At 46.9% G+C, this 125,667-nt stretch overlaps 1 protein-coding gene and 1 pseudogene across 1 annotated transcript; both read right to left on the bottom strand.

Moving 5' to 3' along the window:
- Nucleotides 1-8,273: 8,273 nt before the first annotated feature.
- On the bottom strand, nucleotides 8,274-69,339 carry LOC139229029 (Ig heavy chain C region-like; annotated as a pseudogene).
- A 34,282-nt stretch (nucleotides 69,340-103,621) lies between these two features.
- On the bottom strand, nucleotides 103,622-112,189 carry LOC139229231 (immunoglobulin lambda-1 light chain-like). The gene is made up of 4 exons (XM_070860892.1): nucleotides 112,144-112,189; nucleotides 111,718-112,038; nucleotides 111,292-111,327; nucleotides 103,622-104,248 (listed from the first exon to the last, which is right to left on the bottom strand). Exons 1-4 carry the CDS (start codon nucleotides 112,187-112,189, stop codon nucleotides 103,926-103,928), a joined length of 726 nt encoding a protein of 241 aa, XP_070716993.1. The 3' UTR covers nucleotides 103,622-103,925.
- Nucleotides 112,190-125,667: the final 13,478 nt, after the last annotated feature.

Raw genomic sequence — 125,667 nt, 5'->3', positions numbered from 1 at the left:
TCCAGCAGGAATTGCTGGGTATTGATCAGAAGCAGAAACTCTGGCTGATTTCTCTTTCCCTAACCCCGCCCCCCCACATTCCTAACCCAGGTATTCTAAAGCCCGCATCAGTGCCTGAACTAACTCGGCAAGTAGCAGGGATTGAATTTTGTACTTTCCTGGTCTCTGGGACGGCTACTCATTGAATAAAGATAGCCATATCTTTAGGGATTCCTATTTTTTTTTTAGTTGACAAGCTAAAAATGAGATCTGTGCTGTCCACAAGAATGTAATGCCAGTTTTCAGCTGATTCACGGTCAGTCCATCTGTTTAAATTGATTTAATGTACAATCCTAAAGGGGGTGCACAAACCAAGACCTGGGGGTATATACGTAAAAATCGTGGCAGGGAAGGTTGAGAAAGCAATTAAAAAGGCATATGGGATCCTCGATTTCATAAATAGAGGTATATAGTATGAAAGTGTGGACATTATGATGAACCTGTATAAAACACTGGTTTGGCCCCAACTGGAGTCAAATTCTGGGTACCACACTTTAGAAAGGATGTGAAGGCCTTGGAGAAGAAAAGATTTACGAGAATGATTCCATGAATGAGGGACTTCAGTTATGTTGATAGACTGGAGAAGCTGGGGTTGTTCTCTTTGGAGCAGAGGAGATTTGATAGAGATGTTCAAAATCATGAAGGGTCTGGACAGAGTAAACAAAGAAACTTCCCATTGGCAGAAGGGTCGAGAACCAGAGGACACAGATTTAAGGGGATTGGCAAAAGAACCAAAGACGACGCAAGAAAAAACTTTTTTACACAGTGAGTGGTTAAGATCTGGAATGCACTGCCTGAAAGGGTGGTGAGGCAGACTCAATCTTATCTTTCAAAAGTGAGTTGCTTAAGTATCCTGAAGGAAACAAAATTTTCAGGGCTATGGGGAAAGGGCGAGGGAGTGAGACTAGCTGAGAGTCGGCACGGGCCGAATGGCCTATGATTCTAGCAGAGGGAGCCCTCAGGTTAACTCCCGTCCCTAGCACAGGTCATGGCTCACGGATTTCCGTTCCAAAACTGATGTTTTCATACATTAATGTTTCTACATGGTCAGGTGGCTATTTTGACATGTCTTGTCCCACTACATCCACTGTTGATCAAGCAGAAAATGACAGTAAACATTGGGCCTGAAATTCGGGTCGGAGGCTTCCTTCGGACGAACGCCTCCGACCCGAGAATTTTTAATGAAATTACCCTGTGGTCCCGGAGACGCCTACAATTGCGTGGGGAGGCCTTCTCTTTCTGCACCTCGGAGCGCGCCCAGTCCTCGAGGTTCGCACGAAGAAGGTGGAGTCACGTGTGACTGGACAACCAATCACGGTACAGTATTCTCATTGATCACAATGAGAACTCAGTATCTCCGAGTTCTTGCGCATTGCGTGCCGAAAACAGGCTTTTGTGGTGCCTTGCCAGGTCCATACATATTCTGTACGGTACCGGCAAGGCCGGAATTTTAGCCCCATAGCGTTTCATTGAAATGGCCCTGCAATCCTCAGTATTGTAAAGGGAGATTTATGATGGTGTGTCACAGCTTTCCTTTTATGGTCGCAAGTGGAAACTAAACTTCAAGGGGAAATTATCCTGCTTAGTGTACCTTTTTAAAATGCTAAAATTAGATTAAAGTTGAATGGAAAGCAATGTAGGGGATGCAATCTGTTCCTAGACCAAAACTTCTGTAGTTCCAGCAGCTTCAAATGTGCTCAAATTATTGAAGATTTCCCAGAACCTTGATTTAAGTCTTGCATCAGCATGGTTACTGATGGACTGTCTCTAACTTCATTGCTGCAAATAAACAAAGAATATAGTCCACCAAATCTGCCTCATCCAGACATTGTGCAGTCACCGACACCATTATTCCCTATCCCCCATTCAGGCAATCGCCTGGGAGAGGCGAGAAAATGTTTAGGCCAATCTAGGAAAACCTTTGGGGAAACCCCTTTCCAAATCCCAAAGCTCTAGGAGACTGCATTAATCCATAAATCCTATTCCCAGTTTAACCCTCAGTGGTACTTGAAATACCCTTCCCCCGCCGCTCAAACCCTACCTTTCCTTGAAACTTGTCTAGCTCCCTTTGCAGGACTGTAGGGAATCCATACTTGCTGCAATCTGCAGTCATCTTCCAGAGGGTGAAACTGCTGAAAATAAGCACTTCCTAATGACTAACCTAACTGCTTAAGGAGTGTTCTTTGCCTATTTCTTATGCCTACCATCCTATCCATCTCAAATCACCTCGCTAACTGGACAGGATCGAATCCCTTTTGTTGTTTAAAAACAGTCTCCTTTGCTACCACTGCATTACCTGTCATTGTGGTTGTAATGCCACTATTTTTCCACTAGTTTAAGTTCAAATCACAGCATTTACACTGCCAAGTCCAGTTCCCATACCTCATAGGCTCATGCCCAAGTCTGCTGCCGGGATAAGGGAATTATATTTAGCAGTGTGAACACCAGGAGCCAAGTCACAGATGTCAGTCTCTGAACTGAAATATGGCTTTTTTATAAATCCCTCCTGCAATTTTTTGACAAGCCTGAGGTACTAGAGGGTAGAACTATAGCCTCATCCTGTCTAGTCTTTGTCAGCTGGATAGTGAACGGCACCAGTGGATTCTACTGTTGAAGGAATCACAGCTGAACCTGGTGTTTACGATATCCCTAAAGCACCCCCCGCCCCACCCCCACGCTCACATGGAGCAGGAAGCCTGGATCATTTTTTTTCTTCCTGTTCTCAAATCCACAAAGCATAATTGTAGTACCCCATGATTTCTGTCACATCTAGTTAGAGATGGTAAAAAGGTTAGTGCCATTTCAATGTTGTTCAGTAGGGCGAACAAAGCATTACAGATCATGGCATTACAAACTGGTATTATAGGCCTTGGCATTGTAACAATCACCCATATATCCCCAAAACCTTTGAATATGGTTAAGAATAAGTGTACATTGGTATTCCAGTATAATTTGAACCAATTGCAGTGTATAACCTTAGTAGTCTATGCTCCATAAAGTATTTGACTGATATTTAGGCTGATAAGTTTTCTTCCATAATTGTTGCCCCTCTTGCTCCTGAACACACTGGCCCATGCTGAGTAAAGAAGGGGGGCATCATAGCCATGTCCAAACATGCCTTCATCCAATGCCCACTTTTCAGTTGTTGCCTGTTTCGCTCCTCCCCAGCCCAGGGTTGCTGAAGCCAGTTCGAGCACCGCTGATGCTATTGCACTGAGATCAACTAACTCCACAAAGATTAGGGATTAAACCGGTACGTTCCTGGTCCAACTGGCTCCGAACCGCACTAACCCAGTCAGCTAAATGTCTATGCAGCTCTTTTCTACATAAATTATCAAGTGAAGGTAGAATTGGACTCTGCTTCGACACCCCTCTTTATTTGAGTAGTTTGTTAACACTGACCTCTTGTCTCACAAATAAAGAGTGGCCACTTGAGTGAGTTACTTGAAAGTGGTTGCTGCCTGGGGAGCCTTAGCAGGAGTCAGAGATTTTAGAGGTGGAAACAATGCAAGTATGAAATAACCTGATTGCATTCACACTGCCACTGCCTGACATCATTTTAAGTAAGAGGGGTGGGGCCGATTAGGGACCAAAAAGGAGACCTACGCATGGAGGCAGAGGGCACAGTTGAGGTACTAAATGAGTACTTTGCATCTGTCTTTACCAAGGAAGAAGATGCTGCCAAAGTCATGGTGAAAGAGGAGGTAGTTGAAATACTGAATGGGATAAGAATTGATAAAGAGGAGGTACTAGAAAGGCTGGCTGTACTTAAAGTAGATACATCACCAGGACCGGATGGGATGCATCCATGGATGCTGAGGGAGGCAAGGGTGGAAATTGCGGCAGTACTGCCCATAATCTTCCAATCCTCCTTAGATACGGGGTTGGTGCCGGAGGATTGGAGAATTGAAAATTTTACACCTTTTTTTCAAAAAAGAGTGTAAGGATAAACTCAGCAACTACAGGCCAGTCAGTTTAATCTCAGTAGTGGGGAAGCTTTTAGAAACAATAATCCAGGACAAAATTAATGGTCACTTGGCCAAGTGTGGATTAATTAAGGAAAGCCAGCATGGATTTGTGAAAGGCAAATCGTGTTTAACTAACTTGATTGGGTTTTTTGATGAGGTAACGGGGTTGATGAGGGCAATGCAGTTGACATGGTGTACATGGACTTTCAAAAGGTATTTGATAAAGCACCACATAATAGGCTTGCCGCAAAGTTGAAGCCCATGGAATAAAAGGGACAGTGGCAGCATGGATACGACATTGGCTCAGTGACAGGAAACAGAGAGTAGTGGTGAACGGTTGTTTTTCAGACTGGAGCAAGGTATAGAATGGTATAAAAACGGAAAATGCTGGAAATGGGTTAGGCAGCATCTGTGAAGCGAGAAACAAAGTTAATGTTTCAGGTCGATGACCCTTCGTCAGAACAGTATTTCATTTTTATTTCAGATTTCCAGCATCTGCAGTATTTTGCTTTTGTATTAGGTATACAGTGGTGTTCCCCAAGGTCCGGTACTAGGACCACTGCTTTTCTTGATATATATTAATGATTTGGACTTGGGTGTACAGGGCACAATTTTAAAATTTGCAGATGACACAAAACTTGCAAATATAGTGGACAGTTAGGAGGATAGTGATAGACTTCGAGGATATAGACAGGCTGGTGGAAAGGGCGGACACGTGGCAGCTGACATTTAACCCAGAAAAGGGTGGTGATATATTTTGGTAGGAAATATAAACTAAATGGCACAATTCTAAAGTGGGTGCATGAACAGAGAGTCCTGGGGGTATAGGTGCACAAATCGTTGAAGGTGGCAGGGCAGGTTCAGAAAGCGGTTAAAAAAGCATACAAGATACTGGATTTCATAAATAGAGGTATAGAGTACAAAATCAAGGAAGTTATGATGAATCTTTAGAAAACACTGGTTCATCCTCAACTGGAGTATTGTGTCCAATTCTGGGCACTATGCTTTAGGAAGAATGTGAAGATCTTAGAGAGGGTGCAGAAAAGATTTGTAAGAATGGTTCCAGGCATGAGGGACTTCAGTTACGTGGATATACTGGAGAAGCTGGGGTTGTTCTCCTTTGAGAAGAGAGATGTTCAAAATCATGAGGAGTCTGGAGAGATAGAGAGAAACTGTTCCCATTGGCGGAAGGGTCGAGAACCAGAGGACACAGATTTAAAGTGATTGGTAGGAGAACCAAAGGCAACATGAGGAAAAACTTTCTTATGCAGCAAATGATTTGGAATGCACTGCCTGAGAGGGTGGGGAAGGCAGACTCAATCGTGGCTTTCAAAGAGAAATTAAATAAGTACCTGAAGGAAATAAATTTGTAGGGCTACAGGGAAAGGACAGCTAGTGGGATTAGATGAAGTGCTCTTGCCGAGAGCCGACAGGCTCGCTGGGCCGAATCGCCGCCACCTGTGCTGTAACTGTTCTATAATTCTTTGATTTTCTCCTCCCCACCTCTCCCTCCCTCTAGTGAAGGCCTCATTATGGTACAGTCCATGGGTGCTAGATGCCTTCTAAACAATATCCCCTTTTCACACTCTCTTTATTGAAAACAAGTTCTACTTAACAGTGAAGAAGGTCTTAGTTGGGAATGCAGCCTCCTGACATCCCAAATGGGCACTCTCAAATCATCATGTCACAAAATGGAGTTCTACACAAGAGATACACCATCGGGCTGCTCCTAGTCAGTGGTTTAAAACATTGAGGGCGAGCAGGATGGAGGGGCGGGGAGGGATGAGAGAGACCTGTAAGTACAGATATCTGCCGTTAAAATAAGGATTATCATATTTCAGAATTCAGATCCCCTTAAACTATTTTCACCATTGTTACACTGTTTAAAAATTAAACCACTGACAATGCTTCTGATTAATATTCTTATAGTTTAATTTGTCTATTTTTTGAACATTATTGCATAAATAGTAAGCGCTGGTGGCATTATCAATGGAGCTGGTACAAAGGATTAACAATCTGATGCTGTGAGCCACACTAACAACTAATTTGGAAAAAGCCCGCATGGCTTGATTGAGGACATCTTGTGACAGGTAAGAACATGTTTTTAGTACTTTATTGTGTATTTGTTTGTGTATGTGTGTGTGCATCCATCTCCTTGGTGTTCTGGGTTAGTTTGTGTGTGTACAAGTTCCCTCTAACAGCTGGTGTAGCATCATGTGTATGTCAGATCTCTCAAGCCCCCTAACCTTTGGTTCAACTGGGAAATACACCACCCAGTGTGATACAAAAGCCATGAAGACCAGGAAGGTTCTAGATTTGAGGATCTCAGCTGGGCAAGTAATCAGATAGAGGGGAGAAAAATCAAGACACGATTGTCACGTATGACCACGATTCGTAACCACTGCTGATAAAGTATGGGTATGTGATCGACCTGTGAATTGGGGGATGCCACCAGTAAATGGAAGAATTGGGGGAATGCACCAGTAAATTGGGAGGACACCAGGCACCACGAGAGTCGGTAACCAGAGGACACAGATTTAATGTCATTGGCAAAAGAACCAGAGGGAAGAGGAGAATTTTTTTTGTCACACAGCGAGTTGTTAGGATCTGGAATGCAGTACCTGAAAGGGTGGTAGAAGCAGATTCAATAGTAACTTTCAAAGGAGAATTGGATGAATACTTGAAAAGGAAACAATTGCAGAGCTATGAGGAAAGAACAGGGGAGTGGGACTAATTGGAAAGTTCTTTGAAAGAGCAGGCACGATGGGCCAAATGGCCTCCAACTGTGCTGTATGATTCTATGAAGGGCACTCCATCCGAGCTGAATAGGTCCTCATCCAAGGTCCATGGACACACTTTTCAGCAGGGGTCAGCATTGGGTCACGAGTCCCGGCGATTTCTCCTCTCCCAATCCGGTGGGTGTTGAGGCTAATTGTAAAGTTGGCTTTGATCAGCTAACTCGGTATAGACTGAGGGGTGAAGTTGGCACCTTCTGGTCTGTATATCGCATGTTGCATTTATCAACTGAGGCATTAGTGGGACCTTTCTCAGGCCCATCCTTGCACCTAACAGGCCAGTCAGGTGACCCTGTTGCAAGACCACCTACCAGGTGGTGCAGGACAGCATCCTGTGCTAACTCAGGCAAGATGGTTTTCCCTCCCTATAGGGGAATCACCTGGTGTCTCACCTGACACCATGGCTGAGGTAAGGAATTCTGGGTTTCAAACTTTGTGTCTCAGTGTTGCATAATCCATTGGAACACCAGCATGTGATGTCCTTCCACATATCGTTACTTACAACACAGGAGGCCATCCGGTCCTACATGTCAGTGCCGGCTCTTTGAAAGAGCTAACCAATTGATCCTAATCCCCTGCAAATTTCTCCTTTTCAAGTACATATCCACTTTCCTTTTGAAAGTTACTATTGAATCTGCTTCCACCACCTTTTCAGGCAGTGCATTCAATATCGGGTTGAATTTTTTAAAAATGTGGTCTCTCCCTTATTAAACAATGTATTCCTTTTCCTTCCGTCCTCTTCTGAAGGTGCTGACTGTTCCACATGCGCCCGTTTGCAGTACTTTGGCCAAGTGCTAGCTAGTTACGTGTGAGGTAGACAGCGAGCATCAGCAGGCTATTCGCCCATTCCTGCTGAGCCTGCTCTGGGCCTCGCCTGCCTTCCCATTAGCCATCTGGAGCAGGAGCCCTGGGCGATCTCCGCACCCACCCCCTTCTGCCTAGTTCAGGGGCACTGAGACCAAGTATAGCACCCAGACTACCATCAGCTAAATCGATGGAGACTGAGGAACCTTCCTGGCCTGTACGATGGGTCCCACAACAGACAATACAGCTACAGACTGGGCCATTGGGTCAGCTTGGTAATGATTATTCAAAGTGACTGACACACTTCAGGCTGAAGCACTACAAGAAGGACAATGAATGAAGATTTGCATTTACTGGCAGATATCAGCTCCACAACAAGCATATCTCTGAAAATAAAGCAGCTGTGACTCTATAACTGAAGACTGTGAGAGAAAAATAAGCAGCCGCCCATTGCATGGATTATTTTTTTCAGCCCCCGCCATTTTGGAGGTGCTGAATATTCCAAGGCAGTACAGAAAACCACACAAATAATGGAATATACACGAGAGAATAAATAATAAATTTGAAGGACTCCGTTTTGGATCTCTAATGAACATTTTCTACTCCAGTTATGCAGTGCCCCATTGTTGCCACAAATCAGACAGTACAAGCATGTAAAGCTTTTATCTTAACAGTCGGATTGTGTGACTGTAGCGGATGTTTTCGAAGTTGTCCCTTGTTGAACTGTACAGGAGTACACTTTCCCACTGCTCCAGTCTGTGCCGGGGACCGTCGGGTAGCTGCTGAGACTGAAGGTGTTGTCCGTGTTCCGCGACACCACACTGGTTTGGACCTCACTGCTCGTCGGACTCCCATCGACTGTCCAGCTGACCGCAGCGAAGTCCATGGACAGTTTGCTGACCAGACAAACTAACGTGCCTGCTCCTTTAGCGCTCATCTCCTTGGCTGAAGGCCCGAGCACTTTTACTGAAGACTCGGGGAGTTGCTGAGCTGCAATAGGAACCAGAGAAAACATGGCAATGATCACTATGTAAATATGTTTTATAATGTTACAGCCTGCAATACATTTCCTGCTATCCACCTCCCGATTATAGCTTACAAGTGTCCCAATTGAGCAGGAAGAATTCGGATCACTGGTGCTGACTCCCAATCTCAGATATTACAGGAAAACATCCCAACTACAGTTCTTTATTGCTCTGTTTGGAGCAGTTGGAATGAGTTGCAAGTTATGGCTGTTGGGTTTCTTAATTTTGCACCGTCTGTACTGCTCGCTAACCAGTCAAAAAACCTCACAAACTTCTTATTCAGCAACGAGGTTAATGCAGTAATTCAATCTCTGCTGCATTAATAAAGTATTTGAGTTTCACTCTTGGAGTTTGCAGCTTTGTTAAAGACAGACTGGCATTTATATTACGCCTTTCACGAGCACAGGAAGTCCCAAAGAGCTTTACAGCCAATTAAGTACTTTTTTTTGAAGTGTTGTCACTGTTGTAATGTAGAAATTGTTAAGTGAAATTGTTGGCTTGTAGCGTGATCTCCCATGGCATTGTACATGATAAGTTAGAGAACATAGAGTCTCTCTATACTGTGTCTGTAATTTTTTCATTGCTGTTTCTCTTTCTCTCCTCTCCTGTTTCTGCCTCTCTATCTGTCTCTTCTCTTCTCTCTTCCTAATTCTTTCTACAACTCTCTCTTCCTTGTACTACTCCTCTCCCTGTCTTTTACTTGGTTCCTTTCGGGTGGGAAGTGTTGAATGGTCTGGTATGGTGTAGTGGAGAAAGTAGCTACCATGGGATGGGGTTGTTGGAAAAATGTGTCCCTCGGCAACTCTGTTCCCATCCCATCTCCTCCTCATATTACTCATACTCTCCTCATCCTGTCACTCCCACTGCGTCACCTTTCCACTACCACCTTCCTGTCTATCATTAACCCTAACACTTCCCCTTTTGAACTATCCATTCATCCCACCGCTGTATCCTCCCCCACTCCTTCCACTCAGGCCTCCACTCTCTCAAGCTGTTTTCCTCATCCCCTCCCTTCCTTCCAATCCGTTTCCCTCAAAAATAGGCTGTGTTTTCTTTCAACCTTTTAACTTGGATTTTTTCGAATCAAATTAGAATAAGGAAAGGCACCATCTGTCTGTCTCTCTGTCTCACAATCAATTGGCAGTTACTTTTTTCTGTCAACAAAACATAGGTGAGATTATTAGTTCTCAAAATTCAACTTTTTTTTAACATTTTAACTAACATTAGCAATACGAAAGACACACTCCATCTTCCCCATTCAGCTCAAATAAGTTCAGACATTTATAGATAAAATAAAAGTTATAACAGTGTAGCATCAATACAATGTATGTTTCTTCTCACAAAAACAATCAAAGCCTCTCTGTTTAAGAAAAACTTAGAAAAATCCAAATTTAGTTCATAACATCACACAGTCATGAGTAAAGTTCGGGCCCAGATTTTTGGAAGATGTTGCTGCCTTCAAATAAAAGCTTTCATGAGGGCATTAAAAGACACAAAGTACACTTCAATAGATAAATTAATTCACGTTATTGTGAAATATATAACATTTTAATGTGTTTTAATTTTGTTAAAGCCCATATTTTGGACATCAGGCATTTCAGTAACAGAAAAAAAATGGCAGATCAGAAATTTTCAGCTGAAAATTTTTCACAATGCATTTTTAACAATTTGTGTGGAAAAATCACCCAGTAGCCAAATTATCCAATAACAGGGTGACTAGTTAGCCTAGAATTATAGCATAGCACAACACAGAAGGAAGCCATTCAGCCCATCGTGCCTGTGCCGGCGCTCTAAAAGAGTTATCCAATTAGCCCCACTCCGCTGCTCTTTCCCCATAGCCCTACAATTTTTTTCCTTTTCAAGTCTTTATCCAATTCCTCTTTGAAATTTACTACTGAATCTGCTTCCACCACCCTTTCCTGATCATAACAACTCGCTGCGTAAAACACTTTCAACTCATCTCCCATCAGGTTCTTTTGCCAATCGTCTTAAATCTATGTCCTCGAGTTACCGACCCTCCTACCAGTGGAAACTATTTCTCCCTGTTTACTCTCATCAAAACTCCTCATAATTTTGAATACCATTATTAAATCACCTCTTAACCCTCTCTGCTCTAAGGAGAACAATCTCAGCCTCTCTAGTCTCTCTACACTACTGAACTCCCTCATCTTTCCTATATTTCCATTATCGATGTAGACGTAGGAATTTATAATGAAATAAGTTGACACAAAAGGTCAGAAACAAAGATTTTGTAGACAGGCGTGTGCACAGACATAAGATTATTAATGATATTCATACACTGGTGTTATTAAAACTCTGGTGTCTGTATGCACTTCCTGTGCAATAAGTTTTTAAGTCGGTTCATGGACTCCCAGGTCGTTTGTAATTTCTGTGGTCTGGAGGAATCCGTGTTCCATGTGTATGTACAGTGTGTGAGGTTGCAGCCCATTATTTGAAGGGGCTGCTCCTCGATTCTTGGCTGCACTTCAGTCCCACACTCCTGATGTTTGGGCACCCGGTGCAGAGAGGAGCGGGCAGGTCGGAGGGCCTCCTCGTAGGACTACTCCTGGGCCTGACCAAGGTGGCCATTAACCGGTCCAGGCAGCGGGCAATCGAGGGGGTTGTTTAGCCCGACTGTCTGCCTCTTTTCCGTGGCGATGTTCGAGCCAGGATGTCCCTGGAGTTGGAGCACGTGGGATCTACCAGTATGCTCACAGCCTTCTGCGAGAGGTGGGCATCGGAGGAACTGGAGTGCATTATCACCCCCGGCAACCAAATTTTAATTTGATTTGGCAAGGTTCCCAGTTGATTTGGAAATTTGTGGGTTCTAGTGTCCTTACTAAAAGGGGGTACTTGATTTAAAGTTCTATCTAAAATAGTTGTAGGGCTGTTGAGTTGGGAGTGGCTTAGCCAGTCACATGATGTTCACAAGACTCAATAAAACCCCAGCCAGTTGGGTTCGGGGGTTGCACAATGAGGCAGGTGGTTGTGAGCCTGGTGGATGAACTTGTAATGTGTAGTGTGATTGTTAAACCTTTTGCTAATAACCAAGTTCTTAACAGCAATGTGTTGCTATGAATTCTTAAGCAAGAACCCTTGAAGCAAAAACATTACATGTCAGAGGACTGGAGGATTGCAAATGTTGCATCTCTGTTCAAAAACAGGTCCATGTGATTAAAGGGACATGTATGTATGCAGTATGTATGGTAAAATTGGCTAAGGGACAGAAAGCAGAGAGTAGTGGTAAACGGTTGTTTTTCAGACTGGAGGAAAGTATACAGTGGTGTTCCCCAGGGGTCAGTATTAGGACCACGGCTCTTTGATATATATTAATGACCTGGGCTTGGTATTACCTGGCGTAATTTCAAATTTTGCAGATGACACTAAAGTCGGAAATGTAGTAAATGGTGAGGAGGATAGTGAAGGACTTTAGGAGGACATAGACAGACTGGTGAAATGGGCAGACATATGACAGATGCAATTTAATACAGAGAAGTGTGGTGATACATTTTAGTAGGAAGAATAAAGAGAGGCAATATGAACTAAATGGTACGATTTTAAAGGGAGTGCAGGAACAGAGCAACCTGGAGAGAAATCTTTGCAGGTGACAGGACAAGTTGAGAAGGCTGTTAAAAAACCTTATGGGATTCTTAGCTTTATAAACAGAGGTATGGAGTACAAAAGCTAAACCTTTATAAAACACTGCTTAGGCTGCAGCTGGAGAATTGTGTCCAATTCTGGGCACCACACTTTAGGAAGGCTGTCAAGGTTTTAGAGAGGGTGCATAGGCAATTTACTAGAATGGTGTCAGCGATGCGGGCCTTCAGTTACGTAGAGAAGCTAGGGCTGTTCTCCTTGGAGCAGAGAAGGTTGAGAGCAGATTTAATAGAGGTATTCAAAACCTTGAAGAGTTTTGATAGAGTAAATAAGGAGAAATTGTTTCCAGTGACAGAAGGGTCAGTAGTCAGAGGACACAGATTTAAGGTAATTGGCAAAAGAACCAGCGACGAGATGAGGAGACATTTTAACGCAGCAAGTTATTATGATCTGGAATACACAGCCTGAAAGGGTGGTGGGAACAGATTCAGTAATAGCTTTCAAAAGGGAATAGATACATACTTGAAGGGGGAAAAAATGTGCAAGGTTATTGCGAATGGGACTTTTTGGATAGAAACATAGAAAATAGGTGCAGGACTAGGCCATTCGGCCCTTCGAGCCTGCACCACCATTCAATAACATCATGGCTGATCATTCACCACAGTACCCCTTTCCCGCTTTCTCTCCATACCCCTTGATCCCTTCAGCCGTAAGGGCCACATCTAACTCCCTCTTGAATATATCCAATGAACTGGCATCAACGACTCTCTGCGGCAGGGAATTCCACAGGTTAACAACACCCTGAGTGAAGAAGTTTCTCCTCAACTTAGTCTTAAATGGCCTACCCCTTATCCTATGACTGTGTCCCCTGGTTTTGGACTTCCCCAACATCGAGAACATTCTTCCCGCATCTAAGCTGTCCCGTCCCGTCAGAATCTTATACGTTTCTATGAGATCCCCTCTCATCCTTCTAAACTCCTGTGTATAAAGGCCCAGTTGATCCAGTCTCTCCTCATATGTCAGTCTAGCCATCCCTGGAATCAGTCTGGTGAACCTTCACTGCATTCCCTCAATAGCAAGAACATCCTTCCTCTGATTAGGAGACCAAAACTGAACACAATATTCCAGGTGAGGCCTCACCAAGGCCCTGTAAAACTGCAGTAAGACCTCCCTGCTCCTATACTCAAATCCCCTAGCTATGAAGGCCAACATGCTATTTGCCTTCTTCATCGCCTGCTGTACCTGCATGCCAACTTTCAATGACTGATGAACCATGACACCCAGGTCTCGTTGCACCTACCCTTTTCCTAATCTGCCGCCATTCAGATAATATTCTGCCTTCGTGTTTTTGCCACCAAAATGGATAACCTCACATTTATCCACATTATACTGCATTTGCCCACTCTCCTAACCTGTCCAAATTACCCTGCAGCCTCTTAGCATCCTCCTCACAGCTCACACCGCCACCCAGTTTAGTGTCATCTGCAAACTTGGAGATATTACCCTCAATTCCTTCATCCAAATCATTAATGTATATTGTGAAGAGCTGGGGTCCCAGCACTGAGCCCTGCGGTACTCCACTAGTTACTGCCTCCCATTCTGAAAAGGACACATTTATCCCGACTTTCTGTTTCCTGCCTGCCAACCAATTCTCTATCCACGCCAGTACATTACCCCCAATACCATGTGCCTTGATCTTGTACACCAATCTCTTATGTGGTACCTTGTCAAAGGCCTTTTGAAAGTCCAAATACACCACATCCACTGGTCCTCCCTTGTCGACTCTACTAGTTACATCTTCAAAAAATTCCAGAAGATTGGTCAAGCATGATTTCCCTTTCATAAATCCATGCTGACTTGGACCGATCCTGTCACCGCTTTCCAAATGCGCTGCTATTTCATCCTTAATAATAGATTCGAACATTTTCCCCACTACTGATGTCAGACTAACCGGTCGATAATTACCCGTTTTCTCTCTCCCTCCTTTTTTAAAAAGTGGTGTTACATTAGCAACCCTCCAGTCCATAGGAACTGATCCAGAGTCGATAGACTGTTGGAAAATGATTACCAACTATTTCTAGGGCCACCTCCTTAAGTACTCTGGGATACAGACAATCAGGTCCTGGGGATTTATCAGCCTTCAATCCCATCAATTTCCCCAACACAATTTCCTGCCTAATAAGGATTTCCTTCAGTTCCTCCTCCTCACTCGACCCTTGGTCCCCTAGTACATCCGGAAGGTCATTTGTGTCTTCCTTCGTGAAGACAGAACCAAAGTATTTGTTCAATTGGTCTGCCATTTCTTTGTTCCCCATTATTAATTCACCTGAGTCCGACTGCAAGGGACCTACGTTTGTTTTCACCAATCTTTTTCTCTTCACATATCTATAGAAGCTTTTGCAGTCAGTTTTTATGTTCCCGGCAAGCTTCCTCTCCTACTCTATTTTCCCCCTCCTAATTAAACCCTTTGTCCTCCTCTGCTGAATTCTAAATTTCTCCCAGTCCTCAGGTTTGCTACTGTTTCTGGCCAATTTATATGCCTCTTCCTTTGATCTAACACTATCCTTAATTTCCCTTGTTAGCCACGGTTGAGCCACCTTCCATGTTTTATTTTTACTCCAGACAGGGATGTTTTCAACTGTTGAAGTTCATCCATGTGATCTATAAATGTTTGCCATTGCCTATCCACCGTCAATCCTTTAAGTATCATTTGCCAGTCTATTCTCGCCAATTCATGCCTCATGCCATCGAAGTTAGCTTTCCTTAAGTTTAGGACCCTAGTTTCTGAATTAACTGTGTCACTCTCAATCTTAATAAAGAATTCTACCATATTATGGTCACTCTTCCCCAAGGGGTCTCAAGATTGCTAATTAGTCCTTTCTCATTTCACGTCATCCAGTATAGGATGGCCAGCTCGCTAGTCGGTTCCTCCACATATTGGTCAAGAAAACCATCCCGAATACACTCCAGGAAATCCGCATTGCTATCAGTTTGGTTAACCCAATCTATATGTAAATTAAAGTCGCCCATGATAACTGCTGTACCTTTATTACACACATCCCTTATTTCTTGTTTTATGCTTTCCCCAACCTCACTATTGCTGTTTGGTGGCCTGTACACAACTCCCAGTAGCGTTTTCTGCCCCTTAGTATTCCGCAGCTCCACCCATACCGAGTCCACATCATCCAAGCCAATGTTCTTCCTTACTATTGCATTAATTTCGTCTTTGACCAGCAACGTCACCCCGCCTCCTTTTCCTTTCTGTCTATCCTTCCTAAATGCTGAATACCCTTGGATGTTGAGTTCCCAGCCTTGGTCACCCTGGAGCCATGTCTCTGTGATGCCAATTACATCGTATCCATTAACTGCTATCTGCGCAGTTAATTCATCCACCTTAATCCGAATACTCCTCGCATTGAGGCATACAGCCTTCAGACTTGTCTTTTTAACACACCTTGCCCCTTTAGTATTTTGTTGTAATGTGGCCCTTTTTGTTTTTTGCCTTGGGATTCTCTGCCCTCCACTTTTACTATTCTCCTTTATATCTTTTGCCTCTGTCTCCCTTTTATTTCCCTCTGCCTCCCTGCATAGGTTCCCATCCCCCTGCCATATTAGTTTAACTCCTCCCCAACAGCACTAGCAAACACTCCCCCTCGGATTGGTTCCAGTCCTGCCCAGGTGTAGACCGTCCGGTTTATACTGGTCCCACCTCCCCCAGAACCGGTTCCAATGCCCCAGGAATTTGAATTGCTCCCTTCTGCACCACTGCTCAAACCACATATTCATCTGAGCTATCCTGCAATTCCTACTCTGACTAGCACGTGGCACTGGTAGCAATCCTGAGATGACTACTTTTAAGGTCCTACTTTTTAAATTTAGCTCCTAGCTTCCTAAATTCGTCTCGTAGGACCTCATCCCGTTTTTTACCTATATCGTTGGGTACCTATGTGTACCACAATAACTGGCTGTTCACCCTCCCTTTTGAGAATGTCCTGCACCCGCTCCGAGACATCCTTGACCCTTGCACCAGGGAGGCAACATACCATTCTGGAGTCTCGGTTGCGGCTGCAGAAACGCCTATCTATTCCCCTTACAATCGAATCCCCTATAGCTCTCCCACTCTTTTTCCTGCCCTCCTGTGCAGCAGAACCACCCACGATGCCATGAACTTGGCTGCTGCTAGCCTCCCCTGATGAGTCATCCCCCTCAATAGTACCCAAAGCGGTGTATCTGTTTTGCAGGGGGATGACCGCAGGGGGCCCCTGCACTACCTTCATTACACTGCTCTTCCTGCTGGTCACCCATTTACTATCTGGCTGAGTACCCTTTATCTGCGGTGTGACCAACTCGCTAAACGTGCTATTCACGTCACTCTCAGCATCGTGGATGTTCCAGAGTGAATCCACCCACAGCTCCAGTGCTGCAATGCAGTCCGTCAGGAGCTGCAGGCGGATGCACTTCCCGCATATGTCGTTGTCAGGGACACCGGAAGCGTCCCTGACTTCCCACATAGTACAGGAGGAGCATAACAAGTGTCTGAGCTCTCCTGCCATGACTTAACCCTTAGATACACTTAAGCTGGCAACAACAATGCTAAAGGTTACTTACTGATAAAGAAAGAAAAAGCAAAGCTACTCACCAATCGCCAGCCAATCACTTACCCCCTTGGCTGTGACGTCATCTTTCGATTTCTTTCTACTTCTTTTTTGCCGTCTCCCTGTAGCTGCACAAGTCCCGCCTCTCCACGCACCTCCCGGGTCTCTCCACGCACCTCCCGGGTCTCTCCACGCTCCTCCAGAGCCTCTCTCCGCACCTCCCGGGTCTCTCCCCGCACCTCCCGGGTCTCTCCCCGCACCTCCCGGGTCTCTCCCCGCACCTCCCGGGTCTCTCCCAGGTCTCTCCACGCTCCTCCAGAGCCTCTCCACGCACCTCCCGAGCCTCTCGCCAACGCACCATGACTTTCGGACGCTGGGCCTTTTTATAGGTCTCTCTGACGCACCTCCCGCTCTTTCAAAGAGTAGCAATAAGCATGATCAACCAAATGGCCTCCTTTTGTGTCCCTTGCTTTTGTGATATATATCAATGACTTGGACTTGAATGTTGCGGTGTCATTAAGAAGTTTGCAGATGACACTAAAATAGGCTGGGTGGTTGATAATGAAGGAGAAAGCTGCGGACTGCAGGAAGATATCAATGTACTGGTCAGGTGGGCAGAACAGTGGCAAATGGTGAGGTAATGCATTTGGGGAGGGCCAACAAGGCAAGTGCATACACATTAAACGGTACGATACTGAAAAGTGTAGAGGAACAAAGAGACCTTGGAGTGCAGGTCCACAGATCCCTGAAGGTAGCAGGCCAGGTAGATAAGGTGGTTAGGCTGCAGCTAGGGTACTGTGTGCAGTTCTGCTCACCACATTACAGGAAAGATGTGATTGGGGTGTAGAGGAGATTTACAAGAATGTTGACTGTTCTGGATAATTTTGGCTATGAGGAAAGATTGGAGATGCTGGGTCTGTTTTCTTTTGAACAGAGAAGGTTGAGGGGAGACCTGATTGAGGTGTATAAAATTATGAGAGGCCTGGATAAAGTGGATAGGAAGGACCTGTTCCCTTAGCAGAGGGGTCAACAACCAGGGTGTATTGATTTAAAGTAAATGAGGGGAGGTTGAGAGGAGATACGAGGGGAAATTTCTTCACCCAAAGGGTGGTGGGAGTCTGGAACTCACTGCCTAAAAGGATGGTAGAGACAGAAAGCCTCACCACATTTAGATGTGCACTTAAAGTGCCGTAACCTACAGGGCTACGGACTACGTTGGAAAGTGGGATTAGGCTGGATAGCGCTTGGTCGGCCGGCGCGGACACTATGGGCTGAAATGGCCTCCGTGCTGTAAATTTCTATGATTCTATGCGTTGTATCATTCTATGATTCTCATCATCATAGACCTCAGAATCGAGGAAGACTTGCTTCCACTCTTAACATGAGTTCGTACAGTCCAATACGAGAACCACAGTCTCTGTCATAGGTGGGACAGATAGTCATTGAGGGAAGGGGTGGGTGGGACATGTTTGCCGCACACTCTTTCCGCTGCCTGTGCTTGATTTCTGCATGCTCTCGGTGACGAGGCTCGAGGAGCTCGGTGCCCTCCCGGATGCACTTCCTCCACTTAGGGCGCTCTTTGGCAAGGGACTCCCAGGTGTCAATGGGGATGTCGCACTTTATCAGGAAGGCTTTGAGGGTGTCCTTATAATGTTTTCGCTACCCACCTTTGGCTCGTTTGCCATGAAGGAGTTCTGAGTAGAGCGCTTGCTTTGGGAGTCTCGTGTCTGGCATGCGAACAATGTGGCCTGCCCAACGGAGCTGATCAAGTGTGGTCAGTGCTTCAATGCTGGGGATGTTGGCCTGGTCAAGGACGCTAACATTGGTGCGTCTGTCCTCCCAGGGGATTTGTAGGATCTTGCGGAGACATCGTTGGTGGTATTTCTCCAGCAACTTGAGGTGTCTACTGTATATGGTCCATGTTTCTGAGCCATACAGGAGGGCGGGTATTACTACAGCCCTGTAGACCATGAGCTTGGTGACTGTTTTAAGGGCCTGATCTTCAAACACACTTTTCCTCAGGCGGCCGAAGGCAGGGAACAGCGCCTGCCTCTATACATGGCCGCCTTCAACCTTACAAAGGCCTTTGACACTGTCAACCACGAGTGTCTATGGAGCGTCCTCCTCCGCTATGATTCTATGAACACCGCATTACCATAACCGACAAGTGAGTATAGCCACAGATTCAGTCAGAATTCTGCATTCGACTGCACCTTGGTGTAATGACTTGTTTCCTTGGGGCCGATTTTGGTGCATTGCACTCTCTCGGCACAAACGATGGACAGAGGTGTGCATAACGGATGCTGAAACTGAGCACAAACCAGTTCTGGCTGATATTGCATCCTGCTCAGCTTCACACTCAGATCTGGAACTGACAACACAAGCAGGAGAGAGTTTGATTACTATCTCCAAAAGGAGGTTGGGCTCAGGACCCTCTAGCCCACAGGTGTGCTGCATGCTAAGTCCAATGCTTGCATAGCAAGCCTATCATAGAACTGCTGTTGGGGGCCAACCTTGAGGTGGGAGGTCATTTTAAAGGGCAGTGAATTCTGTAGGTAAATGCTTTAGGCCATTTCTGAGCCATGTTGGCAGGAATAAAATGTTACTTTTCTCATCCTGGCACTTAGGCTTGCATAATCCATTGCACCATTTTTCAGGTTTGAAGCCCAGACCTGTGAGCTCTAGCTAACGAAATTGTGCGTTCTTTTATAGATCCATGTCCCCTTTATTCTCACTGCACTGTAATCGCACCACCTCCGACTCTAACTCGTTCTTTCCAGGTATTTAAAACTGGAGTTCCTTACCTCCCTCACTCTTACCCTCCAAGCTTGGTGTTACCCAACCACTATTTATTTAGCTCACCTTGTCTTCTGCTTTGGCCCTAGGCCTCTCTCCAAAGTTTTTCAATAGAAAACAGGCAGCACTTTGAATTGGAATTCACCCAGGATGTGTGGGTCCCATTCCTGTAGATACAGTTCACTCCACTTCTTTCCATACCTGAAGGGAGCCTGGAAGCGACTAATGAAAGGGGAGCACCTTGCTGTCCCTTAAAGCCCACAAGCATGACACACCACCCAAACTCTTGAACTTCTGTTCTTTTCCCCAAAGAGGAAAGTAACGCAACTAAGTTTCAGACAATAAAAAAATTCTTATGAGCTTTGTAAGCCTAAACAGTACAAAGTGAACGAGGGTAATGTAAGGAAGGACATTAGCTTGGATGATGTGGAATCTGTATCGGTGGAGCTGCGGAATACCAAAGGGCAGAAAACGCTAGTGGGAGTTATGTACAGACCACCAAACAGTAGTAGTGAGGTTGGGGACAGCATCAAACAAGAAATTAGGGATGCGTGCAATAAAGGTACAGCAATTATCATGGGTGATTTTAATCGACATATAGATTGGGCTAACCAAACTGGTAGCAATATGGTGGAGGAGGATTTCCTGGAGTGTATTAGGGATGGTTTTCTAGACCAATATGTCGAGGAACCAACTAGAGGGCTGGCCATCCTCGACTGGGTGATGTGTAATGAGAAAGGACTAATTAGCAATCTTGTTGTGCGAGGCCCTTGGGGAAGAGTGGCCATAATATGGTAGAATTCTTTATTCAGTTAATTCAGAGACTCGGGACCTGAACTTAGGGAAAGGTAACTTCGATGATATGAGATGTCAATTGGCTAGAATAGACTGCCAAATGATACTTAAAGGATTGATGGTGGATAGGCAATGGCAAACATTTAAAGATCACATGGATGAACTTCAACAATTGTACATCCCTGTCTGGAGTAAAAATAAAACAGGGAAGATGGCTCAACCATGGCTAACAAGGGAAATTTAGGATTGTGTTAAATCCAAGCAAGAAGCATGTAAATTGGCCAGAAACAGTAGCAAACTTGAGGACTGGGAGAAATTTAGAATTCAGCAGAGGAGGACAAAGGGTTTCATTAGGAGGGGGAAAATAGAGTATGAGAGGAAACTTGCCGGGAACATAAAAACTAACTGCAAAAGCTTCTATAGATATGTGAAGAGAAAAAGATTAGTGAAGACAAACGTAGGTCCCTTGCAGTCAGATTCAGGTGAATTTATAATGGGGAACAAAGAAATGGCAGACCAGTTGAACAAATACTTTGGTTCTGTCTTCATGAAGGAAGACACAAATAACCTTCCGGATATACTAGGGAACTGAGGGTCTAGTGAGAAGGAGGAACTGAAGGAAATCCTTATTTGGCGGGAAATTGTGTTAGGAAAGTTGATGGGATTGAAGGCAGATAAATCCCCAGGGCTTGATATTCTGCATCCCAGAGTACTTAAGGAAGTGGCCCTAGAAATAGTGGATGCATTGGTGATCATTTTCCAACAGTCTATCAACTTTGGATCAGTTCCTATGGACTTGAGGATAGCTAATGTAATACCACTTTTTAAAAAGGGAGAGCGAAAACAGGTAATTATAGACCGGTTAGCCTGACATCAGTCGTGGAGAAAATGTTGGAATCAATTAGTAAAGATGAAATAGCAGCGCATTTGGAAAGCAGTGACAGGATTGGTCCAAGTCAGCATGGATTTATGAAAGGGAAATTATGCTTGACAAATCTTCTAGAATTTTGTGAGGATGTAACTGGTAGAGTGGACAAGGGAGAACCAGTGGATGTGGTATATTTGGACTTTCAAAAGGCTTTTGACAAGGTCCCACACAAGAGATTGGTGTGCAGAATCAAAGCACATAGTATTGGGGGTAATGTACTGACGTGGTTGGAGAACTGGTTGGCAGACAGGAAGCAGAGAGTTGAGATAAACGGGTCCTTTTCAGAATGGCAGGCAATGACTAGTGGGGTGCCGCAGGGCTCAGTGCTAGGACCCCAGCTCTTTACAATATACATTAATGATTTAGATGAAGGAATTGAGTGTAATATCTCCAAGTTTGCAGAAAACACTAAGCTGGATGGCGGTGTGAGCTGTGAGGTGGATGCTAAGAGACTGCAGGGTGACATGGAGAGGTTAGGTGAGTGGGCAAATGCAGTATAATATGGATAAATGAGAGGTTATCCACTTTGGGGGAAAAAACACGAAGGCAGAATATTATCTGAATGGCGGCAGATTTGGAAAAGGGGAAGTGCAACGAGTCCTGGGTGTCATGGTACATCAGTCATTGAAAGTTGGCATGCAGGTACAGCAGGCAGCAAATGGTATGTTGGCATTCATAGCTAGGGGATTTGAGTATAGGAGCAGGCAGGTCTTACTGCAGTTGTACAGGGCCTTGGTGAGGCCACACCTGGAATATGTTCAGTTTTGGTCTCCTAATCTGAGGAAGGACGTTTTTGCTATTGCAAGCGAATGTTCACCAGACTGATTCCCGGAATGGCAGAACTGATATATGAGGACCGATTGGGCCTGTATTCATTGGAGTTTAGAAGGATGAGGAGGGATCTCATAAAAACATATAAAATTCTGACAGGACTGGACAGGTTAGATGCAGGAAGAATGTTCCCGATGTTGGGGAAGTCCAGAACCAGAGGACACTGTCTAAGGATAAGGGGCATGCTGTTTAGGACTGAGTTGTGGAGAAACTTCTTCACTCAGAGTTGTTAACCTGTGGAATTCTCTACTGCAGAGAGTTGTTGATGCTAGTTCATTGGATATATTCAAGAGGGAGTTAGATATGGTGCTCAAGGCTAAAGGGATCAAGGGGTATGGAGAAAAAGCAGGAAAGGAGTACTGAGGTGAATGATCAGCCATGATCTTATTGAATGGTGGTGCAGGCTTGAAGGGCCGACTGGCCTACTCCTGCACCTAGTTTCTATGTTCCTATGTTTCTCCCTCCCCTAAGCCACCTGCCAAAGCGTAACCCTACAGGAACCAATGAGCACTAACAGAAATGCCCTGTAATCTGAGGTGTACCACATGTTCTGAATTGTACTATTACCTGAGAACATATAACTAAAGAAACTTGTAAAGCTGCTTCAAGAAGCTGGCCCAAACTCGTATCATTGAGGGCTTCTTGTAGCTGCCAGAGAGCGAGCAGAAGTTTATTCCATCAGCCTGAACTAGATTCAAACCCATTCACCAGAAGTGAATGAGCACTTTACCAACCCACTGCAGCAACCAGGACTGGAGTTCCTTCTTTGAATACACCAAATGTGTCAGCATTTAATGAACTAAGAGGTGACCTATTCAATAAAATAAACTACTGATCAAAAAGGAAAGAAGTCCTCTTATTCAACCCACCCCTAAAAAACTTGATCAAATATTGATGCTTTTAACATTGCACCATGTAGAGCAGTGTTGGATCTCTTCACCGCTAGACCACCCCCCCCCCCCCCCCCAATGATGGCACTGGTGGGGAGAAGTTCCATCATCCCATGAAGCTCTGTAACTGAAGATCCAAATCTTAAGTCACCTGACCTGGTCACAACACTGGCTGTGTATACAGCTGACTCAGCCAATAGAGCAATTCCCTGAGATCATGTGGCTCCCTGTCAGCTCGCAGTTTGAGGTGAAGTCAGAGCCATTGAGTTGCATTCAACGTTCCAGCCTGACAAACTTCATTGGAATGGTCTAGAGGTGAGGAGAACTGACATGGCAGATCTCTGCTTGGGTAAGATACTAACTTTTTTAAAAATCACATTTTTCCCCATTGTCAATGAGTGGTGGATTTGAAGAAACAGTATCTCCCTGCTTTGGTCCCCCATCTGATGTCAAGAGGGAGTTAGATATGGCCCTTACGACTAAAGGGATCAAGGGGTATGGAGAGAACGCAGGAAAGGGGTACTGAGGGACTGATCAGCCATGATCTTATTGAATGGTGGTGCAGGCTCGAAGGGCCGAATGGCCTACTCCTGCACCTATTTTCTATGTTTCTATGTCTAACTAAAAATCCATCACCTTCCAATTATGTCCTTTGCTAGTTTCACAAATTACCTCTCTACAGTCAACTATTGATGCTTTGTTTAGTTTTAACCACGTTTCACTCCTCCTCTGTGTCTGCCCAACACCATCTGCCTGGGTTGGGTCAGGTCCAGGGGTAAAAGAGGAGGCTGAAGACTAAATAGTGCACCTGAGAAATGAATCCCTTGCCATCTATTTTATGAACTCATGGAGTTTTTTTAAAAAAAAACAGTAGGTCCCGTGGGTTGGTTAAAAAGCTGAAACAGTGCAGAGGCACTGTTCTACCCACTGTCCCCTTCCAGTTTGGAGTTTAAAGTTTGAAAATGGAATACATTTCTGTGACAGTCCCAGCCCTGCCGTACCTGCTGCAGTGGTCCCACAGAATGACTCACTCCAACAAAAGATAAACACTTCGAAGGTTCCTGCACAGATTCGCTTTATTGGTTCTCTCTACATTAATTGACAATGTGCGGTTGATGCTACCGGCAGATCACAAATGATCTTAATTAAATCCATCGCTAGTACGAAGCACACCACCTTATTAGAGCCGAGTGACTGCTCACTAAGCCTTATGATGTCTGCTACAATAGGGAAAACTGAGAGTTGCCTCGGGTACAAACACTTCAAATGATACAGCAGAACCACACAATGCAAAACAGAAGCACAAAATGCAGCAGAGACCAAGGGGAGAGGGTGGAGAATGGGGTAGGGGAAAGAAGATGGGGTTGCTGAGGGATACAGGGTGGATAATGGGGCAAGTGACACTGGCCCAATAATCAGGCAGCATACGCGAGTGAAGGATTGTGCGACTAGCGGATATTTTCGAAGCTGTCCCATGTTGAACTGTACAGAAGTACACTTTCCCACTGCTCCAGTCTGTGCCGGGATCCGTCAGGTAGCTGCTGAGACTGAAGGTGTTGTCCGTGTTCCGCGACACCGCGCTGGTTTGGACCTCACTGCTCGTCGGACTCCCATCGACTGTCCAGCTGACCGCAGCGAAGCCCATGGACAGTTTGCTGACCAGGCAAACTAACGTGCCTGCTCCTTTAGCGCTCATCTCCTCGGCTGAAGGCCCGAGCCTTCAGTGAGGGCTCAGGGAGTTGCTGAGCTGCAATAGGAACCAGAGAAGGAGTGTTTGAATAAAGTTATAGAAATGTTTAACATATTTCAGCGTTTAATAGGAGTGAAAGGTTGCAGCTTCTTATAGTGGGCCCTAGAAGTTCATTCAGTGAAAGGGCATCGCCCCTTTAAAATGATTCAGGCTTCGTCAAAACAGAAGTACAATTTGGAAAACGAGTTTTCCGTCATGGTGGCTCAGTGGGGTAGAACATCACTTGCTGTGGCTTTTTCCCCCAAAAAATTTATTCTTGGGATGTGGGCATCACTGGCAAGGTCAACATTTATTGCCCATCCTTAGTTGCCCCAAGATGGTGCGTCTACTTGAACCACTTAACATTTTGATACAATTCAATGACTTGCTAGCCCACTTTAGAGGGCAGTTAAGAGTCAATCATGTCAGTGTAGGCCTGGAGTCACATAGGCCGAACTTTATGGACAGCAGCAATAGTTCCTTTAATATTTTTGGGTGTACAGACTTTGAAGAGGCTGCACGCCCATTCAAAATACCGCAAATGTGCGTCCCCCCAAACCATCATTTAAAAAGGTGATAACTCCAGAGCGCTGTCCCCTAGAAGGACATTAGTGAACTAGTTGTTTTTACGACAATCTGACAGCTTTCTGGACTCACTTTTCTCTAGTAGTTTAAGAATTTAAATTAAATTTATATAGTACCATTGTCTATATTAGTACAAGCTTCTGGATTACTAGTACAGTAACATAACTACTATCCTCCCCTCTCCTATGCCGTTAGCTGATGCATATAACTCATCAGGGACGATTCAAATATCCTTAATGCCCCTGGAGAATGAATCCAGAATTTCAAACTCTGACCATGAACCAGTGACCTCTGTGACCAAGGCCAGAACTGGTTCTCCCACCATCCTGTCCAACATTCCTCAGTTTAGGCTCTTAAATGTGAAACATTGATATACACAGTCCCTCGAAAGTGAGGAAGACTTGCTTCCACTCAAAAGAGAGAGTTCTCAGGTGACTGAACAGTCCAATATGGGAATTACAGTCTATCACATGTGGGACAGACAGTCGTTGAAGGAAAGGGTGGGTGGGGAGTCTGGTTTGCCGCACGCTCCTTCTGCTGCCTGCGCTTGTTTTCTGCATGCTCTCAGCAATGAGACGAGGTGCTCAGTGCCCTCCCGGATGCTCTTCCTCCACTTTGGGTAGTCTTTGTCCAAGGATTCCCAGGTTTCAGTGGGGCTGTTGCACTTTATCATGGAAGCTTTGAGGGTGTCCTTGAAATATTTCCTCTGCCCACCTGGGGCTCGCTGGCTGTGTAGGAGTTCCGAGTAGAGCGCTTGCTTTGGGAGTCTTGTGTCGGGCATGCAGACGATGTGGCCTGCCCATCAGAACTGGTCAAGTGTCGTCAGTGCTTCAATGCTGGGGATGTTGGTCTGATCGAGAATACTGATGTTGGTGCGTCTATCCTCCCAGGGGATCTGCAGGATCTTGCGTAGTCAGTGTTGGTATTTCTCCAGCGATTTGAGGTGCCTACTGTATATGGTTCATGTCTGAGCCACATAGGAGGGTGGTTATCTCTACAGCCCTGTAGACCATAAAGCTTGGTGCCAGATTTGAGGTCCTGGTCTTCAAACACTCTTCAGGCAACCAAAGGCTGCACTGGCACACTGGAGGTGGTGTTGGACTTCGTCGGCGATGTCTGCCCTTGCTGATAGTAGGCTCCCGAGGTATGGAAAGTGGTCTGCGATTTTGATGAACGGGGAGAGGGAGCAGTGCTGTTTGGTGGGGTCAGGTTGGTGGAGGACCTTTGTCTTACGGATGTTTAGTTTAAGGCCCATACTTTCGTAAACCTCGGTGAAGATGTTGACAATATATGTGGGATATAAATGCCAAGTTCTACTAAATGTTTAATTCATCCCCATGCACCCACTGTTATATCAAGCAGCACAGATCCACCTAGAAAATACAATGTTACCCTTTTCTTGCACTGCCCTCCATTCAAGTTTAAAAATTGAGTTTCATATTCATGCAGAATTTTGAAAATGAGATGGTTGTAATTCAGGTTTTTACACAACAGCGCTAATTGAGAAAAAGCCACAAAACTGCAGAGCATTAGATAGAGAGAGAAATAATATAGCACATGGAACAAAACTCCAATTGAAAAAGATAAATACACAGCACTAATTGACAAACAGCACTTATAGTGCTGGAAGCACAGCTCTAATTAATTAAATTTAATTAATTAGTGTCTCAAGTAGGTGCCAAGAAATAACTGCATTAAAATTATTAGTGAATGTCTAAATGTTCAAACTCACACAGCGAGGCCCTGCAGGAGGGATTTTCCCAGCCACTTACCTGCTACAAAGAGCTTGGTCCTTTTGCCGAACACACACAGTGAGATGTTCTAGGATTCAGTCCATACAATTACCCAGGACCCTGGAATCAGACAGAAAACACGTTCAGAAGCTCCAGTGCCAGCATTAATCAGACTCCATGTATTGCGAGTGTCCCAGCTGGTGTGGGACAGGAAGGAATGAACTCTCAGCAACATCCACACACTGACATTAAAGGTCAGCAACACCCAATACTGGGCAGTGAGACTCAATGTTACCAACTCTGAAATAGGATAAATTGGAAAATATTGTATAAAAGCCCCAAATTAAGTGATTTTATGAAATGTAAAACATTATTAGAATGTTTTATCAGATGCAAAGATATTAAGTGTATAACATTTGCTGCTCCCAGTTTGTGTTACCTTCTGTCACTGTGACACAAAAGTACTGCTTGCTTAAACAAACTTGAAACAGTAATAGACGGCAGCGTCATTCGCCTCCACGGCCTTTATGATTAACTGGTAAATGTTGTGGCCGCTGTTGGCTTTCGATGTGAAACGGTGGCTGGTAAACCCCAAACCATAGGTTGGGGCACTTTGAGAGTAAAGGTAATAGAGGATCCATTGAGGAGCTGCTCCTGGTGTCAGCTTGTGCCAGCTCACATAATTGCCATCAAGGATCGGAAACCCGCCCATTCAGCGTCAGAGACCGTCAGATTGAGGCAGCGACACCTCAGCACTGTTAGCAACTGACTGACATCTTAATCAGAAGATCGTTTATTGCCTGATATTTCTCAGTTTCTGCTTCTTCTGTCCTGGGCTGGAGTTTAAATTGCAGATTATTCCTCCAATAACAAGAACTCTCCGCCATACCACAGTCTGATGCAGTACTCTCAGCTTGTGGCTCTCTCATTAATACAGACACCTTATAAAGCTGGAGGACTGGGACACTTTCTACACCACACACTGATACAGCGCACGTTACTGGCAGCTCCCTCCCAGAGAAACCATCTGAAACATTCTCCATACAGCAAGCTCCTCACCCTGGGACACTTACTGTGTGACTCCCACACAGAGTCCTGACTCAATCTGTCGGTGAACCCCCTCAGTTAGTGTTTAGACAATTTTGCTGTGTGTGTGTTACCAGTGCTCCAACAGTGAGTGAACATGCTTAACAGGGAAGGAGCTAAAGTTATAACTTGTTACCGAAATACTAACTTGCCAGCCAGCTGACTATCATATTCTAACCTGCTGTCAACCAGTACCTGACCAGTAAGACTATTAACTCCATTCTACTAACTGCTAAATACAATCTATTTTCTGAGTCTCTGCTATTTTCACAGAATCAGGACATTGAGAGCCATTTGCACCTCATTTAAATACCAAAGGGGATTGGTTGAAACTAAACTGGTGGCTTCGGCGAATCAGCTTCCAGTATTTGAAGGAGGTTTGATGCCGCCCAAACCAGCTGCCCCAGGTGGGAGTGAGACTGACACAAACCTGGGGTCCGGGCAGGAACTGTGCTCTGTTATTTTAAGGAGAGGAACTGTCCAGAACAGACCAGCCCTCTCGGTCTGTAGTTTATACCCACATTACACAAATATCTTGGTTACTGTTCCATCTGACATGTTCCTTTCAGTAACTGTGAGACACCTCGCTGTTTAAAGGGATAATGGCCTAAAAATTGGACACGGCCACGAAACGGACAGTGTCCTGGCCCAACGATGTTAAGCTGCACCAGGTCAAAATGGTCGCGGTAGCACGCAAAATTCGTGCTCAGTCCTCATTATCATGATCATAGTCTTGATTTCACACTAAAACTGCTGCTCATTGGATTAACGCTCAAAGTGGGCTAATATTGAGTCCAGTCTCATTCCCAGTCATGTTTGCCACAGGCTTTATTCAGTACTTAAAGGGGAGATGCACTGCTGCTGCTGCACCTCATTGTCAAGCCCCTCACAACTGCAACTGGGGGAGACTAGAACTAAGAGGCTGCCCATTTAAAACCTAGATGAGGAGGAATTTCTTCTCTGAAGGTTGTAAATCTGTGGAATTTTCTACCTCGGAGAGCTGTGGAAGCTAGGACATTGAATAAATTTAAGACAGAAATAGACAGTTTCTTGAGCGATCGGGGTTATGGGGAGCAGGCGGGGAAGTGGAGCTGAGTCCATGATCAGATCACCCATGATCTTATTGAATGGCAGAGCAGGCTCCAGGGGTCGTATGGCCTACTCCTGTTCCTATTTCTTATGTTCTTGTGCAGCTGGAAGAAGACGTTAGTGCAAACCCATGGTGGAGCCTCAGCACAGGGAGAGCCCGCAGCTTCTCCGAAGCGGTTTTTGAGCCACTAGTCGTGGCCGTGGAGAGGAGCCGGCCTGTCCACTTCCCCCACACTGGCAGGAAGCTCTCGCCACACACCTCGCAAAAGCTCTGGCAGGAGATAGTCGTCCACGTCACGGCCAGCACTGCGGTCCCAAGGTTGGCCATCCAATGTCGGAAGAAGTTTAATAACCTCACACGACAGGTCAAGGTCAGTAAAGGCTTCAGCAAATGTCATATCCCACCATCTGCACCACAAGCCTCACACACTGCTCAATGTACCACACCCTCAGCACACACCTACCAACAATCTCTACCCATCACCACTCACCCCTCATAATCAGAGCTTCACTTCACCCTCACAACCTTACCATTGCTGCAACACTCACACCCACATCTCTCACCTTGCGCACACTGACAGCTATTCAACTATGGCAGCCACATCACCCAGACACATTACACCACACTCACTCACACACTTCTCTTTCTCTTGCAGGCAAAGATTGTGCATCATCGGAGGGAGCAGCGGCAGACAGATAACCAGGCTGATAACCATGACCTCAGCCTGCTGGAGGAGAGTGTGCTGGACATCATTGGGTGGCAGATCATAGAGGCCATGACAACCAGCGAGGTTGAACCCCTTGGGGACATCAACGGTATGCTCATTCCTAATTCTCCTCACATCCCACTTCCCTCTCATCCCACAATCTCTTCTCATGTTCAAGCTGCTGATGCTGTATGCATGCGTATCCTGCTTCATGCCCCCCCTCCCCTCATCATAACCCAACTCTTCTGCATTTCTGCTTGCAGATAATCAGCAACAAGCACCTGAGAAGCCTGACCCTGAGGCAATGCACGAGAGTGAGGGGGGAGAAGAAGAAGATGCTGCTGCATCTGTCACTCACAGAAAGTAGCTCAGAAACTGGCACTGCGCATATTTTAGAGGCTTGTGTAGAAGCGGGATCTGCACAGGTGAGGCACTGGGCACAAGTGGGCTGCAGCAAGGCCAGGGGTGAAAGGGTAACTCGGGGTCAGCTTCCCAGAGAGTGAGTTCGCACACGGGTTCTGCTGCACAAGACTCAGATAAGGACCTTGATGGGTCGGTCTTCAGCAGAAGGGTGATGGACATGCAGACCAAAGTGCTGGGTGCAATGGCTAGCCTGCCAGAGAGACTATTGGCAATGTCAAGGAACATGGAGGAGTCCATCTCCAATATTGTACGGGGCTCTGCACACAGCTTGGAGCCCAGGATTATCGGTCTGGAAATGATGGAAGACTCCCGAAGAACCCGTGTCGACCTGAACATGATGGAGTGTGTGACGGGCGATTTCACAGCTACCATTGCTGCAGGGGACTACGCATTACTCTGCCATCTCTTCGCTTGATCCTTTCAGAAACCAGCGTGTGAGCAGTTACAAGTAATGGCAGAGAAAGCATAGGCCCCATCACTATCCATAATTACTTTCACTAAATTAAACTAATCTCTCTACTCTCTCTATACTGTATACCAGTCAGTCAAATAGCAATATCAGTAATTCTTTTCACTATCTACTAAACCACTTTTCACAAAATAAATGCCTATACAATAGCTACTCTCAATATATATTACATAATATAATATTCTGAGTTGATCTTTCTATAAATAACTTTAAATAACTCACAACTATTTAGCTCATTTTTTTCTGTTGCCTCCACCCTTCGACCAATCTTTAAAATGGCGTCCGAAGTGCCCATTTCCTTCTGTAAAGCCTGGGAAAAGCAGCTATTTCTCAGCGATGTTTTTGGCCTTCCATCAGCCCAGCAAAGTGCCGACTATATGCCGACAGTTGGGATAGGTCTTGTGTGGGCGATCAGTTCGGCGATCATTTTGGCGAAGTGAGCCAAAACTTGGGGGCCTATTTTTCCAGCGATGTTTTGGGCCTAGTTTCCAATTTTTGGTGAAAATGGGCGATAGAGGTCCGTTTTGAGCAATATATGGGCCATAGATGGGCGATGTGAAGTGTAAAGTCGAGTGGTAACTATTTGTGCTGCACTTTTCTTTGACAGACAGGCATCTGTCCAGCCACGCCTCGGTCAAGCTCCACCCACCGTCCCCTCCCAGGCCCCAAATCATTCTGTCCACATGGTGCCGAGAGGCACAAGCTGAGCCCCGAGACTCCGCTGCTTCCCACTTCCCTCATCGACCTCTCACCCCCGTCCCCACCCCCCGGCACTAGCTAGGCCGACCGGTCCTCCCGAGAACAGTGAACCACGAGTCCCGAGCAGCGGCCAGGGGTGGGGGTTGAGGGTGTTGGAGGGCCTTGGGGCTGCGAGTGACAGAGGCTGTTGGAGAGCGGCTGGCGGCGGCAAGGCGGGCGGGTGGGGATCAGGGAGGAGAGAGGGAGCTCAGGGAAGACGGATCACATTTTTCCAACCCCCGATAAGGGACATCGTTGGAGTGGATGATACCCAGAAGTCACAACACTGTTACTATTCACTTCATACCCAATAAACCTGTTAACAATCCATACACAATGCCCCATCTATGGGGGAGGGGGGGGGGATGCACGTGCTTGGGTAAGGCACTTTGGCTGGGGTAGGCATGCACTTGGACTGGGATAAGGCACCAGCTGGGATAGGCATGCACTGGCGCTGGGGTACGTGACTTTGACTAGGGGAGGCATACACTTGGACTGGGGTAAGGCAGTTTGGCTGGTGGAGGTATGCACTTGGATCGGGGTAAGGGACTTTGCGGGTGGGGAGGCATGCACTTATAGTGGGATAAGACACCAGCTGGGGGAGGCATACACAGACTGGGGGGAGGCACTTTCGCTGGTGGAGGCACACACAGACTGGGGGGAGGCACTTTAGCTGGGGGAGGCATACACTTGGACTGGGTTAAGGCTCTTTCACTGGTGGAGGCACACACAGACTGGGGGGAGGCACTTGGGCTGGGGGAGGCATACACTTGGACTGGGGTGAAGCACTTTGGCTAGGGGAGGGAAGCAGTTGGACTGATGTAAGGCACTTCGGCTGGGGCAACATGTACTTGGACTGGGGTTAGAGACTTTAGCTGGAGGAGGCATGCACGTGGACTGGGGTAAGGCACTTTGGCAGTGGGAGGGAAGTAGTTTGACTGGGTAAGGCACTTTGACTGGGGGAGGGAAGTATTTGGAACAGGGTAACGCACTTTGGCTGGGGAAGGCATGCACTTGGACTGGGGTAAGGCACTTCGGCTGGGGGAGGCATGAAATTCGACTGGGGTAAGGCTCTTTGGCTGGGGGAAGGAAGTACTTGGACTGCGATAAGGCACTTCAGCTGGGGGAGTCGTGCACTTCGGCTGGGGGAGGGAAGTACTTGGACTGGGGTAAGGCACTGTGGGGCAGGTTTGCACTTCCGCTGGGTAAGGCACTTTGTCTAGGGGAGGGAAGTAGATGGACTGGGGTGAGGCATTATCGCTGGGGGAGGCATACATTTGGACTGAGGTAAGGCACTTCGGATGGGGTAGGCATGCATTTGTGCTGGGGTAAGGCAATTTGGCTGGGGCAGTCATGCAATTGTGCTAGGGTACGGGACCTTGGCTGGAGGAGGCATACACTTGGACTGTGGTAAGGCATTTTGGCTGGGGGAGGGAAGTAATTGGACTGGGGTATGTGACTTTGCCTGCGGGAGGTAAGCACTTGAGCTGAGGTAAGACACTTTCGCTTGGGGAGGCACGTATTTGGACTGGGTGGGGTCAGGCATTTTGGCTGGGAGAGGCATCTGCTTGGACTGGGGTAAGGCACTTTGGGTGGTTCTTGCTTTCTGTTGGGGAGCTCTGTCCTCTGTCGCTTCAAGAATTCAAAGTGGATCGAGTTACAATTTGCAAAGTCAGAGGTGTAATCAGACAACAACGACACCGAGACAAAGACGATATTCGGAGGGGTGGCTGAAAACTTGGTCAAAGAGGGGGTTTTAAGGAAGGTCTTCAAGTCAGTGAAGGAGATGGAGAGAGAGAAGGGTTTCGGGTGGGAATTCCAAAGCATGAGGCCTAGACGGCTGAAGGCACGGCCACCAATTGTGGGACAAAAGAAGGGCAGAATGCAAAAAATGCTCGACACAGGAACGGTGAGTTCAGAGAAGGGGGGGAAGGTTGTAGGACTGGAGGAGGTTACAGAGATAGGGAGGCGTGAGGCAATGAAGGTTGAACAGTGACTAGTGTCAGCCGTGGCTCAGTGGGTAGCACTCTCACCTCTGTCAGAAGGCTGTGCGTTCAAGTCCCATTCCAGAGACTTGAGCACAAAAAACTAGGGAGACACACCAGTGCAGTACTGCGGAGCTGCTGCCTTTTGGATGAGACTATAAACAGGAGCGTAATCAGATACAAATCTGACAGCAAGCCACATAAAGCGATATAGGACATGTGACCTTAAGCTTGCTCCAAAAGGTAGGTGTTAATGGTATCTTGAAGGAGGAGAGAGATGTAGAGAGGTGGAGAGTATTAGCAAGGAAATCCCAGAGTTTGGAGCCTAGGCTGCTGAAGGCATGGTGCCAATGATGGTGCGATGTGCATGATGCCAGAATTGGAGGAGTGCAGAGATATTGGAGGGTCGTGGGGCTGGAGGACGTTACAGAGGTGGGGAGGGGCGAGACCATAGAGTTATTTGAAAGAAAGGATGAAAATTTTAGAATCTAATCATTGCCCACTCAAAAGCCATTGTAAGTACGGTAGCATAGTGGTTATGTTAGTGAACTACTAATCCACCGTGCTAAATGGGATAGATACAGAACAGATCTTGCAGCTCAAAACTGGGCTTCCATGAGGTGCTGTGGGCCATCAGCAGCAGCAGAACTGTATTCCACCACAATCTATAACATCATGGCCCAGTATATCCCTCAAGCCAGGGACCAGGATACAAAGATGGGTGGGAAAGCAAATTCTGCAAAGGGATATAGACAGGCTAAGTGAGTGGGCAAAAATTTGGCAGGTGGGGTACAATGTGGGAAAATGTGAGCTTATCCACTTTAGCAGAAAAAATAGAAAAGCAAATTCTAATTTAAATGGAGAAAAATTACAAAGTGCTGCAGTACAGAGGGACCTGGGGGTCCTTGTGCATGAAACACAAAAAGTTAGTATGCAGATACAGCAAGTAATCAGGAAGGCAAATGTAATATTGGCCTTTATTGCAAGGGGAATAAAGTTTAAAAAGAGAGATGTCCTGCTGCAACTGTACATGGTATTGGTGAGGCCACATCTCGAACACTGTGTACAGTTTTGGTCTCTGTATTTAAGGAAGGATATACTTGCATTGCAGACTGTTCAGAGAAGTTTCACTAGGTTCATTCCAGGGATGAGGGATTGTCTTATGAAGATAAGTTGAGTAGTTTGCGCCTATACTCACTGGAGTTCAGAAGAATAAGAGGTGGTCTTATTGAAACATGTAGGATAATGAGCGAGCTCGACAAGGTGGATGCAAAGAGGATATTTCCAATCATAGGGGAAACTAAAACTAGGGGGCATAGCCTTATAATAAGGGGCCGCCCATTTAAAACTGAGATGAGGAGGAATTTCTTCTTTCAGATGGTTGTAAATTTTGTGGAATTCTCTGCCCCAGAGAACAGCGGAGGCTGGGTCATTGAATATATTTAAGGTGGCAATAGACAGATTTTTGAGCAATAAGGGAATAAAGGGTTATGGGGAATGGGCAGGGAAATGGAGCTGAGTCCATGATCAGATCAGCCTTGATCTTATTAAATGGCGGAGCAGGCCGGAGAGGTCAAATGGCCGACTCCTGTTCGTATTTCTGATGTTTTTATGTAACTGGTTCAATGCAGAGTGTAGAGGAGCGTGCCAGGAGCAGCACCTCAAAAATGAGGTGCCAACCTGGGGATCCTGCAACACAGGACTACTTACATAGAAACATAGAAATGTAGAAAATAGGTGCAGAAGTAGGCCATTCGGCCCTTCAAGCCTGCACCGCCATTCAATAAGATCATGGCTGATCATTCCTTCAGTACTCCTTTCCTGCTTTCTCTCCATACCCCTTGATCCTCTTAACCGTAAGGGCCATATCTAACTCCCTCTTGAATATATCCAATGAACTGGCATCAACAACTCTCTGCGGCAGGGAATTCCACAGGTCAACAATTCTCTGAGTGAAGAAGTTTCTCCTCATCTCAGTCATAAATGGCCTACCACTTATCCGAAGACTATGTCCCCTGGTTCTGGACTTCCCCAACATCGAGAACATTCTTCCCGCAACTAACCAGTCCAGTCCCGTCACAATCCTACATGTTTCCATGAGCTCCCATCTCATCCTTCCAAACGCCAGTGAATAAAGGCCCAGTTGATCCAGTCTCTCCTCATATGACAGCCCAGCCATCCCTGGAATCAGTCTGGTGAACCTTTGCTGCACTCCTTCAATCGCAAGAATGTCCTTCCTCAGACTAGGAGACCAAAACTGAACACAATATTCCAGGTGAGGCCTCACCAAGCCCTGTACAACTGCTCCTCCCTGCTCCTATATTCCACTCCCCTAGCTATGAAGGCCAACATACCATTTGCCTTCTTTACCGCCTGCTGTACCTGCATGGCCACTTTCAGTGACTGATGAACCGTGACACCCAGGTCTCGTTGCACTTCCCCTTTTTCTAGTCTGCCGCCATTCAGATAGTATTCTGCCTTCGTGTTTTTGCCCCCAAAATGGATAACCTCACATTTATCCACATTATACTGCATCTGCCATGTATTTGCCCATTCACCTAATCTGTCCAAGTCACCCTGCAGCCTCTTAGCATCCTCCTCACAGTTCACACCGCCACCCAGTTTAGTGTCATCCTCAAACTTGGAGATACTACACTCTATTCCTTCATCCAAATTGTTAATGTATACTGTAAAGAGCTGGGGTCCCAGCACTGAGCCCTGCAGCACCCCACTAGTAACTGCCTGCCATTCTGAAAAGGACCCGTTTATCCCGACTCTCTGCTTCCTGTCTGCCAACCAGTACTCTACCCCCAATACCATGCGCTTTGATTTTGTACACCAATCTCTTGTGCGGGACCTTGTCAAAAGCCTTTTGAAAGTCCAAATACACCACATTCACTGGTTCTCCCTTGTCCACTCTACTAGTTACATCCTCAAAAAATTCCAGAAGATTCGTCAAGCATGATTTCCCTTTCATAAATCCATGGTGACTCGGTCCGATCCTGTCACTGCTTTCCAAATGGGCTGCTATTTCATCTTTAATAATTGATTCCAACATTTTCCCCACTACTCATGTCAGGCTAACTGGTCTATAATTATCCGCTTTCTCTCTCCCTCCTTTTTTAAAAAGTGGCATTACATTAGCTACCCTCCAGTCCACAGGAACTGATCCAGAGTCGATAGATTGTTGGAAAATGATCACCAATGCATCCACTATTTCTATGGCCACTTCCTTAAGTACTCTGGGATGCAGACTATCAGGACCCGGGGATTTTTCGGCCTTTAATCCTATCAATTTCTCTAACACAATTTCCCGCCTAATAAGGATATCTTTCAGTTCCTCATTCTCACTCGACCCACTGTCCCCTAGTACATTCAGAAGGTTATTTGTATCTTCCTTTGTGAAGACAGAAACGAAGTATTGGTTCAATTGGTCTGCCATTTTTTTGTTCCCCATTATAAATTCACCTGAATCCGACTGCAAGGGACCTACGTTTGCCTTTACTAATCTTTTTCTCTTCACATATTTATAGAAGCTTTTGCAGTCAGTTTTTATGTCCCCTGCAAGCTTCCTCTCGTATTCTATTTTCCCCTTCTTAATTAGTCCTCCTCTGTTGAATTCTAAATTTCAACCAGTCCTCAGGTTTGTTGCTTTTTCGAGCCAATTTATATGCCTTTTCCTTGGTTTTAACACTATCCTTAAATCCTTAATTTCCCTTGTTAGCCATGCTTGAGCCACCTTCCCAGTTTTATTTTTACTCTAGACAGGGATGTACAATTGCTGAAGTTCATCCATGTGATCTTTAAATGTTTGCCATTGCTTATGCACCATCAACCCTTTAAGTATCCTCTGCCAGTCTATTCTAGCCAATTCACACCTCATACCATCGAAGTTACCATTCCTTAAGTTCAAGACCCTAGTTTCTGAATTAACGTTTGTCACTCTCCATCTTAATAAGGAATTCTACCATATTATGGTCACTTTTCCCCAAAGGGCCTCGCACAAAAAGATTGCTAATTAATCCCTTCTCATTACACATCACCCAGTCTAGGATGGCCAGCTGCCTGCTTGATTCCTTGACATTGGTCTTGAAAACCATCCCTAATACACTCCAGGAAATCCTCCTCCACCGCTACCAGTTAGGTTAGCCCAATCTATATGTAGATTAAAGTCGCCCATGATTACTGCTGTATCTTTATTGCACACATCTCTTATTTCTTGTTTGATGCTGTCCCCAACCTCACTACTACTATTTGGTGGTCTATACACAATTGCCAGTAACATTTTATGCCCTTTGGAATTCCGCAGCTCCACCCATACCGATTCCACATCATCTAGGCTAATGTCCCTCCTTACAATTGCATTGATTTCCACTTTAACCAGCAATGCCACCCCACCTCCTTTTCCTTTCTGTCTATCCTTCCTAAATGCTGAATACCCTTGGATGTTGAGTTCCCAGCCTTGGTCACCCTGGAGCCATGTCTCCGTGATGCCAATCACATCGTATCCGTTAACTGCTATCTGCGCAGTTAATTCATCCACCTTATTCCGAATACTCCTCGCATTGAGGCACAGAGCCTTCAGGCTTGTCTTTTTGACACACTTTGCCCCTTTAGAATCTTGCTGTCATGTGGCCCTTTTTGCTTTTTGCCTTGGGTTTCTCTGCCATCCACTTTTACTATTCTCCTTTCTATCTTTTGCTTCTGCCCCCTTTCTATTTCCCTCTGTCTCCCTGCATAGATTCCCATCCCCCTGCCATATTAGTTTAACTCCTCCCCAACAGCACTAGCAAACACTCCCCCTAGGACATTGGTTCCGATCCTGCCCGGTTTGTACTGGTCTCACCTCCCCCAGAACCGGTTCCAATGTCCCAGGAATTTTAATCACTCCTCAAGCCACATATTCATCTGAGCTATCCTGCAATTCCTACTCTGACTAGCACATGGCACTGGTAGCAATCCTGAGATTACTACTTTTGAGGTCCTACTTTTTAATTTAACTCCTAGCTCCCTAAATTCATCTCGTAAGACCTCATCCCGTTTTTTACCTATATCATTGGTACCTATATGCATTACGACAACTGGCTGTTCACCCTCCCTTTTCAGAATGTCCTGCACCCACTCCGAGACATCCTTGACTCTTGCACCAGGGAGGCAACATACCATCCTGGAATCTCGGTTGCGGCCGCAGAAACGCCTGTCTATTCCCCTTACAATTGAATCCCCTATCACTATCGCTCTCCCACTCTTTTTCCTGTCCTCCTGTGCAGCAGAGCCAGCCACGGTGCCATGAACTTGGCTGCTGCTGCTCTCCCCTGATGAGTCATCCCCCTCAACAGTACCCAAAGCAGTGCATCTGTTTTGCAGGGGGATGACCGCAGGGGACCCCTGCATTACCTTCCCTGCACTGCTCTTCCTGTTGGTCTTCAATTCCCTATCTGGCTGTCTACCCTTTACCTGTGGTAAGACCAACTCACTAAACATGCTATTCACGTCATTCTCAGCATTGTGCATGCTCCAGAGTAAATCCACCCGTAGCTCCAGCTCCGCAAAGCGGTCTGTCAGGAGCTGGAGGCGGTCACACTTCCTGCACATGTAGTCGTCAGGGACACCGGAAGTGTTCCTGACTTCCCACATAGTACAGGAGGAGCATAACATGTGTCTGAGCTCTCCTGCCATGACTTAACTCTTAGATACACTTAAATTGGCAACAATGCTAAAAGTTAATTGCTGATATATATTAGGATGGGAGAGTGGAGAGCACCAGTTCCAACTGTTGCAGGAGAGAGAGTGGAGAGCACCAGTTCCAACTGTCGCAGTTACATGCTAAACAACAGAAGCAGCATGCTACAGACAAAGCTAAATGATCCCAAGACCAAAGCTCTGCAGTCATGTCACATCCAGCCGTGAATGGTGGTGGACCATTAAACAACTAACGGGAGGAGGAGGCTCCATGAAAATCCCAATCCTCAATGATGGAGGAGCCCAGCACGTGTGTTCAAAAGACAAGGCTGAAGCGTTGTCAACCATCTTCGCCCGAAATGCCAAGCGGATGATCCAAAAAAATGGCTAGTATTTAAGCCCTTAGAGCTCAACTGCCTTCTCCCAAAAAAAATATTATACATAATTCTAAAATGGCAGTCTTCAGCTCTTGAAGCTGAATTTCCATCTGCGCATAAAGAAGAGGAAGAAGAGGGAGAGGAAGAGGAGAAAGAAGATGAGGAAGAGGACGAGGATGAGAAGCAGGAGGTGGATGGAGGGAGGTGGGAGGAAGAGGGAGAAGGAAAAAGAGGAAGCAAAAGAATGAGAAGGAGGAACATGAAGAGGAAGGAGGAGGAGGAGGGAGGAGGAGGAAGAAGAGGGAGGGGGGAGGAGAGAAGGAGGGAGGAGGAGGAGGGAGAAGAAGAAGATTTGACACTCCCAGCCACCAGCTCCTAGAGGGTGACATACAAGGCCATCTGCAGTGTCCCCCACTGAAAGTCAGCAGCCTCCCACCAGCCATGCTGCAGACACTGGGGTAGTACTGAGTGACATCATTAGGACAGGTAAAGGCACACACAAGACAGTCACTAAGGGAATGCATAAGGGTGATTAGTTGATTTCTGGTCATGTTGGATGAATAGATGCATAAAGTTGGATTGGAACATTTGCATTGTAGTGGGTTTTATTTCAGCATTGTGGCCAAGCGAACGCTGTGATGGTCAGTAACAGAGGGAAGGTAAGGTGGGGACAAATGTTGAAAGGGGAATTGGGGTTGTGCTCACTGGTACTGCAGGCGAATGATTCCATCCCGGATCTCCCGGCCAGAAAGGGACTGTCTGCATTGCATCCTCCCATCAGCTTCCTCCTCTTCTGCTTCTATCTCTCTGTGTCTTCCTCCTCTGCGCCTTCTCCTTCCCTCTGCTAGCAGATGCTGGAAATCGCAAATAAAAACAGAAAATGCTGGAAGTCTGAAAATATGCAGAAATTTCTGGAAATACTCAGCAGGTCAGGCAACGGATCGACCTGAGATGTGAACTCTGTTTCTCTCTCCACAGATGCTGCCTTACCTGTTAAGTATTTCCAGCATTTTTTGTCATCATAGAGGCCTTCCTTTATCATCCAAAGCCTTGCACGCATCCAGGAGCACTCCCTACACAAACTTTTAAAATCTATTGCACCAAGCCACAACTTCAATAAAATATAAAAAAGCAGTCCAAAAGATTTGGAATGTTTAATTCATTGTAAAATCGCTTACATAAAGAAAAATAAACTATATTTCTGTCTTGAAATTAATTAAAATTGTAGGTTAGCTTGAAAGATATGACCTTTCAGTGTGAGGTTATTCGAGAGATCATGAAAGATAATGCATCCCATAAGATTTTCAGTCTTAAACCAACCCCAACCAAACATGCTGCCTCCCATTCACTTCATGCATAAAGGCTAAGTTTCAATTCAGAATGGGCTCAGGCCACTGCTAATTGTTGTGTATTTAACCCCTTGTAACCTGCATCATACCTGACCACCAGAGGGCCCACCTGTTGGAGTCCCAAGGGATCCCAGCATCCCTTGGGAGCACAGTATATAAGCAGGCCACGCACGAGGTACCTGCACTCTGGAATCTTAATAAAGGGGTTAAGATCACACTTGCTCATTACACACAGTACTCAGTCTGACGATTTATTATGAGTGTAACAATTGGCAACGAGGTAACGAACAACCGCGCGAAAATGCAAAGAACAGTCGGCATCCTGGAGAAGTTCTCAGAAGGGGATAATTGGGAGGCCTTCGTGGAGAGACTCGACCAATATTTCATGGCCAATGAGCTGGAAGGGGACAAGAACACTACCAAACGAAGGGTGATCCACCTAACTGTGGGGCAACAAACCTCATGAAGAATCTCCTGGCCCCAGCAAAACCAACAGAGAAATCCTATGAAGAATTCTGTACGCTGCTCCGGGAGCACCTAAATCCTAATAAAAGCGTTTTGATGGCGCGATATCGGTTCTACACGTGTCAACGGTCGGAGGGCCAGAAAGTGCCGAGCTACGTCGCCGAACTAAGGCGCCTTGCAGGACATTGTGAGTTTGAGGGATTCCTAGAACAAATGCTGAGAGACTTTTTTGTACTGGTTATTGGACATGAGATAATCCTTTGCAAACTGTTGACTGTAGAAACTCCGAGTCTGAGTAAAGCCATAACGATAGCCCAGGCATTTATGTCCACCAGTAACAACACCAAGCAGATTTTATAGAGCAAAGAAGTTTCGGCCAGTACTGTGCATAAAGTGACCAGTTTTGAGCAGAAATGTACAGGGCAGAACAGACATGCCGGCTGCTGTCGCCCAACCTCAATTGACCCAGAGTCAGCCATCATCTGTTAATGTGAGGCAGTTAACACCTGTTGGTGCTGCGGGGGTGATCATCGGCCCCATCAATGTTGCTTTAAGCTCTATGCATGTAATGGCTGCAGAACAATGGGAAACCTCCAACGAATGTGCAGACGAGCTGCAAATCCTGCAAACCACCACGTTGCAGAGGAAGATCGATCCACAATGGATCAGATGGAATTGGAAGCTCGTACTGAGGAGGCAAAGGAGTACAGGGTACACATGTTCACGATGAAATGCCCACCGATAATGTTGAAAGTTGAACTGAACGGCATTCCAGTGTCTATGGAGCTGGACACGGGGGCAAGACAGTGCATAATGAGTAAAACGGCCTTCGACAGGTTGTGGGGAAAGAAGACACACAGGCCCAAGCTCAGCCCCATTCACACCAAACTAAGGACGTATGCCAAGGAACTAATCCCTGTATTTGGCAGTGCTGAAGGCAAAGTCTCCTATGATGGAGCAGTATACGAACTCCCACTGTGGATTATGCCAGGGGATGGCCCCACGTTGTTTGGCAGAAGCTGGCTAGGGAAAATCCACTGGAACTGGGACGACATTCGAGTGCTTTTGTCCGTCGACAACACCGCATGTACCTAGATTCTAAGCAAGTGCCCTTCGTTGTTCGGGCCAGGCATTGGAAGCTTTTCGGGGCGAAAGTGCACATCCATTTGGATCCCGGTATGTGACCCATCCACCACAAGGCTCGGGCGGTACCGCACATGATGCGTGAAAAACTGGAAATCGAGCTGGACAGGTTGCAACGTGAAGGCATCATCGCGCCGGTGGAATTCAACGACTGGGCCAGTCCGATTGTTCTGGTACTCAAGGAGGACAGTATGGTTAGAATTTGCAGGGACTATAAAGTAACGATTAACCGTTTTTCGCTGTAGGATCAGTATCCACTACCCAAGGCAGACAACCTATCCGCGACCCTGGTTGGAGGGAAGACATTCATCAAGCTGGGCCTACATGACGCAGAAGCGGGAGGAGTCTTTGAAAGGCCTCACCTGCATCAACACACACAAAGGTCTGTTTATCTACGACCGTTGCCCGTTCGGGATTCGGTCGGCCGCAGCGATCTTCCAGCGGAACATGGAGAGCCTGCTACAGTCGGCTTGCACTGTGGTCTTCCAGGACGACATATTGGTTACAGGTTGGGACACCATGGAGCACTTGAAGAATCTGGAGGAGGTTTTTAGTTGGTTGGATCATGTGGGGCTCAGGTTGAAACGCTCGAAGTGTGTTTTTCTGGCAAAAGTCGTCGAATTCTTAGGCAGGAGAATCACCGCAAATGGCATCAGACCCACTGACGCCAAGACGGAGGCCATCAAGAACGTGCCACGACCACAGAACGTGACGGAGCTGCGGTCATTCCTGGGGCTCCTTAACTATTTCGGTAATTTCCTACCTGGGTTAAGCACCCAGCTGGAACCCCTACATGTGCTGCTACGCAAGGGAGACGACTGGGTATGGGGGAATTCACAAGAGGCTGCCTTTAAGAAAGCCAGAAATCTGTTGTGTTCAAACAAACTGCTTGTCCTGTATAACCCATGTAAATGATTAATGTTAGCTTGCGATGTGTCGTCATATGGGGTCAGGTGTGTGTTACAACAGGCTAATGAATCGGGAATTTTGCAACCGGTTGCGTATGCATCCCGAAGTTTGTCCAAGGCCAAAAGGGCCTACAGCATGGTTGAAAAAGAGGCTCTGACGTGCATTTTTTGGGTAAAAAAAATGCACCAGTACTTGTTTAGGCTCAAGTTCGAGCTTGAAACTGACCACAAGCCGTTCATATCGCTATTCTCGGAGAGCAAAGGGATTAATACCAATGCCTTTGCCCGCATCCAAAGATGGGCGCTCACGCTGTCGACATACAACTATGTAATCCACCACAGACCGGGCACAGAGAACTGCACAGAAGCTCTCAGTCGGCTACAATTTCCCACCACCGGGGTGGAAATGGCACAGCCAGCGGACTTGCTCATGGTCATAGAAGCAGTTGAGAACGAGAAGTCCCCCGTTATGGCCCACCAGACCAGGATCTGGACCAGCCAGGATCCTTTACTGACCTTAGTAAAAATCTGTGTCCTCCTTGGGAGCTAGTCTAGTGTCCCAGTGGAGAAGCAGGAAATGATGAAGCCATTCCACAGACGCAAAGACGAGTTGTCCCTGCAGGCAGACTGTCTTTTGTAGGGCAATCGCGTAGTCTTGCCCAAGAAAGGCAGAGAGACATTTATTTACGAACTGCACAACACCCACCCAGGCATCGTAATGATGAAAGCCATAGCCAGACCCCACGTGTGGTGGCCTGGCATCGACTCAGATTTAGGGTCATGCATGCGCCACTGCAACACTTGCTCTCAGTTGAGCATTACACCCAGAGAGTGACCGCTAAGTTTGTGGTCATGGCCATCCAAACTGTGGTCGAGGATCCATTTAGACTATGCGGGCCCATTCCTCGGCAAAATGTTTTTGGTTGTCGTGGATGCTTACTCAAAATGGATTGAATGTGCAATAATATCTGTAAGCACATCCAAGGCCACCATTGAAAGCCTACTCGCCATGTTTGCCATACACAGCTTGCCTGATGTCCTAGTCAGCTACAATGGGCCGTACTTCACCAGTGCTGAATTCAAGGAACTCATGACCCGCAAACGGATCAAACATTTCACATTTGCACCGTTCAAGCCCGCATCCAATGGCCAGACCCCACTCACTCACCGTCATTCCCCCAGCTGAGCTGCTCATGAAAAGGGCGCTTAAAACAAGGCTTTCTCTTATCCACCTTGATCTACAGGATCACGTGGAGAACAAGCAGCATCAACAAAGTGTGTACCATGACCGTGCAAAATTGTCATGCGATATTGAGATCAATGATCCTGTGTTTGTGCTCAATTATGGACATGGTCCCAAATGGCTCACTGGCATGGTCACCGGCAAAGAGGGGAGTAGGGTGTTTCAGGTCAAACTGAACAATGGACAAACGCACAGAAAACACTTCGACCAAATCAAATTGAAGTTTACCAACAGCTACGAACAACCTGAAGAGGACACCACCAACTTTGACCCTCCAACACACACACACACACGTGGAAACTGACATCATAGTTGACCACAAAACCAAACTCATCATCCCCAGCAGCCCGGCAAGGCCGGCTGCCTAACAGCCCACTGAAGGACTGACCAACCCACCCACACCAGCGTTTGTAACAAGACGATCGACAAGGGAGCACAAAGCCCCAGATCGTCTCACCTTGTAAATAAGTGTACTGTTAACTTCACGGGGGAGTGATGTTATGTATTTAGCCCCTTGTAACCTGCATCACACCTGACCACCAGAGGGCCTACCTGTTGGAGTCCCAAGGGATCCCAGCATCCCTTGGGAGCACAGTATATAAGCAGGTCACCCACAAGATACCCGCACTCTGGAATCTTAATAAAGGAGCTAAGGTCACACTTGCTCATTACACACAGTACTCAGTCTGACCATTTATTATGAGTGTAACACTAATCATGTTGAGTAAAAAGTGTTGGGAGAAGTTGGGACATGTGTCAGTACACTCGACCACACAATGCACTCCCTCCGTGACCACGCATAGAACCATAGAATCTGACAGCACAGAACGGGGCCATCTGACCTGTGCACCTGTGCTGATGCTTTGAAAGACCCAGCCACTTGGTTCCATTTCAAATGCCCTTTTCAATATTATTTTGCAAATTCATATTCACTTCCCCTTTAAAACCTGATGCATTGTTTCCCCCACTGGTTCTGATCAGGCATTCCATGTCATAAGAACATAAGAACATAAGAAATAGGAGCCGGAATAGGCCATACGGCCCCTCGAGCCTGCTCCGCCATTTAATAATCTTAAACGCTTCAATAAGATCACCTCTCATTCTTCAGAATTCCAATGAGTAGAGGCCCAACCTCCTCAACCTTTCCTCATACGTCAACACCCTCAACTCCAGAATCAACCAAAGTGAACCTTCTCTGAACTGCCTCCAAAGGAAGTATATCCTTTCGTAATTATGGAAACCAAACTGTACGCAGTATTCCAGGTGTGGCCTCAATAATACCCTGTGTAACTATAGCAAGACTTCCCTGCTTTTACACAATATCCCCTTTGCAATAAAGGCCAAGATTCAATTGGCCTTCCTGATCAATTGTTGTACCTGCATAGTAACCTTTTGTGTTTCATGCACAAGTACCCGCAGGTCCCGCTGTACTGCAGCTCTTTGCAATTATTCCCCATTTAAATAATAGAAACATAGAAACATAGAAAATAGGTGCAGGAGTAGGCCATTCGGCCCTTCAAGCCTGCACCGCCATTCAATAAGATCATGGCTGATCATTCCCTCAGTTCCCCATTCCTGTTTTCTCTCCATACCCCTTGATATCTTTTGCCGTAAGGGCCATATCTAACTACCTCTTGAATATATCCAATGAACTGACATCAACAACTCTCTGCGGCAGGGAATTCCACAGGTTAACAACTCTGAGTGAAGAAGTTTCTCCTCATCTCATTCCTAAATGGCCTAGCCCTTATCCTAAGACTATGTCCCCTGGTTCTGGACTTCGCCAACATTGGGAACATTTTTCCTGTCCAGTCCCGTCAGAATCTTATACGTTGCTATGAGATCCTCTCTCATCCTTCTAAACTCCAGTGAATAAAGGCCCAGTTGATCCAGTCTTTCCTCATGTTAGTCCAGCCATCAATGAAATCAGTCTGATGAACTTTCGCTGCACTCCCTCAATAGCAAGAAAGTCCTTCATCAGATTAGAAGACCAAAACTGAACACAATATTCCAAGTGAGGCCTCACCAAGGCCCTGTACAACTGCAGTAAGACCTCCCTGCTCTTATATTCAAATCCCCTAGCTATGAAGGCCAACATACCATTCGCCTGCTGTACCTGCATGCCAACTTTCAATGATGTACCATGACACCCAGGTCTCATTGCACCTCCCCTTTTCCTAATCTGCCGCCGTTGAGATAATATTCTGCCTTTGTGTTTTTGCCCCCAAAATGGATAATCTCACATTTATCCATATTATACTGCATCTGCCATGCATTTGCCCACTCACCTAATCTGTCCAAGTCACTCTTAGCATCCTCCTCACAGCTCACACCGCCACCCAGTTTAGTGTCTCTGCAAACTTGGAGACATTACACTCAATTCCTTCATCTAATTCGTTAATGTATATTGTAAATAGCTGGGGTCCCAGCACTGAGCCCTGCGGCACTCCATTAGTCACTGCCTGCCATTCTGAAAAGGACCCGTTTATCCGGACTCTCTGCTTCCTGTCTGCCAACCAGTTCTCTATCCACGTCAGTACATTACCTCCAATGCCATGTGCTTTGATCTTGCACACCAATCTCTTGTGTGGGACCTTGTCAAAAGCCTTTTGAAAGTCCAAATACACCACATCCATTGGTTCTCCCTTGTCCACTCTGCTAGTTACATCCTCAAAAAATTCCAGAATATTCGTCAAGCATGATTTCCCTTTCATAAATCCATGCTGACTTGGACCGATCCTGTCACTGCTTTCCACATGCGCTGCTATTTCACCCTTAATGATTGATTCCAACATTTTCCCCACTACTGATGTCAGGCTAACCGGTCTATAATTACCCGTTTTCTCTCTCCCTCCTTTTTTTAAAAGTGGTTTTACATTAGCTACCCTCCAGTCCATAGGAACTGATCCAGAGTCGATATACTGTTGGAAAATGATCACCAATGCATCCACTATTCCTAGGGCCACTTCCTTAAGTACTCTGGGATGCAGACTATCAGGCCCCGGGGATTTAGCAGCCTTCAATCCCATCAATTTCCCTAACACAATTTCCCGCCTAATAAGGATATCCTTCAGTTCCTCCTTCCCACTAGACCCACTGTGCCCTAGTACATCCGAAAGGTTATTTGTGTCTTCCTTCATGAAGAAGAACCGAAGTATTTGTTCAATTGGTCTGCCATTTCTTTGTTCCCCATTATAAATTCACCTGAATCCGACTGCAAGGAACCTACGTTTGTCTTCACTAATCTTTTTCTCTTCAGATATTTATAGAAGCTTTTGCAGACAGTTTTTATGTTCCCTGCAAACTTCCCCTCATACTCTATTTTCCCCCTCTTAATTAAACCCTTAGTCCTCCTCTGTTGAATTCTAAATATCTCCCAGTCCTCAGGTTTGTTGCTTTTTCTAGCCAATTTATATGCCTTTTCCTTGGTTTTAATACTATCCTTAATTTCCCTTGTTAGTCACGGTTGAGCCACCTTCCCCATTTTATTTTTACTCCAGACAGGGATGTACAATTGCTGCAGTTCATCCATGTGATCTTTAAATGTTTGCCATTGCTTATCCACCATCAACCCTTTAAGTATCCTTTGCTAGTCTATTCTAGCCAATTCAAGCTCATACCGTCGAAGTTACCTTTCCTTAAGTTTAGGACCCTAGTTTCCAAATTAACTGTGTCACTCGCCATCTTAATAAAGAATTCTACCATATTATGGTCACTCTTCCCCAAGGGGCCTCGCACAACAAGATTGCTAATTAGTCCCTTCTCATTACACATCACCCAGTCTAGGATGGCCAGCTCTCGAGTTGGTTCCTCGACATATTGGTCTAGAAAACCATCCCTAATACACTCCAGGAAATCCTCCTCCACCGCATTGCTACCAGTTTAGTTAGCCCAATCAATATGTAGATTAAAGTCACCCATGATAACTGCTGTACTTTTATTGCACACATCCCTTATTTTTTGTTTGATGCTGTCCCCAACCTCACTACTACTGTTTGGTGGTCTGTACACAACTCCCACTGGCGTTTTCTGCCCTTTGCTATTCCGTAGCTCCACCCATACCGATTCCACATCATGCTGGCTAATGTCCCGGCTTACTATTGCATTAATTTCCTCTTTAACCAGCAACGCCACACCGCCTCCTTTTCCTCTCTATCTATCCTTCCTAAATGTTGAATACCCCTGGATGTTGAGTTCCCAGCCTTGGTCACCCTGGAGCCATGTCTCCGTGATGTCAATTACATCATATCCATTAACTGCTATCTGCGCAGTTAATTCATCCACCTTATTCCGAATACTCCTCGCATTGAGGCACAGAGCCTTCAGGCCTCTCTTTTTAGCACACTTTGCCCCTGTAGAATTTTGCTGTAATGTGGCCCTTTTTGTTTTTTGCCTTGGGTTTCTCTGCCCTGCACTTTTATTATTCTCCGTTCTATCTTTTGCTTCTGCCTCCATTTTATTTCCCTCTGTCTCCTTGCATAGCTTCCCATCCCCCTGCCATGTTAGTTTAACTGCTCCCCAACAGCGTTGGCAAACACTCCCCCGAGGACATTGGTTCCGGTCCTGCCCAGTCAATCCGATTTGTACTGGTCCCAACTCCCCCAGAGCCGGTTCCAATGTCCCAGGAATTTGAAACCCTCCCTTCTGCACCACTCCTCAAGCCACGTATTCATCTGAGCTATCTTGCGATTCCTACTCTCACGTGGCACTGGTAGTAATCCTGAGATTACTACTTTTGAAGTCCTACTTTTTAAATTTAGCTCCTAGCTCCCTAAATTCGTCTCGTAGGACCTCATCCCATTTTTACCTATATCGTTGGTACCTATATGCACCATGACAACTGGCTGTTTACCCTCCCTTTTCAGAATGTCCTGCAACCGCTCCGAGACATCCTTGACCCTTGCACCAAATGTCTGCCTTCTCGAGGAAGATGTAAAATATCTTGTGGCACTATGTTGAAGAGCAGTGGTTATCCACAGGTGTTCGGTCAATATTTATCCATCGATCAACATCATTGGTTATTATCAAATTGCTGTTTGTGGGACTTGCTGGGTGTAATTTAGCTGCTGTGTTTTCTACATTACATAAGTGACTATTTTTAAAGTACATCATTGTCTGTAAAGCCCTTTGGGACATCATGAAAGGTGCTATATAAATGCAAGTGTCTCTTTCTATTACATCAAAACATTGAAAAAGAAATTGCGTTTATGTAGCACCTTTTTAAAAGAATCTAGGGAAGAGATAGCAGACGTATTACTACACATATTTAATAATTAGTTAGAAAACAGTGTAGTGCCAGAGGACTGATGAAAGCTTAATGTTCTATCCCCCTTAAATATAGGTATTGCATGTCCAATTAGCTTAACATCGGTGGTAGGAAAAATAATGGAATCTCTCCACTAAAGGAGAAAATAAGATCTGGAGACTAAAAATATAATGAATGGTCAGCATGGATTTCAAAAGGGAAATTCTTGCTTGACCAACCTTATTGAAATTTTTGAAGATATAACAGAGGGAGTGAACAATGGTAATGAAGGAGATGTAATTTATCTAGATTTTCAAAAGGCCTTGGATAAGGTAGCCCATAATAGACTGATGAGCAAGGTCAGAGAATATGGAGTGAGGGGACAAGTAGCGGAATGGATCATTATCTGGCTTCAGGACAGAAAGCAGAGAGTAGGAGTAAAGGGTAGCTATTCACAGTGGCAGAAGGTGGGTAGTGGTGTCCCACAAGGATCAGTGCTGGGGCCACTGCTGTTCACAATTTACATCAACTGATTTAGACTTTGGAATTAAAAACACAATTTCTAAATTTGTGGATGGTGCCAAATTGTGAGGCGTGAGTGAATAGTCAATACCAAGGAGTGCTGCAACAAATTACAGGAGGACATTAATAAACTTGCAGAATGGGCATTTCACTGGCAAAATGAAGTTCAGCACAGATAAATGTGAGGTATTACATTTTGGTAGGAAGAATAGGGAGGTCACGTATTACTTGGAGGGTGCGAGTCTCGGTGGGGTAGAGGAACAAAGGGATCTGAGTACAATTCACAAATCGGTAAAAGTTGTGACACAGGTTAGCAAGGCAATAAAAAAAGCAAACCAAGCACTGGGGTTTAGTTCTAGAGGTATAGAATTGAAAAGTAGGGAAGTTATGCTAAACCTGTGTTGAACCTTGGTTAGACCACATTTGCACCGTGTACGACAACTGGCTGTTCACCCTCCCTTTTCAGAATGTCCTGCACCCGCTCCGAGACATCCTTAACCCTTGCACCAGGGAAGCAACATACCATCCTGGAGTCTCGATTGCGGCCGCAGAAACGCCTATCTATTCCCCTTACAATCGAATCCCCTATCACTATAGCTCTCCCACTCTTTTTCCTGCCCTCCTGTGCATCAGGGCCACCCACGGTGCCATGAACTTGGCTGCTGCTGCTCTCTTCTGATGAGTCATCCCCTTCAACAGTACCCAAAGCGGTGTATCTGTTTTGCAGGGGGGTGACCGCAGGGGACCCCTGCACTACCTTCCTTGCACTGCTCTTCCTGTTGGTCACCCATCCCCTATCTAGCTGTGTACCCTTTACCTGCGGTGTGACCAATTCGCTAAACATGCTATTCACGTCATTCTCAGCATCATGGATGCTCCAGAGTGAATCCACCCACAGCTCCAGTGCCGCAATGCGGTCCGTCAGGAGCTGGAGGCGGATACACTTCCCGCACACGTAGTTGTCAGGGACACCGGAAGCGTCCCTGACTTCTCACATATTACAGGAGGAGCATAACACATGTCTGAGCTCTCCTGCCATGTCTCAACCCTTAGATTAACTTAATTTGGCAACAACAATGCTACAGGTTACTTACTGATAAAGAAAAGAAAAAAGAAAAGCTACTCACCAATCACCAGCCAATCACTTACCCCCTTGGCTGTGACGTCACCTTTCAATTTCTTTCTACTTCTTTTTTGCCTCCCTGGTGCAGCTGCACCGGCTGGCCTCTTGTAGGCCTCCCGACTCGACGCTGCTCCTCCTCCTCGTTCTCCCGCTCACCGACTGCTCTTTGATTTTTTGATGCTTTCCAACATTATACTCCATCTGCCAAATTTTTACCAATTCATTTAGCCTGACTATGTACTTTTGCAGATTTTGTGTGTCCTCCTCACACATTGCTTTTCCTCCCATCTTTGTATCGTCAGCAAACTTGGCTATGTTACACTCGGTCCCCTTCTTCCAAGTCGTTAATATAGATTGTTAATAGTTAGGGTCCCAGTACTGATCCCTGCGGCACCCACTAGTTACTGATTGCCAACCAGAGAATGAACCATTTATCCCGACTCTCTGTTTTCTGTTAGTTAGCCAATCCTCTATCCATGCTAATATATTACCCCAACCCCGTGAACTTTTATCTTGTGCTGTAACCTTTTATGTTGCACCTTGTCAAATGCCTTCTGGAAGTCCAAATACATCACATCCACTGGCTCCTCTTTGTCATGTATTCAACTATCATTGTAACCATGTATAAGCTGACTTAAGTTGTATGCCTTGAGAACATTGACCACAAGGGGGTGAACTTATGCGAGACACTCCTAACTTGGACTTTCAGGTATAAAAAGAGAAGCTCCACCCTACTTCATCACTTGAGGTCTTGGTAATAAAGGTAACTGATCACAGAGTGACCTTCTCTCAAGTATGGGCCTTGTGTGCATTTATACTGTATAGTAAGGACATATCATTGGCGACGAGAAACTGGGATTCTAACGACACGAGCATGGCCACTAGCAGCACAGAAGAGAGATACTGTGTTGGTGATGATTGGGACGACTTCATTGAGAGGTTACAGCAAAGTTTTGTCACTAAGGAATGGTTGGGACAGGATTCGGCCGACAAACGCAGGGCTCATCTCCTGACGGTTTGTGGATCCAGAACGTACTCCCTGATGAAGGACATTCTAGCGCCAGAGAAGCCAGTGGACAAGACGTTCGAAGAGCTCAGTAAGTTGATCGGGGAACACCTTAAACCAGCGAGCAGCATGCACATGGCGAGACACTGGTTTTACATGCACTGGCGGCGAGAAGGACAAAGCGTTCCAGACTTCGTGGCAGATCTCCGGTGACTGGCGAGCCTATGTAAGTTCCCAGATTCATGCAGAGCGGAGATGCTGCGAGACTTTTTTATTGAGGGCATCGGGCATGCTGGGGTTTTCAGGAAACTGATTGAGACTAAAGACTTGACCTTGGAAGCTGCGGCTCTGATAGCCCAGACATTTATCTCAGGGGAGGAAGAGACCAGAATGATGTATGACAAAAATCTTGGCTCAAATGTGGAAAACGACCAGGGAGTCAACATTGTTAACGCGGCACACAGTTCTCCAGGCAGACAAGGGCAATTGGACATGCCTCAGCATGTAGTCAAACCCAAAGGGGGAATTCAACAGAGACAATGGCTAGCTGAACGGCGATTCATCCCATCGCAATGGACAATGCGGCCAGTAATGGGGCCATCAACACCTGTTAATGGTGCGCTTAAGGACAGTTACAGAAACAGTCAGAGACAATCGACTGGTAATGGACCTTTTGTTTCCAACAACGGGGCCTCCTGCTCATGCTGAAGATGTGGAGGCAAACACCCAGCCAGAGCTTGCAGGTATCAGCAATATACCTGAAGAAACTGCAACGTCAGCGGTCACTTGGCGCATATGTGCAGGAAGCTTGCAGCCAGGTTGATGTATGAAGGAGGACGGGCCCGATGTAAGGCCTACAAGGCCAAATGAATATTGGAGGAAATCGCTGGAAGCTGAAGTTCAGCGAGTTCATGTGGAGCACATATACAGTTCATATAACAGGACGCCACCGATAATGATGAAAGTGCTCCTCAATGGCATCCCAGTATCAATGGAGCTAGACACGGGCGCCAGCCAGTCCCTGATGAGTATCAAACAGTTCGAAAGGTTGTGGGTGTCCAAGGCCAGGAGGCCAAAATTATTGCCGATTGACGCACACCTACGGACATATACAAAGGAGACCTTTCTGGTGCTAGGCAGCACCATGGTAATCGTGACCCACAAAGATTCGGAGAACAGGTTGCCACTCTGGATTGTTCCGGGGGATGGTCCCACATTACTGGAGAGGAGATGGCTTGCTGTCATGAACTGGGACTGGGGCGATGTCAATGCAATTTCTTCTGTGGAGCAAGTATCATGCTCACAGGTCCTGGACAAATTTGACTCGTTATTTCAACCCGGCATCGGCACTTTCATGGGGGCCAAGTTAGTGATTCACATAAACCCGGACGCCAGGCCCGTACACCACAAGGCCACAGCGGTGCCGTATGTGATGTGGGAAAAGATAGAATGCGAATTGGACTGCCTGCTGAGGGAAGGCATCATCTCGCCAGTTGAATTCAGTGACTGGGCGAGTCCGATCGTGCCGGTGCTCAAGGCGGATAGGTCGGTCAGGATATGTGGCGATTACAAGGCCACCATCAATCGGGTGTCACTCCAAGACCAGTACCCGCTACCGAGAGCGGAGGACCTCTTTTTTCAAAATTGGACCTGACCTCAGCTTACATGACCCAGGAGCTGGTGAGTAAGTCGAAGAAGCTGACCACCATCACGACACACAAGAGGTTGTTTGAGTATAACAAATGTCTGTTTGGGATTCGTTTGGCCGCCGCGATCTTTCAGCGAAATATGGAAAGCCTTCTCAAGTCGATTCCAAGGACAGTGGTTTTTCAAGATGACATCCTCATCACGGGTTGTGATACCGAAGAACACCTCCACAACCTGGAGGTGGTGCAACACAGACTGGACCGGGTAGGGCTGCGACTGAAAAAGGCGAAGTATGTCTTCTTAGCTCCAGAGGTAGAATTCCTGGGGATGAGGGTAGCAGCAGATGGGATCAGACCTACTGCGTCCAAAACAGAAGCAATCCAGAGAGCACCCAGACCCCGTAACACAACGGAGCTGCGTTCGTTCCTGGGGCTCCTGAACTATTTTGTTAACTTTCTTCCCAAATTGAGCATGCTGTTAGAGCCGCTACACGTGCTCCTACGCAAAGGTCGCGATTGGGTCTGGGGGGATAGCCAGGAAAGGGCTTTTGATAGAGCACGCAATATGTTATGCTCCAACAAACTGCTAACGTTATATGACCCATGTAAGAAACTTGTTTTAACGTGCGTTGCGTCGTCCTATGGTGTCGGGTGTGTGTTGCAGCATGTTAATGCCAATGGTCAGTTACAGCCGGTAGGTTATGCCTCCAGAAGTCTGTCCCAGGCAGAAAGGGGCTACGGGATGGTAGAAAAGGAAGCGCTAGCATGTGTATATGCAGTAAAAAAAATGCACCAATACCTGTTTTGCAGGAAATTTGAGCTGGAGACAGATCACAAACCCCTACCGTCCCTTTTGGCCGACAACAAGGCCATAAATGCGAATGCATTTTCCGCATACAGAGGTGGGCACTCACATTAGCTGCCTATGACTACACAATTCGGCACAGACCAGGCACTGAAAACTGCGCCGATGCACTCAGCAGGCTCCCACTAGCCACCACTGAGGGGGCAACTGAGCATGATGCTGAGATGGTCATGGCTGTTGAAGCTTTCGAAAGCGAAGGCTCATCTGTGACAGCCCATCAGATTAAAGTCTGGACAAATAAAGACCCGCTACTGTCTTTAGTTAAGAAATGTGTCCTGAAAAGGGACTTGGCAGCCACGTACGGGGCATGCCCTGACGAATTTAAACCGTTTCATAGGCGCAAGGATGAAATCTCGATTCAGGCCGATTGCCTACTGTGGGGAAACCGAGTAGTCATGCCCCAGATGGGCAGAGAGGTGTTTATCAGAGAACTTCACAATGAGCACCCGGGCATTGTCATGATGAAGGCAATTGCCAGGTCACACGTTTGGTGGCCAGCGATAGATGCAGACCTGGAACTTTGTGTTCGCAGGTGCAACACGTGTGCTCAGCTGGGCAACGCACCCAGGGAAGCCCCCCTTAGCCCCTGGTCCTGGCCCGCCAAGCCATGGTCACGCATTCATGTGGACTACGCAGGTCCTTTCATGGGAAAAATGTTTTTGGTTGTAGTAGACGCCTACTCCAAATGGATTGAGTGTGCCATTTTAAATTCAAGCACATCCTCTGCCACGGTAGAAAGTCTACGGGCAATGTTCGCTGCCCATGGTCTACTGGATGTCTTGGTCAGCGACAATGGCCTGTGCTTCACAAGCACTGAATTCCAGGACTTCATGGCAGGCAATGGAATCAACCATGTCAGAACGGCACCGTTCAAGCCGGCCTCAAACGGCTAGGCGGAACGAGCAGTGCAGATAATCAAACAATGGATGCTCAGAATCCAAGGGGATTCCCTACAAAGCCGCTTATCACGCCTCCTGTTGGCCAATAGATCCCGACCACACTCGCTCACAGGGGTTCCACCCGCAGAGCTGCTAATGAAAAGGATGCTCAAAACCTGGTTATCCCTTATACACCCACTATGAAAGAAAATGTTGAGAGCAGGCGTCAGTCACAATGTGACTACCATGACAGGAATACAAGGGTGCAATGTATTGATGTCAATGACCCTGTTTTTGTCCTTAATTACGCTGCACGGCCCAAATGGCTTGCAGGCACTGTGATTGCCAAAAAGGGAAATAGGGTTTTGGTAGTTAAACTTACCAATGGACAAATCTGCCGCAAACACGTGGATCAAACTAAAAGGAGGTTCAGCAACCCCATAGAAGAAGCAGAGGAAGAACACGACGTAGAGTTTACTCCACCACAGGTGACCGAACACTGGAACCAAGTGGAGGAGAGCCCAGTCACTGTGGGTAGTCCGGACAGGCCTGAGGCACCGCAAACATCAGACACTCAGGCCAGCGTCCAACAACCGGAGCCCCAACTCAGGCGCTCTACAAGGGAGCGTAAACCACCAGAGAGACTTAACCTGTGATCCCAATAAGATTTTGGGGGGGGAGGTGATGTCATGTATTCAACTATCATTGTAACCAATGTATAAGCTGACCTAAGTTGTACACCTTGAGAACATTGACCACAAGGGGGTGAACTCGTGGGAGATACTCCTAACCTGGACTTTCAGGTATAAAAGGGGAAGCTCTACCACCTTCATCACTTGAGGTCTTGGTAATAAAGGTAACTGGTCACAGAGTGACCTTCTCTCAAGTATGGGCCTCGTGTGCATAGTAAGGACATATCACCCTTCATCCACCCAGTCCTAACTCCCCTCCACAACATAAACATTCACCAGCCCTTTCCTTTCATTCGTTCGGTGATGATCTCATATTTATTCCCTCTAGTTACTAATTCACCAACCACTGGAAATAGATTTACCCGATTTACCTTACCAAAAGTTCTGAGCAACTGTATTAGATCTTTTCTTAACCTTCCTTGATCTGCAAAAGTCCTCAATTACTCTCAACCCTCCTCATATCTAAAGCCTCTCATCCCAGATATATCTTCTATCTCCGTCCAACAATTCCCCCTAGTTTTATCAACAAACCTCTAATGTTGCAGGTTATCAAACCCCTTTTTGAAACTCCATATTGTTATGTCTTGATGCTTGGGGTCACCAGACACCAGGGGGCGCCACTGTCGGAGGTCATCGGGCTGTACGTGCGTGTGCGCGGTCACTGATATATAAGAGCGGGTACTATGTCACGCAGGTACTTTGAGTGCAAATAAAGTTGAATCAGGTTTACGCCTGAGGCCATTTACAGTAACAAGACTCTTGAGTCATTACATTTGGCGACTTAAGAACCTTCGCATGAACAATGGGCACTGTTGAAATTCTGGAGAGATTTGCGGAAAGCGAGGATTGGGAGGATTTTATCGACCGCCTGGATCAGTATTTTGTGGCCAACAAAATGGAGGGAGAGGCTGATGCATTTCGGCATATGGCGGTTTCCCTCACCATTTGTGATCCGAAAATTTACGGCCTTATGAAGAATCTTCTCTCGCCTTTACATCCAATGGACAAAGAATACAAGGATTTGTGTGCTTTGGTGTGTGACCATCTTAAGCCAAAAGAGGGGATCATTATCTCACGCTATCGTTTCTAAACGCATGTTTGTGCTGAGGACCAAGCTGTGTCGGGATTCATCGCTGACCTTTGACATTTTGCTGAGCCGTGTAAGTTTGGGAACGTGTTGGAAGACACGTTGCGAGATTTCTTCGTGATAGGCATCAACCATGATATAATTCTTCGGAAGTTTTTGGCCGAAGAGAAGCTGTATTTGAGAAAGGCCACGCGACTGCCCAGGCATGCATAACGACTGATATAATTTGAGGCAGATATCAATGAAGAATCGGAGCACCACGGCAGCTACTGTAAACAAGATTGTGTCGTCTTCTGGCAGAGCTGCTTATGGCAAGGCCTACTCGACTGCTTATGTGAAACCTATAGCTGCTCAGAGTCTGCCAACTGGTACAAATTTTGATTTCACCCTGTTGGCATTGTGGGGGCAATCATTGGCCTCATCAGTGTTAGTTTAAACAATACGCCTGTAATGGCTGTTCGAAAGTGGGGCATCTTCAGAGAATGTGCCCAAAACTGAACAACCGTGCTGCCACTCATTACATTGTTGATGATGATCAGTCCAGTGCTGGCCCGGATACACAAGCCGGGTAGGAAGTGTATGGTCTATATTCATTCTAGGGAAAGAGCCAGCCGATAATTGTTAATGTGAAGCTGACAGGTGCGAGTCAGTCGATATTGAGCCAAAGGACATTCGACAAGCTGTGGGACACTGAGGCTGTGCAGCCTAAGCTGAGTCCAGTCAATGCCAAGTTGCGTACTTACACTAAGGAACTCATACCGGTGATTGGCAGTGCAGTAGTCAAGATGTCATATGATGGTGTAGTTCATGATTTTAGCATTATGGATCATCCCAGCTGTTTATCCGAACGTGGTTCAGCAGGAATTGGCTCGAGAAAATCAAGTGGAACTGGAATGATGTCAAAGCATTGTCCTCGGTGGATGACACTTCGCGTGCTCAAGTGTTGAAGAAGTTTCCTGCTTTGTTTGAACGGGGCATTGGTAATCTTTCTGGAGCCAAGGTGCAGATTCAGCTAGATTCTGATGCAAAGCCTGTCTATCATAAAGCTCGGTCTGTTCCTTTCATGATGAAGGAGAAGGTTGAAATTGAGCTTGGCAGACACCAACGTGAAGGGATCATATCACCGGTCGAATTTAACGAGTGTGCCAGTCCCATTGTTCCTGCATTGAAGAGTGATGTCACTGTCAGGATTTGTAGTGACTACAAGGTTATGATTAACCGATTTTTGAAACAGGATCAGTATACGTTACCGAAGGCTGATGACCTGCTCGCCATGCTAGCTGGTGGTAGGTCGTTCACTAAACTAAATCTGACGTCGGCTTATATGACACAGGAGCTTGTTGGCACTTCGAAGAAACTCACCTGCATCAACATCCATAAAGGACTGTTTGTCTACAACAGGTGTCTTTTTGGAATTCGTTCGGCTGCAGCCATATTTCAGAGGAATATGGAGAGTCTGCTGAAATCTGTTCCGAGAACTGTCGTGTTTCAAGATGACATTCTGGTTACAGGTCGCGACACTGCTGAACATCTGAATAATCTTGAAGAAGTCCGACATCGTCTGGACAAAGTGGGACTCAGGCTGAAACGTTCAAAGTTTGTCTTCATGGTATCTGAAGTTGAATTCCTGGGGAGGAAGATTGCTGCTGATGACATCAGGCTTACTGATTCGAAAACTAAGGCCATCAAAAATGCACCCAGGCCTCAGAATGTGACAGAGCTGCATTCATTCCTTGGACTACTCAACTACTTCAGTAGTTTCTTACCCAGATTGAGCACTTTATTAGAGCCACTGCACATGCTACTCAGAAAAGGCGACAACAGGATCTGGGGTGTGTCTCAAGATAGAGCCTTTGAGAAAGCTAAGAATCTGCTCTGTTCAAACAAGTTACTTGTTCATTATGATCCGTGTAAGCGTCTTGTATTGGCCTGTGATGCTTCAGCATATGGGGTTGGATGTGTACTCCAACAAGCAAATGAGTCGGGTAAGCTACAACCTGTTGCGTATGCTTCGAGAAGTTTGTCAAAGGCGGAAAGAGCTTACAGCATGGTAGAAAAAGAAGCTTTGGCCTGTGGGTATGGGGTCAAAAAGATGCATTAGTACCTGTTTGGTCTTCCTTTGAGCTCGGAATGCATCACAAGCCACTTATTTAATTGTTTTCGGAAAACAAAGGTATTAATATCAATGCATCGTCCCGTATCCAGAGGTGGGCGTTGATGCTGTATGCCTATGATTATGTTATTTGTCACAGACCGGGCACTGAGAATTGTGCCGGTGCACTGAGTCGTCTGCCTTTGCCCACACCTGATATGGAGACGCCTCAACCTGCAGATCTACTGTTAGTAATGGAGGCTTTTGAGAGTGAAGGAACTCCTGTCACTGCTCAACAAGTTAGGATCTGGATCAGCAATGACCCTATTTTATCGGTTGTGAAACGTTGTGCCCCCAGTGGTGATTGGTCTGCAATACATATGGAGATGTGTGATGAGACCAAACCTTACAACCGTCACAAAGTTGAGCTGTCCAGTCAGTCAGATTGTTTACTTTGGGGTAATTGTGTCATTATGCCTAAGAAAGGTAGAGAAAAATATTTACGTAAACTACATAACACTCATCCCGGTATTGTCCTGATGAAAACCATTGCTAAGTCTCATGTATGTTGGCCTGGAATTGACTCTGATCTGGAATCATGTGTGCATCAGTGCAATACTTGCATGCAGCTATGTAAAATACCAGCACAATTTCCGCTGAGTCTTTGGTCGTGGACATCTAAACCATGGTCGAAGATCCATATCGATTTTGCGAGCCCTTTCATGGGAAAGATGTTTTTTGTTGTGGTGGATGCATATTCAAAGTGGATAGAGTGTATTATTATGTCATCCAGTACATCTACAGCTAATATTGAGAGCCTTCGTGTCATGTTTGCTACTTATGGTTTGCCTGACATTATTGAGTGACAACGGATCTTGCTTCACAAGTCTTGAGTTTCAGGAGTTCATGAAACTCAATGGTTAGACATCTGAGGTCAGCTCCATTCAAACCTGCTTCTAATGGTCAAGCAGAGCATGCTGTTCAAATGATCAAGGAGATTATGAAACGTGTAACTCAGGATTCACTGCAGACTCGTTTGTCATGTATATTGTTCAGTTACAGGACAAGACCTCATACGCTTACTGGGGTTTCCCCTGCTGAACAGCAAACTCAAGACCAAGCTTTCTCTTGTTTATCCTGATCTGAATGATCACGTTGAAAACAGACGTCAAAGTCAGCAATGGTATCATGATCATGGTGGTGCATCACGTGACATCTGTGTCAACGATTCAGTTTATGTACTGAACTATGGTGAAGGTCCAAAGTGGATCACCGGTACTGTTACAGCCAAGGAGGATAACAGTGTTTATTGTCTTGCTCAAGAATGGGCAAACATGCTGATCAGGTTAAACTGCAGCACACGCATGAACTGGAACCATTTGAGAAAGATGCAGTCAGTGACCAACCAACCCATGTTCATTCATCAAAGGACTTTGCTGTCATTACTGAACCTGGACCTTCAGTCTCTGATGTGGTCATTACCATTCCCAGATCAGTTACTCAGCCTTCAGTCACAACTAACTCAGAACGCTCGCCGAGAACTAAAGTTGAACTGAGATGATCAACTCATGAGAGGAAAATCCCAAACCGTCTTAATTTGTAAAGAGACTGATATTAACATCTTGAAAGGGGATGTTATGTATTGATGCTTGGGGTCACCAGACACCACTACTGTCGCAGGTCATCGGGCTGTACGGGCGTGCGTACGGTCACTGGTATATAAGAGCGGGTACTATGAGCACAAATAAAGTTGGATCAGGTTTACACCAGAGGCCGTTTACAGTAACAAGACTCGAGTCATTACATAATATATATATATATATATATATATATATATATACACACACACACACAACATCTGCTACATTTCACCCATCAATAACCTCGCTCCTCAAAGAGTTCTATTAAATGCCACAGGTGAAACCTTGCTTGCTCTTAATGAGCCCATGTCTCTAGGTGAGTATTAATTCATCCTGTATTGTGACCAAGAAGAATACTATTGCGACTGTTAATCTGACTGGTTTATCGTTAGCTAGTTCATTCCTTAAAAACAATGTGTTACAGTGACAACCCTCCACAGATCTGACCCAACTTCCATATCCAAGGATCTTTGAAAGATGGTGGTCAGATCCACTGCAATTTCCTCTCTGACGAATTAGTCCATAGCATTGATTTAGACTTTTTTGTCGGGGGCATGATTAAGAGGTTTGTTGACACAAAAAGTGGCTTTACGGTTGATAGTGACAAAGAAAGCTGTAGACTGCAAGAAAATATCAATGGACTGGTCAGGTGGACAGAAAAGTGACAAATGAACTTTGATCATGAGAAATGAGGTAATGCATTTAGGGAGGGATAACCAGGCATGGAATGCACAATAAATGGTAGGATACTAGGAGCTGTAGAGGAACAGAGGGATCTTGCAGTGCATGTCCACAGAATGTAACAGGACAAAGAGATAATGCAGTTAACGACAAAGGGGATACTTTACTTTATTAGCCGCAGATTGAAATACAAGAGGGGATTTTATTCCTGAACTGCATAAAACATTAGTTATTCCACAGCTAGAATACTGCATACAATTCTGGTCACCACATTACAGGAAGCATGTGATTGTATGAGAAGGTACAGTGGAGATTCACGAGGATATTGCCAGGACTGGAGAATGTTAACTATGAGGAAAGATTGGATAGATTGGGGTTGTTTTCTTTGGAACAGGAGGCTGAGGGGAGATTTAATTCAGGTGTATAAAATTGAGACCCCTGGATAAATCCCTTAGCAGTGAGGTCAATAACCAGAGGCACAGATTTACAAAGATTGAACAGGGGGAGTTGAGGAGAAATGTTTTCACCCAGAGTGTGGTGCGGGTCTGTAATTCACTGCCTGAAAGGATGGTAGAGATAGAAACAATCACATTTAAAAAGTACCTGTATATGCACTTAAAATGCTGTAACCTGCCAAGCTACGAAACAAGAGCTGGAAAGTGGGATTAGGCTGATAGCTGCTTTACAGCCGGCACAAACACGATGGGCCGAATGGCCTCCTCCAGCGCAATAAATTTCTACCATTCCATGGCTTCCCTCAACATTCTTGGTTGCATGGAGACAGAACCAGAATTGTAGCAAAGTGTTGGGTCCCTTCACATCTAGACCACTTGGTGGTGTCAGGGCTGGGGAGGGTACACATGGTGACAAAACAAATATTTCCTGCACAGATTCTCTTCATTGGAAGTTAGATCAGTCACAGTCAGTCATTGTCAGCCTGGTGCTGTTAGCAGATCATAAACTATCTTCATTAAATCCTTCAGGTGTTGTTGAACAAACTATCAATTTCAAATGAATTCTGATTCTAGACCAGTACCTGGTCACTGTAACCCTTGTGCAGCCTCTTAATAGGAGAAGCTGAACAAACCTGCCTCGGGTACAAACATTTCAAATGATACAGCAGAACCACACAATGCAAAACAGAAGCACAACATGCAGCAGAGACCAAGGGGAGAGGGTGGAGAATGGGGTAGGGGAAAGAAGATGGGGTTGGTGAGGGATACAGGGTGGATAATGGGGCAAGTGACACGCCCAATAATCAGGCAGCATACGCGAGTGAAGCTTCGATCTATTTAACAGTTGGATTGTGCGACTGTAGCGGATGTTTTCGAAGCTGTCCCTTGTTGAACTATATAGGAGTACACCTTCCCACTGCTCCAGTCTGTACCGGGGACCGTCAGGTAGCTGCTGAGACTGAAGGTGTTGTCCGTGTTCCGCGACACCGCGCTGGTTTGGACCTCACTGCTCGTCGGACTCCCATCGACTGTCCAGCTGACCGCAGCGAAGCCCATGGACAGTTTGCTGACCAGGCAAACTAACGTGCCTGCTCCTTTAGCGCTCATCTCCTCGGCTGAAGGCCCGAGTACTTTTAGGTGAAGGCTCAGGGAGTTGCTGAGCTGCAATAGGAACCAGAGAAGGAGTGTTTGAATAAAGTTATAGAAATGTTTAACATATTTCAGAGTTTAATAGAAACAGATTTTAAAGGTTGCAGCTTCCTATAGTGGGCCCCAGAAGTTCACAGTGAGTGCATTGTCCCTTCAAGGTTGAACATGGTTTATCGAAACAGAAAGAACTACAATTTCTTGACATACAATTATTGTTTCGGACCCTCCTGGTGACTGGGTGGATTAGAGCATCACTCGCTCTGGGACTTCACCTCCTGCTCCCAGGATCCATCCCCGGTCTGTGCCAAGTTAGCTGATCTAGGGCGAGTGCACCAGGGACCCTTCACTTGGCCTCAGTATCCCTGGTTAGGGAGAGGAGTGATCCAAGACCTCACCCTGACCACGAACCAGTGACCTCTGCAAGTAGAGATTTCAAGTTGAAAATCTGCCCCAGCGGTGGTGTTTTGGCACAGAGTCATTAAGGGACTTGGGAGACACACTGCCAGTGTAAAGTGGCCCACACCCTGTCCTACTGGTAGCACATTCCCCTTCTACAATTTGCCCCTTACCACCCATCACTAATGCCCCTGTGGTGCCACCCACTGCCACAGGAAGGATAAAGAGATCTCAAACCCTCCCCTGTGCCAGTGGGTGAAGGCACCATGTGTGATCCTGAGCTCCACAGACCAGTCAAGTGATAGGTTGGTCCATGGGACGTGATGATGCACATTACCCAGAGATTGGGAGAGGAGAAACAAAATGCCAACATCTCCTTTTCCTGGTTGATATCCAATGACCCTTTTTCCACTTCCCACTCCCCCACTGGGAAGGTGCGCTGTTGTGGGTGTGAGGCGAGGACAGGACAAGGCCATTGACAGGTGAATGACCCGCAGACACTCACTGTCCCGGCCAATCTATGAAGAATGGTCAATTGGGGCAAGGCTCACAACTCCCATGGACAGGATCCTGAGGGAATGGGAGGGACGATTCTCAATATCCAAGTGTACATGGTCGGAAATAGGAAGTTGCAAAGTGTTTTGTTTAAACAAAAAAGGAAAATATACAATTGCTGATGTGGGGTAGCCGGTGATGTTAACGATGCAGCAACACTAACCCACCGGCACGGCAAACGACAGAATTTAGTGAGCCAGTGGTGTGGGCCCAGTCCGGGTGTTAGCGGTCAATACCAAACATCAGCACAAACCATCCAGCCTTTTCACAGCAGTGTCGGTCTGACTGGAGTCCAGTTACAGACAGATTATGGTCCCCACACCCCAAGGGGGGGGGGGGGGTAATTGTACCCAGAACCAGAGCTCCAGCCTTCATGTGCAGCAACCAGAATCATTTAGCAACAGGACACAAAGGAGCAGTGCCGAGGGAAATGGATGACTACGAAGGGAAGAGGGAAGGGAGTAGTGGCTGGGAGCAGTGCTTTTTTGGATGAGAGTCAGAAGGGGAGTTCCAGCATGAACTGTGAGGAATGGAGAGAGTGTACGGAGTTGGATGGGGTACAGTGTCCGAGAGTACGTGGGAGTAGAGAATTGGATGGGGTTCGGCATCTCTGAACTGGCTCAAAAGGCAATGTCAAGGACCTCAACTGGCACAGGGAGGGAGTAACTGTTGGGGAGGTGATGATCAGGATGAAATCGGTGCAGACAAATGTGAATTAGAGCGCAACGCATCACAATTCAAATCAGAATATGGGGGAATGTTGGGGATGGGTAAGAATGACAGAATAATGAACACGGAGCTACATCTATGGCAATAAACAGATCCAGAACGACCGATCGTGATCAGTCTAATTGGGAAGGAGAAATATATGGAATCGGGAACTATGTCTCGGCCAACATGTCAGTGCAGTCATGCATTCAGGTGCGCTATCTTTCTGAAAAAGACGCTACAAGTTACATTCTTCCCTACAAGTGGAAACATTCTCTCCATCGACTATCAAAACCCTTCATAGTTTAAAAGACCTCTAATCGGTCACTCCTCAGCCACCTTTGTTCAAGATAAGAGACCCAGCCTGTTCATCCTTTCCTGATATGTATACCCTCACTTCAGGCATCATCCTTGTAAATCTTCTCCACGCCCTCTCCAGTGCCTCTATTCTTTTTATAATAATATGGCAACCAGAACTGTACAGTGCAAGTGTGGTCGAACCAAGGTTCAATACAAGTTTAGCATAACTTCCCTACTTTTCAATTCTATACCTCTAGAAATAAACCCCAGTGCTTGGTTTGCTTTTTTTTTGTAATGGCCTTGCTAACCTGTGTCACAACCTTTACAGATATGAATTTGTACTCAGATCCCTTTGTTCCTCTACCCACCTAGACTCACACCCTCCAAGTAATACAGGACCTCCCTGTTTTTCCTACCAAAATGAAAACCCTCACAATTATTTGTGTTGAACTTCATCTGCCAATGATATGGCCATTCTGCAAGTTTATTAATGTCCTCCTGTAATTTATTGCAGTACTCCTTGGTATCGACCACTCACCTCTCCCTTATTTGGTGCCAAATGCAAATTTAGAAAATTGTGTTTTTAATTCCAAAGTCTAAATCGGTTGAATGAACAGTGGTCCCAGCACTGATCCTTGTGGGGCACCACTACCCACCTTCTGCCACTGTGAATAGCTACCCTTTACTCCTACTCTCCACTTTCTGTCCTGAAGCCAGATAATGATCCATTCCGCTAGTTGTCCCCTCACTCCGTGTTCTCTGACCTTGCTCATCAGTCTATTATGGGGTATCTTATCCAAGCCCTTTTGAAAATCTAGATAAATTACATCTACTTCATTACCATTGTTCACTCCCTCTGTTATATCTTCAAAAATTTCAATAAGGTTGGTCAAGCAAGAATTTCCCTTTTGAAATCCATGCTGACTTCATTATATTTTTTAGTTTAGATTTTTTTCTCCTTTAGTAGAGATTCAATTATTTTTCCTACCACCGATGTTAAGCTGATTGGTCTATACTTCCCAGGACATGTTCTATCCCCCTTCTTGAATATAGATATTACTATAGTTATCTGACCTCAGTACTACACAATTTTATAACTAATTATTAAAAAGGTGTAGTAATACCAGATATCTCTGCCCTAGATTCATTTAAAAGGTGCTACATCAATGCAATTTATTTTTCAATGTTTTAATGTAATAGAAACACTTGCATTTATATAGCACCTTTCATGATGTTCCAAAGGGCTTTATAGCCAATTATGTACTTTAAAAAGAGAGTAGTCACTTTTGTAATGTAGAAAACATGGTAGCTAAATTACACACAGCAAGTCCCACAAACAGCAATTTGATAACCAATGATGTTGATCGATGGATAAATATTGACCGAACACCATGGATAACCTCTGCTCTCAACATAGTGCCACGAGATATTTTACATCTACCCGAGGAAGCAGACATCTTTCAGACATCTCAGCCAAAGATGTCCTCTGACAGTTCAGCATTCCCTCTATATGGAACTGGAGTGTCAGCCTAGTATGGAGTGGAACAAACTTGATTCAGTAGCAATAACCAAACCACATATGTCTTCAGTATAATCCATCCCAATCCAGCTAATGTTGAAAACATTCCTACCATTGTTAACTAAAGCAGCTCAACCATGGGAGGAGTGGGGTGGGGTTGAGGGGAAAATCATTTAACCCTTTCTCCAGCACTGCCCTCCATCCAGGTTTGGAATAAACTGCACCAGACACCGTGACCCAGATTCTATCTGCATCAACTGTTTAACAATTAATCTTCAGATAATTTTGGGAAACAATTCAATTAGAATTCAAAAATTACACAGCACTAATTAACAGAGCTAGTACTAGACACTAAACAGGATTGTACTGCAATCAGCATTTTCACTCAAATTAATGTCTAACAAATAGTAGAAATAATAGTTTAAATTATTAATGAATGTCTAAATGTTCAAACACAGAGTCCTTGCAGGAGGGATTTCCCAGCCACTTACCTGCTACAAAGAGCTTGGTCCCTTTGCCGAACACCCCCACAGTGAGATGTTCTAGGGTTCAGTCCATACAATTACCCAGGACCCTGGAATCAGACAGAAAACACATTCAGAAGCTCCAGTGCCAGCATTAATCAGACTCCATGTATTGCGAGTGTCCCAGCTGGTGTGGGACAGGAAGGAATGAACTCTCAGCAACATCCACACACTGACATTAAAGGTCAGCAACACCCAATACTGGGCAGTGAGACTCAATGCTCCCAAGTCTGAAATGGGATAAATTGAAAAATATTGTATAAAAAAAAAACATTAAAGTGATTTTATGAAATGTAAAACATTAGAATGTTTTCAGATGCAAAATGTTAAGTGTATAACATTTGCTACTCCCAGTTTTTGTTACCTTCTGTCACTGTGATACATAAGCACTGCTTGCTGAAAACCATTTTTCACAGTAATAGACGGCAGCGTCATTCACCTCCACGGACTTTATGATTAACTGGTAAATGTTGTGGCCGCTGTTGACATTCGATGTGAAACGGTCGCTGGTAAACCCCGAACCACAGGTTGGGGCACTGAGAGAGTGATGGTAATAGAGGATCCATTGAGGAACTGCTCCTGGTGTCTGCTTGTACCAATAAACATTATTGCTATCAACCGTTCCAATGTTACAGTCGAGTGTGGCCGTGTCCCCTAGTTTCACGGTCAGGGCTGGAGGCTGAGTCAGAGTCTGAGACTAAGACTGTCCGCCTGTAAAAGAGCAGGGATTAAACATTACACATTGACTCTTTAAAAGTGACCCCAAGCGCCCCATATGCTGCTGCGGGAGGAGCAGAGTTCAGTGTCTGTACTGACAGCCCAGCCACAGACCAGAAAAAGCACAGCGTCTGCATCGTTCCTGCCACTAAGCTGCCTGCCTTCCCTGAGTGTATCTGTGGCAGCAGCTGCCCATTGAGTCGTTATAGACCCATTCACACCAGGCAGAAAATCCATGCAAACTAGAGCCATTCACACTGACCAACCAGGGCAAGGATCGGAAATCCGCCCATTCAGCGTCAGAGACCGTCAGATTGAGGCAGAGACACCTCAGCACTGTTAGCAACTGACTGACATCTTAATCAGAAGATAGTTTATTGCCTGATATTTCTCAGTTTCTGCTTCATCTGTCCTGGGCTGGAGTTTAAATTGCAGGTTACTCCTCCAATAACAAGAACTCTCCGCCATACCTCAGTCTGATGCAGTACTCTCAGCTTGTGGCTCTCTTATTAATACAGACACCTTATAAAGCTGGAGGACTGGGACACTTTCTGCACCACACACTGATACAGCGCATGTTACTGGCAGCTCCCTCCCAGAGAAACCATCTGAAACATTCTCCATACAGCAAGCTCCTCACCCTGGGACACTTACTGTGTGACTCCCACATAGAGTCCTGACTCAATCTGTCGGTGAACCCCCTCAGTTAGTGTTTAGACAATTTTGCTGTGTGTGTATTACCAGTGCTCCAACATGAGTGAACATGCTTAACAGGGAAGGGACTGAAGTTATAACTAGTTACCGAAGTACTAACGTGCCAGCCAGCTGACTATCATATTCTAACCGGCTGTCAACCAGCAGCTGACCAGTATGACTATAAATTCTACTCAACTAACTGCTAAATACAATGTATTATCTGAGTCGCTGCAGTTTTCACAGAATCAAGTCATTGAGAGCCAATTGCACCTCATTTAAATACCAAAGGAGATTGGTTGAAGCTCAACTGCGCGGTTGGTGGCTTCGGCCAATCAGCTTCCAATATTTGAAGGAGGTTTGGTGACGCCCAAACCAGCTGCCCCGGGTGGGAGTGAGACTGACACACACCTGGGATCCGGGCAGGAACTGTGCTCTGTTATTTTAAGGAGAGGGACTGTCCAGAACAGAGTCCAACCCTCTAGGTCTGTAGTTTATAGCCACATTACACAAATATCTTGGTTTCTGTTCCATCTGACATGTTCCTTTCAGTAACTGAATGATCAGCCATGATCTTATTGAATGATGGTGCAGGCTCGAAGAGCTGAATGGCCTACTCCTGCACCTATTTTCTATGTTTCTATGTTTCTATGTTTCTACCTCGCTGTTTAAAGGGAGAATGGCCCAGAAATTGGATACGGCCACAAAATGCACAGTGTCCTGGCCCAACGATGTTAAGCTGCATCAGGTCAAAATGGTCTAGGTAGCTTGCAAAATTCGTGCTTAGTCCTCATTATGTAAGGGGTTCTCACTCCCAACTCAGGGAGTGTTGTTGTGCCTTGGGTGTCTATCTCTGGGCTTCTGCCCTCACAGCTTATGCCTAGCCTGTGAGGCAACTGTGAGTGTTAAACACTCTTAACCCCTTCTTCCCTAGCCTGTGACACACAGTTGAGCGTTTTCGATCTCTCTGGGCTTCTGCCCTTACAGCTTATGCCTGGCCTGTGAGGTACCCTGAGTGCTGCAAGAGCACCCCTGGAAAGACTGTGTCCACAGCTTATGAAGGGGGTTTTTGAGACTTGTGCACCCCCACAGCTTATGCCTAGCCTGTGAGGCACTTGTGAGTGTCAAACACTCCTAACCCCTTCTTCCCTAGCCTGTGACACACAGTTGAGCATTTTCGAGGTGCTCCTAGCTTCCCTTACACTGTTCTGACATACGACTCACGATCAGGAGTCTTACAATAGAACTGAGACAAGGTGATTCCAAGAGGAACTTCAGCTTCCAATTTATTTGACAAGGTATATCTCAACAAACAGCAATACACCAACAAAACAATCCCCCTAAATCCCACTAAATGAACACAACGAAAATCTTTACACAAGTTTAGCAGTACAATGCCCAACCTCCCACCTTTCCTGGCCTAACTGAGTTGGGAGTTCTGGGAACCGGAGGTTATATCACTACTGTTCCTTCTGCAGTCTGGTGGTTTGTTTCTTCTATCTTCGGTGTCAGGAAGGTTGTTGGATCACAAGAGCAGGGAACCACACACAATGCATTAGAAACCCCTTTTTATAGCCAAATTATCCAGTCCGCCTCTCCTGCTGAAATCGATCCTTCCCATTGGTGGGCTTTGTGATTTTGAAAAATGCAGCAGTTTTAGATTATTGCGGGTTTTTTCCACTGATGTTAACCTACTCAAGGTTTGAGTGGGTGTTGATTGCGTTGGCCTCCTGTAGCCATTGTGTAGGCCCTTGGGTTGTTTTGGGTTCCCTAGTTTTCTGAAGGTCTGCATAATTTCCCTCCAATTCAGTTTTCTCTAACCTACTCAAGGTTTGAGTAGGGCTTGATTGGGTTGGCCTCCTGTAGCCATTGTGTAGGCCCTTGGTTTGTTTTGGGATCCCTAGTTTTCTGAACGTCTGCATAATTTCCTTCCATAGTGTAAACATGGGGAAGACAATAGCCCGATAATAGCGATGAGTCAGTCCCACAGTTTCCGAGCAAGTGCTCTCCCATTGGCTTGAAAGCCCTATGCTTCGGGCTGATTCTGTCCCACCATTGGCCCTCCGGTGTCCTCCCCCGTCCAATCAATGCTCTGCCAAGGTCAAACCGTCTCGGTTTCAATTTCACATTGTAGCACAGACAGATCCCACAGCCCTTTTCCTTCTGGGTAAAATGAGGGGGTTTTCATCCTCCCCTACAATTATCATGATCATAGTCTTGATTTCACGCTAAAACTGCTGCTCATTGACTTAACGCTCAAGATGGGCCAATATTGGGTCCAGTCTAATTCCCAGTCATGTTTGCTACAGGCTTTATTCAGTACTTAAAGGGGAGATGCACTAATGCTGCAGCACCTCATTGTCAAGCCCCTCACAACTGCAACTGGAAGAAGACGTTAGTGCAAACCCATGGCGGAGTATCAGCACAGGGAGAGCCCGCAGATTCTTGGAAGTGGTTCTTGAGCCACTGGTCATGGCCGTGGAGAGGAGGCGGGCTGTCCACTTCCCCCACACTGGCAGGAAGCTCTCGTCACACTCCTCGCGAAATCTCTGGCAGGACAGAGACGCCCACGTCATGGCCAACACTGCGGTCCCAAGGTCAGCCATCCAGTGTCAGCTGAAGTTTAATGACCTCACACGGGTGGTCAAGGACAGCAAATGCCATATCCCACCATCTGCACCACAAGCCTCACACACTGCTCCATGTACCACACCCCCAGCACACACCTACCAAAAATCTCTACCCATCACTACTCACACCTTACAATCAGAGCTTCACTTCACCCTCACAACCTTACCACTGCTGCAACATCACACCCACATCTCTCACCTTGCGCACACTGACAGCTATTCAACTATGGCAGGCACATCACCCAAACACATTGCGCCACACTCACTCACGCACTTCTCTTTCTCTTGCAGGCAAAGGTCGCGCATCATCGGAGGGAGCAGCGGCAGACAGGTGGGGGGTAGGCTGACAACTATGACCTCAGCCTGCTGGAAGAGAGAGTGCTGGACATCATTGGGGGGCAGGTCATAGCGGCCGTGATAACCAGCGAGGTTGAATCCCTTGGGGACAACAACGGTATGCTCATTCCTAATTCTCCTCACATCCCACTTCCCCCTCATCCCACAATCTCTTCTCCTGTTCAAGCTGCTGATGCTGTATGCATGCGTATCCTGCTTCATGCCCCCCCTCCCCTCACCATACCCCGATTCTTCTGCATTTCTGCTTGCAGATAATCAGCAACAAGCACCTGAGAAGCCTGTCCCTGAGGCAATGCACGAGAGTGAGGGGAGAGAAGAAGAAGATGCTGCTGCATCTGTCACTCACAGAAAGTAGCTCAGAAACTGGCACTGCACATATTTTAGAGGCTAGCATAGAAACGGGATCTGCACAGAGTGAGGCACCGGGCACAAGTGGGCTGCAGCAAGGCCAGGGGTGAAAGGGAACTCGGGTCAGCTTCCCGGAGAGCGAGTTCGCACATGGTTTCTGCTGCACAAGACTCAGTTAAGGACCTTGATGGGTCGGTCTTCAGCAGAAAGGTGATTGGCATGCAGACCGAAGTGCTAGGTGCAATGGCTAGCCTGCCAGGGAGCCTATTGGCAATGTCAAGGAACATGGAGGAGTCCACCACCAAGGTCTATCAAGGCAAGGGAATACACATTAAATGGTACAACACTGAAAAGTGTAGAGGAACAAAGGGACCTTGTAATGCAGGTCCACAAATCCCTAAAGATAGCAGGCCAGGTAGATAAGGTGCTTAAGAAGGGTTATGCAATACTTGCCTTTATAAGTCGAGGCATGGAATATAAGAGCAAGGAGGTTATGCTTGATCTGTATGCTGGAGTAGTGTGTGCAGTTCTGATCACCAGTGAGATTTACAAGAATGTTGCCTGGACTGAAGAATTTTGGCTATGAGGAAAGATTGGAGATGCTGGGTCTGTTTTCTTTGGAACAGAGGAGGCTAAGGGCATTCCTGATTGAGGTGTATACAATTATGAGGGGCCTGGATAGAGTGGATAGGAAGGACCTGTTTCCCTTGGCAGAGGGGGTCAACAACCAGGGGACATAGATTTAAAATAATTCAGGGGAGGTTTAGAGGAGGTATGGGGAGAAATTTCTTCTCCCAGGGGGTAGTGGGGGTCTGGAACTCACTGCCTGAAAGGGTGGTAGAGGCAGAAACCCTCATCACATTTAAAAAATACTTGGATATACACTTAAAGTGCCATTAGCTACAGGGCTACGGTCCAAGAGCTGGAAAGTGGGATTAGGCATGAGGGGCCAAAATGGCCTCTTCCGTGCTGTAAATTTCTATGATTCTATGAATATTGTACGGTGCTCTGCACACAGTTTGGAGCCCAGGATTACCGGTCTGGAAATGATGGATGACTCCCGAAGAGCCCGTGTCGACCTGAACATGATGGAGTGTGTGACTTTTTTTTAATTTCAAAATATACTTTATTCATATAAAAAATGTGCACAATACATTGGTAGACAGTTCAGTACATTTGGATGCGGTCAGCAATTCCATGCAATACATTTGCTTGCTTTACATTTTGAGGTACATTTCAGTACAATCCAGGATACATTGTAATACAGTCATCAAACTAATTTACTCGTGGCACTATATGGTACATGGAATGAGTGAGGGTACAGTTACATTTCTTTTCAACATATATTACCAAACAGAACTTGCATTATACATGGCACTACATAGTTTTTTTCAGATCACGGTGCTCTATGTATACAAAAAGTTTACAAGTACAGCCCGAGGGGAGTTTTATACTGATTCCAGCCCCTGGGTTTATCGTGGCAGAAGGGCTTTAAACTGTGGCTCTTCCCCACCGTATGATGGAGATGGAGTGTGTGAAGGGCGATGTCACAGCTGCCATTGCTGCAGGGGACTAGCTATTTGTGCTGCACTTTTCTTTGACTGACAGGCGACAAGCCCCGCCCCCTGTCAAGCTCTGCCCACCGCCCCTCCCGGGCCCCGAATCATTCTGTCCACGTGGTGCCGAGAGGCGGGAGTTGCGCCCCGAGAGTCAGCTGCTTTCCTCACAGCCTGCCCGGCTTCGCCCTGGGACTCGCTAGGCCCACCTCCCACCCGCCCCGGGACTCGCTACGCCCACCCCCCCGGAACTCTCTAGGCTGACCGGGCCTTCCGTGAGCCACGAGTCCCGAGCGTCGGTGGCGGCATTAGAGCAGCGGGAGGGAGTTGGTGGGCTGGTGGTGAGTCGGACAGCCTTGGGCTGCGAGTGAGAGAGGCTGTTGGAGAGCGGCTGGCGGCGGCGGGGATTGGAGAGGAGAGAGGGCACTCGGGAAAGGCGGATCACATTCTTCCAACCCCCTACAAGGGACATCGTTGGAGTAGATGATATCCAGAAGTCACGACACTGTCACTATTCACTTCATACCCAATAAACCTGTTAACAATCCATACACAATGCCCAATCTATGGGGGCGCGGGAAGGATGCATGTGTTTGGGTAAGGCACTTCGGCTGGGGGAGGGAAGTAGTTGGACTGGGGTAAGGCTATTTGGCTGGGGGAGGGAATTTGTTGGACTGAGGAAAGGCACTTTGGCTGGTGGAGGCATACACTTGGACTGGGGCCGTTGTAAGGCACTTTGGCTGGGGGAGGGAACTAGCTGGAATCGGATAAAGCAGTTTTGCTGGGGGAGGCATACGTTTGGACTGGGGTACAGCACTTAGGCTGGTGGAGGTATGCACTTGTCCTAGGGTAAGGCACTTCGGCTAGGGGAGACATGCAATTGGACTGGGGTAAGGCACTTAGGCAGGGGCAGGCATGCACTTGCACTGGGGTACGGGAGTTTGGCTAGGGGAGGCATGCTATTGGATTGGGGTAAGGCACTTCGGCTGGTGGAGGGAAGTACTTGGACTGGGGTAAGACACTTCGGCTGGGGGAGGCATACACGGACTGGGATAAGGCACTTTGGCTGGGGGAGGCATGCTATTGGATTGGGGTAAGGCACTTCGGCTGGTGGAGGGAAGTACTTGGACTGGGGTAAGGCACTTCGGCTGGGGGCGGTATACACTTGAACTGGGGTAAGGCACTTTAGCTGCTGGAGGCATGAACTTGCACTGGGATATGGGACTTTGGCTGGGGGAGACATACACTTGGATTGGGGTTGGGCACTTTGGCTGGGGGAGGCATGCAATTGGACTAGGGTAAGGCACTTTGGCAGGGGGACGTAATTAGTTGGACTGGGGTAAGGCAATTTCGCTGGGGGCGGCATGCACTTGGACTGGGGTAAGGCACTTCGGCTGGGGGAGGCTTGCAATTGGACAGGGGTAAAGCACTTTGGCTGGGGACTGGCTTGCAATTGGACTGGGGTAAGGAAATTTGGCAGGGAGAGGCATGCACTTTGGCTGGGGCAAGGCACTTTGGCTGGGACAGGCTTGCACTTGCGCTGAGTCACAGCAATTTGGCACGGAGAGGCATACAGTTGAACTGGGGTAAGGCACTTTGGCTGGGGCAGGCATGCCTTTGCGCTGGGTAAGGCACTTTGGCTGGGGGCGGCATGCAATTGGACTGGGGTAAGGCAATTCGGCTGGGGAAAGGAAGTACTTGGACTGGGGTAAGGCACTTCAGCTGGGGGAGGCATGCATTTGGACTTCGGTAAGGCCCATTGGCTGGGGGAGTCATGCACTTGAACTGGGATAAGGCATTTCGGCTAGGGGAGGCATACAGTTGCACTGAGGGACGGGACCTTGGCTGGGGAAGGCATACACGTACTGGGGTAAGGTACATTGGCTGGGGGAGGAAACATAACAACATAGAAAATAGGTGCAGGAGTAGGTCATTCGGCCCTTCGAGCCTGCACCGCCATTCAATAAGATCATGGCTGATCATTCCTTCAGTATCCCTTTCCTGCTTTCTCTCCATACCCCTTGATCCCCTTAACCGTAAGGGCCATATCTAACTCCTTCTTGAAGATATCCAGTGAACTGGCATCAACAACTCTCTGCGGCAGGGAATCCCACAGGTTAACAAATCTCTGAGTGAAGAAGTTTCTCCTCATCTCAGTCCTAAATGGCCTACCCCTTATCCTATGACTGTCCCCTGGTTCTGGACTTCCCCAACATCGGGAACATTCTTCCCGCATCTATCATGTCCAGTCCCGTCAGAATCTTATACGTTTCTATGAGATCCCCTCTCATCCTTCTAAACTCCAGTGAATAAAGGCCCAGTTGATCCAGTCTCTCCTCATATGACAGCCCAGCCATCCCTGGAATCAGTCTGGTGAACCTTCGCTGCACTCAATAGCAAGAACGTCTTTCCTCAAACTAGGAGACCAAAACTGAACACAATATTTCAGGCGAGGCCTCACGAAGACCCTGTACAACTGCATTAAGACCTCCCTGCTTCTATACTCAAATCCCCTAGCTATGAAGGCCAACATACCATTTGCCTTCTTTACCGCCTGCTGTACCTGCATGCCCACTTTCAGTGACTGATGAACCATGACACCCAGGTCTCGTTGCACCTCCCCTTTTCCTAGTCTGCCGCCAGTCAGATAATATTCTGCCTTCGTGTTTTTGCCCCCAAAATGGATAACCTCACATTTATCCACATTATACTGCATCTGCCATGTATTTGCCCACTCACCAAACCTGTCCAAGTCACCCTGCAGCCTCTTAGCGTCCTCCTCACAGCTCACACCGCCACCCAGTTTAGTGTCATCCGCAAACTTGGAGATATTACACTCTATTCCTTTATCTAATTCGTTAATGTACATTATAACGTACTTGGATTGGAGTAACGCACATTGGTAGGGGCAGGCATGCATTGTGCTGGGGTACAGCACTTCGGCTGCGGTTTGGCATGCACTTCGACTGGGGTAAGGCACTTCGGCTGCGGGAAGCATAAACTTGAACTGAGGTAAGGCAATTTGGCTGGGGCAGGCATTCACTTCTGCTGGGGTAAGGCACTTTGGCTGGAGGAGGGATATAGTTGGACTGAGGTAAGGCATTTTTGCTGGGGAGGCATGCACTTGGACTGGGGTAAGGCACTTCGGCTGGGGGAGTGAAGTACTTGGACTGGGGTAAGGCACTTTGGCTGGGGGAGGCAGGCACTTTGGCTGGGGGAGGCATACACTTGGACTGGGGTAAGGCATATTGGCTGGGGGAGGCATGCACAGATTGGGTGGGGTAAGGCACTTCAGCTGGGGGAGGCATGCACTTGGACTGGGTGGGGTAAGGCACTTTGGCTGGGGGAGGCATGTACTTGGACTGCGGTAAGGAACTTCGGCTGGGGGAGGCATGCACTTGGACTGGGGTAAGGCACTTTGGGTGGTCCTTGCTGTCTGCTGGGGAGCTCTGTCCTCTGTCGCTTCAAGAATTCAAAGTGGATCGAGTTACAATTTGCAAAGTCAGGTGTAATCAGACAACAAGAACACCAAGACAAAGACGATATTCGGAGGGGTGACTGAAAGCTTGGTCAAAGAGGGGGTTTTTAAGGAAGGTCTTCAAGTCAGTGAAGGAGGTGGAGGGAAAGAAGGGTTTCGGGAGGGAATTCCAGAGCATGAGGCCTAGACGACTGAAGGCACGGCCACCAATGGTGAGACAAAGGAAGGGCAGAATGCAAAAAATGCCCGAGTCACAGGAACAGTGAATTCAGAGAGGGGGGGGAGGGTTGTAGGACTGGAGGAGGTTACAGAGATAGGGAGACGTGAGGCAATGAAGGATGAGCAGTGACTAGTGTCAGCCCTGGCTCAGTGGGTAGCACTCTTGCATCTGAGTCCCATTCCAGAGTTCAAGTCCCATTCCAGAGATTTCAGCACAAAAATCTAGGGAGACACTCCAGTGCAGTACTTCGGAGCTGCTGCCTTTTGGATGAGACTATAAACAGGAGCGTAATCAGACACAAATCTGACAGCAAGCCACATAAAGCGATATTAGGACAGATGACCTTAAGCTTGTTCCAAAAGGTAGGTGTTAATGGTATCTTGAAGGAGGAGAGAGATGTAGAGAGGCGGAGAGTATTAGCAAGGAAATCCCAGAGTTTGGGGCCTAGGCGCTGAAGGCATGGTGCCAATGATGGTGCGATGTGCATGATGCCAGAATTGGAGGAGTGCAGAGATATTGGAGGGTCGTAGGGCTGGAGGACGTTACAGAGGTGGGGAGGGGTGAGATCATAGAGTTATTTGAAAGAAAGGATGAGAAATTTAGAAGCTAAGCATTGCCCACTCAAAAGCCATTGTAAGTATGGTATCATACTGGTTATGTTAGTGAACTACAAATCCACCGTGCTAAATGGGATAGATACAGAATAGACCTTTCAGCTCAAAACTGGGCTTCCATGAGGTGCTGTGGGCCATCAGCAGCAGCAGAACTGTATTCCACCACAATCTGTAACATCATGGCCCAGTATATCCCTCACTCCACCATTACCATCAAGCCAGGGACCAGGATACAAAGATGGGTGGGAAAGCAACTTCTGCAAGGGGATATAGACAGGCTAAGTGAGTGGGCAAAAATTTGGCAGGTGGGGTACAATGTGGGAAAATGTGAGCTTATCTACTTTAGCAGAAAAAATAGAAAAGCAAATTCTAATTTAAATGGAGAAAATTTGCAAAGTGCTGCAGTACAGAGGGACCTGGGGGTCCTTGTGCATGAAGCACAAAAAGTTAGTATGCAGATACAGCAAGTAATCAGGAAGGCAAATGGAATGTTGGCCCTGATTGCAATGGGGATGAAGTATAAAAGCAGAGAAGTCCTGCTGCAACTGTACATGGTGAAGCCACATCTCGAGCACCGTGTACAGTTTTGCTCTCTGTATTTAAGGAAGAATATACTTGCATTGCAGACTGTTTAGAGAAGGTTCACCAGGTTCATTCTGGGGATGAGAGATTGTCTTATGAAGATAAGTTGAGTAGTTTGGGCCTATACCCATTGGAGTTCAGAAGAATGAGAGGTGATCTTATTGAAACATATAAGATAATAAGCGGGCTCGACAAGAGAGCATATTTCCACTCATAGGGGAAACTAAAACTAGGGAGCATAGTCTCAGAATAAGGGGCCGCCAATTTAAAACTGAGACCAGGAGGAATTTCTTCTCTCAGAGTGTTGTAAATTTGTGGAATTCTCTGCCCCAGAGAGCAGTGGAGGCTGGATCATTGAATATATTTAAGGCGGAGATAGACAGACTTTTGAGCAATAAGGGAATAAAGGGTTATGGGGAGTGGGCAGGGAAGTGGAGTTGAGTGCATGATCAGATCAGCCATGATCTTATTAAATGGCGGAGCAGGCCCTGTTCGTATTTCTTATGTTCTTATGTTCTTATGTAACTGGTTCAATGCAGAGTGTATAGGAGCACGTCAGGAGCAGCACCAGGCACACCTAAAAATGAGGTGTCAACCTGGGGATACTGCAACACAGGACCACATACATGCTAAACAACAGAAGCAGCATGCTACAGACAAAGCTAAACGATCCCACGACCAAAGGATCAGATCAAAACTCTGCAGTCATGTCACATCCAGCCGTGAATAGTGGTGGACCATTAAACAACTAACGGGAGGAGGAGGCTCCATGAAAATCCCAATCCTGAATGATGGAGGAGCCCAGCACGTGAGTTCAAAAGACAAGGCTGAACCATTTTCACCCATCTTCGCCCGAAATGCCAATGGATGATCCAAACAAATAGCTAGTATTTAAGCCCTTAGAACGTAACTGCCTTCTCCAAAAAAATAATTCTAAAATGGCAGTCTTCAGCTCTTCAAGCTGAATTTCCTTCTGCGCATAAAGAAGAAGAGGAAAAATAGGAGGAAGAAGAGGAGAAAGAAGATGATGAAGACGACGAGGAAGAGGATGAGGAAGGAGGAGGTGGAAGGAGCGATGTGGGAGGAGGGAGGAGGAAAAAGAGGAAGCAGAAGAATGAGAAGGAGGAACAGGAAGACGAAGAGTGGAGGGAGGAGGAGGAACAGGAGTGGGAGGGGGAGAAGGAGGAGGGGGAGGGAGGAGGAGGAAGTGGAGGGAGCAGAAGGGAGAGGAGGAGGAGGGAGGAAGAGGAGGAGGAGGGAGAAGAAGATTTGACACTCCCAGCCATCAGCTCCTAGAGGGTGACATACAAGGCCATCTGCAGTGTCCCCCACTGAAAGTCAGCAGCCTCCCACCAGCCATGTTGCAGATATTGGGGTAGCACTGAGTGACATCATTAGGACAGGTAAAGGCACATACAAGACGGTCACTAAGGGAATGCATAAGGGTGATTAGTTGATTTCTCGTTATGTTGGATGAATAGATATATAAATTTGGATTGGAATGCTTGCATTGTGGTGGGTTTTATTTCAGCATTGTGGCCAAGTGAATGCTGTGATGGTCAGTAACAGAGGGAAGGCAAGGTGGGGACAAATGTTGAAAGGGGAATTGGGGTTGTGCTCACTGATACTGCAGGTGAATGATTCCATCCCGGATCTCCCGGCCAGAAAGGGACTGTCTGCATTGCATCCTCCCATCAGCTTCCTCCTCTTCTGCTTCTATCTCTCTGTGTCTTCCTCCTCTGTGCCTTCTCCTTCCCTCTGCTAGCAGATGCTGGAAATCGAAAATTAAAAACGGAAAATGCTGGAAGTCTGAAATAAATGCAGAAATTTCTGGAAATACTCAGCAGGTCAGGCAGCGGATCGACCTGAGATGTGAACTCTGTTTCTCTTTCCACAGATGCTGCCTTACCTGTTGAGTATTTCCAGCATTTCCTGTCTTGACAGAGGCCTTCCTTTACCATCCAAAGCCTTGCATGCATCCAGCAGCACTCCCTACACAAACTTTTAAAATCTATTCCACCAAGCCACGACTTCAATAAAATATAAAAAAGCAGTCCAAAAGATTTGGAATGTTTAATTCATTGTAAAATCACTTACAGAAAGAGAAATAAACTATATTTCTGTCTTGAACTTAATAAAAAATTGCATGTTAGCTTGAAAGATATGACCTTTCATTGTGGGGTTATTCGAGAGATCATGGAATATAATGCATCCCATAAGATTTCCAGCCTTAACCCAACCCCAACCAAACATGCTGCCTCCCAATTCACTTCATGCATAAGGTTAAGTTTCAATTCAGAATGGGCTCGGGCCATTCCTAATTATTATGTATTTAACCCCTTGTAACCTGCATCACACCTGACCACTAGAGGGCACACCTGTTGGAGTTCCAAGGGATCCCAGCAACCCTTGGGAGCACAGTAGGGAACCCTTGGCCACCCACGAGGTACCTGCACTCTGGAATCTTAATAAAGGAGCTAAGATCACACTTGCTCATTACACATAGTACTCAATCTGACCATTTATTATGAGTGCAACAATTGGCGACGAGGTAACAAACAACCACGCGAAAATGCAAAGAACAGTCGGCATCCTGGTGAAGTTCTCAGAAGGGGACGATTGGGAGGCCTTCGTGGAGAGACTCGACCAACACTTCATGGCCAATGAGCTGGAAGGGGACGAGAACGCTACCAAACGAAGGGCGATCCTCCTAACTGTCTGTGGGGCAATAACCTATGACCTCATGAAGAATCCCCTGGCCCCAGCAAAACCAACAGCGAAATCCCTCGAAGAATTGTGTATGCTGGTCCGGGAGCAACTAAACCCTAAAGGAAAGTGTTTTGATGGCGAGATATCGGTTCTACACGTGTCAACGATCGGAGGGCCAGGAAGTGGCGAGCTATGTCGCTGAACTAAGGTGCCTTGCAGGACATTGTGAGTTTGAGGGATTCCTAGAACAAATGCTCAGAGACTTTTTTCTACTGGGCTTTGGACATGAGACAATCCTTCACAAACTGTTGACTGTAGAAACTCCGAGTCTGAGTAAAGCCATAACGATAGCCCAGGCATTTATGTCCACCAATGACAACACCAAGCAGATTTCGCAGAACAAAGAAGTTTCAGCCAGTACAGTGCATAAAGTAACATCGATTTTGAGCAGAAATGTACGTGGCAGAAAGTACACGCCGGCTGCTGTGGTTCAACCTCAATTGACCCAGAGTCAGCCATCATCTGTTAATGCGAGGCAGTTAACACCATGTTGGTGCTGCGGACGTGATCATCGGCCCCATCAATGCCGCTTTAAGCACTATTCGTGTAATGGCTGCAGAACAATGGGACACCTCCAGCGAATGTGGAGGCGAGCTGCAAATCCTGCAAACCACCACGTTGCAGAGGAAGATCGATCCACAGTGGATCAGATGGAATTGGAAACTCGTATTGAGGAGGCAGAAGTGTACGGGGTACATACGTTCACGATTAAATGCCCACCAATAATGTTGAAAGTTGAACTGAATGGCATTCCAGTGTCTATGGAGTTGGACACAGGGGCAAGTCAGTCCATAATGAGTAAAGCGGCCTTCGACAGGTCGTGGGGAAAGAAGACACACAGGTCCAAGCTCAGCCCCATTCACACCAAACTAAGGACATGTACCAAGGAACTAACTAATCCCTGTAATTGGCAGTCAAAGTCTCCTATGATGTAGCAGTACACGAACTCCCACTGTGGATTGCGCCAGGGGATAGCCCCACTTTGTTTGGTTGAAGCTGGCTGGGGAAAATCCGTTGCAACTGGGACAAAATCTGAGCGCTTTCATCCGTCAACGACACCGCATGTACCCAGGTTCGAAGCAAGTTCCCTTCATTGTTTGAGCCAGGCATTGGAAGCTTTTCGAGAGCGAAAGTGCACATCCATTTGGTTCCCGGTACGCGACCCAATCACCACAAGGCTCGTGCGGTACCGTACATGATGCGTGAAAAAGTGGAAATCGTGCTGGACAGGCTGCAACGTGAAGGCATCATCGCGCCAGTGGAATTCAATGACTGGGCCAGTCCGATTGTTCCGGTACTCAAGGAGGACAGTACGGTTAAAATTTGCATGGACTACAAAGTAACGATTAACCATTTTTCGCTGCAGGACCAGTACCCACTACCCAAGGCAGATGACCTATTTGCGACCCTGGTTGGAGGGAAGACATTCACCAAGCTGGACCAGACCTCGGCCTTCATGACGCAGGAGCTGGAGGAGTCTTTGAAAGCATCACCTACATCAACACACACAAAGGTCTGTTTATCTACAACCGGTGCCCGTTCGGGATTCGGTCGGCCGCAGCGATCTTCCAGCGGAACATGGAAAGCCTGCTACAGTCGGTTTCTTGCACAGTGGTCTTCCAGGACGAAATATTGGTTACAGGTCGGGACGCCATGGAGCACTTGAAGAATCTGGAGGAGGTTCTTAGTCGGTTGGATCGCATGGGGCTCAGGTTGAAACGCTCGAAGTGTGTTTTCCTGGCACAGGGCGTCGAATTCTTAGGAAGGAGAATCGCAGCAGACAGCATCGGACCCACCAACGCCAAGATGGAGGCCATCAAAAACGCACCGCGACCACAGAATGTGATGGAGCTGCGGTCGTTCCTGGGGCTCCTTAACTATTTCAGTAATTACCTACCTGGGTTAAGCACCCTGCTAGAACCCCTACATGCGCTACTGCGCAAGGGAGACGACTGGGTATGGGGGAATTCACAAGAGGCTGCCTTTAAGAAAGCCAGAAACATATTATGTTCTAATAAACTGCTTGTCCTGTATAACCCATGTAAACGATTAGTGTTAGCTTGCGATGCGTCGTCATATGGGGTCGGGTGTGTGTTACAACAGACTAATGAATCGGGAATTTTGCAAACGGTTGTGTCTGCATCCAGGAGTTTGTCCAAGACCAAAAGGGTTGAAAAAGAGGCTGTGGCGTGTGCTTACGGGGTAAAAAAAATGCACCAGTACTTATTTGGCTGCAAATTTGAGCTCGAAACTGACCACAAGCCGCTCATATCGCTATTCTCGGAGAGCAAAGGGATTAATACCAATGTCCCTGCTCGCATCCAAAGATGGGCACTCATGCTGTCGGCATACAACTATGTAATCCGCCGCAGACCGGGCACAGAGAACTGCGCAGAAGCTCTCAGTCGGCTACCATTGCCCACCACCGGGGTGGAAAATTCACAGCCAGCAGACTTGCTCATGGTCATGGAGGCATTTGAGAACGAGAAGTCCGTCATTATGGCCCACTAGATCAGGACCTGGACCAGCCAGGATCCTTTACTGTCTTTTGTACAAATCTGTGTCCTCCATGGGAGCTGGTCCAGTGTCCCAGTGGAGATGCAGGAAGTGATTAAGCCATTCTACAGATGCAAAGACGAGTTGTTCCTGCAGGTGGATTGTCTTTTGTGGGGCAATCGCGTAGTCTTGCCCAAGAAAGGCAGAGAGACATTTATTTGCGAACTGCACAACACCCACCCAGGCATCATAATGATGAAAGCCATAGCCAGACCCCACGTGTGGTGGCCTTGCATCGACTCAGATTTAGAGTCATGCATGCGCCACTGCAACACTTGCTCTCAGTTGAGCAATGCACCCAGAGAGGCACTGCTAAGTTTGTGGTCATGGCCATCCAAACCGTGGTCGAGGATGCATGTCGACTATGCGGGCCCATTCCTAGGCAAAATGTTTTTGGTTGTCGTGGACGCTTATTCAAAATGGATTGAATGTGCAATAATGTCTGTAAGCACTTCCAAAGCCACCATTGAAAGCCTACGAGCCATGTTTGCCAAGCACGGCTTGCCTGATGTCCGTGTCAGCGACAATGGGCCGTGCTTCACCAGTGTTGAATTCAAGGAATTCATGACACGCAACCGGATCAAACATTTCACACCTGCCCCGTTCAAGCCCGCACCAAATGGCCATGCAGAACGGGTAGTTGAGACCATCAAGCAGAGCTTGAAACGCGTGTCGGAAGACTCCCTGCAGACCCGGTTGTCCCGAGTACTGCTCAGCTATTGCACCAGACCCGACTCACTCACCATCATTCCCCCAGCTGAGCTGCTCATGAAAAGAGCGCTTAAAACAAGGCTCTGTCATATCCACCCTGATCTCCATGATCAAGCGGCATCAACAAAGTGTGTACCATGACTGCGCAAAAATGTCACGCGATATTGAGATCAATGATCCTGTGTTTGTGTTCAATAATGGACATGGTCCCAAATGACTCGCTGGCACGGTCACAGCCAAAGAGTGGTGTTTCAGGTCAAACTGACCAATGGACAAACGCACAGAAAACAATTGGACCAAATCAAATTGAGGTTCACCAACAGCTACGAACAACCTGAAGAAGATACCACCAACTTTACACTCCAACACACACACACATACACACAAGTGGCAACTGACATCATAGTTGACCACGAAATCGAACTCACCATCCCCAGCAGCCCGGCAAGGCTGGCAACTCAACAGCCCAGTGAAGAACTGACCAACCCACCCACACCAGCATTTGTACCGAGACGATCGACAAGGGACCGCAAAGCCCCAGATCGTCTCACCTTGTAAATAAGTGTACTGTTGACTTCACGGGGGAGTGATATTATGTATTTAACCCCTTGCAACTTGCATCACACCTGACCACCAGAGGGCCTACCTGTTGGAGTCCCAAGGAATCCCAGCATCCCTTGGGAGCCAAGTATATAAGCAGGCCACCCACGAGGTACCTGCACTCTGGAATCTTAATAAAGGAGCTAAGGTCACACTTGCTCATTATACACAGTACTCAGTCTGACCATTTATTATGAGTGTAACACTAATCATGTTGAGTAAAAAGTGTTGGGAGAAGTTGGGACATGTGTCTGTACACGAGACCACACAATGCACTCCCTCCGTGACCACACATAGAACCATAGAATCTGACAGCACAGAATGGGGCCATCCGACCCATGCACCTGTGCTGATGCTTTGAAAGACCCAGCCATTTGGTTCAATTTCAAATGCCCTTTTTAATATTATTTTGCAAATTCATATTCACTTCCTCATTAAAACCTGTTCGCATTGTTTCCCCCACTATTTCTGATCGGGCATTCCATGTCATAAGAACATAAGAAATAGGAGCCGGAATAGGCCATACGGCCCCTCGAGCCTGCTCAGCCATTTAATAATCTTAAACGTTTCGATAAGATCACCTCTCATTCTTCAGCATTCCAATGAGTAGAGGCCTGACCTCCTCAAGCTTTTCTCATGTCAACCCCCTCATCTCCGGAATCAACCAAAGTGAACCTTCTCTGAACTGCTTCCTAAGCAAGTATATCCTTTCGTAAATATGGAAACCAAAACTATATGCCGTATTCCAGGTGTGACCTCATTAATACCCTGTATAACTGTAGCAAGACTTCCCTGTTTTTATACAATATCCCCTTTGCAATAAAGGCCAAGATTCCATTGACCTTCCTGATCACTTGCTGTACCTGCATACTAACCTTTTGTGTTTCATGCACAAGTACCCCCAGGTCCCGCTGTACTGCAGCACTTTGCAATTTTTCTCCATTTAAATAATAACTTGCTCTTTGATTTTTTGATGCTGAAGTGCATGACCTCACACTTTCCAACATTATACTCCATCTGCCAAATTTTTACCAACTCACTTAGCCTGACTATATCCTTTTGCAGATTTTTTATGTCCTCCTCACACATTGCTTTCCTCCCATCTTTGTATCGTCAGCAAACTTGGCTACGTTACATTCGGTCCCCTTCTTCCAAGTCGTTAATATAGATTGTTAATAGTTAGGGTCCCAGCACTGATCCCTGTGGCACCCACTAGTTACTGATTTCCAACCCGAGAATGAACCATTTATCCCGACTCTCTGTTTTCTTTTAGTTAGCAATTCTCTATCAATGCTAATATATTACCCTCAACCCCGTGAACTTTTATTTTGTGCTGTAACCTTTTATGTGGCACCTTGTCAAATGCCTTCTGGAAGTCCAAATACACCATATCCACAGGTTCCCCTTCATCCACCCAGTCCTAACTCCCCTCCACAACATAAACATTCACCAGCCCTTTCCTGTCATTCGTTCAGTGATGATCTTACAATTATTCCCTCTAGTTACTAACTCACCAACCACTGGAAAAAGTTTTTACCCGATTTACCTTACCAAAAGTTCTGAGCAACTGTATTAGTTCTTTTCTTAACCATCCTTGATCTGCAAAAGTCCTCAATTACTCTTGTCCCTCCTCATAATTGAAGCCCCTTATCCCTGATATATCTTCTATCTCCGTTCAACAATTCCACACTCCCCCTAGTTTTATCAACAAACCTCCAATGTTGCAGGTTATCAAACCCCTTTTTGAAACTCCATATTGTTATGTATTGATGCTTGGGGTCACCAGACACCAGGGGGCGCCAGTGTCGGAGGTCATCGGGCTGTACGCGCGTGTGTGCGGTCACTGATATATAAGAGCGGGTACTATGTCACGCAGGTACTTTGAGCGCAAATAAAGTTGGATCAGGAATACGCCTGAGGCCGATTACAGTAACAAGGCTCTTGAGACATTACATTTGGCGGCGAGGTAACTTAAGAACCTTCGCATGTACAATGGGCACTACTGGAATTCTGGAGAGATTTGCGGAGAGCGAGGATTGAGCGGATTTTATCGACCGCCTGGATCAGTGTTTTGTGGCCAACAAAATGGAGGGAGAGGCTGATGCAATTAGGCGCATGGCGGTTTTCCTCACCATTTGTCATCCGAAAATTTACAGCCTTATGAAGAATCTTCTCTCGCCTTTACGTCCAATGGACAAAGAGTATGAGTCTTTGAGAAAGCTAAGAATCTGCTCTGTTCAAACAAGTTGCTTGTTCATTATGATCCGTGGAAGCATCTTGTATTGGCCTGTGCTGCTTCATCATATGGGGTTGGATGTGTACTCCAACAAGGAAATGAGTCGGGTAAGCAACAACCTGTTGCGTATGCTTCGAGGATTTTGTAAGCCAAAAGAGGGGATCATCATCTCACACTATTGCTTCTATACACATGTTTGTGCTGAGGATCAGGCTGTGTCGGGATTCATCGCCGACCTATGACGTCTTGCTGAGCCGCGTAAGTTCGGGAACGTGTTGGAAGACATGTTGCGAGATTTCTTCGTGATAGGCATCAACCATAATGTGATTCTTCGGAAGTTTTTGGCCAAAGAGAAGCTGGATTTGAGAAAGGCCATCGCGACTGCCCAGGCATGCATGATATCTGATGATAGCTTGAGGCAGATATCAACGAAGAATCGGAGCTCCACGACAGCTACTGTAAACAAGATTGTGTCGTCTTCTGGCAGACCTGCTCATGGAAAGGCCTACTCGATTGCTTATGTGAAACCTATAGCTGCTCAGAGTCCACCAACTGGTACGAATCTGATTTCACCCTGTTGGCATTGTGGGGGCAATCATCGGCCTCATCAGTGTTGGTTTAAACAATACCGCCTGTAATGGCTGTTCGAAAGTGGGGCATCTTCAGAGAATGTGCCCACAACTGAACAACCGTGCTGCCACTCATCACATTTTTGATGATGATCAGTCCAGTGCTGGCCCGGATACACAAGCCGGTGAGGAAGTGTATGGTCTGTATTCGTTCTTGGGAAAGAGCCAGCCAATAATCGTTAATGTGACGCTGACAGGTGTGAGTCAGTCGATAATGAGCCAAAGGGCATTCAACAAGCTGTGGGACACTGAGGCTGTGAAGCCTAAGCTGAGTCCAGTCAATGCCAAGTTGCGTACTTAGACTAAGGAACTCATACCGGTGATTGGCAGTATAGTAGTCAAGGTGTCATATGATGGCGTGGTTCATGATCTACCATTATGGATCATCCCAGGTGTTTATCCGAACGCTGTTCGGTAGGAATTGGCTTGAGAAAATCAAGTGGAACTGGAATGATGTCAAAGCATTGTCCTCGATGAATGACACTTCATGTGCTCAAGTGTTGAAGAAGTTTCCTTCTTTGTTTGAACCGGGCATTGGTAATTTTCCTGGCGCCAAGGTGCAGGTTCACCTAGATTCTGATGCAAAGCCTGTCTATCATAAAGCTCGGTCTGTTCCTTCCATGATGAGGGAGAAGGTTAAAATTGAGCTTGACAGACTCCAACGAGAAGGGATCATATCACCGGTCGAGTTTAACGAGTGGGCCAGCCCCATTGTTACTGTGTTGAAGATTGATGTCACTGTCAGGATTTGTGGTGACTACAAGGTTACGATTAACTGATTTTCGAAACAGGATCAGTATCCGTTACTGAAAGCTGATGACCTGTTCGCCATGCTAGCTGGTGGCAGGTCATTCACTAAACTAGATCTGACATCGGCCTATATGACACAGGAGCTTGTCGGCACTTCGAAGAAACTCACCTGCATCAACACCCATAAAGGACTGTTTGTCTACAACAGGTGTTCTTTTGGAATTCGTTCAGCTGCAGCCATATTTCAGAGGAATATGCAGAGTCTACTGAAGTCTGTTCCTAGAACTGTCGTGTTTCAAAATGACATTCTGGTCACAGGTCGTGACATTGCTGAACATCTGAACAATCTTGAAGAAGTCCTACATTGTCTGGACAAAGTGGGACTCAGGCTGAAATGTTCGAAGTGTGTCTTCATGGTATCTGAAGTTGAATTCCTGGGGAGGAAGATTGCTGCTGATGGCATCAGGCCTGCTGATTTGAAAACTAAGGCCATCAAAAATGCATCCAGGCCTCAGAATGTGACAGAGCTGCGTTCATTCCTTGGGCTACTCAACTACTTCGGTGATTTCTTAACCAAATTGAGCACTTTATTAGAGCCACTACATATGCTACTCAGAAAAGGCAACATCTGGGTCTGGGGTGTGTCTCAAGATAGAGTCTTTGAGAAAGCTAAGAATCTGCTCTGTTCAAACAAGTTGCTTGTTCATTATGATCCGTGTAAGCATCTGTATTGGCCTGTGCTGCTTCATCATATGGGGTTGGATGTGTACTCCAACAAGCAAATGAGTCGGGTAAGCTACAACCTGTTGCGTATGCTTCGAGAAGTTTGTCAAAGGCGGAAAGAGCTTACAGCATGATAGAAAAAGAAGCTTTGGCCTGTTGTTATGGGGTCAAAAAGATGCATCAGTACCTGTTTGGTCTTCATTTTGAGATCGAAACGGATCACAAGCCACTCATTTCATTGTTTTCGGAAAACAAAGATATTAATACCAATGCATCATCCCGTATCCAGAGATGGGCGTTGACATCATCTGTTGTTGTGCCTTGGGTGTCTCTCTCTGGGCTTTTGCCCTCACAGCTTATGCCTGGCCTGTGAGAGACCCTGAGTGCTGCAAGAGCACCCCTGGAGAGACTCTGTCCACAGCTTATGAAGGGGGTTTTGAGACTCGTGCGTCCCCACAGCTTATGCCTAGCCTGTGAGGCACCTATGAGTGTCAAACACTCCTAACCCCTTCTTCCCTAACCTGTGACACACAGTTGAGCATTTGCGAGGCACTCCTAGCTTCCCTTACACTGTTCTGACATAAGACTCACGATCAGGAGATGTAATACAATAGAACTGAGACAAGGTGATTCCAAGAGGAACTTAGGCTTCCAATTTATTTGACAAGGTGTATCTCAACAAACAGCAATACACCAACAAAACAATGCCCCTAAATCCCACTAAACGGACACAACGAAAATCTTTACACAAGTTCAGCAGTACAATGCCCAACCTCCCACCTTTCCTGACCTAACTGAGTTGGGAGTTCCGGGGACCAGAGGTTATACTCACTACTGTGCCTTCTGCAAGTCTGGTGGTTTGTTTCTTCTATCTTCGGTGTCTTCGGACACTGGTTTTCCTTCAGTGTCGAGAGGCTTGCTGGTTGTTGGATCACAAGAGCAGGGAACCACCCACACTACATCAGAAACCCCTTTTTATAGCCAGATTATCTAGTCCGCCTCTCCTGCTAAAATCGATTCTTCCCATTGGTGGGCTTCGTGATTTTGAAAAATGCAGCCGTTTTAGATTATTGCGGGTTTTTTCCACTGATGTTAACCTACTCAAGGTTTGAGTGGGTATTGATTGCGTTGGCCTCCTGTAGCCATTGTGTAGGCCCTTGGGTTGTTTTGGGTTCCCTGGTTTCTGAAGGTCTGCATAATTTTCCTCCAATTCAGTTTTTCTAACCTACTCAAGGTTTGAGTAGGTGTTAATTGGGTTGGCCTCCTGTAGCCATTGTGTAGACCCTTGGTTTGTTTTGGGTTCCCTAGTTTTCTGAAGGTCTGCATAATTTCCTTCCATAGTGTAAACATGGGGAAGACAATAGCCCGATAATGGCTATAAGTCCCACAGTTTTCGAGCAAGTGCTCTCCCATTGGCTTGAAAGCCCCGTGCTTTGGGCTGACTCTGTCCCACCATTGGCCCTCCGGTGTCCTCCCCCGTCCAATCACTGCTCTGCCAAGGTCAAACCGTCTTGGTTTCAATTCACAGCACAGAACGATCCCACAGCCCTTTTCCTTCCTCCCCGAAATAATCCCCCATCTGACACAGTCAGACACCACTTAAGTGTGTCAAAGTTCAGGGTGGTGAGGAAACCCTAGGTCTCCCCAATTGCCTAACTTTCCCCAGTTTAACTCTAAACTGATCCCGTCGATATATATCGTAATTCCTTTTAACGCGGTACAAAACACAGATTCCAACAGGTTACAATTATCGACAGCAATATACATATATGTACTTAAGGTTACAGCAGTAATTGTACATTGAGTCTCATTTCAGTCTTAACCGTAAAACAAAGAAACCTGCCCTGCAAACTCCCCAGGGGCCATGTATGAAAACGCAGTCATCCCTGGGAATAACAAAAACCGCCTAAGTGTCGCGGTCAAGCTTTGTTTACACGCCTTGAGTGTTTAGCAATGGCTCTCCTGTCTGTGTAGTAGCCTGAGGAACTGCTTTCTTTTTCTTTTTCTCCTGAGCTTACAGCTTGTAACTAGCAGATATGCTACAATCAGGAGTTGGCCGATTACTAAAGCATGCGATCCCACCCGGATCCACGCAGCTATGTCTGCCCGTATCCCCAAATCCCACCATGCTGGGGGTTTAATCTGGGCAATCTCCCCTGCTAGAATTTCAGTTTTCTGCTTCATGGTGTAAAAATGTTTTTGAGACAAATCCACTGCCTGGAGGAGGGCTGTAAGTTTCTCAGGTTGTGGGGCAATGGGATAGCCAAAATGGGCGACATATTGTTGTAGGTAGCTGAGGTTGATTTGTACCGTGAGGTGAATCGTGGAAGGTTCAGGGATGGGTGTGATTCTAGTGTGTGCCACCTGAACCTCTGCCCTGGGTTTAAAGCAAAAGCTGCTGTACGGTATTGGACACCACCTTCCCGGTCCGTGTTCATACCGTTGGGCACTTGTGGTGACACAATATGTCCCACCGCCTACATATGCTCCTGTGGAGGCATGTTGTTAGGGGCCATTACCTCCATTGTGCAATTGATAGGCTCTGCCCCGGCAGTGCTGAACCCGCATTGTGACCTTGCAAAAGCGTTCAAGTGTTGGGTGCACAGGATTACCTGTGTTCCCCTGCTCCGACATCCCGAGAGGTCTGTACTTGTCACAGTGTGCTCCCACATTGTGACATAAGGTGGGACCTCTTGGAATCGAACATGCACCCCTCCACGAATGACTCCCACATTCTCCACTTGGTACAGAGGTTTTGAGGACGCCCCCATCACAGATATCCTGACCACCACCTATAGAAAGCAATGGAGACCCCCTCTGAACACACGCGAGTGGATCCCCACATACACAAATAAATTCCTTGGTCGTATGCCCACCATTTCTCCACGCACACTGTGACCCCGCCAGATGACACCATGATGGTTCGGTAGGTATCATTATCCAGACGTTCCCAGTCCGAGTATCGGTCTCCCACGTCCCTCTTGAGCTTTCTGAGCCACCACCACCGTCCCAGAGGTATGTCCCCTTGGCAAGTTAGGTACACCTTCCTGCCTTCTGTCACTCTCACTCTGGAAATGGCTACAGTGATCTCCGGGCAGGGGATGGAGGCCTCTCCGTAGGTAAAGTCCTTATGGTTGGAGTACTTGGTGGAGTTCGATCTCAACCACCCAGGCCATCTCCCCTCGTGGGAGTAGGTGACCCGGCCATCCGCCGCCGGAGTCCCTTCTCCTGTGGTCACTGTCGGCGCTCTGCCCCCAGAGCATCCGAAAACCAGGGAGTCCTCAGTGTCCCCTCGGTGCCCGGTGCAGATCCTTAGCGATACCAGCATCACTAACGTCCAGTAGGGAGGTGTTGACATCTGAAAGGCAAGAAGAACATGGTCTTGCCTTGAGAGACCTCTCCAGGCTCGGCCCACTTAACATGTTCCGAACATAAAATGCTGAACCCAACCGTCACTGCCTTACCTAAACACATCTGCACACAACACAAAGTAACAAAACAGGAAGGCAAAATAAATACACCGCCACCCGTCCCCGGGTGGCCAGGCTACATCCTGTCACTGTACAGGCGTCGTCGACCACTCAGCTGACCGTACCCTGGGGACTAGGATGCCCTCCGCTGAGGGGCTCGTATAGTCCCCCTTAATAGATCTGGTGCTGCCCTCCAAGGCCCTCCCGAGCCCCGGATAATCGGTGGGAGATCCTTTCTAACGCAACAGAGCACCCTCCCTGTTGTCTTTCGCCTTCTCGGTCTGGGGCGGGGAGCTAAGTAAACAGTGTGCCATGGCGCCCTGGCTGTGGCACTCTGTTACTCCTCCTTACTGTCGGTGCAGAGTCCCACGTTATGGGCTGCAATGCTATCTCCTCCACCTCTTGGGCTAGCCCCAGCTGATCCACCATGGGAGGTTCAGCTTCCCCTTGGACCTTGCTAATGGTAGAGCCTTTCTCCCTCCTTCTGTTAGTGGGCTGGGAACCTCTACCCAGTGGTGGGATAGCCTTACTGGAGCAATGAACCAGCCCCGGCTGTAGAGCTTCGGGGCCCGCTGCCTACTGCGGAGCCTCCAAATCCACCGGGGCCTGTTCTTCTCCCAGTGCCTGATTCCCTTCCCTTGCTCGTCCCCTCTGTTTTTTATCTCTTTTGGGGTCAAACAATTTACACTGATGAATGTGATACCACTTCACCCGGCGAGGCAATTGAACCGCATAGACCATAGGGCTAGCCTTGTCGACTATGCTGTATGGTCCCATATACAGTGGTTCAAATACCCCGACCCAGGCGAAGCTTCTCACCATCACCTGGTCGCCCACCTCCCAATCATGGTGACTGCAGGGTTCCAGCAGCAGCCGATTGGCACGGTGCTGTTTACCCATGTTGTTGGCCGCCTGCCAGTGAATCTGTTGAAGCTGTTCAAACAGATTCCTGACGAAGTGGTCCCGGTTCACCTCTCGAAGCTGCCCTTCGGTGAGAACCGGCGCCAACACATGCACTGAGGTTCTCATGATCCGGCCCATCATCAGCTCATGGGGTGAGTACCCTGTGCTCTTTAACTGACTGGCCCGGATTCCCATGAGGACCAACAGTAAGACCTCCACCCACTTGTTCGTTGAGTCTCCCGTCTCCTTGCGCAGCCTTTCCTTTAGGGTCCAGTTCAGGCGTTCTACGGGGCCTGAGGACTGAGGATTGTAGGCAACATGCCATTTGGTTCCTATCTCCAGCACCTTTAGGGTGGCCTGCATCACCTGGCCGGTGAAGTGGCTTCCCCGGTCGGACTCCACGATTTGAGGTAGACCCCACCAAGAGAACACCTCCCTCACCAGGATTTTTGCAGTCCCCACCGTGGTAGCTGTTCGGCAAGGGAAGGCTTCCACCCACTTGGAAAACCCACCAGGACGAGGCAGTATTTATAACCTCCCTGGGCGGCCGATAGGGGTCCGATGTAGTCGATCTGGATCGACTGCCACGGTCCCTCCACCCGCCTGACGTGTCCCATAGACACCTTCCTTTTCTGAGGGTCTGGGTTGTTTGCAGCGCAAACCAGACAGCCCGCACAGAAGTTGCGGACATCTTCCTGGAGGCCTGGCCACCAACCTGCCTTTTCTATCTGTTGCCAGGTAGATTCCGGCCCAGGTTTCCCGCACTTGGACCCTCATGGGCCAGCTGAAGGAATTCCCTCCGGTGTTGTGATGGCACTATCCATTTGTTCCCTTTAAACAGCATGCCTTCCCGCACAGCAATATCTGCAGCACTGTATGGGCCCTCCGCCTTTTCCCCCTTTTTGATAGCAGCCAAGGCAGCCTTCAGGACCGGATCCTGCATCTGGACTACTTTAAGATCCGAGGCCGCAGCCGCCCCTACGCTCCCTTGTATCCCTGGCTTGCTTCTTGCTGCTGTTATCCTGCCTACCTCGTATGGGTCCCATGGGCGACCTGAACGAGCACCTTCACTTGCCAGCAGGTCTGCCTGCTGGTTACCTTCCCCCCGTGGCTCAGTTTTGGAGTGGGCCTTTACCTTATGGATATATACATCCCCACTTTCTCCCACTGCAGCCACAATCTTTTCTAGCAGGGGTTTGGTCACAAGGGGCTTCCCATCCGCAGAGGTGTACCCCCGGCGTGACCAAATCGCCAGATATGCTGTACACGAATTGCAAGTGAACATGCTGTCCGAGCAAATCGTGTATGGAGTAGGGAATTCCTCGGGGTGTGTGACCACATACATCACCGCCGAGAGTTCCGCCTGCTGGGCGCTCAGGGTGCATGGAAGTTTAAGAGCCAAGGCAATCCCTGCCTTGGGATCCCAAACTCCGCAGCCCATGAGTCTTGTACCCGCGGACACTGAACTGGAGCCATCAACGTAGATCTCGCGGCCTGTGGGGTGTATCCCTGCACGAAATCTAAAGTTGATGTCCCATACCCCCTCCACAGAGCATCAATGCGGCTGCCCTGGATAGATTAAATTTGCTGCGAGCCTGGGCTCGCAGAGGCCCTTGACCTTTAAAGTCATTTGAGAGAGGAGGAGGGTCCAGCGAGTGATTCTAGCACTGCTTACTGTCCCGTCCTTAATCCTCCCGTCCAACAGCATCTGCGACGGGGTATGATGGGTGAGGAGTGTAATGGGGGATATTCCGGTAAAGATCTGAGCTCTCTTTACTGCCCAATGGGTGGCAAGAAAGTGCCTCTCACAATTGGACTATCCCTTTTCTACCTCCGTGAGGACCCTGGAGGAGTACACCACTGGTCTCAGCTGACCGTTTCGCTCCTGGAGCAACACTGCACTTAAGCTGTCGCCACTGGCTGCCACCTCCAGGAAGAATTCCTCCCCCCCATCAATTGCCCGTAGGGCTGGTGCTACCTGCAGGTCTCTCTTAAGATGGACAAATGCTGCCTCACAGCCCTCGCCCCATTCCCACTCGACCTCCTTATGTAGGAGTCTGAGCAGAGGGGCGGCAGTGGCTGCATAGTCCTCGATGAAGTCCCTACAGTAGCCAGTGATTCCCAGGAAAGACCTTACTCCCAACACATCCCTTGGAACAGGGAATTCCTGCACTGCCTTTCTTCTAGCCTCATCAATGGCCCTTTCTCCTTCCCTTATCGTCAGGCCCAGTAATTTTACCTCTCCTAGACCTATCTGGGCTTTCTTGGGGTTAACTTTAAAACCCCCTTCCTTCAGTAAGACCAGCAGTTCGGCCAGCAGTGGACCGTGTTCCTCACTGCTGTCTGTGAACAACAACAGGTCGTCCACATACTGGATCAGCTGGTGTGGTTGGCTGAAGCCTTTTAAGCAGTTCGCCATGCATTGGTGAAAGATGCTGGGACTATTATGAAAGCCCTGTGGGAGGCAGCTCCATGTATACTGCTGTTCCCGGAAGGTGAAGGCAAACTTGTACTGGTCTTCCCTCCATACAGAGATAGACCAGAACCCGTTGGATATGTCCAACACTATGAACGTGGTTGCGGATGCAGGGATTTCCCCTATCAGATCCGCAACCGCCGCTACTGTGGGAGCACAAGCTGGGATGTTTTTATTGAGCAACCTATAATCCACCGTAGCCCTCCAAGAATTGTCCGGTTTCCTAACCGGCCAAAGCGGGGAGTTGACATGGGTGGCTATGGGTCTCAAAACACCCTGCTCGACAAGTGAGCTTAAAGCTGTCTCCAAGTCTGCTTCTGCCTCTCGGGGAAAGCCATACTGCTTTTGCGGGCGGGACATGGGATCCCCATCTATTCTAACCTCCACTCCTGTGACTCTCCCACAATCGTGTTTATGGGTGGCAAATGCTGCAAGATTTGCTTGCACATAGGCCCGGTACTCGGCCGGCGTGTTACCAACCAGAACCTCCAGGTCGTAACCCACTTTTGGCTTCATTGTACACAGAGTCCCTTTTCCCTGTTTCTTATCAATAACCATGACTTCTCCCTCTGCTCCCGTGCCCACTGTGCCCCATAGACAGTGATTCCTCAAGTCTACTAGGATCTGGCGAGCAATGATGAAATCAGCCCCCAAGATCCCTTTTCCCACCTGCTCCCAGTTCATCAGGACGCACTTCCATTGTGTTTGGAATGCTCCTAAACGAACTGCGAGCGGGACTGAGAAAAACCCAGCCTTCTTATTTCCTGTCAACCCAACTAGTTGATACGGCACCCCGTTTGATAGAGGTGAGGTTGCGGGGTCCTCCGAATGGACTATCGTGCTGGAAGCACCAGTGTCCAAAAGGTAAGTACCCAATACACCCTCAACCTCCATCTTGACCCAGGGTCGTCCCCAGGGGTCGTATTCTAGTGGGCACAGGTATGCAGGCTGGGTCTGGGCTAGTCACGGCAGGATTGCTGGTGCTTCCCTGCCTGTTGCCGTGGCTACCTTCCCAGTCCCCTCCAGCGCTGTCCTCACTGCAGCTACTATCTCGTCAAGGATCGTGAGGAGCTCGCTCCACTTCCCCCACTCTGGGCGGCTCCTAAAGGACTTCTCCCCCCATATCTCTTTACTGGGCTCCTGCAATCCCTTTTAAAATGCCCAGCTTTCCCACACCCATAGCACACTCCCTCCTTATCAATCGAGCAGCCGCCCTCCTGGTGCCATTCCCTTTTGGGAATCGAGTTGGGTTTTACTTCATTTACCCGACCTTTGGAGGTTTTCTCCTCCTCCCCTCCTCCATTCTGTTGGGCCAGTGCCAGTTGCCTGACCAGTGCTTCCTCGGTGAGGTTGGGGTCCTGGGAATCGAACCACAGTTCTGCCCTGGCCTTGAGCATCCTCAGCCAGCGGCCAGTCTGTACCACGGAAAGATTCACCCGGTCGAGGAGCTCCCCACAGGCTGCGTGGTATACCACCCACAGCCTGTCCGCAAACGCCTGCGGGGTTTCCCCTGCGAGCTGCCTTGTCCTTTCGACCCGTTCGAAAGGACTGCCGTCATCGAAGCCCATAGCCTCAAGGACGGCCCTCTGGACCTCAGTAAATGTGCGCTGCCCCCTCCGACATTCTGCTGGCAGGGCCTGGTACAATTTGCTGTCCAGAGAGAAGAGCAGCAGCTTGGCTGTCTCTTCCTCGTCGCACCCATTAATTTCCCCTGCCTGCATCACCTCCATGAAGTGGTCCCCGCTGCGAGTGACTTTGGCCAAATGGGCCACCATAGCCCTGAGTGATTGAACTCCATGGGAAATAATAAAGTAGCTCTCCAGCGCTCCCTGACCTTGACCACCTCCCTGTGGAGGACCGTACTTGCGCTGCCTGACCGGGCACATCCGCCCTGGTTCAGGATCTTTCTGCGCTGGCCCCTCTACCTCCGGCTGTCCCACCATACCCGGTGCAGCAGACAGTGCCTAGTCGCCTGATCCAGCCCTTAACTGACCCTCGGCGGGAGCCTCACATCCCTGCTGCCGAGCGGGACACATTGGTCCTGCCCCCAGCCCTGGGTATGCTACTATCTGCGAGCCCCGCTCCTCCTGGTACCCCACCGGACAAACCACCGGTGCCTCAGGAGGTGGTCAGGCGTCTCTTGCCTTTGGATTCTCCTCTACCCCCCAATACTCTCCTTTGTCCCCTGTGGACCCTCCAGGTCCTATCAGGGCATCCATTCCCTTTGCCTGGGATAGAGCATGGGTGAGAGTTTTAATCCTCTCCTGGCAGGGACCGTCATCTGCAAACTCACTGCTACTGGCCACTTTATAGGCTGCCTGTACGTCTTTTAATTTATTCTCTGGTTCCCAAATTTTCTGGGTGTACCGAGAGTTCTGTTCCCAGATGGACCCCTCACTACCCTTGGCCTCAGTGACCTGACACTGAAGATAGTCCCGGCTATTTCGGAAGGTCTCCTCCAACTGCCTCTTCCCTTGCTGCTCCACAGCTAATTCGGCCAGCAGGTTGTCCCCAACCGCAGCCCGGATAGCAGAGAGCTCCTCTGATTTCTGAAGACTCTGTTCCAAGTCCTTCACCCGCTGGTCGAGCTTTCGGACTTGGCGGGTGAAGCAGATAAGCCAGATGGCCTTTTCCACCCTGCAGTTGTGGTCCTTCCCTGCTGTCCACTGGGCAGAAGCATCCACTGGGCGCTCTGCCCGTGTGAGGGCTTGCACCCAAGGTTTGGTGAGGTTCACCTTGCCAAAAATGTATGAGGAAATTCTCTCCTCCATTTTAGTTTCCTCTCTTATCACCTCATCTGTTATATTAACATCTCCTGTTTGCTTATGTCCTGCGGCGTTCACCATGTTCTGTAAGGGGTTCTCAGCGAGTGTTGTTGTGCCTTGGGTGTCTCTCTCTGGGCTTCTGCCCTCACAGCTTATGCCTGGCCTGTGAGAGACCCTGAGTGCTGCAAGAGCACCCCTGGAGAGACTGTGTCCACAGCTTATGAAGGGGGTTTTGAGACTCGTGCATCCCCACAGCTTATGCCTAGCCTGTGAGGCACCTGTGAGTGTCAAACACTCCTAACCCCTTCTTCCCGAGCCTGTGACACACAGTTGAGCATTTTCGAGGCACTCCTAGCTTCCCTTACACTGTTCTGACATAAGACTCACGATCAGGAGATGTAATACAATATAACTGAGACAAGGTGATTCCAAGAGGAACTTAGGCTTCCAATTTATTTGACAAGGTGTATCTCAACAAACAGCAATACACCAACAAAACAATCCCCCAAATCCCACTAAACGGACACAACAAAAATCTTTACACAAGTTTAGCAGTACAATGCCCAACCTCCCACCTTTCCTGGCCTAACTGAGTTGGGAGTTCCGGGGACCAGAGGTTATACTCACTACTGTGCCTTCTGCAGTCTGGTGGTTTGTTTCTTCTATCTTCGGTGTCTTCGGACACTGGTTTTCCTTGAGTGTCGAGAGGCTTGCTGGTTGTTGGATCATGAGAGCAGGGAACTACCCACAATACGTCAGAAACCACTTTTTATAGCCAGATTATCCAGTCCGCCTCTCCTGCTGAAATCGATTCTTCCCATTGGTGGGCTTTGTGATTTTGAAAAAGCAGCCCTTTTAGATTATTGCGGGTTTTTTCCACTGATGTTAACCTACTCAAGGTTTGAGTGGGTATTGATTGTGCTGGCCTCCTGTAGCCATTGTGTAGGCCCTTGGGTTGTTTTGGGTTCCCTGGTTTCTGAAGGTCTGCATAATTTTCCTCCAATTCAGTTTTTCTAACCTACTCAAGGTTTGAGTAGGTGTTAATTGGGTTGGCCTCCTGTAGCCATTGTGTAGGCCTTTGGTTTGTTTTGGGTTCCCTAGTTTTCTGAAGGACTGCATAATTTACTTCCATAATGTAAACATGGGGAAGACAATAGCCCGATAATGGCTATGAGTCCCACAGTTTTCAAGCAACTGCTCTCCCATTGGATTGAAAGCCGCATGCTTCGGGCTGACTCTGTCCCACCATTGGCCCTCCGGTGTCCTTCCCTGTCCAATCACTGCTCTGCCAAGGTCAAACCGTCTTGGTTTCAATTCACAGCACAGACCGATCCCACAACCCTTTTCCTTCTTGGTAAAATGACCGGTTTTCATCCTCCCCTACAGCCGGTGCACTGAGTCGTCTGCCTTTGCCCACACCTGATATGGAGACGCTTCAACCTGCAGATCTACTGTTATTAATGGATGCTTTTGAGAGTGAAGGAACTCCTGTCACTGCTCAACAAGTTAGGAGCTGGACCAGCCATGACCCTATTTTATCGATTGTGAAATGTTGTGTCCTCAGTGGTCATTGGTCTGCAATACCTATGGAGATGTGTGATGAGACCAACCATCACACAGATGAGCTGTCCAGTCAGTCAGATTGTTTACTGTTGGGTAATCAAGTCATTATGCCTAAGAAAGATAGAGGAAAATTTGTACGTGAAGTACATAGCACTCATCCCGGTATTGTCCTGATGAAAGCCATTGCTAGGTCTCATGTATGGTGGCCTGGAATTGACTCTGATCTGGAATGTGTGAATCAGTGCAATACTTGCATGCAGCTACAAAAAGTACCAGCGGAATCCCGCTGAGTCTTTGGTCGTGGCCATCTAAACCATGGTCGAGGATCCACATCGATTTTGTGGGCCCTTTCATGGGCAAAATGTTTTTTGTTGTGTTGGATGCATATTCAAAGTGGATAGAGTATAGTATTATGTCATCCAGTACATCTACAGCTATGATTGAGAATGGGCAAACATGCAGGAAACATGTTGATCAGGTAAGACCATGGCACACGGATGAACTGGAACCATTTGCGGAATATGCAGGCAGTGGCCAACCAACCAACCAATGTTCATTCATCAAAGGACTTTGCTGTCATTACTGAACCTGGACCTTCAGCCTCTGATGTGGTCATTACCACTCCCATCAGATCGGTTACTCAGCCTTCAGTCACAACTGACTCAGAACGCTCGCCTAGAACTAAAGTTGAACTGAGACGATCAACTTGTGAGAGGAAAATCCCAGAACATCTTAATTTGTAATGAGACTGATATTAAGGTCTTGAAAGGGAACGTTATGTATTGATGCTTGGGGTCACCACTGTCGCAGGTCATCGGGCTGTACGGGCTTGCGCACGGTCACTGGTATATAAAAGTGGGTACTATGTCACACGGGTACTTTGAGCGTGAATAAAGTTGGATCAGGTTTACACCCAAGGCCGTTTACAGTAACAAGACTCGAGTTATTATACATATATACATCTGCTGCATTTCATTCATCAATAGCCTCTCTCTTAAAAGGGAGTTCTATTAAATGCCACATATGAAACCTTGCTTGCTCTTCTTAGAGCTCATGTCTCCAGGTGAGTATTAATTGATCCTCTATTGTGGCCTCTCGAATACCATTGCTGCTGTTAATCTGACTGGTCTACTGTTAGCTAGTTCATTCCTTAAAAACAATGTGTTACAGTGGCATCCCTCCACAGATCTGACCCAACTTCCATATCCAAGGATCTTTGAAAGATGGTGGTCAGATCTGCTGCAATTTCCTCTGACTAATCAGTCCGTGGAATTAATTTAGACTTTTTTGCAGGGGGCATGATTAAGAGGTTTGCTGAGGATACGAAAATTGGCCTTGCAGTTGATAGTGAGGAAGAAAGTTGTAGACTGCAGCAAAATATCAATGGACTGGCCAGGTGGACAGCAAAGTGACAAATGAACTTTAATCATGAGAAATGTGAGGTAATGCATTTGGGGAAGGATAACCAGGCACAGAATGTACAATAAATGGTAGGATACTAGGAGTTGTAGAGGAACAGAGGGATCTTGCAGTGCATGTCCACAGAATGTAACAGGACAAAAAGATAATGCGGTTAAGGACAAAGGGGATACTTTACTTTATTAGCCGCAGATTGATAGAAGAGGAGGAGGGGGTTGTATTCTTGTACTATATAAAACACTAGTTATGCCACAGCTGGAGTACTGCATACAGTTCTGATCACCATATTACAGAAAGGATGTGATTGCACGAGAGAAGGTACAGTGGAGATTTACGAGGATATTAACTACGAGGAAAGATTGGAGAGGTTGGGGTTGTTTTCTTTGGAACACCTGAGTGGAGATTTAACTTGGGTGTATAAGATTTTGAAACCCCTTGATCAATCCCTTAGCAGAGGGGTCAATCAGCAGGGGCATGGATTTACATAGATTAGCGGGGGTGTTGAGAAATGTTTTCACCCAGAGTGTGCTAGGGGTCTGGAATTCACTGCCTGAAAGGATGGTAGAGGTAGAAACAATCACTTAAAATAGTACCTGTATATGCACTTAAAATGCCGTAACCTGCCAAGCTATGAACCAAGAGCTGGAAAGTGGGATTAGGCAGATAGCTGTTTTACAGCCGGCACAAACACGATGGGCCAAATGGCCTCCTTCAGTGCAAAAAATTTCTACAATTCCATGGCTTCCCTCAACATTCTTGGTTTAATGGAGACAGAATCAGAATTGGAGCAAAGTGTTGGGTCCCTTCACATCTAGCCCACTTGGTGGTGTCAGGGCTGGGGAGGGCACACAAGGTGACAAAGCACGCAAATATTTCCTACACAGATTCTCTTTATTGGAAGTTAGATCAGTCACAGACCATCATTGTCAGCCTGATGCTGTTGGCAGATCATAAACAATCTTCATTAATCATTTTCATTAAATCCTTCAGGTGTTGTTGAACAAACTACCAATTTCAAATGAACTTTCTGACTCTAGACCAGTATCTGGTCACTGTAACCCTTGTGCAGCCTCTTAATAGGAGAAGCTGAACAAACCTGCCTCGGGTACAAACACTTCAAATGTTACAGCAGAACCACACAATGCAAACCAGAAGCACAAAATGCAGCAGAGACCAAGGGGAGAGGGTGGAGAATGGGGTAGGGGAAAGAAGATGGGGTTGCTGAGGGATACAGGGTGGATAATGGGGCAAGTGACACTGCCCCAATAATCAGGCAGCATACGCGAGTGAAGCTTCGATCTATTTAACAGTCGGATTGTGCGACTGTAGCGGATGTTTTCGAAGCTGTCCCTTGTTGAACTGTACAGGAGTACACCTTCCCACTGCTCCAGTCTGTGCCGGGGACCGTCAGGTAGCTGCTGAGACTGAAGGTGTTGTCCGTGTTCCGCGACACCGCGCTGGTTTGGACCTCACTGCTCGTCGGACTCCCATCAACTGTCCAGCTGACCACAGCGAAGCCCATGGACAGTTTGTTGACCAGGCAAACTAACGTGCCTGCTCCTTTAGCGCTCATCTCCTCGGCCGAAGGCCCGAGCACTTTTAGTGAAGGTTCAGGGAGTTGCTGAGCTGCAATAGGAACCAGAGAAGGAGTGTTTGAATAAAGTTATTGAAATGTTTAACATATTTCAGAGTTTAATAGAAGCAGATTTTAACGGTTGCATCTTCCGAAAGTGGGCCCCAGAAGTTCACAGTGAGTGCATTGCCCCTTTAAGGTTGAACATGGTTTGTCAAAACAAAGGACGACAATTTCTTGACGTACAATTATTGTTTTCGTATCCTCCTGGTGACTGGGTGGATTAGAGCATCACTCGCTCTGGGACTTCACCTCCTGCTCCCAGGATCCATCCCCGGTCTGTGCCAAGGTGGCTGATCTAGGGCGAGTGCACCAGGGACCCTTCACTTGGCCTCAGTATCCCTGGTTAGGGAGAGGAGTGACCCTGGATCTCTGACCACAAACCAGTGACCTCTACAACCTTTGATTGCAAGTTAAAAATCTGCCCCAAAGAGTGATGTGTTTTGGCACTGAGCCATTAAAGGACTTGGAGACACACTGCCAGTGTAAAGTGGTATCATACCCGTGTAATGTGCCCACACCCTGTCCTACCGGCTGCACATTCCACCTCTACAATTCACCCCTTCCCACCCATCACTAATGCCCCTGCGTTGCCACCCACTGCCACAGGAAGGATAAAAAGATCTCAAACCCTCCCCTGTGCCAGTGGGTAAGGGTACTGTGTGGTCCCGAGCTCCACAGACCAGTCGGTCCATGGGCAGCGATGTTGCTCCAATTGGCACATTACCCAGAGGTTGGGAGAGGGGAACAAAACGCCAACGTCCCCTTTTCCCACCTGCCACTCCCCAACTGGGAAGGTGCGCTGTTGTGGGTGTGAGGCGAGGACAAGACAAGGCCATTGACAGGTGAATGATCCACTAACACTCACTGTCCCGGCCAATCTATGAAGAATGGTCATTTAGGGCAAGATGGGGCTGGCTCACAACTCCCATGGACAGGATCCTGAGGGAATGGGAGGTACGATCCTCAATATCCAAGTGTACATGGTCAGAAATAGGAAGTTGCAAAGTGTTTTGTTTAAACAAAAAAGGAAAATGTACAAGTGCTGATGTGGGGCAGCCGGAGATGTTCACGATGCAGCAACACTAACCCACCGGCACAGGCTCAGTGTCGACACGGCAAACGACAGAATTCAGTGAGCCAGTGGTGTGGGCCCAGTCCGGGTGTTAGCGGTCAATGCCAAACATCAGCACAAACCATCCAGCCTTTTCACAGCAGTGTCGTTCTGACTGGAGTCCAGCTACAGATAGATTATGGTCCCCACACCCCACCGGCGGTGGGGGGGCGGAAATTGTACCCAGAACTTGTACCCAGCTCCAGCCTTAATGTGCAGCAACCAGAATCATTTAGCAACAGGACACAAAGGAGCAGTGCCGAGGGAAATGGATGGCTATGAAGGGAAGAGGGAAGGGAGTAGAGGCTGGGAGCAGTGCTTTTTTGGATGAGAGTCAGAAGGGGAATTCCAGCATGAACTGTGAGGAATTGAGAGAGTGTAGGGTGTTGGATGGGGTATAGTGTCTGAGAGTATGGGGGTAGAGAATTGGATGGGGTTCGGCATCTCTGAACTGGCTCAAAATGCAGTGTTGAGTACCTCAACTGGCGCAGGGAGGGAGTAAATTTTGGGAAATTGATGATCAGGATGAAATCGGTGCAGACAAATGTGAATTAAAGCGCAACGCATCATAATTCAAATCAGAATATTGGGGAATGTTGGGGATGGGTAAGAATGACAGAATAATGAACACTCGGCATCATCTATGGTAATAAACAGATCCAGACCGACAGATCGTGAGCAGTCTAATTGGGAAGGAGAAATATATGGACTATGTCTCAGCCAACATTTCAGTGCAGTACTCACAAGTACAGTAATGCATTATTAGTGGTGCTATCTTTCTGAAAAAGACACTAGTTAAGCTCTTCCCTGCAAGTGGAAACATTCTCTCTATCGACTCTATGAAAATCTTTCATAATTTAAAAGACCTGTAATAGGTCACTCCTAAGCCACCTTTGTTCAAGAGAGGAGACCCAGCCTGTTCATCCTTTCCTGATATGTATACCCTCACATTTCAGGCATCATCTTTGTAAATCTTCTCTGCACCCTCTCCAGTGCCCCTACATGCTTTTTATAATATGGCGACCAGAACTGGACACAGTGCAAGTGTGGTCTAACCAAGGTTCAACACAGGTTTAGCATAACTTCCCTACTTTTCAATTCTATACCTCTAGAACTAAACCCCAGTGCTTGGTTTGCTTTTTTTATTGCCTTGCTAACCTGTGTCACAACTTTTACCGATTTGTGAATTGTACTCAGATCCCTTTGTTCCTCTACCCCACCGAGACTCGCACCCTCCAAGTAATACGTGACCTCCCTATTCTTCCTATCAAAATGTAACACCTCACATTTATCTGTTTTGAACTTCATTTTGCCAGTGAAATGCCCATTCTGCAAGTTTATTAATGTCCTCCTGTAATTTGTTGCAGTACTCCTTGGTATTGACTATTCACTCACTCCTCACAATTTGGCACCATCCACAAATTTAGAAATTGTGTTTTTAATTCCAACGTCTAAATCAATTGATGTAAATTGTGAACAGCAGTGGCCCCAGCACTGATCCTTGTGGGACACCACTACCCACCTTCTGCCACTGTGAATAGCTACCCTTTACTCCTACTCTCTGCTTTCTGTCCTGAAGCCAGATAATGATCCATTCCGCTACTTGTCCCCTCACTCCACATTCTCTGACCTTGCTCATCAGTCTATTATGGGCTACCTTATCCAAGGCCTTTTGAAAATCTAGATAAATTACATCTCCTTCATTACCATTGTTCACTCCCTCTGTTATATCTTCAAAAATTTCAATAAGGTTGGTCAAGCAAGAATTTCCCTTTTGAAATCCATGCTGACCATTCATTATATTTTTAGTCTCCAGATCTTATTTTCTCCTTTAGTAGAGAGATTCCATTATTTTTCCTACCACCGATGTTAAGCTAATTGGACATGCAATACCTATATTTAAGGGGGATAGAACATTAAGCTTTCATCAGTCCTCTGGCAGTACACTGTTTTCTAATTAATTATTCAATATGTGTAGTAATACGTCTGCTATCTCTTCCATGGATTCTTTTAAAAAGGTGCTACATAAATGCAATTTTTTTTTCAATGTTTTAATGTAATAGAAAGAGACACTTGCATTTATATAGCACCTTTCATGATGTCCCAAAGGGCTTTACAGACAATTATGTACTTTAAAAATAGTCACTTTTGTAATGTAGAAAACACAGCAGCTAAATTACACACAGCAAGTCCGACAAACAGCAATTTGATAATATCAAGTGATGTTGATCGATGGATAAATATTGACCGAACACCCGTGGATAACCACTGCTCTTCAACATAGTGCCACAAGATATTTTACATCTACCTCGAGAAGGCAGACATTTGGTGCAAGGGTCAAGGATGTCTGGGAGCGGGTGCAGGACATTCTGAAAAGGGAGGGTAAACAGTCAGTTGTCATGGTGCATATAGGCACCAACGATATAGGTAAAAATGGGATGAGGTCCTACGAGACGAATTTAGGGAGCTAGGAGATAAATTAAAAGTAGGACCTCAAAAGTAGTATGCTCAAGATTGCTACCAGTGCCACGTGCTAGTCAGAGTAGGAATCGCAGGATAGCTCAGATGAATACGTGGCTTGAGGAGTGATTAAAATTCCTGGGACATTGGAACCGGCTCTGGGGGAGGTGGGACCAGTACAAACCGGACGGTCTGCACCTGGGCAGGACCGGAACCAATGTGCTCGGGGGAGTGTTTGCTAGTGCTGTTGGGGAGGAGTTAAACTAATATGGCAGGGAAGTGGGAGCCTATGCAGGGAGACAGAGGGAAGTAGAATGGGGGTAGAAGCAAAAGATGGAAAGAAGAAAAGTAAAAGTGGAGGGCAGAGAAACCCAAGGCAAAAAGCCAAAAGGGCCACATTACACCAAAATTCTAAAAGGGGCAAAGTGTGTTAGAAAGACAAGCGTGAAGGCTCTGTGCCTCAATGCGAGGAGTATTCGGAATAAGGTGGACGAATTAACTGCGCAGATAGCAGTTGACAGATAACATGTCATTGGCATCACGGAGACATGACTCCAGGGTGACCAAGGCTGGGAATTCAACATTTAGGAGCCCCTTGGGGAACAATGACCATAACATGGTAGAATTCTTTATTTAGATAGAGTGTGACAGTTAATTCAGAAACTAGGGTCCTGAACTTAAGGAAAGGTAACTTCGATGGTTTGAGGCATGAATTGCCTAGAATAGACTGGCGAGTGATACTTAAAGGGTTGACGGTGGATAAGCAATGGCAAACATTTAAAGATCACATGGATGAACTTCAGCAATTGTACACCCCGGTCTGGAGTAAAAGAAAAGCAGGGTTGGTGGCTCAAACGTGGCTAACAAGGGAAATTAAGGATAGTGTTAAATCCAAGGAAGAGGCATATAAATTGGCCAGGAAAAAACAAACCCAAGAACTGTGAGAAATTTAGAATACAGCAGAGGAGGACAAAGGGTTTAATTAAGAGGGCTAAAAATAGAGCACGAATGCAAGCTTGCCGGGAACATAAAAACTGACTGCAAAAGCTTCCATAGATACGTGAAGAGAAAAAGATTAGTGAAGACAAATGTAGGTCCCTTGCAGTCAGATTCAGGTGAATTTATAATGGGGAACAAAGAATTGGATGACCAATTGAACAAATACTTTGGTTCTGTCTTCACGAAGGAAAACACAAATAACGTTCCTGAAATACTAGGGGACCAAGGCTCTAGTGAGAAGGAGGAACTGAAGGGTATCCTTATTAGGCAGGAAATTGTTAAGGAAATTGATGGTATTGAAGGTCAATAAATTCCCAGGTCCTGATAGTCTGCATCCCAGAGTCCTTAAGGAAGTGGCCTTAGAAAAAGTGGATGCATTGGTGATCATTTTCCAACAGTCTGTCGACTCTGGATCAGTTCCAATGGACTGGAGGGTAGCTGATGTAACACCACTTTTTAAAAAAAGGGAGGAAGAGAGAAAGCAGGTAATTATAGACCGGTTAGCCTGACATCAGTAGTGGGGAAAATGTTGGAATCAATTATTATGAATTAGCAGCGCATTTGGAAAGCAGTGACAGGATCAGTCCAAGTCAGCATGGATTTATGAAGGGGAAATCATGCTTGACAAATCTTCTAGTTACACGCTCAAAAGAATTCCAGTAAAGTGGACAAGGGAGACCTAGTGGATGTGGTGTATTTGGACTTTCAAAAGGCTTTTAACAAGGTCCCACACAAGAGATTGGTGTGCAAAATCAAAGCACATGGTATTGGGGTTAATATACTGAAGTGGATAGAGAACTGGTTGGCAGACAGGAAGCAGTGAGTCGGGATAAACGAGTCCTTTTCAGAATGGCAGGCAGTGATGTGGAGTGCCGCAGGGCTCAGTGCTGGGAAGCCCAGCTCTTTACAATATATTTTAATGATGTGGATGAAGGAATTGGGTGTAATATCTCCAAGTTTGCAGATGACACTAAACTGGGTGGCAGTGAGAGCGGTGAGGGGGACACTAAGAGGCTGCAGGGTGACTTGGACAGGTTAGGTGAGTGGGAAAATGCATGGCAGATGCAGTATAATGTGGATAAATGTAAAGTTATCCACTTTGGGAATAAAAACACGAAGACAGATTATCTGAATGACGGCAGATTGGGAAAAGGGTAGGTGCAACGAGACCTGGGTGTCATGGTTCATCAGTCTTTGAAAGTTGGCACACAGGTACAGCAGGCAGTGAAGGCAGAAAATGGTATGTTGGCCTTCATAGCTAAGGGATTTGAGTATGGGAGCAGAGAGGTCTTACTGCAGTTGTACAGGGCCTTGGTGAGGCCTCACCTGGAATATTGTGTTCAGTTTTGGTCTCCTAATCAGAGGAAGGATATTCTTGCTATTGAGAGAGTGCAGCGAAGGTTCAGCAGACTGATTCCCAGGATGGCAGGACTGACATATGAGGAGACACTGGATCAACAAGGCCTTTATACACATTGGAGTTTAAAAGGATGAGAGGGGATCTCGTCGAAACATGTAAGATTCTTACAGGATGGGACGGGACAGGTGAGATGCAGGTAGAATGTTCCAGATGTTGGGAAAATCCAGAACCAGGGACACAGTCTTAAGATAAGGGGTAGGCCATTTCGGACTGAGATGAAGAGAAACTTCTTCACTGAGTTGTTAACCTGTGGAATTCCCTGCAGCAGAGTTGCTGATGCCAGTTCATTGGATATATTCAAGAGGGAGTTAGATATGGCCCATACGGTTAAGGGGATCAAGGGTTATGGAGAGAAAGTAGGAAACGGGTACTCAGGGAATGATCAGCCATGATCTTATTGAATGGTGGTGCAGGCTCAAAGGGCCAAATGGCCTACTCATGCAACTATTTTCTATGTTTCTATGTTTCAGACATCTCAGCCAAAAGACAGCACCTCTGACAGTGCAGCATTCCCTCAGTATGGCACTGGAGTGTCAGCCTAGTCTGGAGTGGAACAAACTTCTGACTCAGGGGCAAGAGTACTATTAACCAAACCACATATGCCTTCAGTATAATCCATCCCAATCTAGCTAATGGTGAAAACATTCCCACCATTGTTAAATAAAACAGCTCAACCATGGGAGGAGTGGGGGTGGGGGTGGGGGTGGGGTTGAGGGAAATCATGTAACACTTTTTCCAGCACTGCCTTCCATCCAGGTTTGGAGTAAGCTGCATCAGACACTGTGACCCAGACACTATCTGCATCAACTGTTTAAAAAGCAATCTGCAGATAATTTCAGGAAACAATTCAATTAGAATTCAAAAATTACACAGCACTAATTAACAGAGTTAGTATTAGACACTAAACAGGATTGTACTGCAATCAGCATTTTCACTCAAATTAATGTCGAACAAATAGTAGAAATAATAGTTTAAATTATTAATGAACGTCTAAATGTTCAAACCCAGAGAGTCCCTGCAGGAGGGATTTCCCAGCCACTTACCTGCTACAAAGAGCTTGGTCCCTTTGCCGAACACCCCCACAGTGAGATGTTCTAGGGTTCAGTCCATACAATTACCCAGGACCCTGGAATCAGACAGAAAACACATTCAGAAGCTCCAGTGCCAGCATTAATCAGACACCATGTATTGCGAGTGTACCAGCTGGTGTGGGACAGGAAGGAATGAACTCTCAGCAACATCCACACACTGACATTAAAGGTCAGCAACACCCAATACTGGGCAGTGAGACTCAATGCTCCCAAGTCTGAAATGGGATAAATTAGAAAATATTGTATAAAAAAAAAGACAACATTGAAGTGATTTTATGAAATGTAAAACATTAGAATGTTTTCAGATGCAAAATGTTGTTAAGTGTATAACATTTGCTGCTCCCAGTTTTTGTGTTACCTTCTGTCACTGTGACACATAAGCACTGCTTGCTGAAAACCATTTTTCACAGTAATAGACGGCAGCGTCATTCACCTCCACGGACTTTATGATTAACTGGTAAATGTTGTGGCCGCTGTTGGCTTTCGATGTGAAACGGTTGCTGGTAAACCCCGAACCATAGGTTGGGGCACTGTGAGAGTGATGGTAATAGAGGATCCATTGAGGAACTGCTCCTGGTGTCTGCTTGTACCAGTTGACAGGATAGCTATCAACCGTTCCAATGTTACAGTCGAGTGTGACCGTGTCCCCTGGTTTCACGGTCAGGGCTGGAGGCTGAGTCAGAGTCTGAGACTGTCCACCTGTAAAAGAGCAGGGATTAAACATTACACATTGACTCTTTAAAAGTGACCCCAAGCGCCCAATGTGCTGCTGCGGGAGGAGCAGAGTTCAGTGTCTGTACTTACAGCCCAGCCACAGTGCCAGAGACCAGAAAAAGCACAGCGTCTGCATCGTTCCTGCCACTGAGCTTGCTTCCTGCCTGCCTTCCCCGAGTGTATCTGTGACAGACTGTGGCAGCAGCTGCCCATTGAGCCCAGTTATAGACCCATTCACACCAGGCAGGAAATCCATGCAAATTAGAGCCATTCACACTGACCAACCAGGGCAATGATCGGAAACCCGCCCATTCAGCGTCAGAGACCGTCAGATTGAGGCAGAGACACCTCAGCACTGTTAGCAACTGACTGACATCTTAATCAGAAGATCGTTTATTGCCTGATATTTCTCAGTTTCTGCTTCATCTGTCCTGGGCTGGAGTTTAAATTGCAGATTACCTCTCCAATAACAAGAACTCTCCGCCATACCACAGTCTGATGCAGTACTCTCAGCTTGTGGCTCTCTCATTAATACAGACACCTTATAAAGCTGGAGGACTGGGACACTTTCTACACCACACACTGATACAGCGCACGTTACTGGCAGCTCCCTCCCAGAGAAACCATCTGAAACATTCTCCATACAGCAAGCTCCTCACCCTGGGACACTTACTGTGTGACTCCCACATAGAGTCCTGACTCAATCTGTCGGTGAACCCCCTCAGTTAGTGTTTAGACAATTTTGCTGTGTGTGTGTTGCCAGTGCTTCAACATGAGTGAACATGCTTAACAGGGAAGGGACTGAAGTTATAACTAGTTACCGAAGTACTAACTTGCCAGCCAGCTGACTATCATATTCTAACCTGCTGTCAACCAGCAGCTGACCAGTATGACTATGAACTCCATTCTACTAACTGCTAAATACAACTCTTTTTACGGAGACAAAATTAACAGTTAGATCAAGTGCCCCCCGATCTGGGGGACACTCCAGACGCTTTTCAAATGCCTTTTTTTTTTGTTTTTTTTTGTTTTTGAGTTTTTTTTGGGGGGGGCTTTAAAATTATATATTTTACAAGTGCCCCCTATAAAAGGGGAGGGGGACAGTAAACTGCTAAATAAAACTCTTTTGGGGGATAAAATTAACAGTTAGATCAAGTGCCCCCCGATCTGGAGGACACTCCAAACATTTTTCAACTGCCCCTTTTTTAAATTTTTTTTTTGTTTGTTTTTTTGTGGGGCTTTTTTGTGATTTTTGGGCATTAAAATAAAATATTTTACAAGTGCCTCCTATAAAAGGGGAGGGGGACACTAAACTGCTAAATACAACTCTTTTAGATGAAACAAAAGAAAACATTTAAATCAAGTACCCCCCAATCTGGGGGGTACATTTTCCAATGCCCTTTTTTTTTGTATTTTTGTAGGTTTTTTTGTGCGTTTTTTGTGGGGGTTTTTTGTGATTTTTGGGCATTAAAATAATATATTTTACAAGTGCCCCCTATAAAAGGGGAGGGGGACACTAAACTACTCAATACTACTCTTTTGATTGGAGAAAAAAATAAACGTTAATTCAAGTGCCCCCTGATCTGGGGGACACTCCAAACACTTTTAAACAAGTGCCCTTTTTTGGGGGTTTTTTTGTGGGTTTTTTTTCTTTTTGGGCACTAAAAGCATAAATTTACAAGTACCCCCTATAAAAGGGGAGGGGGACACTAAAACCGGCAATTAAAATAAATTAGACTTTAAAACATATAAAATCAAATTAAAATTTGGTCCAACAGCTCTACAACTGTTTTGGGGGGGGGAGAACAAAATAAACATTAGATCAAGTGCCCCCCGCAACAGCTCTACAACTCTTTTGGGGGAGGGACAAAATAAACATTAGACCGAGTGCCCCCCGGTCTGGGGGACACTCCAGACACTTTTAACTGCTCTCTTTTTTAATATTTTTTGTATTTTTTGTGTTTTTTTTAATTTTTGAGGGCATTAAAATAATATATTTTACAAGTACCCCCTATAAAAGGGGAGGGGGACAGTAAACTGCTAAATACAATCTATTTTCTGAGTCTCTGCTTTCACAGAATCAGGACATTGAGAGCCAATTACACCTCATTTAAATACCAAAGGGGATTGGTTGAAGCTAAACTGTCGATTGGTGGCTTCAGCCAATCATCTTCCAGTATTTGAAGGCGGTTTGGTGTCGCCCAAACCAGTTGCCCCGGGTGGGCGTGAGACTGACACACACCAGGGGTCCGGGCAGGAACTGTGCTCTGTTATTTTAAGGAGAGGGACTGTCCAGAACAGAGTCCAACCCTCTTGGTCTGTAGTTTATAGCCACATTACACAAATAGCTTGGTTTCTGTTCCATCTGACATGTTCCTTTCAGTAACTGTGAGACACCTCGCTGTTTAAAGGGATAATGGCCTAGAAATTAGAAATGGCCACGAAACGGACAGTGTCCTGGCCCAACGATGTTAAGCTGCACCAGGTCCAAAAGATCTAGGTAGCATGCAAAATTCGTGCTCAGTCCTCATTATCATGATTATAGTCTTGATTTCACGCTGAAACTGCTGCTCATTGGCTTAACGCTCAAGATGGGCCAATATTGGGTCCAGTCTAATTCCCAGTCATGTTTGCCACAGGCTTTATTCAGTACTTAAAGGGGAGATGCACTGATGCTGCTGCACCTCATTGTCAAGCCCCTCACAAGTGCAGCTGGAAGAAGACATTAGTGCAAACCCATGGCGGAGCCTCGGCACAGGGAGAGCCTGCAGATTCTCCAAAGCGGTTTTTGAGCCACTGCTCGTGGCCATGGAGAGGAGGCAGGCTGTCCACTTCCCCCACACTGGCAGGAAGCTCTCGTCACACTCCTCGTGAAATCTCTGGCAGGACATAGTCACCCACATCACGGCCAGCATGGCGGTCCCAAGGTCGGCCATCCAGTGTCAGATGAAGTTTAATGACCTCACACGACCGGTCAAGGTCAGTAAATGCTTCAGCAACTGCCATATCCCACCATCTGCACCACAAGCCTCACACACTGCTCAATGTACCACACCCCCAGCACACACCTACCAACAATCTCTACCCATCACCACTCACCCCTTATAATCAGAGCTTCACTTCACCCTCACAGCCTTACCACTGCTGCAACACTCACACCCACATCTCTCACTTTGCACATACTGACAGCTATTCAACCATGGCAAGCACATCACCCAAACACATTGCACCACACTCACTCACACACTTCTCTTTCTCTTGCAGGCAAAGGTCGCGCATCATCAGAGGGAGCAGCGGCAGACAGGCGGGGGCAGACTGACAACCATGACCTCAGCCTGCTGGAGGAGAAAGCGGTGGACATCATTGGGCAGCAGATCATAGAGGCAGGCCTCAAACCAGCGAGGTTGAACCCCTTGGGGACATCAACGGTATGTTCATTCCTAATTCTCCTCACACCGCACTTCCCCCTCATCCCACAATCTCTTCTCACGTTCAAGCTGCTGATGCTGTATGCATGCGTATCCTGCTTCATGCCCCCCTCCCCTCATCATAACCCAACTCTTCTGCATTTCTGCTTGCAGATAATCAGCAACAAGCACCTGAGAAGCCGGTCCCTGAGGCAATGCACGAGAGCGAGGGGGGAGAAGAAGACAACGCAGCGTTGCTGCATTTGTCACTCGCAGAAAGTAGCTCAGAAACTGGCACTGCGCATATTTGAGGCTAGAGTAGAAGTGGGATCTGCACAGGTGAGGCACCGGGCACAAGTGGGAGTGGGCTGCAGCAAGTCCGGGGGGGAAAGGGTAGCTCGGGGTCAGCTTCCCGGAGAGTGAGTTCGCACACGGGTTCTGCTGCACAAGACTCAGATAAGGACCTTGATGGGTCGGTCTTCAGCAGAAGGGTGATGGACATGCAGACCAAAGTGCTGGGTGCAATGGCTAGCCTGCCAGAGAGAGTATTGGCAATGTCAAGGAACATGGAGGAGTCCATCTCCAATATTGTACGGGGCTCTGCACACAGCTTGGAGCCCAGGATTACCGGTCTGGAAATGATGGAAGATTCCCGAAGAACCCGTGTCGACCTGAACATGATGGAGTGTGTGACGGGCGATGTCACAGCTACCATTGCTGCAGGGGACTACGCATTACCCTGCCATCTCTTCGCTTGATCCTTTCAGAAACCAGCGTGTGAGCAGTTACAAGTAATGGCAGAGAAAGCATAGGCCCCATCACTATCAATAATTACTTTCACTAAATTAAACTAATCTCTCTACTCTCTCTATACTGTATACCAGTCAGTCTAATAGACCTCAACAATATCAATAATTCTTTTCACTATCTACAAAACACTTTTCGCAAAAAAATGCCTCTACAATAGCTACTCTCAATATATATACCATAATATCATATTCTGAGTTGATCTATCTATAAATAACTCTCTAAATAACTCACAACTATTTAGCTCGTTTTTTCTGTTGCCCCCACCCGTCGTCCAATCTTCAAAATGGCGTCCGTAGTGCCCATTTCCTTCTGTAAAGCCCGGGAAAAGCAGCTATTTCTCAGCGATGTTTTCGGCCTTCCATCAGCCCAGTGAAGTGCTGACTCTGTGCCGAAAGTGGAATGGGCCTTGTTTTGGTCGATCAGTTCGGCGATCATTTTGGCAAAGTGAGCCAAAACTTGAGGGCCTATTTTTCCAGCGATGTTTTGGGCCTAGTTTCCACTTTTTGGTGAAAATGGGCGATAAAGGTCCGTTTTGAGCGATTAGATGGGCGATGTAAAGTGTAAAGTCTAAGGCTAACTATTTGTGCTGCACTTTTCTTGGACAGACAGGCGTCCGTCCAGCCCCCCCGCCCCGCACTGCACTTTTTTGACCAACAGACGACAAGCCCCGCCCCTGTCAAGCTCCGCCCACCGCCCCCTCCCAGGCCCCGAATCATTCGGCTCACGTGGTGCCGAGAGGCAGGAGCTGAGCCCTGAGACTCCGCCGCCCCCCTCCCCTGCTCCCGGGACTCGCTAGGCCCACCGACTCCCCCTCCCTGGGACTCGCAAGGCCCACCAATTACCCCACACGTCCCGAGCGGCGGCCGGTGGAGGCGGTTGAGGGTGTCGGAGGGCCTTGGGGCCGCGAGTGAGAGAGGCTGTTGGAGAGCGGCTGGCAGCGGCATGGCGGGCGGGTGGGATCGGAGAGGAGAGCGGGAACTCAGGAAAAACGGATCACGTTCTTCCAAACCCCAAGAAGGGACATCGTTGGAGTGGATGATAAACAGAAGTCACAAAATTGGCATGATTCACTTCATACCCAATTAACCTGTTAACAATCCATACACAATGCCCCATCCAGGTGCTTGGGTAAGGCACTTCAGCTGGTAGAGGGATCCACTTGGACTGGGATAAGGCACTTCGGCTGCACCAGGCATGCACTTGCGCTGGGCTGTGGGACTTTGGCTGGGCTAGGCATACACTTTGAATGGGGTAAGGCACTTTGACTGGGATAAGGCACTTTGGCTGGGGGTGGGAAGTAGATGGACTTGGGTATGAGACTTTGGCTGGGGGAGGCATACACTTGTGCTGGGGTAAGGCGCTTTAGTTGGGGGAGGGAATTCGTTGGATTGTGTAAGGCACTTTGGCTGAGGGAGGGAATTCGTTGGATTGTGTAAGGCACTTTGGCTGAGGGAGGGAAGTACTTGGACTGGGGTAAGGCCCTTGGCTGTGGGAGGACAGTACACTTGGACTGGGGTAAGGCACTTTGGCTGGGGGACGCATACACTTGTGCTGGGGGAAGGCACTTTGGCTGGGGCGGGAAGTACTTGGACTGGTTTAAGGCATTTCGGCTGGGGCAGGCAAACACTTGGAATGGGGTAAGCACTTTGGCTGAACATAAGAACATAAGAATTAGGAACAGGAGTAGGCCATCTAGCCCCTCGAGCCTGCTCCACCATCATAGCTGTTCTGGCCGTGGACTCAGCTCCACTTACCCGCCCGCTCCCCATAACCCTTAATTCCCTTATTGGTTAAAAATCTATCTACCTGTGATTTGAATACATTCAATGAGCTAGCTTCAACTGCTTCCTTGGGCAGAGAATTCCACAGATTCACAACCCTCTAGGAGAAGAAATTCCTTCTCAACTCAGTTTTAAATTGGCTCCCCCGTATTTTGAGGCTGTGCCTCCTAGTTCTAGTCTCCCCGACCAATGGAAACAACCTCTCTGCCTCTATCTTGTCTGTCTCTATCTTGTCTATCCCTTTCATTATTTTAAATGTTTCTATAAGATCACCCCTCATCCTTCTGAACTCCAACGAGTAAAGACCCAGTCTACTCAATCTATCATCATAAGGTAACCCCCTCATCTCCGGAATCAGCCTAGTGAATCGTCTCGGTACCCCCTCCAAAGCTAGTATATCCTTCCTTAAGTAAGGTGACTAAAACTGCACGCAGTACTCCAGGTGCGGCCTCACCCATACCCTGTACAGTTGCAGCAGGATCTCCCTGCTTTTGTACTCCATCCCTCTCGCAATGAAGGCCAACATTCCTTTCGCCTTCCTGATTACCTGCTGCACCTGCAAACTAACTTTTTGGAATTCATGCACAAGGACCTCCAGGTCCCTCTGCACCGCAGCATGTTGTAATTTCTCCCCATTCAAATAATATTCCCTTTTACTGTTTTTTTTTCCAAGGTGGATGACCTCACATTTTCTGACATTGTATTCCATCTGCCAAACCTTAGCCCATTCGCTTAACCTTTCTAAATCTTTTGCAGCCTCTCTGTATCCTCTACACAACCCGCTTTCCCACTAATCTTTATGTCATCTGCAAATATTGTTACACTACACTCCGTCCCCTCTTCCAGGTCATCTATGTATATTGTAAACAGTTGTGGTCCCAGCACCGATCCCTGTGGCACATCACTAACCACCGATTTCCAACCCGAAAAGGACCCATTTATCCCGACTCTCTGCTTTCTGTTAGCCAGCCAATTCTCGATCCATGCTAATACATTTCCTCTGACTCCGCGTACCTTTATCCTCTGCAGTAACCTTTTGTGTGGCACCTTATCGAATGCCTTTTGGAAATCTAAATACACCACATCCATCGGTACACCTCTATCCACCATGCTCATTATATACTCAAAGAAATCCAGTAAATTAGTTAAACATGATTTCCCCTTCATGAATCCATGTTGCGTCTGCTTGATTGCACTATTCATATCTAGCTGTCCCGCTATTTCTTCCTTAATGATAGCTTCAAGCATTTTCCCCACTACAGATGTTAAACTAACCGGCCTATAGTTACCTGCCTTTTGTCTGCCCCCGTTTTTAAACAGAGGCGTTACATTAGCTGCTTTCCAATCCGATGGTACCTCCCCAGAGTCCAGAGAATTTTGGTAGATTCTAACGAATGCATCTGTTATAACTTCCGCCATCTCTTTTAATACCCTGGGATGCATTTCATCAGGACTAGGGGACTTGTCTACCTTGAGTGCCATTAGCCTGTCCAGCACTATCCCCCTAGTGATAGTGATAGTCTCAAGGTCCTCCCTTCCCACATTCCCGTGACCAGCAATTTTTGGCATGGTTTTTGTGTCTTCCACTGTGAAGACGGAAGCAAAATAATTGTTTAAGGTCTCAGCCATTTCCACATTTCCCATTATTAAATCCCTCTTCTCATCTTCTAAGGGACCAACATTTACTTTAGTCACTCTCTTCCGTTTTATATATCGATAAAAGCTTTTACTATCTGTTTTTATGTTTTGTGCAATTTTACTTTCGTAATCAATCTTTCCTTTCTTTATCGCTTTCTTAGTCATTCTTTGCTATCATTTAAAATTTTCCCAATCTTCTACTTTCCCACTAACCTTGGCCACCTTATACGCATTGGTTTTTAATTTGGTACTCTCCTTTATTTCCTAGGTTATCCACGGCTGGTTATCCCTTCTCTTACCGCCATTCTTTTTCACTGGAATATATTTTTGTTGAGCACTATGAAACAGCTCCTTAAAAGTACTCCACTGTTCCTCAATTGTGCCACTGTTTAGTCTGTGTTCCCAGTCTACTTTAGCCAACTCTGCCCTCATCCCACTGTAGTCCCCTTTGTTTAAGCATAGTACGCTCGTTTGAGACACTACTTCCTCACCCTCAATCTGTATTACAAATTCAACCATACTGTGATCACTCATTCCAAGAGGCTCTTTACTAGGAGATCGTTTATTATTCCTGTCTCATTACACAGGACCAGATCTAAGATAGCTTGCTCCTTACGCCCACCAGTGACTTTTTCCCCTTACTATCTCGAATCTCCACCCACAATGATTCAACATTTTGTTCATTAGAGCCAATATCGTCTCTCACAACTGCCCTGATATCATCCTTTATTAACAGAGCTACCCCACCTCCTTTCCCTTCTTGTCTATCTTTCCGAATTGTCAGATACCCCTGTATATTTAATTCCCAGTTTTGGCCACCCTGCAACCACGTTTCTGTAATGGCCACCAAATCATACCCATTTGTAATGATTTGTGCCGTCAACTCATTTACTTTATTTCGAATGCTGCGTGCGTTTAGGTAGAGTGTTTTAATACTAGTTTTTAAACCATGATTTTTAGTTTTGACCCCTCCTGCAGCCCCTTTATATTCATACATATTGTCCCTTCCTATCACCTTGTGGTTTACACTTACCCCAGTGCTACTCTGCTCTGTTGCCTCCTGCCCTTTGCATTCTATCTTGGGGTCCTGTTCATCTAAGCTCTCACCCACTCTAACTAGCTCAGAGCCCTTTCCTGTGTTCCAAATACTCCTCGCATTGAGGCACCAAGCTTTCAGGCTTGCCTTTTTATTAGACTTTGACCTTTTAGAATTTTGCTGTACAGTGGCCCTTTTAGTTTTTTGCCTTGGGTTTTTCTGCCCTCCACATTTACTCATCTCCTTTTTGTCTTTTGCTTCTGTCTCCATTTTGTTTCCCTCTGTCTCCCTGCATAGGTTCCCATCCCCCTGCCATATTAGTTTAACTCCTCCCCAACAGCACTAGCAAACACTCCCCCTAGGACATTGGTTCCGGTCCTGCCCAGGTGCAGACCATCCGGTTTGTACTGGTCCCACCTCCCACAGAACCGGATCCAATGCCCCAGGAATTTGAATCTCTCCCTGCTGCACCACTGCTCAAGCCACGTATTCATCTGAGCTATCCTGCGATTCCTACTCTGACTAGCACGTGGCACTGGTAGCAATCCAGAGATTACTACTTTTGAGGTCCTATGTTTTAATTTAGCTTCTAGCTCCTTAAATTCATCTCGTAGGACCTCATCCCTTTTTTTTACCTATATCGTTGGTACCAATGTGCACCACGACAACTGGCTGTTCACCCTCCCTTTTCAGAATGTCCGGCACCCGCTCCAAGACATCCTTGACCCTTGCACCAGGGAGGCAACATACCATCCTGGAGTCTCGGTTGCAGCCGCAGAAACACCTATCTATTCCCCTTACAATTGAATCCCTTATCACTATCGCTCTCCCACTCTTTTTCCTGCCCTCCTGTGCAGCAGAGCCAGCCACGGTGCCATGAACTTGGCTGCTGCTGCCCTCCCCTGATGAGTCATCCCCCTCAACAGTACTCAAAGCGGCCTATCTGTTTTGCAGGAGGATGACCGCAGGGGACCTCTGCACTGCTCTTCCTGCTGGCCTTCCATTCCCTATCTGGCTGTGGACCCTTTACCCGCGGTAAGAAAAACTCGCTACACGTGCTACTCACGTTATTCTCAGCATTGTGGATGCTCCAGAGTGAATCCACCCTCAGCTCCAGTTTCGCAACGCGGACGGCCAGGAGCTGGAGGCGGATACACTTCCCAACAAACATAGTCGTCAGGGACACCGGAAGTGTCCTTGAGTTCCCACATGGTACAGGAGGAGCATATCACATGACCAAGCTCTCCTGCCATGACTTAACCCTTAGATACACTTAAATTGGCAACAACAATGTTAAAGTTTACTCACTGTTATTGAAGAGAACAAAGAAAAACTACTCACCAATCACCAGCCAACCACTTACCACCTTGGCTGTGACGTCACCTTTCTATTTCTTTCGAGTTCTTTTTTGCCTTCCCCCTGCAGCTTCACAAGCCCCGCCTCTCGCCGAACTCGCGCTGCTCCTGGTCTCACTGACCTTTTGTAGGCCTCTCCGATCCCCGGAACCCCCACCTCTCGTGGAACTCGCGCTGCTCCTGGTCTCACTGGCCTTTTGTAGGCCTCTCCAATCCCCAGAACCCCCGCCTCTCGTGGAACTCGCGCAGCTCCTGGTTTCACTGGCCTTTTGTAGGCCTCTCCGATCCCCGGAACTCTCGCCTCTCGCCGAACTCGCGCTGCTCCTGGTCTCACTGCCTTTTGTAGGCCTCTCCGATCCCCGGAACCGCCGCCTCTCGTGGAACTCGCGCTGCTCCTGGTCTCACTGCCTTTTGTAGGCCTCTCCGATCCCCGGAACTCCCGCCTCTCGCCGAACTCGCGCTGCTCCCGGTCTCACTGGCCATTTGTAGGCCTCTCCGATCCCTGGAACTCTCGCCTCTCGCCGAACTCCTGGGGGAGAGAAGTAGTTTTACTGGGGTAAGGCACTTCGGCTGGGGCAGGCATGCACTTGCACTGGGGTAAGGCACTTTGGCTGGAGAGCCTTACACTTGGACTGGGGTAAGGCATTTCACTGGGGTAGGGAAGTCGTTGGATTGGGTAAGGCACTTTGGCTGGGGGAGGCACTTTGGCTGGAGGAGGCATGCACTTGGTCTGGGGTACAGGACTTTAGCTGGGGGAGTGATGTACTTGGACAGGGGCACGGGACTTTGGGTGGTCCTTGCTGTCTGCTGAGGAGCTCTGCCCTCTGTCGCTTCAAGAAGTCAAAATGGATCGAGTTACAATTTGCAAAGTCAGTAAGTTCTTGGGTTGCGCGGATCAAGGCCGTTTTATACTGTCGGTTCACACCCTCCAGGAGGTGATTATCAACAATGTGCTGAGTGCTGCAGCATGAATTAGGAGCTCCGTCCCACTACAGTTGACACTTTCCTTTATTTTCTTCATCCAGCAATTTGTCGCAAATCAATAAGGTGCCGGTCAGCCCTACATGGCTCCCAAAGAAGGGAATCAGGAGCCCAAAACCAGGCCACATCCCCCACCATTCCCAGCAGCAACAACCTGCCTTTACATAGTAGAAAGCCCACGGCGACTCACAGAGGTGTAATCAGACAACAAGGACATCGAGACAAAGACGATATTCGGAGGGGTGACTGAAAGCTTGGTCAAAGAGGGGGTTTTATGGAAGGTCTTCAAGTCAGTGAAGGAGGTGGAGAGAGAGAAGGATTTAGGGAGGGAATTCCAGAGCATGAGGCCTAGACGGCTGAAGGCATGGCCCCCAATGGTGAGACAAAGGAAGGGCAGAATGTAAAAAATGCCCGAGTCACAGGAACGGTGAGTTCAGAGAAGGAGGGGAGGGGGGGGGGGTGGGTTCTAGGATTGGAGGAGGTTACAGAGATAGGGAGGCATGAGGCGATGAAGGATGAGCAGTGACTAGTGTCAGCCGTGGCTCAGTGGGTAGTTCAGTTTATGAAGTTAAGATAGTCAAACAGCCCACTCAATGAGGCAGTAAATTACAAATGTACACACAAATAGGACGGATGTGCCTGGGCTTCTAATGCTCGAATACAGTCTGGCCCATGGCCTATAGCTTTGCATTACATATACAGAACAAAAGCTTTACATTACATATCTCAACAGCAACTTGCATTTATCTAGCTCATTTAAAATAGAAAATGCCCCAAGGAGATTCGGAGGAGCGCAATGAGACACAAATCTGACAGCAAGCCACATAAAGCGATATTAGGACAGGTGACCTTCAGCTTGATCCAAGAGGTAGGTGTTAATGGCGTCTTGAAGGAGGAGAGAGATGTAGAGAGGCGGAGAGGATTAGCAAGGAAATCCCAAAGTTTGGAGCCTAAGCTGCTGAAGGCATAGTGCCAATGATAGAGCGATGTGCAGAATTGGAGCAGTGCAGAGATATTGGAGGGTCGTAGGACTAGAGGACGTTACAGAAGTAGGAAGGGGCGAGACCATAGAGTTATTTGAAAGAAAGGATGAGAATTTTAGAATCTAAGCATTGCCCACTCAAACGCCAATGTAAGTACAGTAGCACAGTGGTTATGTTAGTGAACTACTAATCCAGAGGCCTGGACTAATGATCCAGAGAAGTGAATTCAAATCCCACCACAACAGCTGCGTAATTTAAATTCAATTAATTGAATAAATCTGGAATATAAAGCTAGTATCAGTCATGGTGACCATGCAACTACAGGACTGTCATAAAACCAATCTGGTTCACTGATGTCCTCCTAGGGAAGGAAATCTGCCGTCCTTACCTGGTCTGGCCTATACGTGACTCCAGTCACACAACAATGTATTTGACTCCTAACTGCCTTCTGAAAGGGCCGAGCAAGCCACTCAGTTGTACAAAACGCTACGGAAAACAATAATAAGAATAAAACCGGAGAGAACATCCAGCATTGATATCGGCACCGGCTTCGGACACGACAACTGCACACCCAGCCCAGTCGACCCTGCAAAGTCCTTCTCACCAACATCTGGGGCTTGTGCCAAAATTGAGAGAGCTGCAGCCTGACATAGTCATCCTCACAAAATCATACTATTCAGCCAATGTCCTAGTCTCCTCCATCACCATTACTGGGTATGTCCTGACTCACCGGCAGGACGGATCCACCAGAGGGGGCGGCACAGTGGAATACAGTCAGTAGGTAGTGGCCCTGGGAGTTCTCAACACTGATTCCGAACCCCACAAAGTCTCATGGTTTCAGGTTAAGCATGAGCAAGGAAACCTCCTGCTGATTACCACTTACCACCCTTCCTCAGCTGATGAATTATTACTCCTCCATGGCCAACACCACTTGGAAGAAGCACGAAGGGTATCAAGGGCACAGAATGTACTGTGGGTGGATTACTTCAATGTGCATCAACAAGAGTGGCTCGGTAGCACCACTACTGACTGAGCTGGCAGTTCCTGAAGAACAAAGCTGCCAGATTGGGCCTGCGGCAGGTCATGAACCAACACGTGGGAATAAATATATGACCTCGACTCACCAATCTACCTGTCGCAGATGCATCGGCCCATGTCAGTATTGGTAGCAATGACCAGAGCACAGTCCATGTGGAGACGAAGTCTCGTCTTCAAACTGAGGACACCCTCCATCGTGTTGTGTGGCACTACCACCGTGGTAAATGGGATAGCTCAAACTGGCCTTCCATGAGGCACTGTGGGCCATCAGCAGCAGCAGAACTGTATTCCACCACAACCTGTAACATCATGGCCCAGTATATCCCTCACTCCGCCATTATCATTAAGCCAGAAACCAGGATACAAAGATGGGTGGAAAAGCAAATTCTGAGGAGGACACAAAAAATCTGCAAAGGGAAACATAGACAGGCTAAGTGAGTGGGCAAAAATTTGGCAGGTGGAGTACAATGTGGGAAAATGTTAGGTTAGCCACTTTAGCAGAAAAAATAGAAAAGCAAATTATAATTTAAATGGACAAAAATTGCAACATGCTGCAGTACAGAGGGACCAAGGGGTCCTTGTGCA

Source organism: Pristiophorus japonicus, chromosome 18 (assembly GCF_044704955.1).
Source record: "Pristiophorus japonicus isolate sPriJap1 chromosome 18, sPriJap1.hap1, whole genome shotgun sequence".
NCBI classification, from domain to species: domain Eukaryota; kingdom Metazoa; phylum Chordata; class Chondrichthyes; family Pristiophoridae; genus Pristiophorus; species Pristiophorus japonicus.
Note: the sequence above shows the minus strand (reverse complement) of the source record. Positions and strands in the feature narration are given on the sequence as shown.

What these genes read in the sequence shown, in the direction of transcription:
- LOC139229231 (XM_070860892.1), bottom strand. Translation starts at nt 112,189, where the DNA reads ATGCAGACGCTGTGCTTTTTCTGGTCTCTGGCACTGTGGCTGGGCT. An exon ending in GTTTTCAGCAAGCAGTGCTT is followed by an intron (nt 111,328 to 111,717) that starts ATGTGTCACAGT and finishes ATCTCACTGTGG; the next exon opens with GGGTGTTCGGCAAAGGGACC. An exon ending in GACCAAGCTCTTTGTAGCAG is followed by an intron (nt 104,249 to 111,291) that starts GTAAGTGGCTGG and finishes TTCCTATTGCAG; the next exon opens with CTCAGCAACTCCCTGAACCT.